The sequence below is a fragment of the Schistocerca cancellata genome, chromosome 2 (assembly GCF_023864275.1).
Source record: "Schistocerca cancellata isolate TAMUIC-IGC-003103 chromosome 2, iqSchCanc2.1, whole genome shotgun sequence".
Lineage (NCBI taxonomy): Eukaryota > Metazoa > Arthropoda > Insecta > Orthoptera > Acrididae > Schistocerca > Schistocerca cancellata.
Window position 1 is genome coordinate 471540092 of NC_064627.1, and position 144179 is coordinate 471684270.

General features: G+C 41.8%; 1 protein-coding gene across 1 annotated transcript; it reads left to right on the plus strand.

Annotated features, from left to right (window-relative positions):
* The first annotated feature begins 21120 nt into the window (after positions 1-21120).
* LOC126155336 (glypican-6) lies at positions 21121-116802 on the plus strand. Its single transcript, XM_049916221.1, has 11 exons — positions 21121-21137; positions 22991-23079; positions 36053-36274; positions 76095-76329; positions 79739-79895; positions 80180-80345; positions 88089-88219; positions 88478-88654; positions 91566-91681; positions 98395-98576; positions 114448-116802. The coding sequence occupies exons 1-11, from the start codon at positions 21121-21123 to the stop codon at positions 114792-114794; spliced, it is 1839 nt and encodes a 612-aa protein (XP_049772178.1). The 3' UTR covers positions 114795-116802.
* Positions 116803-144179: the final 27377 nt, after the last annotated feature.

The window sequence follows — 144179 nt, forward strand, 5'->3', positions numbered from 1 at the left end:
GTCGCCAGGTGTTTGTACTGTATGTACCCATATGTTTCTCGAAAGAAAAATCGCACAAGGATATATATATAATTGCGGAATCGTGGACATTCCTCTGAGAATCATGAAAATTCAATATGTTAGGAAGAGGGCCTTTGTTCATTAACAGGAAGTACTTGAAAGACGTGACGAGTTTCACACTAAACAACATGGAACGATATTATACGAGTACTTTAATATGGATAAGAACCACAACCACCACGACTTTGTCCTCCTAAATAAGTGATGAGGCTTTCAATTACACTGCGCCTCTAGATGGTAAGTAAGAGAAAAGAGCCATTTAGCATCGCTAGCTCAGTTGTAGAAGGTGCGAGAGAGGGGAGATTTGTGAAATGAATGACAAAAGTAAGAAAAAGTTTCTTTTTCTGCGAGTTTTCCGGTTAGAGAACACTCTCCGTGTGTTTCAGGGGTAGAGGTCGTTATTAAAAAGAATTTTGAGACCAGATTTTTAGAGGTGCAAGTGCCAGGTATTAAGCTGTTCAAGAATATCATGCCAGAACCGACTCCAGAAGTGCCCCGGTGCATCCTTGTCTGCGCAGCCAGCGGTGTCAAAAGCCCTCGTCGCAGCGCTCCACTCCTTGAGATCTGTGACTCTTGCGTCCGCTCTGCTGAAGGTGAATGGAGCTGGTTTTCTGTAGAGCGTCTTCTTACATCCACGTTAATTTAGACTTTATCTGGGGATTCCACACGTATCCAGAGGGGAAACGACTAGTTTTTGTACCAAACGGTACCTCTCCATCTGAACCAGACCCTTTAAACTCAGCAAGCATAATGAGTGGTTTTTAAATTACGTATTTCAGTCTCGGATGTCACAAACATAGTTATAATCGGTTTCGACGTATTACCAAGTCTTCATCAACTGATCTGAATGTGTCACATAGTAAATTATCAACTGTTAACCTGATGATGATTTTGTAGTAAATTGAAATCTGTTAGGATGGCATTTGTTTGATCTGCGGCTGAAATACATTATAAAAAACAACTTGCAAAATGTGCACTAAGTAAGCCGAGACTGTGCATGTGTTTCTGTCATACACCGCGGCCGGGTGGCATCATAAAGACATTTTGCGTCGTTACGTCAAGTTCTTATGCAACGAGCATCCGTTCACTAGGACCGTACCTCAAAACTAAAATAAAGAATGTATTTAGAGCTGTACGTACTTGCTGTTGCACTCACTGTACTCGATAGTATTTTATATTTTTGGATATTCTAACCATCTCAATTTCTCTCATCTGCCTCTCTTTGCGGCCACAACTTGGCTATTTCCGCGTACAGTAGCCGGTGCCACTAATCTGTTCTGTCTGCTATGAAGAGTTTTTCTTAGACGTCGCCTTTTCTTTCTATACTGCCGACCACTAAAATTTCAAAACCAGCAAAATAGCGAATAACTAAATTTTAAAGTACAAAGCAATTACATACATTGGCTGCGAGCGGGAATTGATTGAAATCTATGGGGAAAATTGAAAGTTTGTGCCGGACCGTGATTCGAACGCGGGTCTCCTGCTTAGTGGACAGATGCTCTGATCACTGAGCCATCCGGACACAGTGGTTACTGCAACTGCACGAAGTGCTAATGTAGCACCCCTTACCCATTCTCCTTATTACTTGCGGCATTTCGTAGATTCCGGTAAGATTTAGAGCTTAGTGTGCATCTCTACTGAAAAGATCATTAGCCGTCTCGCATTTGACTTTGTGTTTGTACACACTGTTATAGTGAGAAGACTAGTTAATTCAAACTGTAGCTTCTTTGGGTGATACAGGGCTAGTGAACTGAAAAGCGATGCACGGAATTCGGTTTGCGAATGTGGTTGTATTAGAAACATATTGATTAAAGAATTAAGATATGTAAATATTTACTATTATTATTGGATCAACGATACAAACATAAATTCGGGATAGTCTGACTGGGTGTAGACACGACTCGGTAATTTGGCAAGTGGACAGGGCAGGGTAGGGGGGAGACTGTTTCATCTTGTCAGTCGATGGAGTTAGTTTTACATGAATTGAGTGGCAGATACGATGTCAGCACGACGTGTTGGTCGCCCATCGTCACGTGTGTGTGGGTTGACAGTTGGCAACTTTCATCTTCCATGTAATGCAGCTTGGAGGCAATGCCATGGATAGCTTAACACATTCCTCTTACTGTAGAGACTGGCCTAATAGGTATTGTGTGAAACCGGCAGCTGACATGGTGTTAATGTACTTGTGCTCAGTATCCGTAATGATTATCTCACAGAGGTGACGTTAGCGTAATGTTTGGAGGCTGAGGTCAGGCAGGGAAGTGCAGTTGGTTGCTTAAAGATACGAGCATTGGATTATGAGAAAGGTCCACTCGACATGGAACGGAAGCATGTCATCAAGTGGCGATAGGTGTAGGAATTGTGAAGATCCAAGGCGAGGTCGTGTTGTTATCAGGAGGTCGACTGATAAGCGGAACTGAGTGATCCCGTGGAGCGCCAGGGCGTTAATGAAACATCATTAAATTAATAATGATTTATTGGCGAGAGATTTACAATCATTCCGTCTTCTTCCCGGCGCTGCCTAGCAGCGACCATGCAGTGCCCGGTGAGGAACTTGCCGAGAGCAGGTCCTGGTTTTGCCTGTGGTCAATACAGCAGCCCATAGAAGGGTGCGGAGGCTGTGCGTCTCTGCATCTCAGAACGTCTATCGGAGCCTCAGCAGCTCTCGACGAGTGAAGGTGCGCTTAGGCTCATTACCAGAATATTGCGTACCCTAGCAGTCGGTTGTCGAGATGGCCTGAAGGCGAAGACTCAACAATACCACGGAGGACAGCCCAAGTGGCGGTCCCAGCATACACTCGGTTAGGCGGTACTTGTACTGCCTCACTAGTGGCGACAAAGGCACCCAGCACCCACGTTGAACAATATGCAGGCGGGTAGATCGGTTACATGGAAGATTGGCCCGGTCCCCATCCTCATTGAGTCACTGTTGTGGCTGACGGGACTTAAAGCTCGCAGGTCAGAAGTCCCTTCCAAGCCTGTGAACTTCTAGCAGTGGACACCAAGTTGGCAGCAGCTTGTAGACACTTGATGAATACACCAGAGCATTCTGCAGCTTAACAGTGTTGGTCTTAGCTTTTATAGCAGGCGATCACGTGATCGCCTCTACACTGGTGACCAGATGTGCACTCGTTTTCTGAGCCTGTCATTGTTCTCTGATGCTCTAGCGTTTAACTTCAGGGTTTCACGGGGATCCTTTACGCGAAGTTTGCAACCTGAAGGGCATTCTTATGACTTCTCTAGGTGGAGTTATTACTTATGACCTCTTTACAGTAGAGCGTTCTCTCTGCTCCTCACTGTTGTCAAAATGTCGATTCAATCGCTCTTGGCTTCCCTCTTGCTTAGTCTGATGAAACTGCCTCCTAGCATGTTTCTACTTCGGTGGATAGCCAGTAGATGCGCCCCAGTCAGCGACATTTCAGTCGGTTTGTAACAGAATTTTACTCCTTCGACTACTTACTAGCCTACTTTGCAACACAGTGAATGGGGCATCACATTCATAAAGGCTGAAGACTGAGACCATAATAAATTCGCATACCACTAGAAGGCATGTCTCTTGTCTGATTCGGACTGATTGCTAACTGCCTGATCCATCTGGCTGCTAGCACTGCCTGATCTGCGACTGCTCCGACTCGTCAGTTTTGTTAAATCATCCCCCACTTTGCTGAATTTCCCGTTGTATCCTCTTTGTTCATTGGTAGGCTCCTCATTTACAGTCCCACTCAATGAGCGACCACTACTGTGAGACCATGCTTTTCAGTCTTCCTGCAGGTGACAAAAATTTCCAATCTCGCTGCGTTTGCCGTGTATCCTGGGGATTCCGGTGTCGCTCTGAGGTGTTCACCAATGTGGAACTTCAAGCTGTGGGCTGTGTCTCCCTAGCATTTTGCACACTGCTAGGATTTTCTTCGGGTGTTTGTCTGCGTTTCTTATTTATCAAGAAAGCAGCAACCCAACAGCAAACCCGTTTATTCGTAATGAGAAGCCCTTTGCTCAAGTGTTTCCAGGTATTTGTAACTTGGTAGGTTGTGGATTAGGTTTCCCTCCTGTTCTGACCGCGTGGCAGCGAAGTATTTTATGGTATGAAATTTGTTACACAGAGAAGCCACTCGGTGCAGGAACAAAAGCCTTAACATGGGGGGGCTCAGGTGGAATATGAGCTCAGATGACAGGTACACTTTTGCTGCTCCATACTGCTTCAGTTCTGTGGCAGAATGCGTCATTCATAGGGGCTAGTCAGTGGCGGCGTACCAGTCTCTCTGGAAGACATCACCAAATGTTTCATTGGGCGAGAGACCTGAGGAACATACTGGTCGGGCGGGGCAAGAGCCGAACATGATCTGTATAGAGATTGTTCAGGATAACACGTACAACACGCGGTACTGCCTTATCTCATAGAAAAATAATTACAGACACCTCGAGATAACGCACGGCCACTGGTCTTAACACGTTGGAAATTTAACATTTGCTGTCCCAATTCCCGGCTGTGCGACTCAGAGGTAATAGTTTGGTTATCCAATTAATTCAGGTGATGGACCCGTATGACAATGATGAACGCATCCTGGTAACGTTCGATCTTGTCAGACCTTCCACTCACGGATAAATCCACAGTTCTATACGCAGAAAAAATGGTTCATATGGCTCTGAGCACTATGGGACTAAACATCTGTGGTCATCAGTCTCTAGAACTTAGAACTACTTAAACCTAACTAACCTATGGACATCACGCACATCTATACCCGAGGCAGGATTCGAACCTGCGACCGTAGCGGTCGCGCGGTTCCAGACTGAAGCGCCTAGAACCGCTCGCCCACAACGGCCGGCTATACGCAGAACGAGGACGTGGTGCCACGCCTAATCCACTGACGGGGCGCGTCTCTGCTGCTCCGACAAGGGAAACCACAACAGTGGTCGCCATACTGACACTCCGTGGTGCTCTAGAATCTAAAAATCGTCACACTGTCCGTGCGAACAGGTCAGATTGCTCAAGATTGCATGATCCTTTACGGCCGAGCTAACGATGTTTGTTCTCTCGGGCGCAACTCTCGTGCGCTGAAATCTAGCATGGCGTTGAGTACGGCCGTGAAACCATCGATTCCATATTCAAATGGCAGTCGACCAACGTGAGAAGCCATGTCGGGGGAATGATAGTCCGCAGTCTCAAAAGGCCACGATCGTGTTGCGTGCTGTTAAACGTTTCTTCTTAGACGAGGCACAACAGTACCTTCTCATGAACAACCATAATTGAAGTGTTATTTTTGAATGCGAAACCCACTGCGTAGTCTCCCCTAACATTCGGAATGTCGGTAAAATGCTAATCGTTTGCATTTTAAAGCACGCAGAGCACTTAATGCCAATTTGACGTTCGTTGCAATTTTAATGGGCAGCAGCGTAGTAGCTCTTTATGAAATATTTTATCTGTCCACATAATTGTTTTCACATCTCGTTATTACACCAGATTTCACATGTTTGCAGTTTTTCTATTTCTTACTCTTCAATTTTCCCTTGGTCCACATTCAACAAACAAACAAACAAACAGTGCTATACTCTAAACATACACCTGCAGAAATTTCTTCCTCAAGTTGTCAATATTTACAACTTTCTTCTTTTAAGTTAGTGTGTGTCCACATGCAAAATCACAGTGTTACCTGTCTAGAGTGTCTCCAGCAACCTCATTCACCCTGCAGTTACCTGTTACTCTACGTGCGTGCTTCATATCCCTAAAATTACGCGAAGATGTTTGTTGGTGACAAAAAATGTTTTCAGAGGCTTAAAACCACTATATACTTCTGTGTCGAGATATGCCATGCTTTACTTACCTTTTTTGTCACTGTTAATCTGCGACCTGTGCAGCTACTGCTTCGTCTATCTTTTTTAATCTTGTCTCCTAGACAACAAAAATATTATGTTCTCTCCACTTATTTTACATTTAAACGTTTAAGAAGTACATTTTCCTTTTTGTTACGCTTCATTATACACTGCCGCCACTCCACTCGAACTACTTCACATACTTAATTTAGGTCATACTACCATTATTGTTCCTCGCCTGGCACACGTAGATTACTTAGTGTGTACCTGACTGTGCTGAAACAATCAGAACAGAAAAGCAGAAGCACAAGTATTCTTTACATGAAAAGCATAGTAAAAACATGATAGTGTCAATATCAATTATTTCTGTATTGCTCAATATTATAAAAACTGTCTGATATTAGAATCTTCCTGAACAACGCATATTCTTCAAAATCTACTTACAGATTTTTACTAATTTATAATCGTGATAAGCATCACTACCTCGAAACGTGTCACGAATAAACAAATGTAAATAATAATTTAATGACATAGTCAGTGGTTGTGGAAAATTTGGACTGTATTCGAATGTTCAAAGCTGCGTATCTATTCTACACTGTGTGACAAAAATTATCCGGACACCCCCAAAAACATACCTTTTTCATATTAGGTTCATTGTGCTGCCACCTACTGCCAGTTACTCAGTATCAGCGACCTCAGTAGTCATTAGACACCGTGAGAGAGCAGAATGAGGCGCTCCGTGGAACTCACGGACTTCGAACGTGGTCAGGTGATTGGGTGTCACTTATGTCTTATGTCATACATCTGTATGCGAGATTTCCACACTCCTGAACATCCCCAGGTCCACTGTTTCCGATGTGATAGTAAAGTGCAAACGTTAAGGGATAGGTACAGCACAAAAGCGTACAGGCCGACTTCCTCTGTTGACTGACAGACCGTCGACAGTTCAAGAGGGTAGTAATGTTTAATAGGGAGACATCTATCCAGACCATCACACAGGAATTCCAAACTGCATCAGGATCCACTGCAAGCACTATGACAGGCGGTAGGTGAGAAAACCTGAATTTCATGGTCGAGCGGCTGCTCATAAACCACACATCACGCCGGTAAATGGCAAACGACGCCTCGCTTGGTGTAAGGAGCGTAAACATTGGATGATTGAACAGTGGAAAAACGTTGTCTGGAGTGACGAATCACGGTACACAATTTGGCGATCCGATAGCAGCGTGTGGGTAAGGCGAATGCCCGGTGAACGTCATCTACCAGCGTGTGTAGTGCCAACAGTAAAATTCGGAGGCGGTGGTGTTAAGATGTGGTCGTGTTTTTCATGGAGGGGGCGTGCACCCCTCGTTGTTTTGCGTGCCACTATCACGGCACAGGCCTACACTGATTTTTAAGCACTTGCTTCCCACTCTTGAAGAGCAATTCGGAGATGGCGATTGCATATTTCAACAAGATCGAGCACCTGTTCACAATGCACGGTCTGTGGTGTTGTTACACGACGATAACATCCCTGTAATGGACTGCCCTGCACGGAGTCCTGATCTGAATCCTATAGAACCTTTGGGATGTTTTGGAACGCCGACTTCGTGCCAGGTCTCACCGACCGACTTCGATGCCTTTCCTCATTGCAGCACTCTGTGGAGAATGTGCTGCCATTCCCCAAGAAACCTTCCAGCACCTGAGTGAGCGTATGCCTGCGAGAGTGGAAGCTGTCATCAAGGCTAAGGGTGGGCCAACACCATATTGAATTCCAGCATTATCGATGGAGGGCTCGACGAACTTGTAAGCCATTTTCAGCTAGGTGTCCGGGTACTTTTGATCACATAGTGTATTTCATTCAATATCATCAAAATGTCACCCTCCACGGGAACGCCGATGACGTCTGCTAATTTTAACATTGCTTGTACTTTCACTACGGAGACACTTCACGCAGTAATTCAGAAGCTGGATTCACTCAGATTCCCATCCAGTCATATAGGCATAGGTTTTTCATTATTTTCCTGAATCGATGAAACTAGTTTCGGGGCGATTCTTTGAAATGACTAAAGAATATCCTTCCTTATGTTCGCCCTATGCGAGCTTCTGCTCTGTCGCTAATGAACACATCGTCGACTCGATGTTAAATTTCTGTTTTCCTCTTCTACACTTTTGTCTCTGTACAAATGAAGTAATTTGTAGTTTTATTGGGTCTGCGCGGTACTTCAGTTTCAGTGCTTATAAATTTGTCTCAATACGTTATAGAGACTGTTTTTCAGTGTAGCTTCCTGTTCACTGTTTATCACCAAAATTACCTACTTACCTTCTTGTTACATGCGAGTCGTCGGCGAAAGATCTTCGTGCCAGGATAGTAGTGTTTACGTATCGCCTGTGATGTATGCAACCCAACAGACAGCAGTGTATAACCAAAGTACCCACCTTGCGGCTAACGTCTAATAGCAGACTACATCGAGACAGAGCGACAGATGATAGCGCACTGGTTTAGCCACTGGACGCACATCTGGGTGGAGGCATGCTCAAACTACCGGACTTTCATTGCGGTATACGTTATTGATAGATTCCCTAGATCACCTCCGGCGAAAGCTGTGGTGCCGTGGAAGTTTCCCAATTTCAGCACTTCGTCGATTCACCATTAAACTAAGGGTAATACCAAACTACGTGCCACGATAATCTTGTATTGAAATCGCACTTCGAACGTATTTGATTCCTATCGTAGTCAAGTCATCCTACGTCAGACTTTTCGCGGTCTGCCGAAATGAGTTGAGCCGGATGACGATGTCGATAAACTGAGTCCAATTTCTTGAAGAGATTATTAACAATTCTTTCAATAGTTGCGGCATTTATAGTAGTTTAGAACCTTACAGGTACATTTTCAGGCTTGACCTACTGAGACTGCACTGACAGTGCCTGATCTTAACAATAAACATCAAAGTGGCAAAACATGCTTTATAAACGTTTGAAAAATGAATGCCACAATCCGCACAGGCCTTTTACGAAGTCAAAATAAAGTCCAATTTCTTTAGCCATTCTCCTCCAGCAGTGAAAATGCCCTGTTTATAATGAAATCACTATTAAAGTCTACCTTCTTCGTATAGGTACTGTCCTGAATCTTGCTACATGAAAAGATTGAAGCTCACGATCCGCTCTTCAGCTTCTGTCTGCTAACAGTTCTCCTCTAATACGCAAACTCCTCTCAAGCTCTCCCTTAGCTCTCCTGGCGAACTGTGCAGCTGCGCGACAAGGTCTCTCTTCTCAGTAATGGTCCCCATTCGGGACTCTGTTAGATGTAAAGTTTGCGCCATTTGTTCTTAAGGATCCTAAGTGAACCAATTTCCTGAACTACCATATGTCAAGGATTATGAAGTTTCATGATTTAACAAAATAAGATAATACATGATTTACTTGAGGAAAAAAATTGTGCTAACAAAGAGTCGTGCTAAATATGGCAAATATTAATCTCAGAAGAATTGCACGCAGCCGACAAAACAGGTGTTACGAGCAAGTTGATAGTTCAATATAGAAATTAATTTGAAAAAATAAATGTCTTTCAGAAATAAAGAGAAACGAGATATGGTGCTGCTTCATGGAGAATGCTAAAAGAATACGAAAAAAAATAGTTGTGTTACACGTACAAGGCTACGTCATTCAACGATTATGCAAACAATTGTTGTTAAGGGGGTACTGGAATACTACTCGGTCGGTACGGAGCAACCAGAAACGAGCAAAGCGAACGAAATAAATGTTCTGACAGTTGTTGCCCATAGTTAAGATGTTAGCTTCAGAGAAAGTGGAAGTCAGTTCACTGTAGATCGCATTTTGCGCACAAACAGTTCCCATCCGCGTTGTGTACAGATTAACCTGTCTGAATGCAGAAGACATGTGAATCCTGTCGCTCGATTCTGATGCGACGTCAGCGAACCTTTACCATTTCACGGGAAACTGAATGTAAGAAATATGCATTACCTAATCGCTGAGAACCTGCCCTGGTTGAGGCGGGTATAACATTAGAGACAGAAGAGTGTGGGACTACCGTAGACTACGTGATTGGTCCCTACTTTATTGAAGAAACGTTAACGGATAAAAAATACCCAAATTTTTTTGCCGAATTGTTACCAGCTGTCCTAGAACTGGTAACACTTGAAATAGCAGCACTTGTTAGTGGCTAGGAGGTGGCTCACCCGGCTCTTGCTTGTTGGGTAGGACGTGAAGGCGTTTTCGGTTGCTCTTCATGTTGTTCTTATTTGACACCAATTGACTTATTTTTCTGTGGGGGGGTGAACACGCAGATGAAGTGTATGCAGAAGTTTCGTCGACCCAAGAGGATTTAAAACATAACTTCACTGCAGCATGTGCAATGCTATCGAAGGAATCTGTTCAGTCCTTGGATCTGTTCAGTTCTTGGATCAGAAAGTGCAAACGTGTATTGCAGTAGAATGTGGGCGTATCGCACACTTGATGACGTAAATTGAATTTTAAAGAAGTTTGTGATTTTTCTTTTTGTTGCTCTTGCTCGTGTAATTTTGCAGTGTAAGCATGTATGTTGACATTAAACTAATGACGCGAAGTTGTTATTTAACAGACATAACTAAATACATTGAATTTTTGAGATTGCACCTTCATTTCTGGCCTCTTGCATTAGCAATAACAGAACAGTTAACTGGTGAACCATCCTTCGATATTACGGCCCTTACCTTCCAGTTGGTGGGTTGGTCCAACCACATGCATCCAAGAGTGATCAATATCAGTTTTAAATTACATTTCTCCACCATTTCTCTTTCACCTGCGTCCCGCTGCAGCGCTCCATCAGCCTGACGCAACAGTTCCGTAGGACAACACAAACTTCCGCATAAGACAGCAATCGGAACTGCCCTATGTAAGTGTGTTGCTCCTGATTCACTGGTATGAATATTTACTTATAGAACTCCTGGTAGGCTTGGAAATAATAAATTGAGTAGCTTTCTTCGTTGCTATTAAAAAGAAACATACTGACATATATCTCTTTTTTATACTGTAAAAAGGTTTTCTCACTTGAAGGATTAAAAACAGAAAAATCGTAAGTACTTAATATTGTAAATACTCCGAAACTGGTAATTTGAGTTGGAAAAATGGAGCACTGTTGAAATTCGTCCCTTTCCGACCTTGGATACTCTCAGCAAAAATTACTATAGTTATATTTCATATGGCGAAGTTGATACCGACATCTCCTTAATTAACATAGCTGTGTAAAGAGAACATACTTCAGTTGGTGACCACTTTTCACAATTCATTTGGTTGAAAACTTAGTAATGTCCTAAACAGTTCACTGATCTCTGAGATGAGCACTTTAGCACCATCAGTCTTTATGCTTAAAAATACGAGCGTATGGAGTATTAGATCAGCTGTGCGACTGGACTGAAGAGTTTCTAGCAAACAGAATACAGCATGTCATTCTCAACGGAGAGAAGTTTTCAGATGAAAAGGCAACTTCGGTCGTGCCCAAGAGGAGTGTAATACCTCTATTACTTTTCAAAATATATGTGTAAATGGTCTAGTAAATAACATCGGATATTTCATGAGAGTTTTCGCTGAATATGCTGTTATATACAGAGAAGCCTGATGCTAGAAAATTGCACCGAAATGCACGAAGACCCCCAGAGGATAAACGCTCGGTGCAGGGGGTGGCAACTGACCTTCCACAGGTAACGTATTGGGTGTACGTAGACGGAAAAGCCCATTATTGTATGACTACATAATTGCACAACAATCAGTTGAAGCAGTCACTTCCTTAAAATATCTAGGAGTATGCGTACGGAACGATTTGAAATAGAACGACCATATAAAGTTAATCGAAAGAAAGGCAGATACCGGACTGAGATTCATTGGAAGAATTCTCAGGAAATGTTCTCCACCATCAAAGGAAGCAGGTTACAATACGCTCCTCCCATCAATGCTTGAATATTGCTCGTCACTGTGGGATTCGTACCAGACAGGAATGATAAAGGAAATAGGAAAGATCTAAAGAAGAGTAGCGCTTTTTGTTACAGTTTCATTTATGAAGCACGAAAGCGTCGCAGAGGTGATCAACCAACTCCAGTGGCCTATTGTCATATGTTGACGACGTAATGACTTTTATATTGATAATCATAAGGCTGCTGGAAGCCAGCAAGCGCACCCCAGGATTGGAAATCAGACACACAATGCAGATAGCAGGCAAAACTGGTAGCGTTTAGATTACTGGAGGTAAATAGTAACGGCAGATTCCTGCGAATTGCAGACGCACTGGGCAGCTGTCCCAGACGAGAAGTTTGACTTCAGAGATCTAACTGGGAACTCCATCTGCCGCCTAGACACTATTGTCAGGCATCACAGTTAAAGGTGGTCACAAGAAGTGCAGTAAGCTTGATACTTGCCTCTGGAACCGCAGCGTTGTTGGATTTACATAGGTTAGAGTGCTACAACAGCAGTCCCCACTCAGGAGAGGCCTCAGGGCAGGGTCAAGTGACGTAAAACACTGTTGTTGCTAGCCATAAGAGGAAGGGCAATGACGTTTAGCTTTCAGCTGAACGCTGTTGCTACTAAACGTGGAGTTTGCTAATAGTAAGTGCAGAAACACACCCCTATTAACCGAATAGGAGGAGGAATCTGAATGTGGTTGGCCATTGATGTCTTGGAGGTGCAGAGTCACTTGTCAGAGTGGCCGAAGATTCTACAGTGTCAGTGGTTTGGTGGGCCGACTATAGGTGAGTAGAAATAGTGCGCGCCCACATTCTTTTAAAAACCCATGTCTTTGTATTCAGACAATATTCTCAGCCAGATCATTGCGTGCCAAATCCGTGTCGCTCGTTGCCAGCCTCAATTAAGCTCAGGCAAGTCTTTTTTGTCACTTTGAGCGCTGCCCTGGAAGTTCGTACTTTGCAATGGTGCTAGTGGTTGTTATTTCTGTTAGCTCTCACCTCATGGACTCAGGCATGGATTTCTGTTGTGCAACCAGTTGCAACCTTTACTTTTTCTAATGATTAGAACTAGCCTTCATTGGAATAGTTAGTCTGACTGCAAATAAGAAGTGTTTATCAGACCCCAGAGTATCTTCGAGTTTCCTGCTGCGAGCATCCTATCGGGTCCCAAGATCTGTGCTGCTTGTAGGTGTCATGCGATAGTGTTTGGCGCTGAGCCATTCAATCAACCTGCCTTCACTGGAAGACTGTTTCTCTGCTTTTGCTCCTAACCACTCGAAAACTGTAAAATAACCTGACCCCCCCCTCCCCCACCCTCTGTTTTCCCTATATCGTGTGGTAGGACGCGTTAAAACGCTGCAAGATATGCGTTCTGCGTCACGCTATGGCCTGCTGTTGAAATTCCGCGAGCGTACGTTCCTTGAAGAGTCAAAAAATATATTTTTTCTTCGCACGTGTATCTCGCGAAAGAATCATGAAAATAAAATTAGACACATACGAGCCCACACAGAGACTTACCGGATGCTACCCCGCGCCACCCCCGCAATGAGGCTTTTTGAGTGTAGATGTATACTGTCTACGAAGTCCAGCGGATTGACTCAAGCGTGTCAGCTGTGTGCATACAGTATCATCCAGATGTTTGGAGGCTTCCATTTTAAAAGACCCTCGGGTAGGACTGTGCAGGCCAAGCAGATCTCTGCGTGCGCACGCTACTGAGGAACGTGCAAGCAGACGTGAAAAGGGGCGCTCCTGCCGACGGAGCCGCTCTGCCACGATGCTCCAGGGCCTGTAGTCTCTTGTCCCTACATTCAGAGCAGCGAATAGGACGCGAGTACTTTGAATATGCACTTAGTGGTATTTCAGGCAAAAGTGAAACGAAACTACAAAGTTGAAGAGCGCTGGAGCACAGCGTTGACACAGATCTTTCGTAACGTTTGTAAGTTGCATATTTCCCCCAACGTTTGATACTTGAGAATGCAAAGCGCTTGCCCAACCTAAAGGCTCAGTGCTTAAGAGATGGCGGCGTTTTTCTGCACTAGCGGTGTTCGAATCCTCGCCCGTCCAACCCGGTTGGCTCAATCGCTGCAGGCTAATGCAGGGGTGTTTCCGTCCTGTCCTCTTACCATAAGTCTCTAACTGAGCCCATCCATAATCTCGATGTCGTCAGAACCTTAATTCGCTTTCAGAGCTCTAATGTGTGATCGTTTGTAACTGACGGGCAGCAGTTCATTGTTTCAGTACATGGCATTCGTCCTTAAAGGAATAATTTTCATCGGTACATTTCGGCAATTGTCTAAATAAAGGAAATACTAAGTAAATAATCGTATGTGAGGAAAACTTTTTCTAGGCGATGAGGATATTTCTGTTTTTCGCACAGAACCTTTAATATAATAATGTCACGCATCAGATGAAGAACAACATTTTTTACTGAAAACATTGGAGATCTTTGCCATGAAATTGTACACTACGTACTTTCCGTCGACGTCCTGTATCATATTGAGAGCCATTTCCTATTACAGCAAAAATTAAATGGCTCGGAATTATGATATCCGAAAACAGTAATAAATCTTTCTCACTGAGTTGATTTATTCCACGCACTACCTGTTTCGGAACGCGTCTTACATCTTCACGAATGTTTGGGTGAAATCCCATACAAAAACATTGGCGAGTTAGGTCACTATTAACAGTATTTCGTAACCACGACGCAACTGTCATTGGTGACGTGTTTCAGCAATGCATTCATTGGAATAATCTCAATGTTTCGCCTAAGCACATCTGAACATCAAGGGTAGCTCCCAAAGCATGTAATGTGAGGAATAAATCAACTCAGTGGCAAAACTTCAGGAAGGGACGGTATAACTGCTGAACTACATAAAAAGGGAGGATATACAGTTGCGAAATTATTATATAAACTCATGTCCAACGTAGAGACAATGCCAGCTGAGACCTTAAAAAGAGCGATATACAAGAATTCGGAAATTGTAGAGGCATCTCATTAATTGGCACAGCCTACGAAGTGTTCTCAAAGATTCTCTATAAGAGACTGGAACCATATTTAAGAAGTAACAGATGACAAATGAACGGGATATATGAAGAATCGTTTCACTGCTGGTCAGATATTTGTACTCAAAGAAGCCATATCAAAATATTGGGTATTCAGTAAAATAGTTCCAACGTTGTTTGTTAATTTTAAGAATTTTAAGAAATAAGTAGAGAAAAGTTTTTACAGAAAATGCAGTAGTCGGGAATATCAAAGAAGATTACGAATCCTGTAAAAGTTACACTAGCGAAAATGTAGAATATTCCATGGCTTTTGACACAAAAGCAGGAGTCAGGAAAGGAAACGGAATGTCACCACTCTTGTTCAGCATAATAATACAGGAACCACAGGGCACAGTAGGCAGAAGAAGAAATTATCACAGGAATAAAAATAAATGTACTGGCTTTCGCGGATGATGTAAATAACTAGAGGATTGAAAAACAAATGGAAGCGTGGATCAAAGCAGCATCCAGAGCGTAATATTCACTCAACAAATTATTGTTATCCAGAATTTGTACAAGAGGAATCAGTATATATATATTATATAAAACCATTACTATATGGAGCAGAAATAAGGAGAATAGATAAGTATAGAGCGAGGAAGATAAAGGTTTTGAAATTACAACCCCGCCGTAGAGGTTTGGAACAATATTTTATGGAGGAGTATGGCGAAGGAGGAGGAACAGGAAACTCAATGAGATATATAATGAACCAGATGTTGTTGCGGAAGCCAAGACATGGAGACTAAGACGGGCCGGCCACGTCTTTACATCAAAGGCGGGATCAGGACTGAGAGCAGTATCAGTGAAGAAAGTCGAATAACAAAGACCTTTAGGCAGACCGAAAATAAGATAAACACACCCGATGGCCAAGGATCTTCGGGTACTTGAAGCAAAGTAAGATGATGCCAAGAATAGAACGCCCTGGAGGAGACTACCTGACGAAGACAAAAACCAACTGCTGTTTTCGGGGCCAGGTGAGTAAAGATAAGTTACCGAAGTTGACATGTCGTCAACATTTCATCTATGGAGATGGACAAGTGTATGCCCGAAAAAGTCTGTTAACAAATAGTCATACATTCACCAGGTCTATAGCCAAGGTGCATGGCTACCTTCTCGTGTCAACTAAACTGCTGCGTCATGTGGACATCCACGGCATCCACAGAGGTTCTCTGGTAACAGAATGATTTGTTGCACTCTGACCAGGTTTATGCCATGTTCCTTAAAATCCGAAAAATCTCTGACAGTGTTCCATGCCATGACCTCGTAAATAAAATAGTCTTGCGGAATACATCGTGGGACACGAAAGTTGCGGCCAGTGTGTCTCAAAGAAGTGTGTTAGGACTGTCGCTGTTCATGATACAGTAAATACGTGCTAGATAACTGCTTTAGCTCTCTGAAGCAGATTGCAAACGACGCAGTTCATCAAAAAATGGCTCTGAGCACTATGGGACTTAACGTCTGAGGTCATCAATCCTCTATAACTTGGAACTACTTAAACCTAACTAACCTAAGGACATCACACACATCCATACCCGAGGCAGGATTCGAACCTGCGACCGTAGCAGTCGCGCGGTTCCGGACTTAAGCGCCTAGAACCGCTCTGCCACCGCGGCCGGCTCGCAGTTCATCATTGGGCGATCACTTCTTTAGAATACTGATATAAAATGTAGGCTGATCTCAATGAAGTAGGTCCTTTACAAGTGTACGATTAATTATTTTTCATTGCTACGAGATACGAACGTCCGCAGCTCGTGGTCGTGCGGTAGCGTTCTCGCTTCCCGCGCCCGGGTTCCCGGGTTCGATTTCCGGCGGGGTCAGGGATTTTCTCTGCCTCGTGATGACTGGGTGTCGTGTGATGTCCTTAGGTTAGTTAGGTTTAAGTAGTTCTACGTTCTAGGGAACTGATGACCATAGATGTTGAGTCCCATAGTGCTCAGAGCCATTACGAGATACGAACGAAATTGGATTAATCCAAGCGGTACTCCGGAATTATCGATACCAATATGAGAGGGCATTGCCGGTAGAAACAAACACAATGAGATGGTTAAAAAACTATAACGTAAAATGTTTACCTGTACATGCTCAAACAGATCGTGTTACCACAAATTGAAGAGATGCGCCCAGCCATTATCTTTCAGCATAATGGTGCATCCTCCATATCGAAGTCATAGCATACAGGACGTGCTGACTGACGCACTTCCTGAAAGGTGGACGGGTGTGATGCTCCCATTGCATCCCCCCCCCCCCCCCCCCGCACTCTTTAGATGTCACACCATTTTTGTAGTGTTACAGCAAGGCTCGCATGTTCAAACTACTAGTGAATGGTATTGCTACACTTCGTGCCCGAATCAATGAAGCAATGGGACCTGTTGATGCTGCAATGCAATCCGTACGTAGGCAGACCTTAATGTTCCGCGAGCGATGAGTGGAGCGAACACTGAAATTCTTGCGTAACCGACAAATAAACTTTGATAGCTGGTAAATATTTTATTACAAACCACGATGCCCTATCTCTAATAGGTTCCGCATTACGATTTTTTGAAATGATAGTAGGACTTTATGGACACCCTCTACACAGCCACGATGAATACAGGTGCAACAGTAGGCGAAAAGTAGGACGATTTTACACCATGCCGCGATGTTACACTCTTAGAAGACGTTTATTAGAACCCTTATAGCACTACCAGAGTATTCTGCTGATCATAAATTTGTTAGCGGCAAAACTGTGTTACTCCAACACCGGCATCCGTAATCCGCAGGGCGGAAAGATGTCACGGCACGGCATTAATCCGGAGGCGTCGGACAGCCGGCGCGAATGCTAAGTGCCACTAACCGCTCCCGGGGAAACGGAATTTAATAAGCGCGCCTCCCCGCTTTCTTGCATTCTCTTTCGCCCGGCTTCGTGCAGCACCCTGCGCCCACGAAAGCGCGCCAGGAATCGGTGTAATTTCATTTCCGCGCGACACGCGAATCTCGTTAATTGGCGCCGTGGCAACGCGGTCCATTAAGGCCGGCGACACTGGAATTAATTAGGCGAAGCCGCCTCTCCCCCCACCCCCCCCCCCCCCACCACTCGTCTGCCGGACAACCGACTCGTTTCTCGCCGACGCTAACGACGCCGCCGACGCGGATGCCGACGGCCGCTGTCTGTTAGCGACGCAGCAGCTCACTGCTGAAGATACGCCGATAACACTGTCCACGCTAAACTGATTACTTGCAAAGAGTTTAGCTGGCAGACAGGTTACGTGACAGACGTTACAATTAGATTTGCAGTAAACGGACGTGATGCTATTATTCGTACTGTGCTACATACGGGGAGTTCCGAGGTTTTGTCCCTAACGTTCAGATACAGATCCTGTATGGTTTTCAAGGGAGCGTTACATCATTCTTCTTGCAAAACAGTGGCAAATTCAGGTAACGACGATGCAGGTAGATAGCGATCAAACGCACCTCTTTCCAAAGAAGACTACAAAGACTCAATAATATTGAGATATGGTGACTGTGCTGGCCATCGAATGTTGCAACAGTAAATCCTCATGCTCACAAAACCAGTCCTGGAGGACGCGAGCTGCATGAGCAGGGGTCCTCTCGTCTTGGAACACAGCATCTCCATTAGGGAACAAATTTTGTTCCCTGGTATGGAGCTGGTGAACCAAAGTCGACACGTAGTTATTGGCAGTAATGCGACCTTACAGAGAAACCACGGGCCCATGGAGCACACGATACGGTTCCCCAAATCATCACCGGATATCTTGGGACATAAACTCGGTGGATGCAGTGTGAAAGAAGACTCATCCGACCAAACGAATTCTTCCATTGCTCCATAGTCCAGGTTTCAAGACTTCGACACCACGTTTCCCTGTTACGGGTAGTTTCATCAGTAATTAGTGGTTTTGGAATTTCAGCTTGCCGTGCAATTCCAGCTTGCCGTGCAATTCCCTGCTTATGGATCTCACTTCGTGTCCTTTTGGTGCTGGTAGGGTTGACGAGTGCGACATTAAGTTTTTTGTAACTTTTGCAACTCTCGTCACAATTCTCTTCACTGTCCCTCCGACACGACCACTCAACATACACTTTCGTCCGCATTGTGAATTAGCAGATGATGTTTTTCCGCTTTTACCGTATGCGGTATAAATCTTCAAGATGGTGCGTCTTGAAATACCAAACACTTCGGCTCAGTTGGTTAAGGAAGCAACCATCATACGGGCAACAACAATTTTCCCACGTTCGAATTCACTTAGCTTCGACAGAATGCGCTCGCAATTACACAGAACAATATTCTGACCACGGCTGACACTTGGAACGTATTGAGCGCACTGCTCAGGTGCCGTACGTGGTCAAATAAAAGAGCGCAATCTGCAGGCTTGGCCAGAATGTGTATCTATGTTCAAGCATGCATTTCTCGTGGTGTTTCTACATTTCTGTCCAACCACTGTACGTTCAGCTACTGTGGATTGGCACTGGGAAGTGGGAAATTATTATAGTAGCCCTTGAGAGTTTGGGGAAAGGTGCGATGGCATATCTCTGTGCGAAACTCCTTGCTATTTACAAGGGTAGTTTCTGAATCTCTCAGGACGATTATGTCGACTATTGTTTCAGTTACCACTGAAAAGTGTAGCTAGAATCGTAATAATTTGTGGTGGTGATCAAACTTCTCCACTTGTTCACCAGCCGGCCGGTGTGGCCGAGCGGTTCTAGGCGCTTAGGTCTGGAACCGCGCTGCTGCTACGGTCGCAGGTTCGAACCCGTCCTCGGGCATGGATGTGTGATGTCCTTAGGTTAGTTAGGTTTAAGTAGTTCTAAGTCTAGGGGACTGATGAACTCAGATGTTAAGTCCCATAGTGCTTAGAGCCATTTGAACTTATTCACCAATGCGCCAAAGTTACCCCAACAACAGATTACTTGGCGGAGACTTTGCTTGTGTAAGTCCACATATTGGTTGTTCAGAAAACCTTCCACCTCGTCGTCATTCTGGAAATGCCTGCCACGTAACGGTTACTCCAGCCGAGAAAGAGGAAGACATTAGTGCTGCCATGACGGGAGTGTCAAGTAGTGAGACAAAAAGTGGCAGGCCAAAGGAGTGGCATGAGACTGTGTCCTATGCAGAATGAGTTGCGGTGCCTTTTTGTCTTGTCGTTCTGCCGTACCTCGTTGGGAAATTTCCACGATATGCTCCTTTGATCATTTGTCCTGCTCAAGCATAATCTGTTAGCATCACACCATGGCGATGCCAAACACCACCTTGCCCGATAATAATTAGGTCTTTGCGTTTCTCGATGGTTGCGAGTACAAAGGCTTCCAGTGACTGCTTTGCTCTTCTGTCTCAGGGTCGTACTGTTACACCCATCTATCGTCCATGGTGATCAGGCAACGAAAGAATTCCTCTGGATTGGCCGGCTGCTTCGGTTCGGCTTGCTTCTTGAATGGGTGTTAACAGTCGCGGATCCCAACGATCTTTGTCATACTAAAAATACCGTGCAAGTCGTTGAAAACTGATCCACGACAGATTCTGACTTTTTCTCACTACCGCCTCGATTGTAAATCGCAGGTCATCGAGCACCAGCGTCTCCTCCCTTGAGGTTCCCGGCCCTTCACAAGTAAATTGTCTGCTATTTCTTTATTCGTCATTCAGACTTGTCTGACCATATTGGAAGCGTCTGCACCACCTATCCAATGCACCACACAATGGTGCACTGTTGACGTACACATCCACCAACCCAGCATGGACTGCTGCAGCGATCTTCACATGCAGGAAACGAATTATCGCACGATACTCAGATTGACCCCGTGGCCGTTTCACTCCTTTACACAGCCTCTTTTGTACCAAGAAACGGATGACCTTAAATCCCGCGTTCTCATCTGAGCGTGAGCTTCTCTGTACCTTGCGACCCACGTCGATTTATAAGACCCCTTTAGTACGGTACCATGGCGCGGCGATGTCAGTGTTTACCAGGATTGCAGACATGTTCTTGCTAACAAAAAAACTGATTACGTCATTTTATTATTTTCTTAGGTGATAATTGAAAATTAGACCACTCTTCGTAGTGACGGTGGAACAGTGCGTCCTGCCCATATATAACACAGGATGCAAATACCGGCTGAGAAAGCCTGTCTAGTGTGAAGAGAGACGTTAGTTGCAACTTGACGTATTTACGCCGAGAAAACCTGCCATACCACTTCCATCGTTTGTTTTGCAGTGAAACGGGAAATGTCCCAGTCGGAGTTGCTCCGCGCCGTGGTAGTTCATATTGGCCCGTAACAGACGGGTGGGCCCGGCATGCCGGAGCCCGGAAGGTATGCATCACGCCGCGCAGCACTGTGAGACCGCCTGCCCCCGCATTAGGTCCTCCCCTCGGCGTATAAATGCATCCTACGTCCCCTTAATGGTTGTTATGGCAGGGGGATTAAACAGCTGCGAGCCTTATCGCACATTTATCACCGGAACAATAACCCACCGTACGTGAATGGAACATTCGTGTCCATAAGAAACGTCTCATGCTGGTCTCATCAATATATTATACGCGGGCGCCCCTAGTTTATCACGAACGTCAGCTCTCTGAAAAGTTTTTGATCCAGTTCAGTATAACTATTGGGCGGCAGCTTATACGACCAACTCCCCTGAGTTTGCTGTTTTCCCTTAGCGAAATCGATGACGAGCACAAATGGCGGAGACCATGTGAAATACAGGGCAACTCAAAATGAATACAGCATTTACTGGCTATAACTACTTACTGCATATCGATATATCGACAAAAATAAAAAAATGTAAAAGAATCTTGGAAAACTTTTTCTACGTATTTCATGAATGTTCACTATGAAGGTTATATGGGTATCATCTATGTGACTACCGTACGCCATGTCAGCTGCTCAGTGCGTGTGCATTCCTGTACATGGCATCAGAGGTAAAGTACTTTTCATCTCATTGTAATCAAATACAAGATCTCCCTTATCTAGTATCCTAACTATGCTCATCCAAAAGACAAAAACTTCCGCAAACTCCATATCCATTATTGCCGTGCGCTTCTGGAACAAGCTGCCCTGCGTTCTGTGCACAGTCCAACGTCCTGTTTCCTGTAAGAAGCATTTCCTTCTAATAATGTTGGAAACTTAAAGTATTTTCTAGTGTAGCACCGTCAAACGGTGAAGAAAATGCTTAAATTTTGTCCCGGTTATGCTTCTTTCTCTCTTCATTTCTCAATCACTCGTATCACTTTCTTCTCCCCTATCTTCATTAATCGTATTTTATCACGTTTCTCTTTCACCCCGTCTCTCATGTCTGTTGCTGCTAGCTCTCATGATTTAAATCTACCTCCTTTCAATTTGTATTTATTGTTGCACGTCTCATGAAGAAATCTAAACAGTGTTTTTACTACACTGTAGTAACTACGAGATGATGTAATCTATATTAAATGTAAAGTATAACATTCGTATTGTAATGTATGTAATGTAAAATATTAAGGATACCTGGTTAGATGTGAGATAGGTCCTGATGGCTCTAATCTTGCCAGGTTAAATAAATCCGTATAAATTAAAAATTTCAAAGCCATAATTCATTTCACACCATATGTTCTGAAGCATATGTGGAGCCACCGACAGAAGCGCATTAAAAATGCACAGTTTGCGTTCTGGGACTGTTTTTAGCAAAGGTGTCACGTACGTAAGGCCCGCCACATAGCCCGATAAAAATAATTCTCCAAACAAATGAACTAAAAAAAGGTCTTGCTCCTGATTTCCAGTCATTTCTTCAGTATCATCTTCAAGGCTAAAATTTCTTCACCATCTACTTCCATGGGTTTAAAATAGTAATGATCTTTATTTATTTGATGGTGTATCATGATTTTCACTCCTTTTTTGGAATTGAATAATACGTTTGTTGCGAAGGACAAGCAATATCAAATTAGTGTGCCAGACAATGATGATAACGTTCCATTCGTCAAACGGGGACGTTAAAACTGGCGTCCGCTTTGTTACTTCTTGATACGAGTAGACTATGAGTCGGCAACTGGCTGCACCTCCTGAGTGTTGCTAGCTCCGCATTTAGCACCACTTTAGCACAATACTACAATGCACTATACTTGCATTCATAACAATAGCGCATTGTAAATAATAGCACATAAGTCTAACATTACTTGTTGGTGGTGTGTCAGGTGTCGGCAGGAGCAACTTCCAGTTCCTCAGCTCACCAATGTTGCACGTTTAATTTTTACCTCAAGACCACAACTAGAGGCATGCGAGGGTGAGGATTATCCGCAGTGATCACAACTTTGCGGATCAAAGCTGGCGGCGGTGCTGATAGCTGTTGATAAATATCTGCGAATATCCGCATTAATTGCTTGGTGATGAAAAAAATGTTCAGTGTTTGTATCACGATGTATATCTACTTGCATTAATTATTATTATTATTATTATTATTATTATTATTATTATTATTATTAAGTCACTTGTGTTACCCATTCGAGCTGGAGTACCACTTTATTGGATTGAATGCTGTCTCCTGGATGTGGTAGGTGCTCCAAGGAGTGTAGATGACAGCGTACGCTTTTCCCTAATTTTCTGTCCAGCTACACTTACGTCCAATTTCCGCCATACCAGCTTCATGTTCATCCCGTCTCGTTTGCAGTGACAGAGATTATTTATGCAGTTACCGAAAGCTACCGCGAAATGACATGGTTTTCTGTGATACTCAGTCATTTTGAATCTTCGCTTCATGGTCTGACTGCTGTTTATTTATGACTTACAACATGGGCCTAATTGATTTCGTATTTCCCAGAAAGTGTTCGTTTCAGTTCCGCACTGTTGCCTAATGAAGAAAATACGAGCGTACGGAATATGAGCCTAGCTGTGTGATTGAAGAGTTTCTGGCAAACAGAACACAGCATGTCATTCTAACAGAGACAAATATTTAGACGTAAAAGTAACTTGCCAAGGGAGTGCTTGAGGACCATCACTGTTCACAATATACATAATCACCTAGTAGATAACGTCGGCAGTTCCAAGAGGTTTTTCGCGAGTGATACTGCTGCATACAGAATAGTCCCAACGCTGGAAAACTGTAGCGAAATGAAGGAAGACCTGCAGAGCATAGATACTTTGTGCAGCGACTGGCAAGTTGACCCTCAGCATAAACAAATGTATCATTCTGCATCAATAGGAAGAAAGCCCCATAATTGTATGAGTACACGATTACAGAACAACTAAGGGCAGCAGTCGCATTTATTAAATATCTGGGAAGATTTAAAATGAAAGACCACAACTAATCGCATCAAAGGCGGATGTCAGAGTCAGGTATTGCTCGTCAGTGTGCGATCCACACCAGATAAGATTCACAGACATTATAGAAACGGCACAAAGAAGAGCAGCACATTTCGTTCAAAGTTCAAGCACGAAAGCAGGTTGGAGTTACTCAGCTAACTCTAGTGTCTGACGCTACAGGAGAGCCGTTCCGCACCACCGTGATATTTTGTTCTTTAACTGTAAAATTCAGAGTGCGTACATTCCTAAAAGGATCAACCTATATATCGCTTTCTCCTAAGTATATCTCGCGAAAAGATCACGAAGATAAAATTAGACATTCAAACTCACGCGGAGATTTACCGACAATCGTTCTTCTCGCGACTTCGCTATTGGAAAACGGAGAAAGTGAGAGTGGTATGCAAAGTACCCTCCGCCACACTCCATAAGGTGGCTAGAGGAATATAAATGTAAAATTGTTGGGTAGAAAGCCAGTGAATCAAACAACGTTTCACTTAAATGTATTTACAAGTGCACAGGGTGACTTATATTGAAAACTGTATTACCTTAACTTGTCTTGACATTGTAATAAATTACTGTACCTTTGATAAACGAACTATATAACTCACACTTCAAGGTGTATAACATGTGATAACCCGTAACACGTCGTCATCTGGCTTCCCAATATGGCAGACATATTTCGCACAAAACTTCATAAAATCGGCGTAATTTACGGAACGTATGAAGAATGTGTCAGACAATTTCGTATTAAATTATCGACCTCTTAAGTTCTCAGTCAGCGGACCATAAAATATGAGGTCCACCTGCGGCAAACGAAACTTTGCGCCAGGAGCAATCACACCGTCACCAATCCGGCTACAAAACAGATTGAAATGTTTTGAAAGATATTAATGTCCGTGGATGTGGATGGCGATGCGGATGTCGTTTCTCTTATCGGCGCAGACCTCTGCCTATAGCTGTTATTCGAGTGACATAGAAAGACACTTGAGCGTGTAATAACCTCATTTAAGTATATCAGGGGCGAAAAAATGTTGGGTTTATTCAGCGCTCAATGAAAAAGTTTTGACAAGGCCGTCCTCTGGTAGGCTGACATCACAGGACGAATGTTATCAGAGTCGGTGGTGGTAAGGTTTTTCCCTCCGGCGCCAAGAAGACTGGGACAGAACAGCTGGCTACCATAAACAGTGCGCGCCCAGCCCATCAAGTGTTTCTTGCAGCGGCTGGGCTTGCGTACACACACACACACACACACACACACACACACACACACACACACTATGAGGGGAGACGAGACGCGGCCCTCTCTGATTTACCGACGGCTATTAATTAGCGCTCTTGACGACGGCCATAAATTGTCTGAGAGACACTCAGTGCCTACTCGCGTGTCGCTGCTTCGGACGACCACAATCTGGAGACTGCGGCGCTCAGTGACCAGATGGAACCGACCTCTGGCTTACAGGAAAGAGATGCAGACTGTGATTAAAATGATAAAAGACGAAGTTGACACAGTATTTTCTTAAAATACAATAATACCTCATTCACTTCTAGACTCAACCATTTCCGACTTCGTTACGTCGCCAGAGTGCACTGGTGTTACCAGTAACATCTGATGAGAGTTTAGCCAAGTCGAAACCGGTCCTTCAGCAACAACATGATTTGGAATGTATGGTACTAAAATACTGTTACTATCAGATGTGATGCTGAGTGTACATATTTAGGTATTATTTCTTCAAATACAGAAATTTGTTTTGCAAATTGCATTTAGCGTATGAAAAACCGCGCCGCCATTAACGGTTTCGTGTTGGCCCACCAGCGACGTAGACCAAGTCAGTCGCTGTCACAGTTCATGGTAAAACCTGCTACAGTAAAAAACGCAACCTTCCGAAGTCCCCCTGTTCTTCCATGACCTCTGAATAGCATATTACAGTTGCATAGCTGGTGATATTGCAGACGTGGTTTGAACATTTCGAATGCTCCAACAAATATTTCACGGGCATCGTGACTTGGATTGTCGTGAAAAGGAAAACACGAATCCCATTCTCTGCTCCATGCTCTCATAAAAAACTGAGGGAAGAACAGTCGATATGATCTGAGTCCTTGTCCATCTCAAGCCACGCTCGGTTCTTATTGTCGCCTTACAAATATGACGCAATAGGTAATATTCTTAACACACTTCTGGGAATATGTACCTTACTGATTTTACCAATTAGTCGTTTAGTCAACTTCGTATCCGATTCTGATGACTGCCATGATCATCTACGAAAAATATTCTACTGTGTGCATAAGGACTTACGTCTCTTAGCAATGGTATCACGGTACGTAATTGCGAAAGTGTTTCCATTATTTCTGAGATGACTGTAAGCTTCCTTTGATGTGACAGCTAATTTTCATTTGCATCCCGCCAATTATATTTCGTATAGTTTCACTGTATTTAGAAACGACCAAAATGTACCCCTCCAAATGTTGATTTACGCGCTTGATCACAGAAGCCGAAACTGCGACACCTTTCGAAACAAAACACTCTTGATGTGTCCCGGTTTGCTGTATCCATTGCTGTCAGACAAGTTGAAACGTCCCCTTTGAACAATTTATACACGACTGAGCTTAAACTGACACAGAATAATTTTTAGCGCAACGCACTCTGACTTTCAATAATCCCTACAAAAGAATGGCCCTGACTAACATTAACCTATACCTTTCACAAATCACTTACCTCACAAAAATCTTCATTACTCGAACTACTGCAATACAGCGAGCGCCACTACTGCCAGCTAAATAAAAGATTCAAACTACGGAAGGCACTAACTACTGATAGGCATAGTTAGCAAATGAAAGATTTTTGTAGAGAACAAACAATGTATTTGCCTTGATAGTCATAATATATATATAGCTGTTCATGACATCCAGTCTAACAAATTTCAAAACTCCGCCATCTCTCTCCCCACATCCACCACTGCTGGCGGCTCACCTCCAACTGCGCAACGCTATGCGCTGTTCACATCCAGCTGCCGCTGCCCAACACTACAATGGCAGACAACAATGCAAACTAGCCACAGACTGCACACAGCACAGCTAGTGATTTCCATACAGAGCGCTACGTAACGTTGCCAATAAGAAAACATAAACAGCCTACTTACAAAGTGCCCGAAAGATAAGTCGCATACAGACCAATAATCGTCCCAAAATATACTGCAGGGGACAATGTTTTTATGAGATCGCAGTGGTGAAGCACGATTCGAGACTACACTTCATTCTCACAATCGAAATTCGTACTACACTTGCTGATTATGAAAACTCAACAAACCGTTAACTTGTCCCTTAAATTTCTTCGCAGTTGCTGAGTATATTGCACATCGTGTTACTAAATATCGAGAATTCATCATTCCTGGGTGAAACAGAATTTCAATGTTTGGCAGGGAACAATCTGCGGATGCATAGACAGTTGATCGATCTCGTAAACGTCATCAACTTTGACATGTTGGAGGGCTGTTGCTGTTATTTAACAATTGACAACTGGTATCAATCCGGAACCAACAGAACAGCTGTGGTCAGCAGTTAAAGGTTAACAGTCGAAACGATCGCCGCATGTTGCGTGCAAATTCTCATAGCTTCAGTCTACATCAGACGCCCACTATTTAAACCGCGTCTCATACTTTTTCGTCAGCGATGGTGGTTCGCCTGGTACAACAAACATGTTGATTGAATGAGTAACGAGTGTGGTGGGGCCTGTTAGTCATATGAGTTGTAATTTCATTCATCCTTAAATCACTTCCCAAAGATACTGGACTGTTCGTGGCACTAAAATTTAAGAAAAAATTACATTAATCTTATATACTTGTACCAGAATGAAAAATGCTCCTATCACAGCAGAAAGAAGGCGAATATGTCCTGGGCGGAAGTAGGCTTGTAAAAAAAGGGAACTAGGTTTTCGACTCACCTGGCAGCTTCAGAGAGATTTAAATCGAAACATCTTGACATACTGGCACTTTTGTAGTACCCATGCCACTTAATATAATGCTTCATGTCATGTAAAGTAAAATGATACATGGTGTGATAATGTTCAATATGACACAACGTGTCTTTAAAGTTCAGAATGCATAAATTGGAAGCTGCAGGTGTTCCAACAATTTGAAATTAAGAGAGCTCATTGCGCTGGGGAATTAATCTTGAATTCTCTGAGTAACTTTTTAACGCTAATCGGTATTTAGGCGTCCTCATGATGGGGGTTTAGTCGCATACCACCGCGGCAACTGAATCGCGTGAGGCATGTATGTACATGGCCTCAGCATGAAATTTTAATAGCCAACAAGGTGATAGAACTAGTAATTTCATGAAACTGTTCATTTCGTTGCATACTGTATCTTACTTCGAATATTTCCATAGTTAGACGCTTGCAAATATTTCTCACCCGTATGAAAAATTATTTTGTTATTTTTGCGTTTTTGTTACAACGTTATTGTTACAATCTCATAAAAGTTCGCAGTGCGTTTGAAACAGCGCATAAGGTGTTCCTCCTCTGCATCCACCTGTGACCTACAATATTATCTCTCTGTCCAGCCTCTTAAGCAAATCACTAACGGTGTCATCTGGCTAAATAACGGTTTTATCACAACCCATCTGTCGATTAGACAAAGGGTTGCTCAGATGATGCTTCACGTGTAATGTAATGTAGAATGCAAATAAGCTCCATCATGTGGAAAATACATTTCATTTCGTGTGGCCAACGGTAAACCCTCAAATTCCACCGCTAAATTTAAAAAAAAATGTTGTTGTATACTGTAATAAAAACATGGCTCCGCTAGCGAAAAGCTAATGTTTTGTAAATGTAGTCTTTTTCGGAAAGCATTCGGATATATTAATGTAGAAACTTTTTAACTTCAATGATTATACCTCCCACATTACCGACTTTCTCACATGGCGATATGAAATTCCATGTATAAGCAATTACAGCTTGTAGTGAACCTTGCCGGGCTAATTTCCCGCTTCTGCTAAATTAGGTCATATTGCTCCAGTTTCCTTTAACTGTTGGGATACATAAGTTAGATACCGCGAATGTTCTCACACCGGAAAAGAGATTGAGCTATCAGGAATACCAAACCGTTGGGCCACTATCCAGCGTACCATGAATTTTCCAGAGTGCACATGGCGGATCTGTGCCATCACACTGCCTTATCATCACGTAGACTGGCTGTCAAGCTCCGGTAAATTTGTTCGAATTATTCAGATGATTAATGTTGTTAAATACTATCGAAGGTATGAAGTATCTACGGACGTAAGTTCATGTTCAAAACGTAACTGCGTCCACAAAAGTCTTAAAACGTTAATAATGAATTAAAATCTTTCAATTTGCTTAGAGGAAAGTAAGACTGCTTCTGGCAACGCAGTGTTTTCGAATACTGTGTGCATCTGTCTGTATCTCAACTTTCTCCAGACAGCGATAGCATCTTTCCATACAAACTTCTACGATGGAAAACTCATGTGATACAAGTTTCCATAAACAACAGGTGTTTGGTTATTTGGTTAGTCGACGGTGCGAAATGATTGTGACAGTCCTTCAGAAGCGCCATACCGTTTCAGGTACCAATTGGTTAAGGTGGTGGAATTGTATCCCAAACTTATTCGATGAGGCAAACTAACATCTATAAGTTGCAAGTTTAAAAAAAAATCTGTAAAAAAAAAACTACAAACACTTAAAAAAGAATAGCACTTCGACGCAGCATACCACTTCCATAGACATAGATCAGTGTTTGATGTCTAGTTAACACCTTCAGTTGTAGCTTCGAGGTGGTCTATTTTTCCAGCGTATTTTTTGCTTGCAGCGTTGTTGGATGATGTGGTCTACTGTCCACTACGTCGCTCAGCAGTCACATTCAGGGCTACAGAATACAGACCGTAGCATATCTGTTTTGGGCAATCCTACACTGACGTGACGAAAGTCATGGGCTAGCGATAAGCACATAGACAGATGGCAGTAGTATCGCATACACAAGGCCCGAAAGGGCAGTGCATTGGCGTGTCACCCGTAGTAAGGTGATTCATGTGAAATGTTTCCGACGTGTTTATGTTACCACTATGGCAATTAACAGACTTTGATCACGGAGAGACAGTTGGAGCTAGGCGCATGGGACATTCCATGTCGGAAAACGTTAGGGAATTATACATTCTGGCATCCACAGCTTAAAGAGTGTGCCGCTAACACCAATTTTCAGGCATTACCTCTCACCACGGACAACGCAGTGGCCGAAGCCCTTCACTTAACGACTGAGAGCAGTGGCGTTTGCGAAGTGGTGTCAGTGATAACAGACATGTAGCTCTGCGCGAAGTAAGCGCAGAAATGAATTTGGGACGTATGACGGTCGTACCATTTAAGGCAGTGCGGCGGCATTTGGCGTTAATGGGCTGTGGCACCAAAGGACCGAGTGCCTTTGCTAACAGCATGACATCACCTGCAGCGCCTCTCCAGGGCTCGTGACCATATCGGTTGGACTCTAGACTGAAAAACCGTGGCCTGGTCAGATGAGTCCAGATTTCGGTTGGTAAGAGATGATGGTAGGGTCAGAGAGTGGCGCAGACTCTACGAACCCATGGACCCAGATTGTCAAGAAGGCACTATGCAAGATTGTGATGTCGCCAAAATGGTGTGGGCTGTGTTTACATGGAATGGACTGGGTCTTCTGGCCCAACTGAAACGACCATTGACTAGAAATGCTTGTATTCGGCTACTTTACGACCATTTGCAGCCATTCATGGACTTCATGTTCCCAGACAACGATGTCATTTCACCAGGCCACAACAGTTCACGCTTGGTTTGAACAACTCTTTGAACAATTCGAGTGACTGATTTGGTAACCCAGATCACCCGACATGTATCCCATCTAACATTTGTGGAACATAAACGAGAGGTCAGTTCGCGCACAAAATTCTGCACCCGCAACACTTTCGCAATTAGGGACGGCTATAGAGACAGCATGGCTCTAAATTTCTGCAGGGGACCTCCAACGAGTCCTTGCCACGTAGAGTTGCTGCACTACCCCGGGCAAAATGAGGTTCGACACGATATTAGGAGGTGCTGTCATCTCAGTGTATTTCTGGCATGGTCTGCGTGGATTCTGTTGAAACGGCAGCAAATATTTCTTGGACCTGGTATAGTGGGTTCTTCGCAGACGTTACGACGGCAGCCTTTCTTGAGCTTCTATCTTTCTTTCCGTGCTTCCTCCATGAAAGGAAGTTGATACTGAAACAGGGTAAAGTTTTCCCGCACAGACAGTGGGACCATAGGCCGGAGAATGGAAAATTGTCGAGTTGTGCAGTGTGGTATGGATTGGAAGTGTTATTGGGAGTATGGCATGTTGCCGTGTTATCGCATCAAATCTGGCTGGCGAAGCGATATCCGCAAGTGGATTGATCCCAATTACCACTCTTTAGAGAGAGAGAGAGAGAGAGAGAGAGAGAGAGAGACTGGAAGGAGCTCCTGGACATGAGTTTGGGTTTTTTTAACTGCAGCTCAGTTTGTTGTCTTTGAACCACTCTAACATTTACCATTACAGAGAGCAAAACGGAGGAGAGACTGCGAATTAAAGAAGTTACGCCCTAATGGCATATCTTAGCAGCAGATCGTAACAACGTAAACTGTCGTAACTTTCCTGTCGGAAAAGTTGGAGGGAAAGTTCGGAAACGGCAGCCGCCGGAATTGGACTTGACTCACTAAGTAGCGTAGGAAACATCTGCAACAACTCCCAGCCTCTTTTGTCGCTTTTATCGGTTCTTTTCTTATAACGGCTCTCTGTCAAGTTAGTTCGAGCTGCCTTGATATGTCTTTATGCACGCGAATCTGAAAGTTTCTTTCTTTATTTACACTGACAACAGCTGCCCTTGCCGTGAAGTTAAATTTTGATTTGGAAAAATTTGCTTACTTGAGTATTACTCAATAACAGAACGTCGTCTTTCGTTTTAAAATGAAATTGCTATCATGGAAACACCGTAAGAGGAGGAGTTGTTACTAAGATTTTTTCGAGGCACAAGGGTGCCCGCGCTGAAACCTTGCTGCTAGAATCTGGAAGGAGAAAGTAATACCTTCAGAGCAAGAGCGTTTTTGCCTTCAGTGGATTTTCTCTCCTCTGGAAGATCAGACGTATCCTCAAAAAACACCGTGTTAAGGTGGTCTGCCGGCCTCCTACGAAGATCGCAGCAATACTCGGTTGTATGGAGCTCCGTAAGACTGGTGTGTATCAGATTCCTTGTAGAAATCGTGGTAAGTCATGTATAGGTCAGACAACATGCACTGTTCATGAGAGGTGCGTGGCAAACAGAAGATACTCATGCTTACTACAGCCAGACAAATCATTTGGAGCAGAACATTGTGTAGATATGGGTCGTTCAATGACTTACAGTAATGTGAAGATTTCAACATTCGTCTCTTCTGGTTCTATTCGTATTTTCAAGGGAGCCATAGAAATTAGATTAACAGGTAACTTAATAAACAGATATAATGGTACTACGGGAGTACAGGTACTAAGGGGGTCAAGACCGCCGATTCTACCCATTGGCGCCACAAACCACCACACTTACCTTTTGTCTATTGTACCGCTTACAATGTAGTCTGTCCGATTGCGGTCACCATGACACTGTATAACACATGGCAACCATATGTTGAGGTGGGTCCCTCCAAAAACAATCCATTCACCTACTTGGAATGTCAGCGACTATATTTACGAGTTGCAGCAGTCTGAAATGTTTGTGGTTTCTGGAGAGTGGAAGCCGACACACTGGCATAGGAACCAACTGCGACACACAGAATGTCATCGTGCCAACATGAAAAACAGCCATGCGGACATAAGTCACCGTGTGTGATCCAAAGCCCCTTAGTAACTGCGTATTACCTTCGCTCGCAAAACTGTAGCAATAGCATGTCGACAATGGCAAAATCATTTCATAGATACCTATCGTTTCGCCCTGTTTGAACTAACACGCATATATTGCACTTTTTAGCGTCGTGTACGGGAACGTTTGACGGCTCTTTATTAAAAAGAGTAATGTGGCACTGGTGATTCAAAATCAGTTATGTTCCCTAATCCATCAAAGTTGGTTGGAATAAATTAGAAAGATAACATTACTAAGTCGTTATTAATTAATTAATTAATAATTAGTATCTTTTAAAAGCGATCTCAGTAAACTGTACAGCAAGTTTCCTCCACGTTCTGCCGTCTTAGGAGAAGGGCGCGCTGCTCCTGCGGCTGTGGCGTTCCTAATAACCATCCGCATACCAGTGCCAAACTGAGTCACAAAAATGAGGCATTCAATTCACCACCAATGAATATGTATTCGAATTCGAACACTATGACCCATTTTCATGAGCGTTCATGACATATATTGAAATATTCAGTTAAGGTCTTTATTCTTCCGCTTAGCCAATGATCATAATAAATTGCTGGTTAGTACAGCTTTGTATGTGTGTTAATATATGTAATCATATTAATGGAAGAAAAGGAGGTAGAAGTTGGTGCGAACTGACGTCCTCCTTTTGCCGACTACTACCAAGGAACCCAACGGATATATCAAAAGCAACTGCGTCATTACCGACCCTCTATGAGGCCTTATCAAGTGGCTTGAAATATGCTGACCCGTCCCGTGATAAGAAACTATACGCTACCAGTGCTGTCCCCTGCTGGCCAAATACTATCGACGAAAATTTTTATATCGGCGGGATTGGAGCCGTTCTCCTCCTCAGAAACAGCCATCAAGCTAGACTGCATTAAAGGCCGGTGGAAAATGGCGTATGTGCAACCAGAATTTGTGACTGAAAAGGTCTGTGTTAAAGCAAGTATAGTAATTAAAGATCCATCAAATAAATTGCGTACGGAAAAGCAAGCGTCAGGAAGTTCATCAACGTAGAAAGCATGCAATATCAATATATGAATTGTTTTGGTTTTTACCGCAATTGTCCTTGACTGACAATTGTCTGTTGACAATAAATTGTCTATAACGTTGCATATGAGAGGTTAGTCCAATGTCTCGTAGACGTCAAAGTCATTACAAATCTATTTCACAGTTAGCTATAGTCATGCTATGGTCCACCATGAGACGTCTGCTGACACAGTTGCGAGGTGCACGCTAAGAGGAAACTATCCCGTGCGCATCCACAGCTCGAGTGGCAAACCTCAGCTGTCAGATTGCTACTAGTAGTGGTCTCGTATGATAATGTGGTTGTTGTTGTTGTTGTTGTTGTTGTTGTTGTTGTTGTTTTCAGTTCGAAGACTGGTTTGATGTAGCTCTCCTGTGCAAGCCTCCTCATCTCTGAATAACTACTGCAGCCCACATCCATTTGAACCACCTCCTTGTACTCAGCTGTTGGTTTCCATCGACAGTATTTATTCTCCCACACTTGCCTCCAATACTAAATTGATGTCTCCGACTGTGCTCTATCAACTATTCCCTTCCTTTAGTCAAGTTACGCCGCATTTTTTTCTCTCCCATTCCCCATTAGCTATGTGATACACCCTTATAATCTTCAGCATAGTTTGTAGCATCACATTTCGTAAGCTTCTATTATCTTCTTGCCTAAACTGTTTACCGTCCAAGTTTCACTTCCATACATTGCAGTAATCCATATAAATACTTTAGAAAAATGCTTCGTAACACTTAAATCTATATTCTGTGCTGACAAATTTCACTTTTACAGAAACGCTTTTCTTGCCATTACCAGTTTATATTTTACCCGTAAATCCTCTCTACTTCGTCCGCAATGTTATTTTACTGCCCAAATAGTAAAACTTACCTAGTTGTTTCAGTCTCTCATTTCCTAATCTACTTCCCTCATCATCTCCTAATTTAATTCTGCTACATTCAGTTACCTTTGTTTCGCATTTGTTGAAGTTTACCTTATATCTCCATTTCATTCAAATGGTTCAAATGGCTCTGAGCACTATGGAACTTAACGTCTGAGGTCATCAGTCCCCTAGACTTAGAACTACTTAAACCTAACTAACCTAAGGACATCACACGCACCCATGCCCGAGGCAGGATTCGAACCTGCGACCGTAGCAGCAGCGCGGTTCCGGACTGAAGCGCCGAGAACCGCACGGCCACAACGGCCGGCCCATTCCGCTCAGCTGGTCTTCCAAATCCTTTGTTGCTTCTGACTAAACAACGATGTCATTGGCAACGCTCATAGTTTGTATTTCTTCTTCCTCAACTTCAATTAGCTCTTCAGCTTTCTCCTTTGTTTACTTCATTGATTGCTCAGTGTTCATATTGAATAACATCGGGGATAGGCTACAACTGTCTCATTCCCTTCTCAATCACTGCTTCCGTTTCATGCCCTTCGATTCTTATATCCTGTTTCGCACAAGTCGTAAATAACCTTTCGCTCGCTGTATTTTACGCCTGCTACTCTGTGGTGTGGCAAGTGGACCAATATTGCATTTTCAGGCTGTAGCGTCGGATGCAGCTGGCGTGCCTACATGCTGTTGCGACTTCTTCTGGCGCGAGGGTAGCAGAGCGCGCAAAAAACATGACCAGTAGCTGTGCGGACAGCGTGGTAGAGTCTGGAACAACAGTACTATAGTGAGGTTTCCATAGCGTTCGGTCGCTGCGCGATAGTGGAGGCGCTGTTCACCAGCTGAAGCCCATCCATAAACATAACTTCTGACCTACAGCTAGCGAATCTGTAAGCGATCGTATTTTACAGGCACAGCAGTACAACCAATAATTTAAGTCGCTAGTCTCTGACTAGACGGCAAAATAAGAAAATCAACGCTTAAACAACTGAGACGGTCGCTTTGGACAAAGAGGATAGCTCAGCAGCGACAGAAAGGAAAGTGGCCACGCTTTCGGAACAAAGAGATGGTCACTTCCAGCAATGGGAACGAGAATGTCTTTCTGCGCAGGTGCCAATTTCCTTTTTGTGAGCCCAGCTGACTCCTTCACAGCGCTGTTTGGCTGACTTTCCGTGGTTGCAGAGCGTGACAGCTTTTGCAGCTATTCGTGTACCGCCTGTCAAGAGCGTGTTGGTCTTGTTGCAGGGGACCACCTGACGGTGTGCCCGCAGGGGCCGACGTGCTGTACGCAGGAGATGGAGACGCGGCTGCAGCAGCAGAGCCTGCGGGAGTTCGACCGCGCCGTCAAGGACTCGCTGTCCAAGCTGGCGGGCCTCCTCAGGACGCGCGCCACGCGCTTCGACGGTAAGATCCTGCACACACAAGCTGTTTGGTTCTCCTTTTGTACCGGTGCATAAGTACAAACAAGTAAACTATGTGACTGGTAGCAATACAGAACAAATAATTTATTCGTAACAGTCATTATAGTCACATAGACAGCTGATGTAAGTTGCAGACATGCAGAAAAGGAAATTTTGAAAATTTTCGTGCATCCAGATCAGCTGAACAGTTACTACATCATTGATCTTCGTGTTTGCTAAACTCTGTAGGACTCAAAGGTGCGCACTTTTTCTTCAGTAGTGTGATTTAGTAACCACTTTTATAGCGTCACACAGCGCTGTTGATTTATGGACGCGTAACAAACCGACAGAGTTGGTGGCTGACTGTCGGAATGTGTCTCTTCCCTTTTTTGTGCCTGTGGAAATGATCAGTCACTGCCAGCAGACGCGTCGTAATTAACAACTTATGAAGCGGACGGTAAGGCGGTGAGGCGCGTAATTACACTTGATCCGGCGGCGAGCACTCGTGGGCTAGCTAGCGGCTGGACCGCCACGTGGTACGAGGCGCTGCCGCTGATTGATCGAGGAAGGGCCCGGGCCGTGCCTCGCAGCTGACGGCCCCTGATGGAGTGGCTGGCGGCAACCGGAGACACCGCCGCCGCGGCGCGCCGGACACAACAGCCGCTGTCCCTTTCAGCAGCCTCGCCTCGCCCCGCCTGTTTGCTCTGCGCCTGGCCGTCGGCAACGCAGCGCGGATCACACGTACGGTGTCTGTACTCACAGTTCGCTCACACGGTAGCTGAAGTGCAACCATCTGCACCAGTTGTCGTCAAACCCGCATGAAGTTTTCGTGCTGTCCGCGGTTCTCAGTTTTATAATACGCACCTAACATGGACAAGTCCCCATCGGCGGATCAGCTTTTTGAAAGCACCAATACGGTGATGTGAAAGGCTATTTACAATTTGTACAGAGACCAGATGGCAGTTACAAGAGTTGAGGGGTATGAAAGGGAAGCAGTAGTTGGGAAGGGAGTGAGACAGGGTTGTAGCCTATCCCCGATGTTATTCAATCTGTATATTGAGCAAGCAATAAAGGAAACAAAATAGAAGTTCGGAGTAGGTATTAAAATCCATGGAGAAGAAATAAAAACTTTGAGGTTCGCCGATGACATTGTAATTCTGTCAGAGACAGCAAAGGACTTGGAAGAGCAGTTGAACGGAATGGATAGTGTCTTGAAAGGAGGGTATAAGATGAACATCAACAAAAGCAAAACGAGGATAATGGAATGTAGTCGAATTAAGTCGGGTGATGCTGAGGGAATTAGATCAGTAAATGAGACACTTAAAGTACTAAAGGAGTATTGCTATTTGGGGAGCAAAATAACTGATGATGTTCGAAGTAGAGAGGATATAAAATGTAGACTGACAATGGCAAGGAAAGCGTTTCTGAAGAAGAAGAAGAAGAAGAATTTGTTAACATCGAGTATAGATTTAAATGTCAGGAAGTCGTTTCTTGAAAGTATTTGTATGGAGTGTAGCTATGTATGGAAGTGAAACGTGGATGATAAATAGTTTAGACAAGAAAAGAATAGAAGCTTTCGAAATGTGGTGCTACAGAAGAATGCTGAAGATTAGATGGGTAGACCACATAACTAATGAGGAGGTATTGAATAGAATTGGGGAGAAGAGGAGCTTGTGGCACTACTTGACTAGAAGAAGGGATCGGTTGGTAGGACATGTTCTGAGGCATCAAGGGATCACCAATTTAGTATTGGAGGGCAGCGTGGAGGGTAAAAATCGTAGAGGGAGACCAAGAGATGAATACAGTAAGCAGATTCAGAAGGATGTAGGTTGCAGTAGGTACTGGGAGATGAAGCAGCTTGCACAGGATAGAGTAGCATGGAGAGCTGCATCAAACCAGTCTCAGGACTGAAGAACACAACAACAAAAACACAATTTATGGTTCTAGGTACCACATCCTGCATCCATTCACCCTGGTTATCCTCGTTTGCGAGCAATCGACGAAAAAAATGAGGAAATTCGCAGGATACTCCATGGTTTTATTAAAGCATTGCATGACAGACTGGTTGCGTAGCGCAATGGTGAAGGTACCGGCGTCATATACAAAAAGTTCCGGTTCAAATCTTCTGAAGGTTCGAAGACTTCTATTTTTAAATCTTTCTCGAAATGACTTCTGTCGTTATTTCTATTGAATTAATTGGGCGAAATGAATTTTTTTGTTTCTATCACTACGTCACATTATTTTAATCACTGTATTAATTTTTTCAATTGCTCTCATTTCTCTGCCTGTCATTCTTTTCTAATTGGAATCTTTCAAATGGTTCACATGGCTCTAAGCACTATGGGACTTAACATCCGAGGTCATCATTCCCCTAGACTTAGAACTACTTATACTTAACTAACCTAAGGACATCACACACATCCATGCCCGAGGCAGGATTCGAACCTGCGACCGTAGCACCAGTGCGGTTCTGGACTGAAGCGCCTAGACCGCTCGGCCACGACTGCCGGCTTGGAATCTTTGTGCACGTGAATTCTTTTTATTTATCTGTGATAATATTTAAACATTTCCAACTGCCGATGAATTGGTAGAAAAATAACAGACGAAATAATCTTTTTTTATTGAGTGTGCAGTGGTGTAAAAATGCATTTTCCTTAGAAGATGTACAGTTTCTTGAATGGTAAATGTCAGACAAAAATTTAAAAACATACATTCTTACTGCAGTGTGGGCAAAGTAACGCAGATGAACCTCTAAAGGAAAGAATGGATAATAAATGAAAGGAAGTTCAAGTAAAATGAGGAACGGAAATAAAGAATACACTAACGTGGACAAAAATTCGGAAGAAACTAAATCGAAGTTAACACACAAAAATAATTAAAATAACATTAATAATGATTGCAACTGGGAAAAGTATGAGAGGAAAAAAATATTTAAACGTTAAATTTAACACAATGCTTAAAATGATGTGACAATGCGATACGAAAAAAATATCCATTCAAACCAGTTAACTGACTAAAGCCGGCCGGAGTGGCCGAGCGGTTCAAGGTGCTACAGTATGGAACCGCGCGACCGCTACGGTCGCAGGTTCGAATCCTGCCTCGGGCATGGATGTGTGTGATGTGCTTGGGTTAGTTAGGTTTAAGTATTTCTAAGTTCTAGGAGACTGATGACCTCAGAAGTTAAGTCCCATAGCGCTCAGAGCCATCTGAACTGGCTAAAATTAACGACCAAAATCATTTCGTGGAAGATTTAAGTATTGAAGTCTTTAAATTTCCTGATGAAATTTGAACCATCAACCTTTTGCATGTGACAGTGTTAAACCATCCTTTATTACAGTTGTACAACATCACACAAAATACCGAATTTTTTTTTTATTCGGTTATTCATAAACGAGGGGCGACCAGGATGAATGGCTGCAGGATGTGATACCTGGGACCCTAACCTACATCTCCATATAAATGCTAACAAAAACTCGATCCTACCGCTGTGGACCTCTACTCGTAAGCAACTAACAGCCGAATTAAAAACCGTCAAGCAACGGCAAGAGCTTCTACGAGTGTAGTTTTCCTGTTCAGTAAGAAACAGAAATACTTAAGAGAGAGTAATATTTTAAGGTGAGCTTAATTTACGTGAATTCGGCCACGAGCCAACTTGGCCGCTCCCCTCAGGGACAGAGGGTAAGTAGCGAGGCCGCTGCGGCGTTAGAGAACGCGTGCGGGGAAAATGTTTCGTCGTTTGTTTTCCAGGACTGAAATCTCACGGGCGTGTGCGCCTCGAACCGTTCAGCTGTTACAATAAAAATTGAAAACGGAACTCTCACGACCGCGTGAATGCGCATTACAGGGACGGTGTCCGTCCCCAGTAGCTGAGTGGTCAGCGCGACAGTGTGTCAATCCTAAGGGCCCGGGTTAGATTCCCAGCTGGGTCGAAGATTTCTCCGCACAGGGACTGGGTGTAGGGTCGTCCTAATCATCATTATTTCATCCTCATCGACGCGCAAGTCGCCGAAGTGGCGTCAAATCGAAAGACTTGCATCCGGCGAACGGCCTACCCGAAGGGAGGCCCTAGTCACACGACATTTATGAGTACATAGAGACTGTCATCTTGAAATGTGTTATTTATTTGTAGCAAAGAACATGAAATTAAATTAAGTATGTTGTGATAGTTGTGGTGAGTAGAATAAAATTGGCCAGGTTACAGTAGGCCTTGCGCACTTAGCGTTCTGTGCATACTTAATTATGTATATTCTGTAGACAGTTCGTCTGTCCCAGGAACAGAGAACCTCGACGATTTTTGCCTGTTACGGGTATCGATAGTGGCAAGATAATCGGTCCCAGGAATTCAAAGACCAGATCAAAATCTCTACATGAAATATATGAAACGTCCCCTTTGAAAAATAGTACAGGACTGTGCTTAAACTGACACACAATATTTTTTAGCGCAACGCAATCTGACTTTCAAAAATCCCTACAAAAGAGTGGCCCTGACTAACATTAACCTATACCTTTCACAAATCACTTACCTCACAAAAATCTTCGTTACTCGAACTACTGCAATACAGCGAGCGCCACTACTGCCAGCTAAATAAAAGATTCAAACTACTGAAGGCACTAACTACTAATAGGCATAGTTAGCAAATGAAAGATTTTAATAGAGAACAAACAATGTATTTACCTTAATAATCATAATATATATGCCATCCAGTCTTACAAATTTCAAATCTCCGCCATTTCTCTCACCACGTCCACCACTGCTGACGGCTCACCTCCAACTGCGCAACGCTACGCGCTGTTCACATCCAGCTGCCGCTGCCCAACACTACAATGGCAGACAACAATGCAAACTAGCCACAGACTGCACACAGCACAGACAGAGATTTTCATACAGAGAACGCTACGTGGCGGCGGTGTTACCAATATAAGAACCTAAACAGCCTACTTACATATACACTACTATACATCAAAATTGCTACACCAAGAAGAAATGCAGATGATAAAGTGGATTTCATTGGATAAATATATTATACAAGAACTGACATGTGATTACATTTTCACGCAATTTGGGTGCATAGATCCTGAGAAATCATTACCCAGAACAACCACCTCTGGCCCTAATAACGGCCTTGATACGCCTGGGCATTGAGTCAAACAGAGTTTGGATGGCTTGTACAGGTACAGCTACCCATGCAGCTTCAACACGATACCACCGTTCATCAAGAGTAGTGGCGTGTTGTGACGAGCCAGTTGCTCGGCCACCATTGACCAGACGTTTTCAATTGGTGAGAGATCTGGAGAATGTTCTGACCAGGGCAGCAGTCGAACATTTTCTGTATCCAGAAAGGCCCGTACAGGACCTGCAACATGCGATCGTGCATTATCCTGCTGAAACGTAGGGTTTCGCAGGGATCGTATGGAGGGTAGAGCCACGGGCCATAACACATCTGATATGTAACGTCCATTGTTCAAAGTGCCGTCAATGCGAACAAGCGGTACTCGAGACGTGTAACCAATGGCACCCCATACCATCACGCCGGGTGATACGACAGTATGGCGATGACGAATACACGCTTCAAATGTGCGTTCACCGCGATGTCGCCAAACACGGATGCGACCATCATGATGCTGTAAACAGAACCTGGATTCATCCGAAAAAATGACGTTTCGCCATTCGTGCACCCAGGTTCGTCGTTGAATACACCATCGCTGGCGCTCCTGACTGTGATGCAGCGTCAAGGGTAACCGCAGCCATGGTCTCCGAGCTGATAGTCCATGCTGCTGCAAACGTCATCGAACTGTTCGTGCAGATGGTTGTCGTCTTGCAAACGTCCCCATCTGTTGACTCAGGGATCGAGACGTGACTGCACGACCCGTTACCGCCATGCGGATGAGATGCCTGTCATCTCGACTGCTAGTGATACGAGGCCGTTGGGATCCAGCACGGCGTTCCGTATTACCCTCCTGAACCCACCGATTCCATATTCTGCTAACAGTCATTGGATCTCGACCAACGCGAGCAGCAATGTCGCGATACGCTAAACCGCAATCGCGATATGCTACAATCCTACCTTTATCAAAGTCGGAAACGTGATGGTACGCATTTCTCCTCCTTACACGAGGCATCACAACAACGCTTCACCAGGCAACGCCGGTCAACTGCTGTTTGTGTATGAGAAATCGGTTGGAAACTTTCCTCATGTCAGCACGTTGTAGATGTCGTCACCGGCGCCAACCTTCTGTGAATGCTCTGAAGAGCTAATCATTTGCATATCACAGCATCATCTTCCTGTCTGTTAAATTTCGCGTCTGTAGCACGTAATTTTCGTGGTGTAGCAATTTTAATGGCCGGTAGTGTATTTGCAATTGCGAATATGGACTATCATCAGCTTTATAATGCAATGACGACACCGAAAATGTGTGCCGGACTGGGACTCGACTCCGGATTTCCCGCTTATCGCGAGCGGTCATCATACAATTAGGCTATCCGATACGACTCACGGCCAGACGCAAACATCGTCAACCATGTAAGTATGTCCCAAGGAAATTTGCATCTTATTCGGAGTAACATTGTCACTACGGTATCCTATTTATCCGCCAACACCGGGCAAGCGACTTCCAAGTAAAATGTCTCCTCTGTAAGGGAATCTACGAGGGTCATTCAATAAGTGATACCCCACAATTTGTTACTCAGAACATATTTATTGTTAAGAGACAGAATTTGGTGACAATACACATCAACATGTGTTGTCCATGTCCTATTTTCCTACCTAGTCTTTATCACGTTCTATGGCTATACGCCAACGTTGTGGTAAAAGCTCTTGCCCTGTAGGCGTAGCCATGCTTTCACTGCATGACTGACAGTCTCGTCATCTTCAGAGTGAGTTCCCCGCAGAGAATCTTTAAGCTCCAACTATTAAGATGAAATGACCTTTCTTTGAATCTTCTGGTCCGCTGTGTCCGTTCGTGGAATCCATCGTGAGCACCTCTTTGAATATCCGAGTGTCTCTATGATTGCAGACGCATTTCCCATGCTGACTGACAGCTGTAGAGCCAATTGTCGAGTTGTGATGCGCCGTTCGGCACGAATAATGGCATCTGCACGATTCAACATGTCTGTAGCAGTGTCTGATCATGGAGCTCTGTTTCTGCATTTCCTGAGGCTGCAACATTCTTTACCCATCGCCTAACTGTACTCCTATCATCTGCAGCATCGCCATACTCTGCACACGAAAGTTCATGTATGTTCTCCACGGTTTTTTTTTCTGCACTCAAGAATTCAGTAATAGCACGCTGCTTGTAACGTGAGTCGTGTGTAGACGCGATTTTGACTCTTTACTACGGCTCTGCCATCTGCCAGAACGGTTCGAAACTTCACCGGCGCAAAGAGCAAACATCAAATGCGAAAGACCACGAAGGGCGTTTGTCTGTGTATATTAATGGCTTTTTTTAAAAATGTGGGGCATTACTTATTGAACGACTCTCTTACATAATGGATGTACAAGCATAGGTTGTGGACACATGGTTGAAGACTTAATGGAAGTTTGAATCTGGCCATAACACTTACTCGGGTAGCCAAATGGTAAGGCGACCGCTCGTGATAAGCGGGATATCCGTGTTCGAGTCCCGGTCCGGGAGAAATTTGCATTGTCGTCTTTCCATTACGCAGCTGATGGTTGTCCATATTAGCAATTGCGAATACATTTCATGCCCTTCATAACGGCTGTAGTCGCAGCAGTGCTTGTTTCTTCGGACAAACATTCATGTCGGAAGGAACTTGGCATCGTAATTCGGAGTAACACAGGCACTGCAATATCGCAAAATCTCTGTAGTAGTTCCTAAGATTAACCTCCACATACAAAAAGAAGCGAGCATGAGTCTTAAGTTTACGTACTTATAGAGAGAAGATTTAATAGAATTTTCATTTACTTACTAAATAAAACAAGACTACAATTTATGTATGCCTGCAGTAATATTTTTCTTTCAACGATGATGAATTCAATGTAACTTACAATGGCGAACGTTTTTTATATGATATAATTATAGTTATCAATTTTCGGGTTTTTCCTCTTTACTTTTACTATGAAACCTTGCTTCTTGCCAAACTTCATGTTTCTAGATCAACGGGAAGTACCCTATAGTTCTTGAAGAGTGAGTTTGAGAATACAAAAACATGTGACACGAACGGCCGTTCTTTTGATTGCACTGACTTAGATACTTAGCTCTTTTACACTACAAAGGGACGATAGATCTTAGCATGGGGCATAAATTTCAACTCGATATGTCTATCCCGTACTGACAAAAACGGGTTTTGACGGACAGGCAAACAGAGACAGACAGACAGACAGATGGATGGAGAAGACAGAAATCGTAAAAGGCTTCCGTTTTCACGGACTGAGGTACGGCACTCTAAAAAATTACATTCAAAGCATTCAGTACATATTTGTGATCGTTTATAATATCTCATAACATATTCAAATAAAGTGCAATTACTGTTATCAATCAATCAATCATTCTGTCATACATACAACACGACACCACTTCGTCAGGCAGTTACAGCGTCACAACTTTGGGGTCGCTGATGATGGGAGCAGTCTGAAACAGAGAACACTCGACGTGAAGTGTTATAAATTGTGCAGATTTTTTACGATCAGAACTTACGAGCGCCTTTTCTATAGCTACCTTTTTGGATCTCATAACATGGTAATTTATGTAGGTTACCAATTAATAATAAGATCGGTAGATATGTGGTCCGAGGAGCCCGCCCACAGTTTCAGTATCGGCAACTGGTCAAAAATTTTTGACTACCGCTGATCTTCACTGATAAGTCAGAACATTACGACCACCTGCTTAATGTCGTGTTGACTTTTGAAACGCAATGCAGCAGCGATTTTGCGTGTCATGGATTCGACAAGTCCTTGGTAGGTCTCCGCAGGGATGTGGCACCAGATATCTCCGCATAGGGCGCTCAGTTACTGCAAATGACGAGCCGGTATGAAACTTTCCGGTAGGTTAAAACTGTGCGCCAGACGGGGACTCGAACCCGGTGCCTTCGCCTCCCGCGGGCAAGAGCTCTATCAACTGAGCGACGTGAGCACTATTCACGAGCCGTCCTCACAGCTTTACTTACTTCACTATCTCATCTCCTTCCTACCAAACTTCACAGAAGCTCCCTTGCGAAACACACGGGACCAGCACCACTGGGGGAAAGAATATTGCGGAGATATGGCTTAGCCACAGCCTGGAGCGATTGTTCCCAGAATGAATTTTCACTTTGCACCGGAGTGTGCATTCTTATGAAACATCGTGGCAGATTAAGTGGTGAAGGTACGCAACGATTTGCTGGCGGCAGTAAAGCTGAGAGGACTTAACTGAGTCGTGCCTGTGTAAGTCTGTTGGACAGAACTTGCCCGCGAAAGGCAAAGGTTGCCTGTTCGACTCCTGGTCCGGCACACAGTTTCGATCTGTCAGGAGGTTTCATATCAGCTGCAAGCTCCGCTGCAGAGGGAAAATTTATTCTGAACACGAGCCGTTTAGTTCGTGGAAGCGATGGTGTCGCACGATAACGCCCCTCTCCATCCGTTTCAGAATGGGTTCGCTATCTTGCTACTCAAACAATTGTAGCAAAATTATGGCCCCGTGTGTTCACGGAGTCCACAGCTGTCATGGTTCTTTTTGTTAACTATCACAGGTCCCTTGGAAGTCCAAGCGAATGTCCCACGTAAAGTGAGACATTAGTCGAGCAGCCATTCGCCTTCACGACAGCGTATCCGGACACGACAGCCGAGCTGGTATAGCAAGAAAGGCGTTCCTTCCGCCCAGGCGTCACATTTCTATTGATCCACGGTCAAATCTCGATAATCCTGTAGCCACTGAAATCGCATATTGACCGTGTGACATTATGGAAAGAGTAAAGGTTGTCTGGTGCAGAGCCTCGAGATCAACAACGTCGCTGCGCATTGTATTCGGAAACAGCCTGCGCCAGCACTGTACTGTATAGTCAGATCCGTCACAGATCATCGCCTATCCTACTTTACAGAGCAGACAAACCTCCGACCTTCACGTTCTGTGGTGAGGTGTGGACGTCAAACACCGTGTCGTATACTCGTGGTTTCAGCGTCTTTCAACCACCTATAATGCTCGCAACATTAGCACGCAAACAGCGTACCAGCTTTGCCGGTTTCAAGTCTACGCAAATGTCTGGGAACTTAAACGGGAGTCCTCGGAAGAAAAGACGCCATAGTTCTCGCGAAACTTTAAGTATTTTCAGAGATCCAACGGCGTGGCCGCAGAGGTAACACCGGTTCCCATCAGATCACAGAAGTTAAGCGCTGTCGGGCTTGGCCAGCACTTTAAGCGCTGTCGGGCTTGGCCAGCACTTTGATGGTTTATCATTCGGGTGTGCCGAGTGCTGTTGGCAAGCGGGGTGCACTCAGCCCTTGTGAGGCCGGTTGAGGAGCTGCTTGATCGACATGTAGCGATAGCGGTCACACAAACTGGCAACGGCCAGGAGAATGGTGTGGTCACCGCATGCATCTCCGTTTCCGCATCCGACGGCACCTCAAGGCTGAGGATGACATGGTGGCCGGTCGGTACCGTTTGACCTTCAAGGCCTGTTCGGTCGGTGCTTTTTGTATTCAAAGACGACTGTGCTGTCATTGTGCTGCACCATCGTATATCTCGCTTAGGGACCATAAGAAAAAGAGAACCGAAACTAGGGCTTTTATAGGAATACATAGTCGGACAATTTCTTCATTGCTCAAGGCAACAGGTAAGGCAATCGATAACAGTCGCACGAGTTATGGCACACCATGCATTGTAAGATGGCTTGAAGAATAAACAGTGTGTTCCTCCTAAGAGTCGCGATGTGCGTTTTCTCCGGTTTTTCGGCAGATATTAGCTTTTTCAGTTTCGCATTGTGTCCTTGAATTCATCCCTAACAGATATTGCTCATCAAGTCTTGCGTCTGACACCCAGTGTCGGCGGAAAGGGTCTTCACCAAGTGGTTTTTAAAGCGGATTTTTAAGTGTCCATCCGATTGAGCAGTCCCAAATTAGCCCAATGTGATATTAATTTTGTCGATATTTGTAACAGAGACAGTAAAACAGGTAGAATAACCAGTACTCTAGCAGCGACTGCATTGCCCGCGCTGACCGCTACCGCCAAACAGAAGCGGTGAGCAATCACTACTGGTATACTGGTTAGTTTCGTGTTTTTCTGTCCCAGTTGACATTTGGGCCCCAGTGGTTTCTGCCACAAAACAAAATTTTGTTTCTTTCCTTTGAAGTACCAGTGCCTTTGGCATGTGCCCATCGAAGCTATTGCAAGACAGATTCCTAGTGGTACACTGAGGTATTTCTACGAATGCAGTGCATTGTAGCAGCCACTTATAGCGCTCAAAGCAACAGTCGACGCGGGGTTTGTGCTACATGATTGTAGAGATTGTGATTTTTTTTTTTTATAGTGGCCATACTGAGCAGATTGATAGTGAACGTAAGCACGTCTAAGTTATTGTAACGTGAATGAGAGTTCGTACTGTTACTTTTATGCGTACTATAGAAATGAAACCCCTGGGACAGTATGTAGTTGTGTTACAAAATTTATTAAATTTTAGGCCTATTTTGCTCGTTATTTAGGACCATATTATTTTTTAGGCGTTATGAGTTCCTGGAAGTTTAAATATTTTTGATTTTGTCTAGGAAAATTGCGAGTGAAATGAAATGATCGGTCTTTGAAAACTCGATGTCCCAGTGGTTCGAAAGTACAACCACCTTTTTAAAATAATTGATTTTTTAACTTTTTGCCGATTTCTTCTTGTATTCGATGCTTCCTATGATAACAAATGTAATAATGTCTTAAAATACTTTTTTCACATTGTTGGACTCAGATTTAATAAATGTTGAAAAACTAATATCGCACTAGGCTAATTTCGGACTACTCAATGGAATAGGCACTTAAAAGTCCGCTTTAAAACTAATTTTGTTCGTGACAGGAAACAAAGACGCTTTCCGTCGACAATGGGCGAAGCATGAAAGTCATGATAAGCAATACTTGTCTGGACAGAGTCGAGTTACACACCGGAGAAACGAAATTGCGAATATCTGCCATGAAGTGGACTCAGGGTGAAGGGCCACTTCTGTGCAGCGTTGGGTTACGGCGGTGTGTCACAGCGAGGATGCAGCCCAAAGGCAGCTGAGATAATCAACATCAAAAGTGAAGTTTTTAATAAAACCCAGGCGACTACACTCAGTGCGGCGGTCACGCCCCTCTCGCCACATGTTGAACATGGTGCGTGGTCCGCGGCAGCGGCGGATAGCTGTCAGTCAGTGGCCTGTGATGTCTGCGCCCAGGACTGCTGATACCGCCGGCCGTGGTGGCCGTGCGGTTCTAGGCGCTTCAGTCCGGAACCGCGGGACCGCTACGGTCGCAGGTTCGAATCCTGCCTCGGGCATGGATGTGTGTGATGTCCTTAGGTTAGTTAGGTTTTAGTTCTAAGTTCTAGGGGACTGATGACCTCAGATGTTAAGTCCCATAGTGCTCAGAGCCATTTGACTGCTGATACCAGAAGCTGACTCAGCGGGGTGCGCCCCAGTCTGGCGTTGCATGGCTGGTCGCGGACGGTGCCAGGCGCTTGGAAGACTGCCAAAACACTTGCAGGGGATGACAGCCTCCGATGTTGAATCTCGCCCCTGGAGTGGCGTCCAGGCGTCTGTGCCATTGGGGGTGAGTGAACGACTCTGCTGTCCCCGTCTACTGACTTGGCTGCTACTGGAATGAGCCTGGAGGCATATCACTAATAGAGGGTCACCGTGTCCAGAAAGGAAAATTGGGTGCGAAAATGGTGCGGCGGTGGAGGCCTACACTTGTGACGGCTGTTTGCTGACCCATATCGCTCAGACGCATGGCGTTGCCCTCTCATCGTGATAAATGCTGCCCAACTGGGGATTGCTAAAATGGATGGTTATTTATGTGGGCTGCTGGGGCCCACTTATTGGACCGACGTGCTGCTTCCAGCCTCACTCGAAACTACAAACGTGTGGCCCGGCAGTGTTGAAATGCTGGCCTCGTCTTGCAAGAGTCCCGCCTTAGTGCCGTTGGTAGGATTGTTGTTGATACCGACATACTGACATCTTAGCGCCCCTGCATGAAGGGGCTCTAACAAGTTGAATAATATTGTCAAACCGTCAATATTTTGACCGCCTGAGGGCGCGCATTGACGTACTGTCAATACTCGGAATATTGGCGAGCAGTATTGTCAGTACATATAACGCTAGACGGTGTGATGAAATTCTCCATTCAAATGTTGATAGAGTTTTATGAACCAGGCACACGGCATTGTGTTCACTTTTTGTTTTCATTTCGCCTTGTTGCAAACCGCACCTAAATCTACATCGATACCCTGAAAATCACATTTAAGTGCTTGGCAGAGGGTTCATCGAACCACCTTCACAATAATTTTCTATTATTCCAATCCCGCACAGCGTGCGGAAGAAATGAACAGCTATATCGTTCTGTACGATATATCTCGCGTTCATGTGGACAAATATGTTAATCTGCCGGGTGTTGATATGTGGTGTGGCCTGTCATCGCGCAGTTAGATTGGCCCGTTCTTCTTTGAAGGTAATGTAACTGGTGCGGTGTATCTTCATACACTGCAAACATCGATTTTACATGCCACCCTAGAGATTTTTGGAAATGAAAGATTCTATGTACAACAGGATGGCGCTCCGCTTCGCTACCACAAAAATAGCTGAGCCTCTTTAGGTGAAAATCTGCCTGGACGGTGGATAGGTCAAAGAGGAGTTGTTGAGTACCCACCACGGTCTACAGACCTTGCACCTTTTGACTTTTACCTAAGGGAGACCTTGAAAAATAAAGTTTATCAACAGAAACCAGCTGTACTGAACGAGCTACGAGGAACCATCAAGGTGCTCCGCGCGGCTATCACATCGGCAACGCTCACAGCCGTAGTTCGGCCAAAAGTTCAGCGTCATCGGCTTTATTTGCCTGCTAATGGGGGTCACTTAGAACACACAAAATAACCTCCCCCGTGCAAGAACTGTGGCGTTACGTCATTTTGTTGCTTTACTATTGACTATTAAAGAATGTATACATTTTTCCGAACACGTATGTGTGTGTGTGTGTGTGTGTGTGTGTGTACTCTCCTGGCAGGGACTTAGAATAGCGGGTGTATATACACCCTGGGTTTTCCCAGCCTGCTAGATTTGTATGCCCTGAGCTTGTTACTTTTCCTTTCTCCCTTAAGTATCCCATGGTGCGTGATTCATGCTACAAGAACGGAGATATGTCCAGGTGACCAAGAATGATGGTACAGTAAAAGTGACACACAGAATACACCATAATGTAAGGGTCTGAATAGCAACTGAACAGCTTCTGACTGCAACTGAAAGCGCATTCTAGTCTGATGAGAAACGGGACTACTCGTTAACAGTTCTTGAAGATACAGTCTGAGTACGTACACAGTCATAGTAAGGAAGCAATGTGATAGGCAAAGTCTGTATCTGCCACACTGTCTGTGTCTTGGAACCAATTGCATGTACTGCTCCCTGACGAATTGCACTTGGTGAGCGTTGGCTGCTCCCTGACGAATTGCACTTGATGAGCGTTGATGAACTCGCGAGCTGAAATTGGAGCTCACACTCTCGCAGATTGACCTCAGAGTTACTGGAGGCGACTTGCAAAGCCGCCCGGCGGATGACTGCTCGGAAGTCGTGATAGTATTACGTGGTCCGGGGAGGCGAGCTGGTGCCGGTAACAGCGCCGATGTGGCGCCCCCAGATACAGCACTTGCTGTTGAAGGCGAGATCAGCTGCGGTTGAGTTGCGGGCACCTTGACAGAGCGGCAACCCGCGACTCCCTGCTGTGTGGTTGGCGGACAGACCGTAAGGTGCCCGCCACGGACACTAGCAGATAGCTACACTACTGGTCATTAAAATTGCTACACCACGAAGGTGCGACAGACGCGAAATTTAACCGACAGGAAGTAGATGCAGTGATATGCAAATGATTAGCTTTTCAGAGCATTCACACAAGGTTGGCGCCGGTGGCGACATCTACAACGTGCTGACATAAGGAAAGTTTCCAACAGATTTCTCATACACAAACAGCAGTTGACCGGCGTTGCCTGGTGAAACGTTGTTGTGATGCCTCGGGTAAGGAGGAGAAATGCGTACCATCATGTTTCCGACTTTGATAAAGGTCGGATTGTAGCCTATCGCGATTGCGGTTTATCGTATCGCGACATTGCTGCTCGCGTTGGTCGAGATCCAATGACTATGGATATGGACTCGTTGGATTCAGGAGGGTAATACGGAACGCCGTGCTGGATCCCAACGGCCTCGTATCACTAGCAGTCGAAATGACAGGCATCTCATCCGCATGGCGGTAACGGGTCGTGCAGTCACGTCTCGATCCCTGAGTCAACAGATGGGGACGTTTGCAAGACAACAACAATTGCACGAACAGTTCGACGACGTTTGCAGCAGCATGGACTATCAGCTCGGAGACCATGGCTGCGGCTACCCTTGACGCTGCATCACAGACAGGAGCGCATCTGATGGTGTATTCAACGACGAACCTGGGTGCACGAATGGCAAAACGTCATTTTTTCGGATGAATCCAGGTTCTGTTTACAGCATCATGATGGTCGCATCCGTGTTTGGCGACATAGCGGTGAACGCACATTGGAAGCGCGTGTTCGTCATCGCCATACTGGCATATCACCCGACGTGATGGGTGCCATTGGTTACACGTCTCGATTACCGCTTGTTCGCATTGACGACACTTTGAACAGTGGAAGTTACATTTCAGATGTGTTACTACCTGTGGCGTTACCCTTCATTCGATCCCTGCGAAACCCTGCATTTCAGCAGGATAATGCACGACCGCATGTTGCAGGTCCTGTACGGGCCTTTCTGGATACAGAAAATGTTCGACTGCTGCCCTGATCAGCACATTCTCCATCTCTCTCACCAACTGAAAACGTCGGGTCAATTGGCCGAGCAACTGGCTCGTCACTTACGCCAGTAACTACTCTTGATGAACTGTGGTATCGTGTTCAAGCTGCATGGGCAGCTCTACCTGTACACGCCATCTGCATTTCTTCTTGGTGTAGCAATTTTAATGGCCAGTAGTGTAGAATTTAAGTGCAGCTACTCACAGAGATCTAGTGTGTGCTGTAATTATCGTATGGCAGAAAACTTGGTAGAGATGGTACTGCGTTCATGCGGAACCGATTTAAGCTGGAAAAAATTAGTTAAAATTTTGGCCACCAGGTGCAAATCTGGCGCTGTACTGCAGCTCGTCGACGTCTCTGGTGCTCATACTGAGCAAACGATAGTTTATAATAGAATCAACATTATACCTTTCTCGCTTGTTTGACTTTTACTGCCCACATCACGTTCCTAATCCGTTATATATGGAAACATTTCTAAATGTCTTTCTTGTATTCACATTGGCAGATTTGCACCTGATCGCCAAATTTGGAACTGCAATTTAATAATAACCCCCCCCCCCCCCCCCCGCCCGGTATGTACCCTTTGCTCGCAACAATTCACTGTTCAAGGATTCTACAGTTAATTATGGTCACAAATGAAGCTACTTCACTTTCAAATTCCCAATGGAACCTCGCAAGGTTCGACAGAACTCTGGTTGACTTGTTCAGTATCAGCACTGGGATACTATATCAGTCATTTTTGCACTCCCATGGAAATTAATTAGCGTCAGCATTCATTGGTTTTTCTTTTGAGTTAGAACAACCGAAGTGTTGGAAAGTTCAGCTTTCATTTTACTATTGCCTGCCTATATCAGCCACGTGTGTCCACACTGCTTTTTGTACCACTGGCAGCCTTAACATATCTCATAGAATTCAGACTTGCCCCGAAATAAAACTGGTCCAGCTAATACGCATGAATTCCTATGTTAATATCATGGAACGGCAGTAGAACGATATGACTGGGCAGTCGTTTCTCCTCTGAGTTCACTTACCTGAGCAAACTGCATTTAAAGAAATGAAATTGGAGTTCATTCAGAAAACACTGGCAGAACTGAACATACGCAGGTTGATCTTTTAGTTGTAAGTTGTAACCTATGTTGATTAGAACAGTTTCAATTAAAGCTAATACTGTGATGTACTTAAACCCAGTTGTAAAATAGTGTATGCTACGAAGGTTGCTCAGAAAGTAAGTTCCGATCGGTCGCGAAATGGAAACCACTGGGAAAATCCGGTAAAGCTTTGCACAGATGTGTTGGACAGTGTCTCTAGTATGCCCGTCGATCGTGTCGCGTCGCTCTTTTCAGTTCTGAGTGAACAGTGGCCACGTAAAGATGCGTAGGGAATAGCGTCTCCCTCCAAGTATGAGGGCCTGGTTAGAGATTTCGCCTGTGTCATGCAGCCCACATAACCCAACTGTCGAGCAGTTCCTTCTTCATGCCAATTCTCGGCCGCACACTGCAGGGGCAATGAAGACATTCCTGCAGCGTTTCCGATGAGAAGTGTTTCATCACCCACAATACAATCCGTAATTGGCTCCCCCTGAGTCTCGTCTCTGCTGACAAGAACCGCTGGCTACGAAGACAAAAATTTTTCACAGACAACGAGATGCAGACCAGTGCAGATAACAGGCCAAAAGCACAGGCGGCTGCTTTCTATGACGAGAATATTGGAAAGTTGATACAACACTACGACACAGCTCGTAGTTGGAGCGGCGACTGTGTAGAGAAGTAGGTGGAAGGTGTACCTAACTGTCGCAAAGAAAACGTTTCTGGTTTTCACTGTGATTTCCATTTCGCGACCGATCGGAACTTACTTTCTGGACAACCCTCGTATTACGTAGCTGAAGATATTTCTTTTCTGACTGTTAAACCCGTATTGCAACAATCTTTGTTTTCTGTGCGTGCTGCTGCTGCTGAAGATGGGCTCCTGCCCTTTATTAGACCGCTGACATAATTTATAACCTTGCTGAACTACTTCAAAATGGAACATTAAAAAATTGTACCAGTGGTATTACAGTTACGATTTTTAATAAATCTTCCTCGCCAAATAATCACAATAAGCTTACTTCCGGGAACGTTGCGAGTTCTCAGTAAGGCTACTGCGGCCAGTCTTCCATTCAGAAAATATGTTACCAGAAAGCCATCTCACATCGTAATGTAACGGCTTACGATTCGGTTCTCTGTTTCATCCACTTCCGGGATACACTGTTCGCCCCCGCTAGCTGAGTGGTCAGCGCGGCGGAATGCCACGCCAAGGAGCCCAGGTTCGATTCCCGGCTGGTGCAGGAGATTTTCGCCGCTCAGAGACTGGGTGTTGTGTTGTCCTCACCATCATTTCCTCCCCGTCTCCGGCGCGCAAGTCGCCCATTGTGGCGGCGAATGCAAAAGTACTTGCCCCCGGCGCCCCGAACTTTCCCGAATGGGGGACTCCCGGCCCACAATGCCGTACGCTCATTTCATTTTACGGGATACACTCACAGAACTGATATGTTTGATAATGAACCAGTTTTTGACTATGTTACCCGAAAAGATTAATACGCGCAGTTTTTGTCATGCATGACACATCGACTTCGGGATTATATCGTTCATATTCGTTCACTGTGCAAGAATTTTCACTCGTCTTATAGTATTAGACGTATGTACGGTTTACCCATAATTTAACGTTCTAAAACTCATCACAGTTCAGATTTTAATAAAAGATGACCATTTAAGTTTTCCCCGAGAAGTAATATAATCGCGCCTGTGAAACAATCGAAGACAGGACCCTCTGAACAGCAGTTGTCTTTACGTTCTAAATATGGCTGACGTGCTCACCCAAGAAATGTATCTTCCGCTGCTGCATTTTGGCCTTATCTGCAGTCATTTTAGATAAGTCGAGTTCCTAAGTCGAGCTCAAAGGGGTCTTTCTAGACGCAACATAAATTTTATCTCGCCTCTTTAATCTAATCTGGGTTGTAACAGTCTCAACAGGAAGAGGCTGCATTAATAGCGCCTATGGCGCCAACGTGCTTTTCGCATTTCATAGTACGACATTAACAGATTTGTTATTTAGCGTATAGCACTGCACATGAAATACAGTCAATAGTACAGAAAAAATACACAAACAGATATAAATACGGATAATACATTAAAAACTGGTGTTACATTCTGATGTCCAGTCACCTTATCCTGTCAAGGCATGATGCTGTGGTCATGAAAAAGTCGCTTCGGTCATCCAGACAAGATCTCAGTTTACACTTCTTAATAAAGTGCCGGATGGTATGGTTCGATGCTCCACAGTCACAGCTTGGGGTGGGCTGCGTACCTACACTGCACAATTTGCGGACGACATGGTCACAACACACCTGTGAGTCATATTTAGACCTTAGATGATATAGACCACACATGACGTCATTATATTAAACATCTCGGGGCCCCTAACTATTGGCAGCATCAATTTGTAGGCAACATCTGCAATATTGTTCAGTGTTGTTTAATTGTAGTACTTTCAGTAAATGTTTCTTTATTACACTATGGTGAAATCTTGGGCAGCATTTGGTTGCCCCGAAAGATATGTGAAATGAAGTTCGTTCCACAGGTGAAGTTAAGAATAATAATAACAAAAACAACTGCGAGCAAATTTTTGCAAGTTAGGACGTATGTTAGTCCAAAGATCTGCAACTCGGTGAATGGCAAAGATTTTGAGACGATACAATATTAATACCTAACTTGCTACAAGAATTTTCTCTATAATCAACGTTTCCTAACATAGTATGCTTATGTTCATATTGTTTCATTAAGCAAAAGTCATAAAACATAAATGTTTATTTTGTGTCATTTCTTACAAAAGCATACTGAAACACCTCTCACGTTTTGTTGAGGAATAATCAAGAAACTAAATGCCTCCTGTCAAACTGATATTTGTATTCTTCTTCTGTGGAACGATGGACTAAATGACTAGTAGTGCAAAAATACGATAATTCTCTGAAAAACTGTAAGTCTGTCGTTCATAATAAGAAAAAAATTGTCAAATGAATGTTTCAATTTGTTTGTTACCCTCTCACCTGGCTAAATGTAAAATTGCGGTAACTATCGCATTAGTATTGCGAATTTTGGAAAAGTAGGTTAACTGTACTACTACATGTGTAATAATAATAATAATAATAATAATAATAATAATAATAATAATAACAGGATACCCCAGTCAGAATTAGAAAACATCAAACAACAAGTACAACAAATACTGGAACAAAATAATGTGCAATCAGAAGAAGAAGAAAATACAGTAATGGACTCAAACATCCCAGGGCAAACAAACAAAGACCAACACGCATCAATTAAACAATCAGAGGAAAACGAAATCTTCAGACAGCCACCAGAACAAGCACAAATAGAACACGAAGAGACACACGTGTTAGATATAGAAGAGAAATTTCAGCTGACATATATAGAATACAAAGACACAAATACAGACATTAGACCATTCTTGCATAGACCGCCAAATAACCCACAAGTCGAAACAACAATAAAAACTATCAACACAATCATACACAACAAAATGAATGAAAACACAACTATGGAAGAGTTACAACTACTGGTTTATATAGGAGCACTCACTACACTAAATATACACACTAGGCAGAGATCAGAACAAACCAACACACAGAAGAAACCCACAAAACCAGCATGGCAACACAGGCTACAGATCAGAATAGAAAAACTGAGAAAAGACATCGGACAGCTAACACAATTTATAAGAAATGAAATATCAGACAAAAAACGAAAAAGGTTAGGTAAAATCTCACAACAAGAAGCAATAGAGCAATTAGATGAAAAAAAGCAGAAATTACTAGCATTGGCCAAACGACTTAGAAGATACAAAAAAAGTGAAAATAGAAGGAAACAAAACCAAACATTCAACACAAACCAAAAGAGATTTTACCAAACAATGGATAACACACACATTAAAATAGACAATCCACCAAACATAACAGACATGGAACACTTCTGGAGCAACATATGGTCAAACCCGGTACAACATAACAGGCATGCACGGTGGATACAAGCAGAAACAGACACATACAAGATGATACCACAAATGCCTGAAGTGATAATTTTGCAACATGAAGTCACCCGAGCAATTAATTCTACACACAATTGGAAAGCCCCTGGAAATGATAAAATAGCAAATTACTGGCTAAAGAAGTTCACCTCAACACATTCACATCTAACTAAATTATTTAACAGTTACATTGCAGACCCATACACATTCCCTGATACACTTGCACATGGAATAACCTATCTGAAACCTAAAGATCAAGCAGACACAGCAAACCCAGCTAAATATCGCCCCATAACATGCCTACCAACAATATACAAAATATTAACTTTAGTCATCACACAGAAATTAATGACACATACAACACAGAACAAAATTATAAATGAAGAACAAAAAGGCTGCTGCAAAGGAGCACGAGGATGTAAAGAGCAACTGATAATAGATACAGAGGTGACATATCAAGCTAAAACTAAACAAAGGTCCCTACACTACGCATACATTGATTACCAAAAAGCCTTTGATAGTGTACCCCACTCATGGTTACTACAGATATTGGAAATATACAAAGTAGATCCTAAATTGATACAGTTTCTAAACATAGTAATGAAAAACTGGAAAACCACACTTAATATCCAAACAAATTCAGATAACATCACATCACAGGCAATACAGATTAAGCGTGGAATATACCAAGGAGACTCATTAAGTCCTTTCTGGTTCTGCCTTGCTCTGAACCCACTATCCAACATGCTAAATAATACAAATTATGGATACAATATTACTGGAACATACCCACACAAAATCACACATTTGCTATACATGGATGATCTAAAACTACTGGCAGCAACAAATCAACAACTCAACCAATTACTAAAGATAACAGAAGTATTCAGCAATGATATAAATATGGCTTTTGGAACAGACAAATGTAAGAAAAATAGCATAGTCAAGGGAAAACACACTAAACAAGAAGATTACATATTGGATAACCACAGCGACTGCATAGAAGCGATGGAAAAAACAGATGCCTATAAATATCTAGGATACAGACAAAAAATAGGAATAGATAATACAAATATTAAAGAAGAACTAAAAGAAAAATATAGACAAAGACTAACAAATACTGAAAACAGAATTGACAGCAAGAAACAAGACAAAAGCTATAAATACTTATGCTATACCAGTATTGACCTACTCATTTGGAGTAGTGAAATGGAGTGACACAGACCTAGAAGCACTCGATACACTTACACGATCACAATGCCACAAATATAGAATACATCACATACATTCAGCAACAGAAAGATTCACATTAAGCAGAAAGGAAGGTGGAAGGGGATTTATAGATATAAAAAACCTACATTATGGACAAGTAGACAATTTAAGAAAATTATTTCTAGAACGAGCAGAAACTAGCAAAATACACAAAGCAATCACTCATATAAATACATCAGCTACACCATTGCAATTTCATAACCACTTCTACAACCCTTTAGATCACATAACATCAACAGATACAAAGAAAGTAAATTGGAAAAAGAAAACGCTACATGGCAAGCACCCGTATCATCTAACACAGCCACACATAGATCAATACGCATCCAACACATGGCTAAGAAAAGGCAATATATACAGTGAGATGGAAGGATTCATGATTGCAATACAGGATCAAACAATAAACACCAGATATTACAGCAAGCATATTATCAAAGATCCCAATACCACAACAGATAAATGCAGACTTTGCAAACAACAAATAGAAACAGTAGATCACATCACAAGCGGATGTACAACACTAGCAAATACAGAATACCCCAGAAGACATGACAATGTAGCAAAAATAATACATCAACAACTTGCCATAAAACATAAACTAATAAAACAACATGTTCCCACATACAAGTACACACCACAAAATGTACTGGAGAATGATGAATACAAATTATACTGGAACAGAACGATTATAACAGATAAAACAACACCACATAACAAACCTGACATCATACTCACCAGTAAAAAGAAATTAACACAACTAATTGAAATATCCATACCCAACACAACAAATATACAGAAGAAAACAGGAGAAAAAATTGGAAAAATACATCCAACTGGCTGAGGAAGTCAGACATGTGGCATCAGGATAAAGTTGACATTATACCAATTATACTATCAACTACAGGAGTCATACCTCACAATATCCACCAGTACATCAATGCAATACAGCTACATCCAAACATATATATACAACTACAAAAATCTGTAATTATTGAGACATGTTCAATAACCCGAAAGTTCCTAAATGCAATATAACATATCCCGTACAGTTAAAAGGAAGTCACGCTTGATCAAGGTCCGCGTCACTGTCCATTTTTGACCAGACATAACGTCTGAGAATAGAAAGAAATAATAATAATAATAATAATAATAGGAAAAGTCTTTCAGTTATTAAAATCAACGCTTCATTTCAGATGTAAAAAGATCTGTAAATGTCGACTCCACTTCGCGCAGTTCGTAATGACAGAAAACCCGCTTTTTTTTCCCTCTCTGTCGCGTGGTTTAGATGTTGTTTTCAAACCTCAACAGGCCATGTTCAGCTATTGTCAAACGTCGTAAGTAAAGAAACAATGTTTGTGACGCGAAAATACATGTAAACATACAAAAATGAGGTGAATATAAAGTGAATGTGCCGGCCGCGGTGGTCTAGCGGTTCTGGCACTGCAGTCCGGAACCGCGGGACTGCTACGGTCGCAGGTTCGAATCCTGCCTCGGGCATGGGTGTGTGTGATGTCCTTAGGTTAGTTAGGTTTAAGTAGTTCTAAGTTCTAGGGGACTTATGACCTAAGATGTTGAGTCCCATAGTGCTCAGAGCCATTTTTTTTTTAAAGTGAATGTACTTCCAGTAACACGCGTATTGAGCTGTAATTTGTTGCCTTGACGTGTCGGGATAGGAGCAGCATTCATATCATTGTGTTTATCTCTCAACATTAACGTCACGGACGATATACTGTGACGGAGAAAAAGTTGCATCATCAAGAAGGACTTGTGCAACATAAACGAAAGTTAGTAGGTATGTTTCTGCATCTCATAGATGCTGTCTGTTCCAGTTTCGCGCCAAATCGGATTTGCTTTTAATACACGCTGTAACGGTCGTGAGCGTTATAGTTACCTTTGAGATTCGACAGCTGGGTTGATGTCACTCGAGAATGCCTTTAAGGCGACAGAGACATTATAAACACCTCACTGTGTTTGACCGGGGCTATGAGAAGATGAATATACCTTCCACGATACTACAGAAAGAAACCACTGTGCGTGATTGTTGCCAGCGGTGATAACGAGAATGTACGATCGGAAGAAGACTTGGCTCCTGACTGTCGCGTGACACTACTAAGAGGAAAGACCATAGTGATCCGTGTATGGCTCAGGTGCATCGTAACTGCGTCTTGCAACAGTAATTTGAGCAGCACTTGGCACCGTGTGACACGAAGAACTGTTACAAAACAGTTACTTAAAGGACAGCTCCGAGCCATACGCCCTGTAGCGTGGATTCCACTGACCACAGACCACCGCGAATTGCGACATCAGTGGTGTCAAGTAAGAGCTATTGGAGGGCAGGGTAGAGGTCTGCTGTGTTTCCTGATGAACGCAAGTTCTGCCTCGGTGCCAGTGATGACTGTGTGTTGGTTGGAAGGAGGCCTGTTGAGTGCATGCAAACAGCCTGTACTGCGTGCTGGACACACTGGACCTGTACGTAGATCTATGGTCTGGGGTGACAGCAGGAGCGCACTCGAGGTTATCCCATGCACTCTGACCGCAAAATTGCACATCAGTCTGGTGTTTCGACCTCTTTGTGTGCTGCCATTCGTGAACAGCATTCCCAGGATAACGCTCGTCCTTATGTCACCTTTCTAAGCCACCGTGTTCTACAGAGGGATGGAAATGGAAAGGAGCGTTTGGCGTCATTGGCCTGGAGGCCCCTCACGGGGCAGGTACGCCCGCCTTGGTGCAGATCTTATTACGAGGGCAGTTCAATAAGTAATGCAACACATTTTTTTTCTGAAACAGGGGTTGTTTTATTCAGCATTGAAATACACCAGGTTATTCCCCAATCTTTTAGCTACACAACACTATTTTTCAACGTAATCTCCATTCAATGCTACGGCCTTACGCCACCTTGAAATGAGGGCCTGTATGCCTGCACGGTACCATTCCACTGGTCGATGTCGGAGCCAACCTCGTACTGCATCAATAACTTCATCACCCGCGTAGTGCCTCCCACGGATTGCGTCCTTCATTGGGCCAAACATATGGAAATCAGACGGTGCGAGATCGGGGCTGTAGGGTGCAGGAAGAACAGTCCACTGAAGTTTTGTGAGCTCCTCTCGGGTGCGAAGACTTGTGTGAGGTCTTGCGTTGTCATGAAGAAGGAGAAGTTCGTTCAGATTTTTGTGCCTACGAACACGCTGAAGTCGTTTCTTCAATTTCTGAAGAGTAGCACAATACACTTCAGAGTTGATCGTTTGACCATGGGGAAGGACATCGAACAGAATAACCCCTTCAGCGTCCCAGAAGACTGTAACCATGACTTTACCGGCTGAGGGTATGGCTTTAAACTTTTTCTTGGTAGGGGAGTGGGTGTGGCGCCACTCCATTGATTGCCGTTTTGTTTCAGGTTCGAAGTGATGAACCCATGTTTCATCGCCTGTAACAATCTTTGACAAGAAATTGTCACCCTCAGCCACATGACGAGCAAGCAATTCCGCACAGATGGTTCTCCTTTGCTCTTTATGGTATTCGGTTAGACAACGAGGGACCCAGTGGGAACAAACCTCTGAATATCCCAACTGGTGAACAATTGTGACAGCACTACCAACAGAGATGTCAAGTTGAGCACTGAGTTGTTTGATGGTGATCCGTCGATCATCTCGAACGAGTGTGTTCGCACGCTCCGCCATTGCAGGAGTCACAGCTGTGCACGGCCGGCCCGCACGCGGGAGATCAGACAGTCTTGCTTGACCTTGCGGCGATGATGACACACGCTTTGCCCAACGACTCACCGTGCTTTTGTCCACTGCCAGATCACCGTAGACATTCTGCAAGCGCCTATGAATATCTGAGATGCCCTGGTTTTCCGCCCGTTGTTTGCAACGCACATCCGTTACAGACGCCATTTTAACAGCTCCGTACAGCGCTGCCACCTGTCGGAAGTCAATGAAACTATACGAGACGAAGCGGGAATGTTTGACAATATTCCACAAGAAATTTCCGGTTTTTTCAACCGAAATTGGCCGAGAAAAAAAATGTGTTGCATTACTTATTGAACTGCCCTCGTACATTCGACGCCACATTGGGCGACTTGCGCGCAGGATGGGGATGAAATGATGTTGAAGACAACACAACACCCAGTCCCTTTGCGGAGAAAATCCCCGACCCAGCCGGGAATCGAACCTGGGCCCGTAGGTCGGCAATCCGTCACGCTGACCACTCAGCTATCGGGGCGGACTTGACGGGAAGAAATCTATGGACACAAGTCACTGAATGCTGGCCTCTGTTTTGCCTGGATCAGAGGTGAGACTCTTCCTCCACGTCGGTCAGTAGGCCTGTAGACGGCATAACGTAGCGCCGAAACTGGTTGTTCAAATAAAATAACAATTGGAAATTTAGACGACTGAAGGTGTTTCGATGCGACATTTTATACTGAACGGCCGCGGTTCCGCAACAATCTGTATAGTGAGGGACTAACAGAGCCTGCTATACAGGATGTCGACATGTTGTCTTGGCCTGCTCGATTACCAGATCTGTCTCCAATCGAGCACATAGAGAACAACATCGGACGACAACTCCAGCGTCATCCGCAAACAGCATTAACCATCCCTGTATTGACTGACTGTGTGTAACAGGCATCGAATTCCATCCCATCAACCGACATCCGGCACCTGTACAACACAATGCATGCACGTTCGCGTGCTTGAATTCAACACTCTGGCGGTCACACCGGTTGTTAATGTACCAGCTTCTCACATTTGCAGTGCCTTATCTCGCGCTTACATTAACCTGTGACCTTGCAATGTTAATCACTGAAAATGTCACACAGACAAATGTATTATCGAAATTTCATTACGCTACATCAATCATTTTTTTGGTGTCCGCCCCCGGTAGCTGAGTGGTTAGCGCGACCGACGGTCAATCCTAAGGGCCCGGGTTCGATTAGCGGTAGGGTCGGAGATTTTTTCCGCTCAGGGACTGGGTCCTGGGTGCTGTGTTGTCCTAATCATCATCATTTCACCCCCATCGACGCTCTAGTCTCCGAAGTGGCGTCAAATGGAAAGACTTGCACCCGGCTAAAGGTCTACCCGACGGGAGGCCCTAGTCACACGACTTTTTTTTGTGTTTCCATTTTATACCATCAGCGTAGTTTTGACTTCATGTCCTAAGAGCGCCGCTGTCACTTCACCCGAAGAGGTGGCCTAAGAGCTTAAGTTAAGTTGACGTATGTGAATCAGGCGCGCGGGGCACCAAAGGCGGCCCACGCCTGGTCTGAAGGGTCGTAATTCGCTTGCCCTTGGTTTAACCTAGCCCACTGTGTTTTTTTAAGTACCCTAGAAAAACTAGTGGTGACAGCAAAAATACTGCGACGTAAGGCATTCTGAAGCGTTTTGTTAATAATTATAATACACAATTAAAGATTTCACTGCTAAGCTTAATAATTACTATCACAGTCGCATGACAGAAAAGCTGTAGTGATTCCATACGAATCGTGATTCGAAACGTGATTATTTGGTAGAAAGTGATGGAGGAGACGAGAGAAAGTTTGATAAAATTAGCCAAGTTTATCAGTGAATGGGATCGGCCGTTGCTGGCAGCATGAGACATAACTGATGGCGTCGTTAGCAGTGTTGGGGATAATCATACTGAAGTCTTCTCTCTATCGCGGTTTACAAGAAAGGTAATCTCGATCCCCGTGGTTACAAACGATCTAATTTTTCGTTTCACGTGGTCGTCAGTGAAAAGTTCATTCAAAGGTGCACCATCCTTGCACAATGTTTCTCTTACAGAAAATCCAGGAATCTTTCTACGGATATTTTGCTAACAGCGAAGCGATTCAAAAATTGTTTTTATATCTCCACAAGAGTAGTACACGCTCTTTATGAGTGCGATTACTCACTTGTGATTCCGTTTGTATTTAAGGAATACCAAAGCGCCATTAATTTACAGGACTTCCCGTCGCTCGTACCACATGATCAGGATTGTGAGCAACGTTGTGGTCAACTGAGTTGCTGCATGAAGATGCTATTAATATTCGTGACACGGACATTACACCTCGATCGGTGAATCTCTTACGCACGAATCCGTTTAAAAGAGCTGCGAAGGTGGTACGTTTGACTACGAAAATTAATTGCGGACCATTGGAAGAATGCGGCAGATATGGCGTGCCTGCATGTCTTGGCACCTGTAATCATCTACCATTCATTTCCTTAACGTCCGAATCTGTGACATGCACGTAGCTCACGACGATCTACTGAATGAATTACACAGGAAAAGGAATTTATCCAGAGAGAAGTTGATTGATAACTGAACGGAACATTAAATAGAGCAATTCCCCGTTCTGACTAATTTCGTTTTTCGATCATTCAGTTTGGAGAAAGTTAGGCTGTATAATCTAGATTGTCAGTCGCTTAACCTGACTGTACCGGTACGCAAAAAGATGGCAGTACATGACGGTCAGTTTTAAGCTACGAAGCATTTTTTTTTCTTTATTTTTGCGCCGGATGATTTAATGGGCGGAGCTAAAGGTCATTGCGTAATTTAAATTCCAATCGTTCCTGCACAGCGGTGTGAGCGCGAACCAGTGCCTGTTCTTCCACGCTGACGCGCTGCAGCTCTCGGTGGCGCCGCTGTACGTTATTAATGACGGCCTGCCGTCCTGCTCAACACGTGTTTCTATCACCGGCGAACGCTGGACGTGTCTCCCCTCGCCGCCGAGTTTTCTTCTTTCTCCTCTGAATATTATTAAGAATATAAAACTCGCCGTCTTAAACAAACTGCGCAGGAGAAAATAAAATAAACCCGCGTATTTATTAAACAGTGAGGGCGCGCCTGGCCCGGGGCTCGGCTGCTCCCACACAAACACAGTGGCAGCGCGAGATAAACACGGGACGCGTGTCAAATATTTATGCTGTCTGGAGCTGAGACGGATGGCTGCGCGGAAGGAAGGAAGGAAGGCGACTAGGCGGGCGCTAACGCTCGATTTTCTTGTCAGCCGCAGGGCGGGGCGCAGAAGCCGAAGGCACGCCGGTGAACTAACAACAAGAAATTCCTTCTCCGATGGTGAGAGACTGCCTGTGGAACAGCGCAGTGTGATGCGAATGTGTCAGTGATTTGGCAGTAGACGAGGATTCTATAAAAATACATAGTGAAAGAACTGGAAGCGAGGTGTAGCAAAGTTAATGCAGTGAGCGCTCAGCTACGATCTACTCTCTTCTGCAAGAAGGAAGTCAGTACCAAGACTTAAGTTATCTGTGCACCGTTCAATCTTTCGACCAACTTTGTTGTATGGGAGCGAAAGCTGGGTGGATTCAGGTTACTTTATCAATAAGGTTGAGGTTACGGATATGAAAGTAGCTAGGATGCTTGCAGATACTAGTAGGAGGGCAGGAGGGTGTCCATAATGAGGAAATCACAGAAAAACTGGGAATGAACTCTGTAGATGGAGCAGTCAGGGTGAACAGGCTTAGATGGTGGGGTCATGGTACACACATGGGAGAAGCAAGGGTACCCAAGAGACTCATGGGTTCAGCAGTAGAGTGTAGGAGGAGTCGGGGTAGACCGAGGAGAAGGTACCTGGATTCGGTTAAGAATGATTTTGAAGTAATAGGCTTAACATCAGAAGAGGCACCAATGTTAGCACTGAATAGGGAATCATGGAGGAATTTTATAAGGGGGACTATGCTCCAGACTGAACGCTGAAAGGCATAATCAGTCTTAAATTATAATGATGATGCGTAGGGAATAATGGGGCCTAGTGATCAACACAGCACTCGGTAAACACGGGGAAGCGTGATGGTGTATATTACTTAAATCGCGTCTGTGATGTTTTTGTTTGTATGTTTTAGTTGCAAAAGTTGTTCCTGCGTTTAGTTTGCAGCATGCCTATCTTTTAGTTGTTTTGAGTGGTGACGTAGGTCGGTTTGTTTATCAGATCTTTGTACAAAGGCTATTTGTAAATTAAACCATTCGCATCAAATACGCGCTGTATTCACATGAAGTTACTGTGGCGTTTAAATTTCATGACGAGCTTTACATACATGTACACTTCAGTATGCGAATGTGTAGATTTAAATTTGTAGTTAATACACGACTCTGAAACATATTCTGGGACGAAGCACGTTCCATTTGTGTCTTGTGATAGTCGATCTCTATAAACAACCTACATGGGGAAGACAGTAGTTCGTGGTGATGATGAGGATTTGCAAAAGTCTGTTGATAGTTTTTCAACAGTCATAATAAAGTAAGTGATTTGTGTTTCAGAGTCTGAGGAACCGTAACAGTAGTTAAAAGTGAATCTACATCTACATACATACTCCGTAATTCACCATACGGTGCGTGGCGGAGGGTACCTCGTACCACAACTAGCATCTTCTCTCCCTGTTCCACTCCCAAACAGAACGAGGGAAAAATAACTGCCTGTATGCCTCTGTACGAGCCCTAATCTCTCTTACCATATCTTTGCGGTCTTTCCGCGAAATGTAAGCTGGCGGCAGTAAAATTGTACTGCAGTCAGCCTCAAATGCTGGTTCTCTAAATTTCCTCAGTAGCGATTCACGAAAAGAACGCCTCCATTCCTCTAGAGACTCCCATCCGAGTTCCTGAAGCATTTCCGTAACACTTACGTGATGATCAAACCTACCAGTAACAAATCTAGCAGCCCGCCTCTGAATTGCTTCTATATCCTCCCTCAATCCACCTGATAAGGATCCCAAACGTTCGAGCAGTACTCAAGAATAGGTCGTATTAATGTTTTATAAGCGGTCTCCTTTACAGATGAACCACATCTTCCCAAAATTCTACCAATGAACCGAATACGACTATCCGCCTTCCACACAACTGCCATTACATGCTTGTCCCACTTCATATCGCTCTGCAATGTTAACGCCCAAATATTTAAACGACGTGACTATGTCAAGCGCTACATTACTAATGGAGTATTCAAAAATTACAGGATTTTGTTTTCCTATTCATCTGCATTAATTTGCATTTATCTATATTTAGAGTTAGCTGCCATTCTTTACACCAATCACAAATCCTATCCAAGTCATCCTGTATCCTCCTACAATCACTCAACGTCGACACCTTCCCGTACACCACAGCATCGTCAGCAAACAGCCGCACATTGCTATTCACCCTATCCAAAAGATCATTTATGTAGATAGAAAACAGCCGACCTACCACACGCCCCTGGGGCACTCCAGATGATGCCCTCACCTCCGAATCTAGTTCTGAAAGTGGCGATGAAAATTGCAATAATGATGAATGTGCACCGGCCGCTTTAAAATGTGTTCATACTAAGACACAGACTAAGCAAAGTGAATATAACTGGGGAAAAAATTTGATAGTAACCCTGTTATCTTTCCCTTCAATGTCTACAGTTGCGTATGTGAAAATTTGTTACATGTAAATCACAGTCCTTGTTGGAGCTGCCTCTTTTAAGAATGTAATGGGAACGTTGTTCGGACTGATTTGTGGCGGGACCAATGCTCACGCCAAAAAACTGTTGAACTAAAAGATAAAAGGTGGTGAAACTACACAAGCTTTTTTCCCTTCATCAAAGAATGGTGTCACCGGTATTTCAGCCAGCCTATGGAAAAGATGGTGAAAAATCTCCCAGCCAGAACGAATGAGACTGGGGCATATTTTACATTAGTTGTTCTCGTGTGACAAATGCGGAAGTCTACACTCCAAAGCTGATACGTGTTAAAGCTAACTTCGCAGCAACCAGTAGGACATTTAAATACGATCTCACTGGGCTAACCTACGATTGGATATTAAAAGTAAACAAATGCGTGTAGCTTCATGGCACTTGCTTATTTAGGAAAGAAGACTTTGAACGTCACGTTTGCGTCAGTCAACACGCTTTTGCGTTCGTCAGTGTGTACGCAGCAAGCGACTGAAATGGACGTCTTATTGCGTCCCCTGTCAATCGCGATGTATGTGCTGTCATTCGCTTCCTGCAAGCAAGAAGAGTCAATGCCATTGAGATTCGTCGTCAATTGCGTCGTATGTATGCGGATGGGGTTATGAGCGATGGCGTTGTGAGGGAGTGGTGCAGAAAATTCAAGGTTGATCGCACTGACGTGTGTGATGAAATTGGTCGAGGAAGACATTCAGATGTGATTGACGAACTCGTGCATCACGTTGAGGTGCGAGCCATTGGTTCGCAATTTCCGAACCTCGCTGAAGTTATGCCACGGATTTCGAGGACAGCCGTCTTAAAACGGTCGCAGAGAGTGTAGGTAACCGTAAGTATTGTGCACCGCTGGTACCAAAATGTTTACCAGGGTTTCACAAAACTGAAATAGTGATCTCAGCATTGACATTCCTCGAGCACTATCAAGAAGACGGGGAGCGATTTCTGGACAGAAACGAGACGTGAATGCATTACTTGAATTCTGAAATTAAGTCAAAACAATGAACGCGCTCTCATTCTCCCAATCACCCCAAAAAATTCGAGCAGATGCCGTCAAATTCCAAAACGATTGCTTTAGTTTTTTTGGAATCGCAAAGGTATTTTGACAAGAGATTTCATAGATCAGAAGCGCGGGGTGATATCGAATGAACCATTCTTCCTGACGAGAATGTGTGACCTCAAACTGCGAATGGAAAGAAGGAAAAACTCTCACGTTCTGGCTGGGAGATTTTTCAGCATCCTTTCTATAGTCCAACTAGGCACCAATTGACTTTCTTCTCTTCCACGAAGATGAAGACGTGGCTGGCTCGTCAGCATTCCACAGCTGACGATGAGCTCGAGGATGCTGCCGACAACTAGCTGAAACACCAGGCGACACCATTCTTTGATGGAAGGAAAGAAAAGCTTGTGTCACGGTACGACATGTGAAACTTAGGGTGACGACAGTGTAGGAAAGTGATATCAGCCAGTAACTGCAGACCGTATGTAATTTTTTGTCTAGGCTTTCTTTTTAAAGAAGCCAGTTAGAGGTGAATTCATGACTTGCCGTTGTGGGTCTGGTTGAAGTAACGATCCGTTTGATGGAGACACAGGTTAGGATCGAGCTTTATATATGACCTGCGTAAGTCTAATGGAGACAGTGACGGCTCTTCTTTGTTGTGGAGGTTGTGCTGCCAGACTGAACTGTGATGTAGTCCAAAGTCCAGGCTACATTGGAAGGTGACAGTTTGGATGTCAGTTGTCGAAGCAAACGCAAATACCACGACAATATTCTTTTTAAAATTTATATAGCCTATTGCGCATTCCTTAGTTCCAATTACATCCCTGATGAAAATGCCTGTTTTTGCACTGTGATAAGATATAACATCATCAACGCCCAAAAGCTCCCTATTCCCGTGGAGGTCTTGTCAGTTTGTCTACTTCTGTTTCGCTCACGTTTCGTAAGCTGGTATAAATCTGATCAAAAGCAGCAGCTGTTTTAAAATCGTTCATTTACTGCAGTGACATCGCCATACGAATTTGAAGTGCTAACTGTACAGCTTTGTAGGAAGTGCATGCATGTTTCTATTTTTCATTCATGACTGCACTTTTATATTAATTAAATTGTTGATCGGTTTCTCCTCGCAAGGTGGCGTGAATCCGATCACTAATTTATTTTGTATGCAAAAACTGACTCAAACTTCCAGTGTAGTGACTCCTACTACTATTTTGAATTAAAAGAATGATGTATTTACAATAACATACTAAATTTTGTGTCCTAAACGAGTGTTCTTCGGTACATTAAATTCCAACTTTTTGCTATAAAAACACTTTCCTTCAGGAAAGTTAGCAAACATATTCAAATTTCAGTAGTTCTATGGCACTATCAACAGGAAAGCTATTTACTCAATGTCATAATCATCTGTCCCTTCAAAGAGATATTTACCCCATATTCTATATTGCGTCACCTTTTTTTTTAAATAATTGTGACTCTTCCTACCTCAGTCGCATCTTCAGTCATCGGAAAGACAAAAGAAAACAATAACATCGCGAACATTTCTTTCTCAGAAATGTTATTTCATAAGTGACATTAGAGATGTTATCAGTTATGTCATTAAAAAGCCTGACCTTCTTTTCACAGGAAATTTCACAATGGCCATCTCTATCCTTCTCCTTGTCGATTCCTTCATTTTCATTTGACTCCAGCCGTTCTACTTCACTGTTAGATGTTGTGGAGATACAGTCAGAATCATAGGATAGGGACTCCCTGCGTTCAGCAATGTTACCTTCATGAAAGTATCTAATGACAATAACTTTTCGTGGAGCTAACACTAAGCTCTTTGCTCGGCGCAGCATTCCTTTTGTTTCATTACAGTAAACTTGTTTCAACTGCATTTCGAACGCTGCTGTCCAAGTAACTTCTGGTGAGTCGGTGCCATATGTATGTTTCTTCTGTAATCTGTTAAATGACTTTACCAGAGCGGAAAGGAAGAATTCTTGCATTTCCGAACCCACATATAACATTAGATTTAGAAGTGATGCTATCTTTTGAAAGGCTCCTTTCACCAACCAAGAACATTAAGATTTTGGTACCACTTCTCTGTTGTTCGTCCTCCAGTCATAAAGCAGGCCACATTGACTGACATTCATGAGTAGATACGCACAAATTGAATGTCATGTTCCTTGCGCAGTTTAAAATCACATTAAGTGATAGATGACTTGGGACATTGTCACCTGTAATCACTTTCGGTCGCTCTAAATGCCGCACTTAACACAATAAAATTTCAGCAAAGCACGATTCACACGTTGTTAAGTCGAATCAACTACTTTGACTGCTATTGTAACGTGCACCATTTAAACCTTGTAGAGATCTTTTGCCCTGTAAACTGTGTGCGGTGGGAGCAATGCGCCGTCTGCAGCCACTGTTGTTATTACACTGATGCTTGACTTAGAACTATCCAAAATCCTGTCAGGGTGTCTTGTACCTCGCTGTTTCACTTGTCCAGCATCATCACAAAAGTTGGTCTCATCATAGTTTGTAATATTGGAGGGAGGAATACCATTCAAGGATACCACAAGATTCTTAAAATCATCATTCACTGTTTCTCGGGTATCTGCTGCCCATGTCCTGTTTATATTTTCATATACTCTAACTGCTAGTTCCTTATTTCTTTTCACAGAGCATTTTACCCATACACGTACATGTCGATTGTCAAGAAGCCTTTTTTCAATTCGCCCTGATCGACTAGGAGATGCTCCGTAACATCATTATTCCTCAAAGGAAACCCCCATTTCGCACAACACGATACTCTCTCAACCAGATTTTTTTTCCCTCACTGTTGGTTAACGTTGATTTTCTACCTATTTTATATTTTTATTTGTACTGCAGTTTGAATAAATTCTGGGTTGTAGTTTGATTTCCGTGTTACCGCTACAACCTTCTTGTATATTCCCAAAACCACAATTTGGAAATCAGGCGTGCATAGTGTCAAAACCAGTCGTTCCCAACATGGGAGTAATAAGCCCCTGTGAGGCGACAAATAAAAATTTTTATAGGGTAAAAACGGAACACTTCTATTTAGTTTCGGTCACGAAACTGAGTCATTTATAAAAGATCATTACTATTATCACTGTTTTATAAGACTGTAATACTGATTACGTAAGTTACCAATAATTAAATTTCCTTTTCAAATACTAGCATTAACAAACCCGTGACATGTTCACTACCTCATTGCTGTAGGGCCTATGCAGTATTGTTGTGTGTGTGTGTCCATAAATCACGTGATTTACAAACACACATAGTACACACATTTAACTTGTTTTGGTGGTGCAGGGAGTGGATGAAGAAAGTGTCGCTAAGGAGAGGAGTGCTACAGAGAAAGCATGTTTTATAACAAATCTCTACCCTTAAGTAAATACTTCCTTTCCTGAGAAGGAGTTACAGAAAGCATTCGCGATGCACTGAGAATCACTCCAGTTTTCTATAAATGAGGGTTGTTAAATGTACCAGTTCCTTCTAACTCATTAGTTCGTGGTTTAATAAAACACTTACAAAAGCTAAATATCATTTATCTTTCGCCATTTAAAAAAATGTTCAGAGATAATTCTTTTCCATTCTAAAATTTAATAAGATGATGATGATGATGATGATGATGATGATGATGATGATGATGATGATGATGATGATGATGCAGGAGACAAGGGTGGAAGGGGGGAGTGGTGTGGGAGACGCTAGCTAGTGTCTGCACTCTGGGGCACTGAACTCAGGCAGATCAAAAACCAGTGGTCTAAGCGGTATTAACAATAAACAAAAAGGAGAGAAACAGTGGCACTTGAGATATTAGTATTCAAGCAAACTATTACGACTTACCAGTTATATACCGGAAGTACCTGATGCCAGCAGAAGTTTTCGTGCCGATGAATTTACTTCACGAGTGCAGCACATGAATATCACATCTACTGACAATGCCATTTTTGGTACCATGCGCTCCAACACACCATTGTTATAAGTAAACAGTCAAAAATTCGCAACAATCGTTAGCTGCGGTATTCGTGTTCAGATATCGAAATGCTGAAAAACAGGTAAATGATCGGATTCACACCACCTGATCAGATTAAATTCACTTTACAGATTTCGTATTGTTAGTGACTTCATCAGCTGGTTGTTTCATGGAACACGTATTTCCACCAGTTCAGCAGTAGGAAATCATAATTGGTACTCAGTTATAGCTGAAAGGTTTCAAAACGCGCCTAATTTACTGGTATTAAAATTCAGTGATTGGTTTTGAAGTGTTGTCTGTTCATAGCCTCAACGTAGCCGCAAACATACTGTCTGTGCAAACTTGGCCACGTTTCAAACTTGTAGAAAGTTTTAATAGGTATTATAGTACTATCTGACAGCTAACGGAAAGTAAACGCCAAGTTTTAATGATTTCAATTATTTAAACACGAGAGATAAATCACATGACGTAGTAACATCATTTTACAATTTCAATGTGGCGTCAGCTGTAGCTGTCCCACCAAAGATGTATATAACAGTAAAGCTGTTACCAACACGACAATTGATTTGGATGCCACAGTGCTTTACTAGGAATTGCCCAATTGGAGGTTGACCATTGCGTCCCTCTGTCCTATGAACTGACTTATCCAGGAGAACCTACAGTTTAGTGTGGAATCTGAATCACAGAACAATCAGCATTTTTCCCATTATTAAACTTCACCTGAGGTAAAAGAAGTGGCAAGTGACAGATAAAAATCCGAAGACCGACCGGAGATTGGACCTGCGTCCTTTGGATCTGTAGTCTAGCACTCCACCACTGAAGCACCAAGCCAAATTAAACAGAGACTGTAATAAAGGCATTACCAGCATTCACCTCTTTTTAAATCAACTCTTAGATTGTGATAGTCTATTAGCCACAGCCTCGTACCGGCACCATGACAACTAGAAGTAAAACTGAGCGAGGTGAGCGGCGAGATACCGTGCTACTATTTGGGAGGGCACAGGCTCGAAACTTTGTCCGGCCATTCAGAGTTCAGTTTCCTGTGCAATCCCTGAATCCATTACGGTAAATACCAGGATGATACATCTGAAATGGACGCACCCCAGATTTCCTTCCACAATCTGACAAAGAATAATTGCGTCAATAACGTTTTCACAAAAGAAAGGTTGAGCGAGAACTTACTGAATGAAACGCATTGGATATCAAGTCTAAATTTAATGTTTACAAGAAACATTAAATATTATTCTGCAGAAAAGGTGTACGATACTGGCACATGCAAAAAAGACATGCACATAAATTAAACTGCTCCTACATTATGAGGTGACTGTCTGATATTCAGAAATACCATGGAAACATTAAAACCAGATTTGGAATATGCAAAAAGGAAGATGGATTTGTCACAGAATAAGGCAACTTACTTATTAAACGCAACGGGCAGCATTCTGCAGCAAAATAGAACACACTTCAGAAGAAAACTTAGGGGTGAAGTGACTTTTCAGAAACAGTATCGCAATAGCTGAGTCACTGTGGCTTTATTCCAGCTTATTCATGGTAAATTAGCCTCATATGCACCCTGAGTGACACGAAATGCAGTGTTCTATTCTATTGGGTGTTGAACAGGCAAGAAATATTTGTCATCTACTCTGACATGCACACATCCAGGGTTTCCATGTACTTAAGAGAAAAGGAAAATATTTAAATATATCAAATTATACCTGAAGGTGGAATCAAAGGGCTTTTTGCATGTGCCACATAGGCTACTGTAATAAAACGTAACATCAATGTAGGTAGTTGTCCACATACTGCCTGGTTATATTCTATAGTAATTCTGAGCTCCTAAACTGAAAATAAAAGTACTTAAATTGAACACTTGGAATGTTGCAAAGTAGCACCTTGAAGTCCTAAAGCCTCACGTTAAGGGCGTTAAAGTATATACCTTTCACATCTTATTTGTCATTACTCTAGAGTATAGTTTCAGTGTTTCAGACGATAATCTGGTATTACCACCTGGAGAAAAATACATGATAATCGTTAAAAATGGGAGTTTGACAATTTTTATGTTTATATTTATTATACACAGCTGAACTTTCAAAGCGGCTATCAGTTTTTAATACAATTTTTTATTATATTAAGAACTGATAGTTGCTTTGAAAGTTCAGCTGTGTATAAGAAATATAAACATAAAAATTGTGATACTGGAAATTTGTGATAAAACACACACACACACACACACACACACACACACACACACACACACACACACACACACACACAACGAGGGAGGAGGAACCTCCGATGGGGGCAGCCGCGCGAACTCTGGCAAGGCGCCACAGACCGCGCGGCCCCCGTAGCAAAGTGTACGAACACTTGCAAGATAGGAATAAAACCCATTAATTTGTGTAATTCTGTCTTGAACCAAATGCATTGTGTAAATGTATCGCTAAAATGTGAAAATATGTAATGATCTCCACTGCACTGTCTAAAATGTAACGTTTATTTCAAAATTTGCATTGACTTAAGTAATCCTTCAAGTAGTCAATGAACTAGAAAATACTGTTGCTAAGTAGAATGTGTCCTGAAAATTTGTGACGAGTTGAGATTATGTGTGGAACTGAATTAGAGTCCTTATCCCGTATACTAGGTGTCCCAGGAGGAATGGTCAATATTCAACGATATGACAGGAATGCTCGATCATTTTAAGCAAAAATGTCTAGTAAATATACCGTAACAGCTATGATCACTTGTTCATCTACGCTACTTGAAAAACATCACGTAGTTCTTAAGATACCGTATCTATTTTAGAACATATGTTTACTAGACAATTTTTTCTTGGTTTCGTCCTACTACCACTGCGCAAAACGCGGAAAGCAAAGAGTTTGCAGCACAAGAGATTTGTTTCTCAGTATAGAAGATGTAGTGCTCTTAGCTCTTCAGGTTGCATTTTAGAGCCCATATTTACTGGACTTTTTTGCTTCGAATGATCATTCCTGTAATATTCCTGAATATTGACCACTCCGCCTGGGACGCGCCGTATAGCTTCAAGTAGCCGTAGACGTTAAACATTGTGAATGCTCAATTGAAAATAAGAGATTTCAATCGAATATTTCTTCTTTTGCAGAATTTTTCAAGAAACTTCTGACTCAGTCAAAACGTGATTTCCATGAGATGTTCAAGAGGACGTACGGCATCATATATGAACAACATTCTTATGTTTTCACGGACCTTTTTGAGGAGCTTGAGCGTTATTATGCCCGTGGAAATGTGGCACTTGCTGATGCTCTTGACAATTTTTTCAGTGTACTGTACCAGAAGATGTTTACTGTGTTGAACGCACAGTATCAGTTTGAAGAAACGTAAGTTTTAACATGCATACCACTGGAACTATATTTACAAGGAGAGGAGGCCTACTCGCGTCGCCGAATTCGTCCATATTCATGGTACATGTAGGGCGTGGTGAGACAAAAAAGTGCGCCAAGTGGAAACCCCAGATGGCAAAGTGTTCAGGAATTTTGATACGGATCTATCAACACGTGCACCTTACCAATTGTCCCTGTGACAACGTGTATAGAAACCGGTTTTTGGCTCAGCGGTGAGAGCGCATTTCATCCTATGCCTATACTTTTTGTGCTAATATAAATTAATAAAATAACCTATATGATGATGCGGTTAATTCTGATGTCAGTAGTGAACGCATTGCCAAGGAGCACAAAAATATTTGCCACCGGGCAGAGTCGAACCTGCGACCCCTCCAATGCGAAACAGATTTCTTACCGCTGAGTCAAACAGTGCTTCCTAAACGCACTAAACCAGGGACAATTGATAACGTGACATGGTGATAGATCAGTATCAAAATTCCTTTTATTTCCTCCTAATCTTTTGGCCGTCTGGAGTTTCCGCTTGGGGTACTTTTTGGTCTCACCACGCCCTACATGTACCATGAATCTGGGCGAATTCGGCGATGACGAGTATGCGTCATTTCCTTGCTAGTGAGATGTTCGTTAATGGATCTCCCACAAAACAAATTTCGCACTTGTTACGATATCACTGTACAGAAGTGCAACATAACAACTTAGTATGTGCCATATCACTTCCATTACCACTTTCTTGTAAATCATGTTGAAGAATGTATTTTATTTAAATGTGTGCTTTCACTGTAAGTCAGGCCTGGCCAAGATTTGCGCTCCTAATGCGCGCTCGCGCTTCGCAAACGCAGCCGAGTGTATTTAGCGTTCCGGTTTCCCTCCACCGCGGTGCTTTTACGAGATCTGTGTGTGAGACAGTTCTGTGCTCAAAACTACACATGCGGGGAATCGTGGGACGACCTGTCTGAAACACTGTGGGGTTACTTCTAAGAGGGAAATATTGCAGCCTACTTCTAAAAGCATTATTTTTATCATTATTAATTTTCAACATACAATGCTTCTTACAAAGCAATATTAATTACTTTAGTACCGTACATTAGACAGTGCTATACGGTGGACAGAACTATAAAAAGCTTTACGTTAAGGAATAACATTAAGTTGTGATGTTTATAAATTTATACACATTTCTGTTTTAGAATATGTAATATATCTGGAACTATTCTTCGTGCTACAATCAGAGACATTTAGTTACTCAGACTGATATCTGTTAGACCGAGCGTTGGTGGAACTTTATCAGTTTCATAACCGAAGAGAAACGCTCGCACACGTGTGTTGAAACAAACATTGAAATAACTTTAGCGGCCTGTCTGCGCAATCGAGGATATTGCTCCTGGGGTAACATTTTACGAAAGTCTCGTAATTCCTGGCTCGGACAAAAATGTCGTTGAGCCGGGTGCTACACTGTGCGTCTGTTATAGTATACGTTAACAGCAGAATTACACCCATATTCGTTTAGGGCCAGAGACAGTTACACTGTACTGGTACTATCTTTGAGTTAGTGCCACAAACACAGTGTTCATTTTGGCATATTTGGCTGTTTTTGTATTCAGCCCATTTAAGATTTATCACAATACTTATCATTAAGTGCCAAGATACTTCAGTAAAATAAGCCTTCAAATGATACTATGATAATTAAGGCAAAAGATGAAAGTCGCATGGCTTTGGCATAGCGTAATGGATAATGTTATGAATTAGTGAGTCCAGGAAAGTGGGTTCGCATCCCATCATTCCCTCATATGCGAAATTTTTCATTTTCATCTTAGCGTTTTAACACGATTTGGGACTTTCTTATGAATATAAAACAAGTAAGTTCTACTATATTCGATGTTGTTTACATTTCCGAATGACTATAAAATGAAGGTTGAACCAAATATTTGGCAGTTTGTTTCCGAATATGTGGCAACTTCAGTGTGTCTAGTTAGGCAGGAATCTAAGAGAACAGCTTAAATTGCTGAGAATGAAACGAGGTGCAATAAAATTTCTTCTTTGTCACAAATCTTTGGCTATTTATTTCCTGGCGTTAGCAAACTCGTGAGAAGACAGTTACTTCACATATTATAACCAATGGCACATACGGTTGGTGTATTTTTCCCGCTATCCACATGTGTTTGTCAGCTCAAGTTGAAAGTAATGAGGTGCATCAGCAACCAAAAGTGAACGATCTGACATAAAACGAACAGTCTTCAGTCGTGCGTTGTCCTGGTATATCTTGGGGAACTCGTGATGAAATGTTTCTATTACTGAAACATAGTCAGTCATGTCTGGTACATAAATGACTGCCTTGAATTCCGGGAAATGTACCACGTCATGAAACTGAAGCTGATTCTTCCGCAGGATTAGTTTTTGTTTGACAGTGTCAATCTTGTCCACCATATCTGATTTTTCCGCTTGCATTAAGGCATTTAATGAATTCAAATAACTGGTGACGTAGACCATAAGATTTTAGCATCACTCCATTTACTCTTAACTCAATTTTTTTCCCTAATGACCGCCTTGGTTCAGCCAGCATTCACTGTCGTTCGTCATAAGACAAATGTATCATGTCGTCTTTGTGACTGATGTTATCATGACGTTGCAGTAAGCATTTTTCGAGCTCATAATAGGGCGAGCAGATATTAAGTACTTTGCATGGCCTTCAGACGTACGAAAAGGAAAGCAATTACCATGCAGCACTGGCTCCTCCACTTTTTCGTTTTGGGATAATTGCGTAGGTGCCATACTATTCCTTACGCACAACATTAATTTACTTTAACACAGGTAGCATTGCCGGCAAACTGCTCAGCGTGTTACAGGGTGACTGTCTTGCTGTAGCGGCGCCCAGCTGCAGCTTTCCCGTTTCCTTCCCTCTTCGTCCCTCGCAACCACTCGCTGTTGCGTTCCGAGCGCTAGGTAGCAGCGCAGCTGAAGCACTTGCGCTCGTGGAACTCCTTTTGGCCAGGCCGGCTGTAACGAATGACTTTCTGTTAGATGATTTGCCATAGATGCGGAGAATGTTATACATCTGGAATACACATGGAAAGTCAAAGGTTTATATATAAAAACCGAATATTAGTTGTCAATGCCTGCTACTCTGTTGAATGTGGATATCACGCAATTGAAGATAATGGGTGGGTTCTCTAATTTCTTCTTACTGTATTTGTTTTTTTTTTCTTTGTCTTTTGCTGAGAGACAAACATGGTGCTTCAGAACACCGATTTATTCTTTGGATAAATGTCTGTATTTCTTTTTTCTTTTAGCACAAAAATAAATAAGAAACTCTATCCCCACACCATTGACTGTGTGTTTAGAAATCAGAAACGTTGCATATGTACTAACAGTCGATTACCTTCCATATCACTAGGTACCTGCGGTGCGTCAGTGAGCACATGGAAGAGTTGAAGCCATTCGGTGACGTCCCTCACAAGCTGTCTATACAATTAAAGCGCTCCTTTGTTGCTACACGTACATTTGCCCAAGCGCTTAGTGTAGCGAGTGATGTTGTCAACAACATGGTTATGGTGAGGACCACTTTTAAATACTATGCAGATACTTAAGGAAAATGTGGCTTACAATGGTAAGCACGGGTTAACTGTGACTTTCGCTATTTTACATCCAAAATTAGAAACTTAATCGTTGTCAAAATATGTCTTTCCTTGGTGTTGTGATAACATATTTTGATATGACAAAGGGGATAGTTTGAAAACATTTTATGGGTGTTAATGGTCTGTGTTGATTGTTAAGGTACATACTGTGATTCCGACGTCCTGTCTTAGATTTATGTATTTTTTTGTTGTTGTTATAGATTGCTCCGAGCCAAGACTGTATCCGTGCTCTCACAAAAATGACAGGTTGCCCAGCTTGTCAGGGGCTGCCAGAACTGAAAGCGTGCAATAATTATTGTATAAATGTTATGAAAGGCTGCTTGGCATATCATTCGGAACTGGAAACCGACTGGAACACTTTTGTTGGTAAGATGTGACACATAATAATTAAATAGCTGTAGAAGTGACTCACACTATAAACATTCCGCGGTACAGTGGTGGTGATTGTAAGAGAGTTCAATGGTTCCGTGCCGCATTGTGTTAATTAATTGTTTTTGATTATATAGTTACTCCTTGTTTTGTCTCGTTGCAAACCGCATACTTGCGTGTAATTAGTTTATATGTGGAAATAAATCTTTTCACGAGTTAACCACAAATCTTTTCACGAGTTAACCACTGGTGCCGCCCGACGTGATCACGCCTAAAAGTAGTTCTGCGCCGGCTTCGACGTTCCACACCATGTCAAAACTACAACTGTTACTTACGCGCCAGCCGCGTCGGTTTTTCATTCAGCACGAAAATGAATTCCTCGCCAGTGCCTGCCGTGCCAACCTCAAGTAAGGGAGTTATCAGCGAGACTACGATCAAACCATCACCTTTTTGGCAACATAACCCCCCTCGCTTTAGTTTAGGCAACTAGAGAGCCAATTCATCTTAGCACAGATTACGGCAGATGAAACAAAATATAGTTACGTGGTAGATGCGTTAACGGAGAAGTCCAGGGCATTCTCGTTACACTCCCGGAAAGCGAACGATATGCTGCTATAAAGAATGCATTGATTATGTGATTGTCCCATTCTGAAGCTAAACTTATGGGTTACGCTGTATAGTTGATTGATTGTTTGGGAGGGTGAGAGGGGATTATGGGACTAAACGGCGAGGTTTCCAGTCCCATGCAGTATATGGCTATCCCGATCCGGCTGCATAGAGGATTTTAACGGTATGTCCCGGAGATTAGAACGCATTAGCGTGAACAGCAGATCGGATAGCGGAAATGTATCAGGCGACAAGCGTCGTGACGGTGACTATTGCACAGGATAACATGAACTCGGCGACTATATCGTCACTATAGTCTCAACTAGCTGAGCTTACAAGTGACCGTGCTACAAAAAGCGCACAAAAGGAGTCAAAATCGTTCGCCAGAGACACAGCACGTAAGAGATTGGTACCACAGAAAATTTGGTAAAGACGCACAGAAGTGTGTGCCACCATGTAAAGCGAATTGTGATGCCGATAAAGTAGCAGCTACAAGCACGTCCACCGGCAACACACACCATTTGTTTGCTACTGACCACAACAGTGGAGCGGTAATTTCAGTGTGCCTCACGACCAAGTTACCATGTCACAGCCGCAATGATTCTTGCGTGTGTGCTGCAAATGATACAAAGATTACGTCGTACGGACACGTCACTGTACTACTCAACCTCGGACTTCGGCGCACCTATGAGTGGCTGTTTACTGTGGCTATGTATCACACCCCTCGCTAGGAGAACTGGCATTGCACAATATAGCACCGTACCTACATGTGACGCAACAGCGAACATGACTGCACAAGGTAAGGTAACCCAACTGCTACCACGCCAGTCAGTGGTCTCTGAGAAAATGGAATATACTAAAAACCTAAACTCCACCCGAACAGGCCATGAAGTCCCAATGGTACTGACCAGCTGTCGTGTCATCCTCAGCCCACAGGCGTAACTGGATGAGGATATGGAAGGGCATGTGGTCAGCAAACTGTTCTCAGGGCCATATGCCAGTTTAAGAGACCAGAGCTGCTACTTCTCAATCAGGTAGCTCCTCAGTATGCCTCACAAGGGCGGAGTGCACCCGCCTGCCAACAGCGCTCAGCAGACCCGATGGTCACCCATCCAAGTGCTTAACTTGGGGTACCTGACGGGAACCGGTGTTGCCACTATGGCGAGGCTTTTAGCTCACATGAAATATACGCGACTACTAAAAAATTTCACAGATCATGAGGCAGTCAGTAACGTTTGCATCTGTCACACAGTTGACGTTTCATCATATCCCCACCACCCCAGGTCCGCCAACTTATGCACGCCCTTGACAATTATCTCCTAATAAATTACAAATTATCAAACAAAAGCTTTGTAGCACGTTAGGTCAAGGTATCTGCTGCTCTTCAAGTAGCAGCTGGGCAGCCTCCCCCCCCCCTCCCCCTTTTCATGTGGTACCCAAACAGATGAATGACTGGCGCCCCTGTGGTGATTACCGTCAGTTAAATGCAAGAACAATTCCGGACAGATATCCTGTGCCACATATAGAGGATTCTCTGCTGGGGTACAAGGTAAAACAATTTTTTCAACAATACATTTGGTCAGAGCACACTACCAAATTTTGGTCCAGAAGACACTCCCAAGACAGCTGTCACCAGTCACCATGCCGTTTGGTTTATTAGAGTTCACACAAATGCCATTCGCGCTCTGTAATCCAGCCCAGACGTTTCAGTGGTTCGTGAATGAGATAACGTGTGATCTAGAATTTTGTTACTTATTTACAGATGATGTGCTCATTATGTCTGCATCTGAAGAGGAATATATGCAGCATTTGACATGAAGTTGTTTGAATGTTAGCACACACAAGGACTAATAGTGAACCTATCAAAATGTATTTTTGGTGTCAAGGAATCCAGTTTCTTGGCTACACAATGGATGCATGTGGCATCCGACCATACCCATGTAGCCACAGCCGGTTACAATTCGGCAGTTGCGGCAGTATACCACCTATCAGAAGTTTTGGTCACATCACGCATTGATAATAGTACCATGGAATGTATTCCAGCAAAAAAAAAAAAGGGGGGGGGGGGAGAGAGAGAGAGAGAGAGAGAGAGAGAGAGAGAGAGAGAGAGCATTCTTTGGAAGACCACCATTTCAGTATCTTTACAGACCACAAGCCACTAACTTATGCCTTCAAAGTGAAACCAAATAAGGTATTTCCATGACAACTGAGGCATATTGACTACATTCGCCAATTTGTAACCAACATCATGTATGTGCAAGACAAACTTAATGTATCTGCTGACGCACTCTCTCGGATTGAAGCAATTGACATAACCGAGCATACATCACTGCACATTGAGGCCATAGCTGCCGCTATTAATTTTGATGCCATGGCACAGGCGAACAAGACGATGAGGAGCTGCATACATTGCTTGTGCAACAATCAGGTTTCCAACTATGAAGGGTTGACAATATTGGACACAAACACTTTGGCTGTTTGTTCTGCAGCAGTTTTGAGCTCAGACTATCTCTTCAATACACTGTCTAACACATCTTGGAGTCTGAGGAACCACGAATCCGACTAAACAGGGTTTCCTGTAGCCCAGCATGAACGTTAGCTGTAAACTGTATGTCTGACAATGTATGGCCTGTCAAAATACACTCCTGGAAATTGAAATAAGAACACCGTGAATTCATTGTCCCAGGAAGGGGAAACTTTATTGACACATTCCTGGGGTCAGATACATCACATGATCACACTGACAGAACCACAGGCACATAGACACAGGCAACAGAGCATGCACAATGTCGGCACTAGTACAGTGTATATCCACCTTTCGCAGCAATTCAGGCTGCTATTCTCCCATGGAGACGATCGTAGAGATGCTGGATGTAGTCCTGTGGAACGGCTTGCCACGCCATTTCCACCTGGCGCCTCAGTTGGACCAGCGTTCGTGCTGGACGTGCAGACAGCGTGAGACGACACTTCATCCAGTCCCAAACATGCTCAATGGGGGACAGATCCGGAGATCTTGCTGGCCAGGGTAGTTGACTTACACCTTCTAGAGCACGTTGGGTGGCACGGGATACATGCGGACGTGCATTGTCCTGTTGGAACAGCAAGTTCCCTTGCCGGTCTAGGAATGGTAGAACGTTGGGTTCGATGACGGTTTGGATGTACCGTGCACTATTCAGTGTCCCCTCGACGATCACCAGTGGTGTACGGCCAGTGTAGGAGATCGCTCCCCACACCATGATGCCGGGTGTTGGCCCTGTGTGCCTCGGTCGTATGCAGTCCTGATTGTGGCGCTCACCTGCACGGCGCCAAACACGCATACGACCATAATTGGCACCAAGGCAGAAGCGACTCTCATCGCTGAAGACGACACGTCTCCATTCGTCCCTCCATTCACGCCTGTCGCGACACCACTGGAGGCGGGCTGCACGATGTTGGGGCGTGAGCGGAAGACGGCCTAACGGTGTGCGGGACCGTAGCCCAGCTTCATGGAGACGATTGAGAATGGTCCTCGCCGATACCCCAGGAGCAACAGTGTCCCTAATTTGCTGGGAAGTGGCGGTGCGGTCCCCTACGGCACTGCATAGGATCCTACGGTCTTGGCGTGCATCCGTGCGTCGCTGCGGTCCGGTCCCAGGTCGATGGGCACGTGCACCTTCCGCCGACCACTGGCGACAACATCGATGTACTGTGGAGACCTCACGCCCCACGTGTTGAGCAATTCGGCGGTACGTCCACCCGGCCTCCCGCATGCCCACTATACGCCCTCGCTCAAAGTCCGTCAACTGCACATACGGTTCACGTCCACGCTGTCGCGGCATGCTACCAGTGTTAAAGACTGCGATGGAGCTCCGTATGCCACGGCAAACTGGCTGACACTGACGGCGGCGGTGCACAAATGCTGCGCAGCTAGCGCCATTCGACGGCCAACACCGCGGTTCCTGGTGTGTCCGCTGTGCCGTGCGTGTGATCATTGCTTGTACGGCCCTCTCGCAGTGTCCGGAGCAAGTATGGTGGGTCTGACACACCGGTGTCAATGTGTTCTTTTTTCCATTTCCAGGAGTGTACAAAATCACATGACAGGTAAAATATGCTTTCACAGCTGGAAATGTCACAATTAATAAAATTTGTGAGCTGTTATGCTATGGTCGAATGGATTTCAACTTAAAATCAAATGTTTCATCCCTGTCCACTGAGGATATTTTCAAGAGGGATCATAGCTTCTCTGAATGTTGGATTGTGGATCAAAATTCAGGGAAGCTTCGATCCCCCTTGAAAATGCACTCCGCAGATGGGGGTCAAAACATTGGGTTTTAAGGTGAAATCCATTTGAACATGGCATAATAGCCCAGAACGTTTTATTAATTGTGAAAATATATTTAAAAACAAAGATGATGTGACTTACCAAATGAAAGTGCTGGCAGGTCGACAGACACACAAACAAACACAAACATACACACAAAATTCAAGCTTTCGCAACCAACGGTTGCCTCGTCAGGAAAGAGGGAAGGAGAAGGAAAGACAAAAGGATATGGGTTTTAAGGGAGAGGGTAAGGAGTCATTCCAATCCCGGGACCGGAAAGACTTACCTTAGGGGGAAAAAAGGACAGGTATACACTCGCGCACACACACACATATCCATCCACACATACACAGACACAAGCAGCTTCAAAATGTCTGCTTGTGTCTGTGTATGTGTGGATGGATGTGTGTGTGTGTGTGTGTGTGTGCAAGTGTATACCTGTCCTTTTTTCCCCCTAAGGTAAGTCTTTCTGCTCCCGGGATTGGAATGACTCCTTACCCTCTCCCTTAAAACCCATATCCTTTTGTCTTTCCTTCTCCTTCCCTCTTTCCTGACGAGGCAACCGTTGGTTGCGAAAGCTTGAATTTTGTGTGTATGTTTGTGTGTCTGTCGACCTGCCAGCACTTTCATTTGGTAAGTCACATCATCTTTGTTTTTAAATATATTTTTCCTTCGTGGAATGTTTCCTTCTATTATAACCATCTTATTAATTGTGAATAATCACAAGACATGTCAAGGCACCGCTAGGTACATTTATACTGCCTGACCAGCAATTTGAACCCATCCATGTAGATATTGTGGGCCCACTATCAATTTCCAATGGCTGCACTTACTGCCTTAAGATTGTGAGCAGATATTAGAGATGGCCAGAAGCATTACCTATGGCAGACATCACTGTGGAGACTGTAAAAAACGTTTTTCAGAGGATAGTCTGCATATTTTGGTATACCATTGAGAATAATGACAGATCAAGGATGTCAATTTGAGGCATACCTCTTCAAAGCCCTTCCCACATTGTTAGATGTCAAGTGAATAAGGACTATCACTTATCATCCTGCAGCGAAAGGTATGGTGGAACACATACACCGACAATTGTAATTGGCCCTTAGATGTCACTCAGCAGACAAGTGGATACAAACTCTACAGATTGTTTTAGAAGGATTAGAAACAGTTTTCAAGTGTAACCTCCAAGCCACAATGGCAGAGTTAGTATATGGCCAAATATTGTGTCTTTCTGGAGATTTCATCCAAGATATAGGAGTTGAAATCATTGCAGCATCAGACTTTGCTATCAAGTTGAGATCCCACCTACATTAGTTTCACTCAATTGCAGCCTCAGGACAAACTGGACGCCACACATTTGTCTTTGCAGATGTAGCCACTTGTTCACATGTGCTATTATGGAATGACACAGTCTGAGACTGCTGCAAGCCCCACATGAAGGTCCAGTAATTAGTTGAGGTGACAATAATTTCAAGATGAAGATCTGTGGCATACCTATAATGATTGCGCTTGACCATATCAGATTGGTATTTCAAGATCCACAGCCAACAGAAAAAGAACTGGCATTGAGAAACATGAAGAAGGGAAAGGCAGGAACTAAAGGTCCTCCCGCATGTCAAGCAGCAGAGGAGCCTCGATGAACATCGGATGCTGCCACAAGGAAACATCAGCAGGTGCTACCACCCCGCAGCTAGAACAACACACGAACCCCAAAGAGAAGCCCCTGGGCTTCAAGAAAAGCTGTGATCATGCAATATAGATGATGTGTGAAATTTAAAAGAAGTATCACTGTTGCTGGGGAGGGGTAAAGACTCAGTATAGTGACTCCCACTGTATACATTCCATGGTACAGTGGTGTAGATTGTTCGAGAGTTCCATGGGTTCATGATGCAGTGTGTTTATTAATTGCTTTTGATTATATAGTTATTCCTTGTTTTGTCTAGTTGACACTGAATGTCATGCAAACCATATACTTCTGAGTAATTAATTTGTGTATGGAAATTAATCTGTTCGTTGTTTAACCACATGTTTGTCATGAACAACAGGTAAACTGAACAATGGTTGTTATAACATTTAATGTGAGAATTATGTAAGCAATATTGTTTATTTATGAGCCTTTTTCTGAAAATTTAACAAAATTTGACATTATTTGTATCATCTGGAGATGTTTGTTTGCTAAAATAGTGAAAATGTTTCTTTTATTTTCAGACACAGTCAAAGTTATCTTTACAGGTAGCAGGATTCAACCATTTCGACTGTCCATCTTAGGATCCAGTTGCTGTACCAGGGTGACAATGCATGGTTGTATGCAGGAGCTGGATCTAAGGATGACTGTTTGAGCTGGTCAAAACTGGTCATCTCTAAAGATAATTGTCAGTCTGCTGGAAAATAAATGAAATATTTAAAAGAGTTTGTGAATAGTAATAATGTCTGTCATATTAACTAATGTACTTCAACTTTAATAGCATTTTCCACCCGCTGGTTCGGCGCAGGCTAATATTTTTTCACAACAGCTTTCTTGACTACACATTTTTGTCTAGTGACTTTTAGTTCAGAGTTAATGTCCACAATATAGCCTGTAAATTCATTTTGAGTGGTGTAATCTGTTTAATAGTTCATTCATTCAAATTAAAGGATATATCACTGTAAACAGTATTTATAAATATTAGTGTGGTCAAAGGACATAGAAAAATCTTGTATCTGTGTTATTGTGTTTGATTGGCTTCATGCAAATACTGCCTTGTGTTTTAACGCTTAAATTTTATTTTTAATTGAACCTAGTGTTCAGCAGGATTCTCCTTCATTACTAACATACTTCCACCACTTCACAGATATTATGGACAAAGTAGCTGAGAGGCTGCTGGGACCATTCAACATTGAGATGGTAGTGGAGCCTATTGACATAAAAATCTCGGAAGCTATCATGAATTTCCAGGAAAATGGGCATGAAATATCACAAAGGGTAATTTTGTAATTGGATTTTTTAAAGTTTTTTGTTTGTTCTTAAAGCAGTTAGTGTTCTAAAAAGTAATCAGTTCTTGTTAATGTATTTCCTCTGATGAAAATATATTCTGAAGCTGACTGTTTCATTTTAATGTCATCATTTTAATGTCATCATATTAATGTCATCTTATTAATGGCCATTGGAAAGATTACACCTTAATGTAATTTTTTTCCTTCATTATGTTGCAGTTTAAAAAAATGTTCTCTTCATTTTTAGGTATTCAGTGGTTGTGGAAAACCATTATTGGGAAGACGAAGGAGGCGTGATGCTTCTGAACTTAGTTTTGATACTTTCAACATGGGTGCAGACAGTGATAACCTAGATGACAATGATGATGATGGTGGAAGTGGTAGTGCAAAATTGACAAAACTTATCAAAGATATCAAGTCAAGGGTGGGTAGTGGCAAAACAAATTGCCTGAATCATTGTGCATTCATTCAAAAGCCTAGAATGTCTACAGTTTATTACTAATCAATCATTAAATCCAGGAATTTCATAAAATGTTTTTAACATGCATGTTTAAAATGTTGCAGTTTCATGAATTAATGCAATAAAGAATTTAATTAGATTGATGCTGCAACATATAGGCCTTTCTACAATTACTTTTGCCTTTATTACATTGTACGACAGAAATTCACAAATGTTATATTCTTATGAGAATAAATTTTGTCATGTTGCACAAAAATAATTTCTGAAATTTAAAAAATGGAAAACAGAACTAAAGTATTCATTTCATGATGTTGGGTTGCATGAAGCTTAATTTTGGTTAATGGATTATTGTGTATAGTAACTATAGAACTGTCAGCAGACTTAGCATTATCAGCAGATAATTTTCTTTAGAAATGTTGTACTAGGGAAAATAACATACAATCCTAAGGAATAAAATACAATTTTCAGTAATTTTGTCAGCTACGAAATTTATAGTGGTGAAATGTCTAAGCAAAGTCTACAGAAACTTCATTTGTGATACTCAATGGGTGAACTGTCCACAACTAAAATAACAAACTTGTTTCAATAAAAGAATGGTGAGGAATTTCCAGGATGGCAAGGGGCAAAATGGTCAGCAACTAAGCAAAATTTCATCAGCAAACAAACTAATTACAAGGACAACCGGACAGAAACACACAGTAATCCAGCTTAGAAACTATTATACTTATTGTGCCACCCATCGTACACTGAAGAGACAAAGAAACTGGCACACCTTCCTGATTCCATGTACAGCCCCCAAGTACGCAGAAGTGCTGCAACACAACATGGCATGGACTTGCCTCACGTCTGAAGTAGTGCTAGAGAGAATTGAGAGTATGAATCCTGCAGGGCTGTCCATAAAACTGTATGATTACAAGGCAATGGAGATCTCTTCTGAATAGAATGTTGCAAGGCATCCCAGATATGCTCAGTAATGTTCATGTCTGGGAAGTTTGGTGGTCAGATGAAAAGTTTAAACACAGAAGAGTGGTCCTGGAGCCACTGCAGGAATTCTGGATGTGTGAGATGTCACATTGTCCTGCTGGTTCTATCCAAGTCCACTGGAATGCATAATGGACATGAATGGATGCAGGTTATTGGATAGGATGCTTATGTACATGTCACCTGTCAGTTGTATCTAGATGTATAAGGGGTCCCATATCACACCAACTGCACACACGCCACATCATTACAGAGCCTCCAACAGCTTGAACAGTCTCCTGCTGACATGCAGGATCTGTGGATTCACGAGGTTGTCTCCATACCCGTACACATCCATCCGTTAGATACAATCTGAAATTAGACTCGTCTGACCAGGCAACATGTTTCCAGTCTTAAACAGTTCAGAGTTTGTGTTGACAGGCCCAAGCGAGGCGTAAAGCTTTGTGTTGTGCAGTCATCAAGGGTACGTGAATGGGTCTTCGGCTCCAAAAGCCCATATTGATGATGTCTCGTTGAATGGTTCGCACACTGACACTTGTTGATCGCCCAGCATTGAAATGTGCAGCAATTTGCAAAGGGGTTGCACTTTTGTCACATTCAACCATTTTCTTCAGTCATTGTTGGTCCTGTACTTGCAGGATATTTTTCCAGCTGCAGTGATGTTGGAGATTTGATGTTTTACTAGTTTCCTGATATTCATGGTACACTCATGAAATGGTTGTTGGGAAAATCCCCACTTCATTGCTACCTTGGAGATGCTGTGTCCCATCGGTCTATGGCCAACTGTAACACCCCATTCAGACTCACTTAAATCTTGTTGACCTGCCATTGTAGCAGCAGTAACCAGTCTAACAAATGCACCAGACACTTGTCGTCTCATATAGGCATTGCCAGCTGCAACGCCATGTTCTGCCCGTTTACATATCTCCGAATGTGAATACACGTGCCTGTACTAGTTTTTTTGGCACTTCAGTGTATATTGCTACATGATGACTTGTGTATGATCTGAGCAATCATCTATCACAGCTTCAAATTTTCTCTGTCTCTGAATTTATTTTAACCCCTTGGAATGGTCATATGATACTAACCTTAGTTTTGATAGCCTGTCTCTCACAAGTAGTTAAAGTCATTGCATGCAAATATACTTGTGAGCAAGTACAGCTTATTTGTATGTAAACTACATCCAGACTTTGAAAACATTTTGAAGGCCTTTCCTCAATTAATGTTGAGTATACAATGTTGGAAGACATTCCTAGGCTCCTCAGTGAAACTAATTTTGGGATTTTGTAAGTAAATTTTTTAACATCTAACAGTTGATACAGTTTGACTTTTGTGTAACACTCTCAGTTGAGTTCACACCTATAACCGTTTTTTGGCACTTTCTCTGTATACGTTACATGTTGCCTTTTAATCAGTGTAAGCTTTTTCTTTTCTTTAGGAATAAAAGAGCCCAAATAATTGTTTTATTTATTAATCAATGATGCACTAACAATTTACAGAGGAAAAATACACAAGCTTAGACTAGAATGTTGAAACTGTGTGTGAAACTTTTTGTGTTTCATTATTTTGTTTTGGGTTAGTTTATCAATAACAAGATTATTTGGAGGTTTTTCAAGGCCAATTGTTTTCCTTTTGGTGGAGGTAAATAACATTGGAAGAGAAATTTAACATGAATATGTGTGTTCTCCTGTTACTTCAAACATATTTTATTTTGGTAGTTAACATTCTGACAGAAAGAAGATTAATTTAGGTTACGTTGTCACTGATGTCATTATCCTCACTACCAGAGTTTACATTATGTGTGTGCTTATGGTACTAGTGAGATTCTTCATTTTTTTGTGCAAAATAAAACATTTTCTATCATGAGGTTTTTATTACTTATGTCTTTTTTAAGGTACAAGATACAAAAATGTTCTGGTCACATTTACCATACCAAATATGCAACAATGATGCTGTAGCTGCTAGTCCTGCCAAGGAAGACAGCTGTTGGAATGGAGCAATGAAAGCCAGGTACATATTCTTTACTTTTCATAATATTTTGCAGATCATTAGTCCAGAACAACATCAGTACAAACAAATATAAATGTAAATAGTTGACTGAGGCTATAATCTAATAACAATGTATTAGAATCCAACACTCATTCACACTCAAATGGAGGAAATAGTACAGAGAGATCAGGAAATGATTGTCGCCACCAGAAAAGCCTGTATGTGGAAACAGTTATACATACTAGCTGAATACCCTGGCTTCACCTTGTTATTTATGTACTTCACCTTTACATGCCTCTTCCCAACTTGTCCTCTATCCACTTGCCTCCTCACATACTTTACGTCTTCCACCTCATACCGTCTCACTCTTCCAGCTGTACTGTCATACCTGCATCATTTTTCGTAAGCCAACTATCCCCCTTCATCATTCGTGTGCCAACATTTCCCTCTCCCCCCCCCCCCCCCCCCCCGTTTCCCACCCACTCCACTCACATCCATATCATCATCCTCCTCCTCCTCCTCCTCCTCCTCCTCATCCTCTCCTCCCCCCCCCCTCTCCTCCTGCTGTCCATCACCTCCTCTATCTCTCTCAACTGTCACCAAGCTGTGCTCATCCACATACGTGCACAGCTGTGCCAATTCACATGTGTAAAACAGGTTGATAAAGTGGGCAAATACTACTCCAACACAATGCCTGTCGTGCAGGATAGCCTACATGTCGGGACTTCAAAACAAATTCCTGCCCCTGACATGTAGGCTGCCCTGCAGAGGACAGTGATAAGGCATGGTGATGCTATCCCCAAAGAGCACAACTGTTATGCAGTGCCACTTATAAAGGAGCAGCTGAAAAACAATTTTTTTGCCTGTATCTCGGCTCCTGTCAGAGCTAGGAGATTATGAACCCCACAGTTCTGATACTCGTGAAGTTTCCTGATCGTGTGCCAACATTGGTTGAAATTGATCCAGAGGTTCGGAAGGAGATCCTGGTCAGACATATGTACATATATGTATTTCTGTACATGAATACAGTTTGTTATGTAACTGGGTAAATAACAAAATGTACTCACCAAGCAGCAGGAGGAAACACACACAAAGGTAAAGAAATGCACTAGTTTTAGTAATCAACAGCTCCTCCTCCTGGCAGGAGGGTTAAAAGGGAAGGACAGCAGATCAAGGAAGAGAACTGGTGAGGTTTCTGAAATGAGGAGAATGATAGAAAAGTTGTCCAAACCCCAAGTTACAACAGACTCCCAGACAGGATGAGAACGAAAGACTGATTGTTGGGCACTGCACTGGATGACATTTGAAAACCTGAGCTCAAAAGTGAAATATAGGGTAATAAGCAACACAGAGATTACTGACAAAACGATGTGCAAGAGTTAGAGTGCAAACTGCATTATTTGTGATACGGTGGGGTGTGGGGGAAAAATAGACAGGTCAGAAAATAGGAGATACAGAAATCTGAAAGTGAATAAAGAAAGGAATAGTTAATGAGAATAAATCCTGAGACTGAGAAAACTAAAGAAAATAGTTAATGTAAATTAAGGCCAGGTGGGTTCTGAGAAGCAAGAACATGTTACATTGCCAGTCCCCACCTGCAAACTTGTGAGAAACCAGTGTCTGGTGGAAGAATCCAAATAACATGTGTGGTGAAACAGTCATCAAGGTCACAACTGTAATGTTGTTGAGCATGCTGTGCAACAGGGTACTGTGTGTTCCAATATATACCCTCTATATACATCGATTTGTCTTAACTGGGAACTTGGTGGTAGTCACACCAATGTAGAAGGCAATATAACAGTGTTGACATAAAAGCTGGTACATGATATGTGTCATTTCAGAGGTGGCTCTGCCTTTGGTAATATATGTTTTGCCAGTTACAGGGCTGGTGTAGGTGGTGGTGGGAGGGTACATAAGGCATGTCTTCCAGTGAGATGGTCACAGGGGTAGGAGACCCAGGGTAGCCAAATGGGTGCAGAAAGAGCATAGGATCCAACCAGGAGTTTGCAGAGATTGAAGGGGGGGGGGGGGGGGGAGAGACAAAAAGCTATTCTAGGTGTGGTGAGCGTAAGTCAGATAGAATGGACCTCATTTTAGGGCATGTTTTATGAAGTGAAACTAGCCATTTAATACATTCAAGGCCAGGATAATACTGAATGATTAGAGATGTAACCGTACTATGTGTTTTTGGAGGAATCAATAGTACTAGGATTGGATGCGGTGACTCAGGAAATCTTCTTTTGAGCTAAGCCGATAGTCATTATGTTCAGTAAAGGCCGGGGTGAGATTGGTAGTGTATTGCTGTAGAGTGCCTGCGTCTGAATAAATGTGTTTGCCTTGAATGCCATGGCCGTATAGAAGGAAACATTTCATATGAAAGGATGGGATTTGTTAAAACATAAGTACTGTTGTTTTGTTAGTAGGTTTAATGTGGACATAAGTTCATGGCTGACCCTCAATGAGGACGATGTCACAATTGAGGAAAGTGGCATGATATTTGAAAAAGAACCATGTTAAGTGTAACTGGGAGAATGTTTTCACTTCATCAGACTTCTCTCCTCCTACAAAGTACTGCAGTTATCTTACCCTCATGTTTCCTTGGATGGTTATCATTCACCAAGCCAACTTTAAATTGCAACAACTGGCCAGACTTCACCTTAAAAAGCTGTCCTACCTTCTAATAAACTACCTCGGTAGTAGTGTTTCCCTCCCTGCCCCTCTCTAGCTCCCTAAACAGCCATATCATCAACCACCTCTCCTCTCCTCTCCTACAAATGGAGTTTGGCCAACCTTCTTAAGAGCTACATCATTCACCACTGCCTCCCAGAGCAATAACAACTTATTATCGCAATAACTACCCACAACAATACTGTGTTCTCAACATCTCATCTGAGGGACTTTCCTCTCCTGAGTTAACTGTATTGTTGAAGTTTCTCACTTTGAACTGTAAGCCTGCATTTGATCATGCTCTTTTGGTCAAGGACCTACAGTCCTTTACACATTGAGTGTCAACTAGAAATATCACTTTGCCACCCAAACCCAAAACCTTTCCAACAGAAAATCTGATATTGAACCCTGTTTTGAACAGTTCCACCCACAATCTCCTCTTGATCCATCTCCACTACCTCAAGATCACCCTTTGCAGGCCTTCCAAGAATTCCTAACATCCAGCATCATTTCACAACCCTTTCTCATGTCCCTGTAACCTGACCCTAACATGTCCTATTCAGAACTTCAAGCTCTTTGTTCCATAAAAACTGATGACTCAATCATCATCCCCCCAGCGAACAGGGATCTACCACTGTTCAACTTGATGGATGGGAAACTCGGGCCTCTCACAAGGACTAACACCTCGATCCATAGAACTTCTTACCCCACCCAAACCATGCACTCCCACCTTTTACCTGCACCCTAAGATCCACAAACATCATCACCCAGGCTATCATGTAGTTTCTAGCTTCAAAGCACCCACCAAATGTATATCTGTCTCAGCTGATCAAAACTTGCAACCTGTAGCACAAAACCTTCCCTCCTATATTAAAGACAACAACCATTTCCTAGATCGTTTGAAATCTCTGCCTGTCCCATTCCCATTGTATACCTTGCTAATCACCACTGTCGCCAACTTTCTGTATACCAACATCCCCTGTGTACACGGTCTATCTGCTACTGAACATTAACTCAATCAGCACCCAACTGAATCCTAACCTATGAGGATCTTCCTGCTCATCTAAACCACCTTTGTACTTCCCATGAACTACATTACCTTTGAGGGGCAGACAAACAAACAGGTCAGGGGCATGGCCATGGGAACCAGGATCGCTCCTTCCTATGCCAACCTTTTGATGGGTCAACTGGAGGGGACTTTCCTGGGATCCATAAGTCTTCAACTCTTGGTTTGGTTTAGACGCATTGAGGACATCTTTCCCATATGTAATCACGGTGAGGCTGACCTGTTAAAATTTTGGGAATTTCTAAACACATCTCTCAGTTAAATTTCACATGGTCCTATTCTGAATCCCATGCCACTTTACTTGGCATTGACCTCATCCTCACAAAGAGTCAGCTACACACTTTTGTTGACATGAAACATAGTAACATACTAACAAGACAACAGTACTTGCATATTAACGGTACTTGCATATTAACGGTACTTGCATATTAACGGTACTTGCATATTAACGGTACTTGCATATTAACGGTACTTGCATATTAACGGTACTTGCATATTAACGGTACTTGCATATTAACGGTACTTGCATATTAACGGTACTTGCATATTAACGGTACTTGCATATTAACGGTTACCCATCCTTTCCATGTCAAACATTCTCTCCCATACAGCCTTCGCATTCAAGCAAACATACTTGTTCAGATTCAGACTCTATACAGCAATGCACCACCATTTTCATGTCATCATTCACTGGACATATAATTACCCCACCAAACTAGCTCAAAAGCAGGTTTCCCAAGTCATCGCATGCAACCCTGGTACTGTTGGTCCCTCCAAAAAACAAAATTTAGGTGTATACTTCTCTTCACTCAGTATCATCCTGGTCTTGAATGCATTAATTGGCTACTTTGACAGGGCTATGAAATCCTAAAATCATGCACTAAAATGAGGTCCATTCCATCCAACACAATGCCCACTACTCCTATAATAGCTTTTCGTCTCTCTACCTCCCCCCCCCCTCCCTCCCCTCCCTACACCCCTCCGTATTCTCCTCCCCAATCTCTGCAAACTCCTGGTCAGACCCTATGCTGTATTCATGTATAGAAGAAAGAGCCACTGGTGCTGGAAGCTTGTTCATCCAGTTACCTGTGTATGTGCTTTATCCTCCCACCACTTGGTGAGTATATTAAAACCAATTGAGAAATTAGAGTATAAAGGGGTCAGTTAAAGGCAGAATCTGTTGGCAAAAGGAAATACCTCTCAGAAATGTTTCACAAAATATGATACCATGCAAAAAGTTGTGCTATTAACTACAGGCTAAAGGGCAGAAAAATAATATACAAAATTTCGTAACTAAGAGGTAACTCGGCAAGAAAAGTTGTCCATTCACATAGCAGGGTAAGGAATGACATTTGCCTGAAGATAACAGTTGATTTGATATATAAATATGATTTCTGTGGATCTTTCTTGAAGTTGATAGAGTAAATGATAACTTCTCTCATTTTTATATCAAGTATAATGACAATTACCTATGTAAGTTAGCTCTACTGCAAAAACTAATCTGAGTATGAAGCTATAGGGAAATGTAAAATTTTTAGCAGAGACCGGAGTCCATTTTGTTCCTTGGCTACCTTTCTTGCAACAGGAAAAATGATGATTTATTATGAAGCCTTTCACAGCCACTCAGCTACTGTGAAACATTTCATGGAGTTTGGAAAGGGCTAGGTGCAAGGCCCACATGTCTTGCCTGTTGGCATCTCAGGTTTACTCTTATTAGTGTTAGGCCAAGTGACTTGATGTCTACACAGTCACCTTTGTGTCCATAGGATATAACTTAGAGTATTCTGAAACATTTTGGGAGCAACAGGATTGTGCTACATCCAGTAGAAGTATTCACAGGGCCAAAAAGTGTGTTCTGGTATCATTTGCCAATGAGAGGCATTGTCTTACATTTCAGAAGTGCCAATTTATCTCGGGTAAGTTTTCTCCTGTATGAGAATAACTCCACTGTATACCTGAATAGTACCATGTAGGCAAGGAAATGCAGTTGTCTTCTCTTTTGATATTATCATTCCCTGCCATTGCACATATCCATATTTGCAATGATCCATCAGTCCAGATGATGCTTTTCTGGGCTTTGGATTACTACGTTTCTTTTCTTAGTCTTACCTCTGTTCTGTGATCTGCATTGTGCAGAAGGACAGATATGAGGTGTTGACTTTTATATCTTACCATGATGTAGTGGTATGGTGTGGATGCCTTCTCATTGGCTGTTGACCAGTATTGATAAGATGATTGATATGCTTCACAATCACCTGTCTGTTATTACCATTTGCAGTAGTCAGTGGCCATACTGGCACAAAAGGTTATTTCCCATGATGCTCAACAATACTGGTTGCATAATTAAGATAATTCTTATTTATTGTTCCATCTCGGTTCAATTTCAGTCACTTTGGGTTATCTTCAAATCCAAGTTCTGAGTAGACAATACAGGCTGCTGATGCAAAGGCTGAAATCTGAAGATGATCCAGAGTTCTCAAAAGATTTAATCTAATTAAAAATGTGCAACTGAGATGGAACAATAAATGATAATTATCATAAATATACACACAATTGCTGAATATCTCAAGATGATTATTTTTGACTATAGTGTATACTGGTCGCAATTTTCCCCAAATTAAAAGACACCCATGACTTAGTGGTATGTGAAAATCACAGTATTTAAAAAATCTCAAACTTGAAGTGTCCCCATGAATTAGGTACCTATGATCCCACCATGATAAATTTCTCTAATAATGTGTCTCTCATGCCTTCATGTACTAGACTGTATGTCAACAGTGAGCATAAGGTCTGGCGATATCCCGGTTGTGTGACATGTTAAACTACTCCTTTCACTGTGCAAACAGTATCATTCGCCCTCCAACACTGATATTCGCTCTTGTTCAATTGATTGTGGTTCTATTTCAAGTCTAAGAAGATTGTAATTGTTGTATACAACTATTCAATTCTCAATGCTCTAACTGTATGGACATTCATTGCATGTGTTTCACATTTTCTACAGGTATGAACCTCAGATAACAGGTGACGGAATCAGCAACCAACAGAGTAATCCAGAAGTCAATGTTGATGTAAGTCACCCTAGCAGTCTGCTGAATGAACAGATGTTTACACTCAGATTAATCACCAGTAAACTGAAAAGTGCATTCAATGGGCTTGATGTGGACTGGATGGACATGGATCCTGGTAGGTCATCATGAAACTATTTGAACATTAAAATATAAATTACTTTCTTGTTATTTCTGTGATATATTATACCATTTTATAGCTTACTTTAAATTAACATTTTAAATTTGAAAAATTAAATATGAATAAATGAAAAAATTGGCAGCATTATTTTCAACTGAATATCACCTCATAACAAAGAAAAAGTACAGGGAGATTGTAACCTACTTCATGTAGTCCATTAATAAGTATGTTTCAGTTCTTAAGAGATAGGTAAAAACAATAAGAAAAAAATTCAACAATATGGAAAAGAACTCTGTGCAGCCATAACTGATGGAGTAACAAGCATTCATGATCTAGTGCTACAGCAGAGCTACCTGTTGATTCCTGCAACTCAGTCCAAATAACTAACACTGCAAGCTGTTAAATCTCACATCTTTTATGTGATCTGCACTCATTCTGATGTTCTGTTCCAACTGTTATCACATACAAATTCTTGGAATAAAAGATGTGCCAGATAAGAGGATGGTTGATGAGCAAAGAAGCACCCAATGTGTCTGGTAAAAACAAACTATTTTGTTGAGGCCTTGTGTCCTCTAGTTAAGTTGGTGTGTACATCAGCAACAGTTTCAAATCTGAGATAAATGTGCATCACACCAGAATACATGGACATCACTAATTCAAAGCAGTCATCTTCCCAATGTACCTTGGACAAACTGGTGCTCACAAATAAATTATGGTGGCTCGTGTGACTTTGTAAGTGAAACACAAGGTTAGTTCTGATTCTTCTTGGCATCTCAACCCACAAGATTTGCTACTACTATTCAGTTTACATACACAATTGGAACCAGAAGGCCATCTATGGTTATCTACCACAATACTTACCAGTAACATTGTGAGAGACGACATAATAGCATGGCATAAGCATTGCTCATTGGATCTAATCACATCTAAATCTATAGTTACTGTCACAGTTAGTTTTTTAACTTTTAAACACCAATTAAAGTCACTTCCTAAGTGACTATAAATAATCATACATCACAAATGTAAGTCAAACTAACAATAACGCTTATTGCGTCACTGAAGGATACCCTCAGTCAACACCCATTGTGATCTGCCGAGAACAAGGTGATGCTACCCCTATTTGTAACTTTTTCAGAGACTATGATGTCATGTATCATTATTCCTAATATTCATAATTTAATTACTTTGAGCTACACCAGTAACTCGCTTGTAAATAACTTGGAACACTTCTTGTAACAATTCTGTGATTGCTCTGTCTGCTTCGGAACATTTTTTCCAAAAGAGTGCTTTTTCTCCTACCCTTTAGAGTGACAGATCCCCCCAGGGGGTCCACAACTCTTTTGTGGATACATGCGTAGCGAGCACGGGACCCCGAGCTAATGTGGCCTTCCTTCCATTCCGGGCTGCATACCTTCCCTTTCCGCATCCTTCCCCATCCCCCATCTTCGCCCCTCCTCCCCTCACCTCTGGCTCTTTCCTTCCCTTTCTCCCCATCTGGGAGTATGGTTTGTGCCTACGTCCGGAGACGGATGCTCGAACATGTAACGCATTCTTCGCCTTCTTTGCTTGTATTTCTCTTTACGCTTTTCTCCGCTGCGGCGTTTGAGACCTCTCTTCTTTCCTTTCCTTTCTCTTTCTTCCTCCCTGTGCGTGTCTGAAGGCTGACCAACGCATTTTTGTGCGTAGCCGGTGACGGAGTAACGCGTAATTCCCTGCCCCGGGTAGACAGGTAGGACACGTACGTACCCCCTGGTAACGGCCAGGCCCAGGGAGGGGTGATTACCCGAGCTGATACCTTCCAAAAGTGCCGATTGGTCCCTCCGTCCGTTTGTCGGGAGGTGTGACCTGGGGTGTGAACAATCACCTAAGGCGGGAGTGCCCTCAAAGAGGGCCCCCGCAAGGGAAGAGCCCGCCATCGGAGACGCCGGTAATCATGGGGGATTCTTCCGCAATGGTTTCCTCACCTTCCACTATGTCTGTTCAGAAGCGTAAGTATACTGAGTCTCAGCCACAGACGGTTCTTCCATCGTTGCCACAGTTCCTTGTTGTTTCTCGGTCTGACGAAGGTCACGACTTCTCCATGGTCAACCCTTTCATTATTCAGAAAGGTGTCGACGCAATTGCAGGTCCTGTAAAGTCTTGTTCCAGATTACGGAATGGCACCTTGTTGTTAGAAACAGTCAGTGCCCTCCAGGCACAAAAATTGCTGCGTACTTCACTGCTCCACACCTTCCCTGTCCGGGTTGAAGCACACCGCACTTTAAATTCCTCGCGTGGAGTCGTTTATACACGCTCCCTCGATGGATTGTCTGACGAAGAAATTCAGCACTACCTGTCTGACCAAGGCGTAACGACTGTTCATAGAGTTATGAAAAGGGTTGACACAAACATCATTCCAACCCGCACTGTCTTCTTGACTTTTGACGAAGTTCAACTTCCATCGAAAATCAAAGCAGGCTATGAGATAATTTCCGTTCGCCCTTACGTCCCAAACCCTACGCGTTGCTATCGGTGTCAGCGGTTCAATCACACCAGCCAGTCCTGTTCCAATCCAGCCAAATGTGTTACGTGTGGCAAGGATGCCCATGAGGGTGCTTGTCCACCTCCATCCCCTCACTGCATCAACTATATGGGTGACCACGCTGCTTCCTCTTGAGATTGCCCCGTTTTTAAGGACGAAAAGTTCATCCAGGAAATCAGAGTGAAGGAAAAGGTGTCGACCTTTGCTGCTCGAAAATTATTCGCCAGTCGACAGTCCACCATGCCTCAGACAGGAAAATACAGCACTGTCCTTGCTTCTCCTCGGCCAACAAAGGGGGCGGCCATGCAGACTTGCGACCTCACCTTTAGTGCCACAGTCGTCAGATCGACCAGCGCAAAGATCGCCCGTTCAACCTCACCACTTTTGCCTGCCCACTCTATGGCTCACCCTTCATCGGGTTCTGCTAAATCTCGAGCCCAAAAGTCAGACACCAAGACTTCGAAAAAAGAGCATACTCGTGAAGATTTTTTACATACCCCAACTTCACAACCATCGGTTCCTCCTTCATCTCAACATCATAATTCCAAGAAGGCTACAAAGAAACCCAGTTCATCTCCTTCTCCGCCAAGGCATGTCCCATCTACAGCACCACCTGGCGGAAATCGCCCTCGGCCGTCTTCTGTGTCGCCGAGGCGCACTGCTGGCGGCCGATCAACCGGCCGATCGCTGGTGGCAGGAGCTGCTCCTGAACAACCTATGGATCAGGATCTTCTGCCTTCGGCTGAATGCCATTCCATGCTGTCGGTCGCAAGCTCTGAGCAGTCGTTGAGTTGACAGCAACCTTGGTCACATTCCTCCATTTTCTGTTCACCCTATGTCCATTATCCACTGGAATATCCGCGGCATTCGAGCCAATCAGGATGAATTGTCGATCCTCTTACGATCCTACTCGCCGGTCATCTTCTGTCTTCAGGAAACAAAGCTGCGTCCCCATGACCGCTTTGTTCTCCCTCATTTTCAGTCCGTCCGATATGATCTCCCCTCTGTTGAAGGCACTCCCGCCCATGGAGGACTCATGATTCTTCTCCATGATACCCTCCATTATCACCCAATTCACTTAAACACTTCCTTCCAAGCTGTCGCCATCCGTCTTTCCCTTTCTGGATACACCTTCTCTCTTTGTACTGTATACATTCCATCGTCCACACCAATGGCACAAGCTGATCTCCTTCAACTTCTTGGTCAGCTTCCACCCCCCTATTTGCTGGTTGGGGACTTCAATGCCCACCACCCGCTTTGGGGATCTCCACATCCTTGTCCACGGTGGCTCACTATTGCTAGACGTCTTCCACCAAGTGGATCTAGTTTGCCTCAACACTGGGGTCCCTACATTTTTGTCTGCCTCCACGACAAATTTATCTCATTTGGACCTTGCGGTCGGTACTGTTCCGCTAGCCCGGCGCTTCGAATGGTTCGCCCTTGATGATATACACTCGAGTGACTACTTTCCATGTATTCTTAGACTGCAGCCTCAACTGCCATATATGCGCCCGAGACGCTGGAAGTTTGCCCTGGCCGACTGGACACTTTTTTCGTCTCTAGCGACATTCGATGACCGTCAGTTTCCCAGCGTCGACGATGAAGTCGCACACATTACCGACGTTATTCTTACAGCTGCGGAACGTTCAATACCACGCACCTCCGAATTGCCCTGGCGCCCCCCCAATTCCTTGGTGGAACGAGGCATGCCGTGACGCAATACGTGAGCGGCGACGTGCTCTCCGCATTTTCCGCCACCATCCTACTCTGGCCAACTGTATCCGCTTTAAGCAGTTCCGAGCGCGATGCCGTCGTGTCATCCGCGATAGCAAGAAGACAAGCTGGAAATTCTTTATTAGCTCACTTAACACCCTCACTCCCTCCTCGGAAGTTTGGAGTCGGCTTCGACGGTTCTCAGGCGCGCCTAGTTTCTCCCTGGTCTCTGGGCTCACTGTCGCGCATGATACATTAGTGGACCCCGTCACAATTTCTAACTCATTGGGTCAGCACTTTGCTGAGATTTCGAGCTCTTCAAATTACCCGCCAGCGTTTCTCCTGAAGAAACGTGCAGCGGAAGTGCGACCTCTTGCTTTCTCCTCTCACAATCGTGAAAGCTACAATACTGTTTTCTCCATGTGGGAACTCCAACATGCACTGTCTTCTTCTCCCTCCTCCGCCCCAGGACCGGATGGTATCCACATCCAAATGTTGCTGCATTTATCATACCATAGTCTGCGTTACCTCCTTCGCCTTTATAATCGAATTTGGACCGACAGTACTTTTCCGAGATGATGGCGGGAAGCTATCGTCGTTCCTGTTCCGAAACCTGGAAAGGACAAACATCTCCCCTCTAGCTATCGCCCCATTTCTCTCACGAGTAGTGCCTGTAAGGTTTTGGAGCGTATGGTGAATTACCATTCAGCTTGGTGGCTGGAATCCCGCAGTCTTTTTAACACCTGCCCAATGCGGATTCCGAAAGCATCGTTCTGCAGTTGACCATCTTGTTGCTCTCTCCACTTATATCATGAATAATTTTCTCCGGAAACGCCACAGTAGCAATATTTTTTGATCTGGAGAGAGCATATGATACCTGTTGGAGGACAGGTATCCTCCGCATACTGTTCTCTTGGGGCTTTCGAGGTCGGCTGCCCCTTTTTCTTCGTGAATTTATGGCAGAGCACACATTTAGGGTGCGGGTGAACACTAATCTCTCCCATACTTTCTCCCAAGAAAACGGGGTACCCCAGGGCTCCGTGCTGAGTGTTGTACTGTTTGCCATTGCCATCAATCCAATTAAGGATTGTCTCCTTCCTGATGTCTCAGGCTCCCTCTTTGTGGACGATTTTGCGATCTACTACAGCTCTCAACGGACCAGCCTTCTTGAACGACATCTTCAAGGATGTCTCGATCGCCTCCACTCTTGGAGCATCGACACCGACTTCCGTTTTTCTCCCAGTAAGACCATTTGTGTTAATTTTTGGCGACATAAGGAGTTTCTTCCGCCCTCCTTACATCTAGGTCCTGTCAACCTTCCGTTTTCAGACGTCGCTAAATTCTTGGGTCTTATGTTTGACCGAAAACTGTGCTGGTCCTCCCACGTTTCCTATCTTTCGGCTCGCTGTCTGCGATCCCTCAACACCCTCCGTGTCCTGAATGGTACCTCCTGGGGAGCGGACCGTGTGGTCCTTCTCCGCCTCTGTCGCGCCTTAGTGCGCTCGAAATTGGACTATGGAAGCATAGTCTACTCCTCTGCTCGGCCGTCTATTCTTCGGCGTCTCGACTCTATCCACCACCGTGGATTACGTTTAGTGTCTGGAGCTTTTTACACCAGCCCTGTGGAAAGCCTTTATGCTGAGACTGCTGAACCTCCGCTACTGCGGAGCTTTACGCTGTTCTCCAGGCTGTCCACTACATCCGCCGCCATCAGCGGATACAGTACGTTATCTGCTCAGATTTTCTCAGCTCTCTCCTCAGTCTCCAAGCTCTTTACCCTGTGCACCCTCTGGTCCACCGGATTCAGGACTGTCTGCGCTTGCTCCACCTGGGGGGCGTCTCGGTGGCTTTCCTCTGGCTCCCGGGACACTTTGGTATCTGCGGAAATGAGGCGGCTGATATTGCAGCCAAGGCTGCAGTCTCTCTTCTTCGGCCAGCTATTCCATCGATTCCCGTCGCCGATCTACGGAGCGTTTTATGTCATCGTGTTGTTCATTTATGGCATGCGCATTGGTCGACACTTCCCCAAAATAAATTGCAGGACGTGAAAACTCTTCCTTGTGCTTGGACCTCTTCCTCCCGAACGCGTCGTCGGGAGGAGGTAATTTTAACTAGACTCCGGATAGGGCACTGTCTTTGTAGCCATCGACATCTTTTAAGCGGCGAACCTCCCCCACTCTGACCCCACTGCTCTCAGCTGTGGACGGTAAGACACCTTTTAATTGAGTGCCCCTATTTTCACCCGTTACGCGCCCGTCTACAGCTGTCGCCTGATATATCGTCAATTTTAGCAGATGACGCGATCGGCCGATCGCGTTCTAGAGTTCATTCGTGCCAGTGAAATGGCGTCAGTCATTTGAAGTTTTTTTTGGGACAACCAACCCCCTTCTGTAGTGGATTTTTAAGCCGTTCTTCTGCTTTTAGTTTCTCCAATTTTATGACTTTCGTTCCCATTGCTGCAGGTTTCCGTTTTCGGTTTTTTCCTGCTTCCTAAGTCACAGACCTGGTGCTAATGACCATAGCAGTTTTGCGCCAAAAAAAAAAAAAAAAAAAGAAAAAAAGAAAAAAAGTGACAGATGAATCCTTCCTGCTGTTGCTAAGGGATTTCTTCTCACTAAAACTGCAACTTACATTTTAGTTTTGATGGAAGCACACCTATGCTAAGCTTCCAGAATACTGGAAATGTCTCGCCTTCACCACTCTTCGGACCTCACTTCTGCCTACCTAGTGGACAAGCCTCCCACAGATGCACCTCACCAACTCAATTGCCAGTGGTTGAACATGGCTGCTGGTCACACCTCCCCAAATCCTGGCGTCCTACTCAATTTAATTCACACAACTCTTGAACCAAATGTCAGATTTAGATGCAGTTTGCATCAATAAATTGCTGAGTTCACAGAACATATATTTAGGGGGTGTTCTATAACTAATTATTCTTTTCCTGAACTCAAGAGATTGATAAAGCTTTATTTCAGAAATAAGTGTGGCCATTGAAATAGCATATCACTGCCATGTCTCAAGATCAAGTTCTCTTTCAGGGTTTAAGTGCATCAATAATTTTGCAAGAGAATAATTAACAGGACAGGTTTATTTTTTATTTTTTGTGCAGTTACCAATTGATTTCATAATAATCTAACTGTACAAGTAGTAGAAATTTTTATCTGCTTTTCCTATTGTGGCCAGTGAAAATGATAGTATAGTTAGTTCAAAGAAACTGCACCCACTTCCTGCTGGAATTCAGCTAATGCTTTGTTTTGCTTTGTCCTTGCACAATGACATGGTGGTAAATGGCACGAAAGAGGAGATACCATTTTTTTTTATTTGGACATCCATATCAAAAAATTTGTTGCAGATTTTCTTACTGACTGCTGACTTGAAGAAAACAGTTTTGTGCTGATTTTAATTCATTGACTCAAGCTACATCTTATTAAACTTGTGTGCCTCTCCCTCCAACCTTTCAATTGTTCCACACATTCTGAAATGCAGAATTATACTGTTGCATGCTCACCAGTTCATAGTTTACGGAATGACCTTAATTTAAGTTCAAATGTGAAATGGTTTCTTGTTTTTTGTGGTTCTTAGTCTGAAGACAGTTTTGGTCCAGAGTTTGACAATATTCTGTCTTGTGCAAGTCTCTTCATCTCTACATAACTACTACAGCCCAGATCCATTTTAACCAGCTTACTGTAGTTGAGCCTTAGCCTACTTCTACTGCTTTAACTCTCACACCTCCTTCCATTACCAAATTGACAGTTCCTTGATGCGTCAAGATGGGTCCTGTCAATAGAACCCTTCTTTTATAGTCATATTGTGCCATACATTTCATTTCTTCCCAGTTTCATTCAGCCAGTGTCTGTTCATTGGTTAGCCTGTCTACCAGTCTAACGTTCAACATTTTTCTGTAGCACCACATCTCAAACTCTTCTATTCTCTTCCTGTCAGCACTGGCTATTCTCCATATTTCACATCTGTATAAGACTACATTCCATACAAGGACTTTTAGAAAAAGCTTCCTAACACTTAAATTTGTGTGTGTCATTAACATACCTTTCTTTTTCAGAGAAACTTTTTGCTGCTCCAGTCTGCATTTTATATCCTCTATACTTTAGCCATTGTCAGTTCCTTGGTTCTCAAACAGAAAAACTATTCTACCAAATTTAGTTGAATAACTTTGAGGTAGGCTGCAACCCTATCTCAATCCATTCTCAGTTACTGTCAACCTTTCATGCCCTCCAACCCCTAGAATTCGTGTCTTGTTTCTGTATAATTTGTAGATAACCTTTTTCCCCCTGCACTTTGTTTCGAGCACCTTCAGAATTTCAAAAAATGTATCCCAGTCAACATTGTCATGAAGCTTTTCTAAATCTACAAGTGTTGTAAATGTGGGTGTCTCTTTCTCTAACCAATCTTCTAAGATAAACTTCAGGGTCAGTATCACTTTGCATGTTCCTCTGTTTATCCTGAATTCAAACTGATAGGCACCCAAAACTTTTTCTATCAGTCTTTCAATCCTTCTGCAAATAGTTTGTGATCGTATTTTGCAACTAGGTGGAAAGATGTTAATAATTCTAGGGAATGCAGTCTACTCAAAGTGCCTGTTAAGTTTTTAGTTAAAATTTGATGAAGTGCTGAGAGATTTATTAACATATATTTCTTTCACCTTTCAATCTATCTGTTTTTGCTTAGTAGTGGTTTCTTCTGAGGTCTTCATGTTCATACAGTTGCTTCTCATTTCTCCTGAGGTTTATTTAACATTCCTATGCATGACATACATCTTTCCTATAGTCATGCATGATTCTACAGCTTTGCATTTCTCCTGTATTCACTCGTGTTTTGCCATTTTGTACTTTGCAGTCTCTATTTTAGATTTCCTATCCCCTTTTAGCTGCTTTTATATTTTCTGTTCTCATCTGCTAAATTTAATATCTCAACTGTTATAAAAGGACTGCAAATGAACCCAATATCTCTGCCTTATTGTTCATCTGCTGCCTTTACTAGTTCATGTGTTGTAGCTAACCATTCATCTTCTGCTCTGCCACAGCAGTAATAAAACCTGGCTACATTGGCAAATGTTACAAGGCCAGACCAATCAGTCCTAGAGAATATTGCTTCTGCTGTCTTTAAAAAGGTGCTGTTCTCATCAGGCATCTTATTTTAGTCCAGCCTCTCCACATACACTCTTCAGAACTGGTTGCATCTACAGATCTCTAGTATTGCGATTTATATCTCTGAGGCGCACAAGCTACCCACCACAGCAAGATCCATGATTGATGAAAGATCCATGGTTGATGAAAGATTGAAATGGTTTATCAATGGAATGGAAAGCAGTCTTTTGATACAAGTGCTAAAGTAACCAAAATATAATTTTAAGTGTTTTGTAAACAGTTTTCATGAATGGTAACAAACAAGCAAAATGCATATTTGTAAGCAAAATGCATATTTGTAAATTAATGAATTAGTGTGAATAACCAGAGATCTTCTTTGTCATGGTAACTTGAACACATAGCTTGGAATCTCATCCTTTTAAGTTTTTCTGCTGCAATTTTTAAAATTACATCATCACAATCGATACCTTTGATCTTCTGTAGAATATGCCTTGTGGTGGCAAACACACATCAAGTTATGCACAGTAACAGAAGAATGCCAATGCTCACGATGAGTCTGATGCACAAAAATGGCAGTTTAATGCATGATACTAACAGTGACTTCATTTATACTGTTCCAAATATGTAGACAATACAAGAAAATATATTCCAACAGAAAGTCTCAGAAGAGGCAAAACAAAATTTTGTTGAGTTGTTCTGGTCCAGTGTGAATACTTACCTATTTGCATTGCATAATTCAAAAATGTAAAATAGTTCTGAGAAGGGCACTGCATCCAAGAACATGCTATCACAGTCACATTATTTAACAAACATAGCAACCATGTATTAGTTGCAAGCATGTAGGACTGACTAGACCCTAGAACAGGAGCCCAAAGCAACTGCCCCAGAACTTGATCATGAAGGAAGCTATAATTAAGCATACTTACATTGGCAAAGATATTCGCCTACACATTTTGTGGAAAACACTTCTTTTGAATCCAGGAAGCCATAAACTGTATATCTCCTCAGCTTCACTGTTCTTTACGATTGCATTATCTCTGCTAATAAGGGACTGATTTTCTTTATTTTCACAGGTGTCTCTTACTACAAAATAAAACCTTCATAGCACAACCAAATTATAGAAATATTTTAACTGACAAACTATGTTAACAATGCTGCCCCCCCCCCCTCCCGACAAAAAGAATATGCAGTAAAACTTGCAAAGTGGAATGTGCATAATTTGTAAATCTGGCCAAACTGTACACACCTTTCAGTCTTGACGTATTCAGTACAAATTTATATGCTAATTTTGTGTATAAAGTGGAATGTGCTTAAAGCAAAAACAGAGTGCAAATTTTAACTCTTAATTAATAATTCTTTCTATTATGTGAGAAAAGCTTATACAGTACTACTATATTACAGTATACCTGAATTATTCACATCTATACAAGGATGTTACTTTTAACATGAAAATTGCACAGCTCTGACAGTACTGTTACATGAAAGAGGTAGTAGTTGTTCTGTTAAACAGTTGTTTTACCCAGCAAGGTGAAGTATTTCCAAAGAAATGCATTAGATGCATTATTTTGTACCATGTGCAACCAGCCTCACACAATCAAAGGACCAAGTTGTGTTTTACATTCCAGTTCCATAATAGATGATTATTCTTAGTGCTGAGGAAGCTGAAAGAGCATTTCTCTTATGGATGCAGTAAACTGGATTGGCTTGGTAGTAAGGGAAATTGTCATAAAGTGCTTCAACAAAACAGGGTTTTGAGGCAATGAAAAAGATGCCTGTGTCCTCATCGAAGCTCAAGAAAAGGCAGCAACAATTGCTGACTTAATTCAAACACAGAACATTTCATGTAGTCCAAGTGACTATATTCGAAGTGAACAATATTATGAAACAAATAGTTGCTGCTCACCATATAGCTGAGATGCTGAGTCGTAGATAGGCACAACAAAAAAGACTGTCACAAAATAAGCTTTTGCCCAAAACAAACAAACACACACACACACACACACACACACACACACACACACACACAAGCCAGATTATGAGCAGCAGCAGGAGCAGTGCATGATATGATGGGAGAGTGGGAGAGGCAACTTGGTGGGGGTAAGTCTGAAGCTGGGTGGGGAGGGGTAGGGATAGCAGTGTAGGGGTAGGGGACTGTGAAGTTCTGCTGGGGAGCATGTGTGGACAAGGTAGAGAATGGATAGGGCAGCTAGGTGCAGTTGGGAGGTTAGACGGAGTGTGAGGGAGAGTGTGGAGGTAGCCAGAAAGAAGAGAAGTAAAAAGGCTGTATTGATTGGTTGAATAGAAGGCTGTAGTGCTGGAATGGGAACAGGGAAAGGGCTGGACAGTGAGGGAAATGACTGACAAAGGTTGAGGCCAGGAGGGTTATGGGAACATACAATATATTGCAGGTGGAGTTCCCTCCTGTGCGATTCGGAAAAGCTGGTGTTGGTGGGAAGGGTCCATATGGCACAGGCTGTGAAGCAGTTATTGAAATGAAAAATGCTGTGTTGGCCAACATGCTCAGCAACAGGATGGTCCAGCTGTTTCTTGGCCACAGTTTGTCGGTAGCCATTCATGTGGACAGACAGCTTGTTGCTTGTTGTGCCCACATAGAATTCAGCACAGTGGTTGTAGCTTAGCTTGTAGATCACATGACTGGTTTCACAGGTTGCCCTGCCTTTGGTGGGATGGATGATGATTGTGATCAGACTGGAATAGGTGGTGGTGGGGGGGGGGGGAGGATGTATGGGACAGGTCTTGCATCTAGCTATATTACAGGGAAATTAGCCATGATGTAAGGAGTTGGGGGCAGGGGTTGTGTAGGAATAAACGAGTGTATTGTGTATGTTCACTGGCTAGTGGAATACCACTATGGGAGGGGTGGGAAGGATACTGGGTGGGATAGTTTTCATTTCATGACATGACAAAAAGTAATCTAAACCCTGGTGGAGAATGTAACTCAATTGCTCCAGTCCTGGGTGGTACTGAGTTACAAGGCTAATGCTCCTCTGTGCTAGATGGAGAGGCTTTTAGAGGTGATGGATGACTGGAAAGATAAGGCATGGGAGATTTGTTTTTGTACAAGGTTGGGAGAATAATTACAGTCTGTAATAGTCTCAGTCAGAACCTTGTTATCTTTTGAGAGAGACAGCTCGTCACTGCAGATGCAACAGCTGTGGGTGGCTAGGCTGTGTGGAAGGGACTTCTTGGTATGGAATGGTTGGCTGCTGTCGAAGTGGAATAATTGCTAAGCTTCAACTCCTGTGCTGCATTCTATGTGGGCATGGCAACCAACAAGCTGTCTGTCCACATGAATGGCCACCAACAAACTGTGGCCGAGAAACAACTGGACCACTTTGTTGCTGAGCAAACTGCCCAACAGAGCATTCATCATTACAGTGACTGCTTCACAGCCTGGGCCATGTGGATCATCCCACCAACACCAGCTTTTCTGAATGCACAGGTGGGAATTCTATCTGCAATACATCCTATGTTCCTGTAACCCTCCTGCCCTCAACCATCATAAGTCATTGCTCTCACCCATCTAGCCCCTTCCCTGTTCCCATTTCAGCACTATACAGCCTTAACCAATCCATGCAACCTTTTTACTTCTCTTCTTTCTAGCTACCCTACACATTCTCCCCCACAGTCCTTCTAACCTCCCAAATGCACCTAGCTTCTCTATCCACTCTCCACCTCATCCCTGCATGCTCCACAGCAGAACTTCACCGTCCCCTAACCCTACCCTACTATCCCTCCCTCTCCCCACCCTAGCTTCTTCCTTACACCCCCCAGTTGCCTCTCCCATCATGCACTGCTGCTGCTGCTGCTGCTGCTGCTGCTGCTCATAGTCAGGCTACAGCTGCCAGAGTCTCTCTCTCTCTCTCTCTCTCTCTCTCTCTCTCTCTCTCTCTCTGTGTGTGTGTGTGTGTGTGTGTGTGTGTGTGTGTGTGTGTGTGTTTTGTCTGTTTTTGACAAAGCTTATTTTGTGACAGTCTTTTTGTTGTGCCTATCTGTGACTCGGCATCTCCACTATATGGTGAGTAGCAGCTATCATTTTCATAATATTTTTATATTCAAAGTGATGACTTTCTGTCAAATAACTCCACTTTTACTCCAGCAACACTTGCAATAGAAATCTGCAACACAGTAAATGATCAGGAAGAAATAAAGGAAGAAGAGGAGCAAAATAATGTTTCTAGAAAAATTAATACAGCTGAAGAAGCTATTCCATGCATAAATGATGTTATGCAATTTGGAGCACACACAAATTCTACCTAGCTGTTTGAACTATTGAGCAGAGCAAAAAGTTGCACAGAAAAAAGTTTTGAACAGGAAGTTCAAGCAGCTTTCCCTCCTTGATATGTGGCAAAAAATTGAAATGTAAAGCAAATAAACATAGCAATAATATGTATGTGTAACAATAAACTTAATTAAAGTTAAAGTAAAAATACATGCTTGCCATATTATGTATCAATTAATGTAATAGTCTAGTATTCTATTGTACAATATACAGTAAATGAATGTCTACGATATAGGAGTAAAAGTACATTAAATGTATGTACAATTAAAAGTTCATACTTGTGTGCATGATACTGGAGAAATTTTATGTAGTCTAGTGTGTTTTGTGTAATCAGGTAACTTGTCCAATTAGGAAATTTATTTTAGCCCCATGTTATTAGTTTTGACAAGTTTCACTGTACATCAAAGCAAGATCATTGACATTGTCTCAAGGAGGGGTTAGTGTTGCACCTAGAGTATATTATACCTAGGAAAACATGACTTTTCTTGGGTTGGCACTTCAGACTAGATTTTAGAATCACATGAAGGAATGCACACTAGAGATCATTGTAAGCAGTTTCTGACATTTTCTTACATCTGTATTTGTTGTTGTTGTTGTTGTTAAGAGTGAGGCTGTGTTTTATGCAGCATTTGTAAATATTTTACATTCAAATCCTATGTAATAAATTAAATCTATTTGGAATATATTTTTAATTCTTCAGGTAAAGAATTTTGTAGTGATCAAAATGTTACATACTTTTAGAACCATTTATGTAACATTTGGAGAGTTAAGCCATTCTGTTAGTCTTGCCCATCTGGTACCTTGCAACAGAAGGAGGTCTTTTACCATGGAACATGTGGTACTTGAAAATGAACAGAGTTTCTTATATGTCCTAACAATTTAATCTGTTTTGAAAATGGAAATTTATTTTACTTTCTAATAGCTTCTGCTTCAAAATGTATTTAACTTGTAATGATCTTTTAAAATGCTTCTGCATAATTTGATTTCACTCACTGATTATATTTATGTGGTAGAATAATAATGTAACAGATAGCTAATTAAATATGACATGACAAGATTTTCTTGGTAGCAATGCTTTTAAATTTCAGTTGATAGTTTTTTCCTAAATACATAACCATGTTGTACCTTGGAACATCATTTTCATATTTGGAAAACCTTAATTCTCTAGAGTACTTTTTGCAATTTCAGAAAAATACAGCAGCACATAAAAAGTGAATGCCATCATTTAAAAATGGCATAATAAATTATGTTAAACTTGTGAACAGTGCACCAAGGTACAACTCTCTTCCCTTCTATGTGTGAATAGTTTTTGTTTGCATGCACTTTAGTGGTGAAATGTGCATATGTGTTCATAAGCTCTCTAGTTGCCTACCTGCTCCCATAAGTGTCAGCTTGCTACACCTCTGCTTGGACTACTATAAAATTGTGTACTATATAAAACTTCCCCTAGCCTTCCTGTGTGATAGGCAAGGTACTATTTTTGACATCTTATATCATAAAGTTTTCGAAATTCTTTTCTACGTCTACATCCATACTCCACAAACAACTGTTGAGTGCATGGCAGAGGTTGCTTACTATTGTGCCTGTTATTAGCAAATCTTCCCCTTCCATTCCAGGATGCAGTGTGGGAAGGATAACTGTTTAAACATCATTGTATATGCTGCAATCAGTCTAACCTTGTTCTCTCAATCTCTATGAGTGCAACACAGAAGCAGTGTAATATGTTCCTAGATTCGCCATTTAAACCTGGTTCTTATCTTAAGCCTTGAACTGCAAAGATCATTATACAAAGTTCCAAAACACTGTTCTTTCCATCTAGCTACTTACCTTGTGTCTTCATGATAAGATATATGTAATACAAGTGAACTCGTGTATTCTGAAGTTAAGTATCAGGATTATCATATGCTGAATGGTTTGACCCAGTTACCTCAGAAAAGAGTAATGTATAAAGTGGTTTTCTCTGGTCAGTTCTAGAAGTGATTAGAAATACTTACCATACATGAAAAATTAAAGTGCTATCTGTATCTCATACTCCAAAAAAGATAATAGAATACTGAAATACTGAAGAAAGAGTCACAGGTTTTTTTTTGTGTTCACTAATACACTAGAAATAATTATTTACTCATTGACACTGATTTATGCAGATTACTTAATTCTGCACTTGTTAATGCATCTTAAGTCACAGAATTTGAAGTTCTATAATTTTCATTTTTTTTTTTTTTACAGAAGATGTATCATCTGGAGCTGGTAGTGGATCTGGTGATGGAAACACTGAGCTCGATGATGATACCGAGGATGGAGATGTGGATGAGGGTTCTGGTGATTTTGATTATGGGCGAGGTGGTTCTGGTGGACGCCCTGGTGGAGTAGGAGGTGGCCCATATAGGCCACAAGGTGGTGACGAGTCAGGCAGAGGTGCTGCTGGCCCTGATAGGCAGCGACCCAAGAACACCACTTCGGGTGGCAATGGGCATATTAGGGAACCTGTTATCTCTGTTACACGTGCTGTTACTTCATACCTCCTACCAATAGTAGTCATGTGGTTTGGAGGTATATTTTCTGATTGGCTGTGATCCTCAACATTACGCTGCTTTGCAGAGTTTTGGAGTGTATTGGTTGGTGTAAATCCCACTATAATGACATTGAGAAACTAATGAAATATGAAATATTTAATTTGTCATGGCAACATGACATCAACAACGGACCTCCACATTAATGAGAGCTGTAGCATATGTGCGTAAATAAAAACTCTTCGTGTCTCAAACTGGACTACTTAATTGTGACATCTTGAAGTTCTAGGAAATGAGATGAAGTGAGATTTAAATGTGTGTTAGTGGCTTTTAAATGCACAAGAACACTGCTTCAAGCAGTGACAAACATTTTTGTGAATGATTTTAATGTATATTTTAATACTTTCTTTGTATTTATTATACTTTTTGTTACTGACAAACATAGTAACTGAAAGGTAGCAAAAATGTCGTAAGTGATTTATCTCTTTCTTCTTGTGTTGGTGACCAGAAGGCACTGATACATTTTCTGTAAAACAAAATAGGAATGGTATATCAATAGAATCATTTTATTGACACTGCCACTAATAATTATATCCCAGATTATTTTGTAAATCAAAATGCATTTCACTGGTTGTTAGAAATTATTGTGAGGAAAGCCTTGACTTGCTGACTTTTGTGACAGAGGATTTTATACAGTATTTTAGATTAAAAATGAGAGTGAAATATTGTTGTTAAATTTGATGGATTTTGAAAATGTTCATATGGAGAATGATAACATTAAGAAATTGTGTAACTTTAGACAGCTCATTCTTACAAAGATTGCATATAAATTGTTGATTGATAATGGAATATGTACGTTGGAAGGGTGAATGTGTGTCCATAATATTGTGAACTTTGGAAGACAAATCAATGCTAAAAATGCTGATCCCATGAAATAAAGTTGTGGTTCCATCATAGGTATTTCAGAGGGATCTTTTAGTTTTTAGAAAAACTTATGCCTTCAGTTCTGAACTTTGTCTTCCCGTAAATTATTTTGAGATTATCATGTTGGATCTTATAAATTATTTTTCTGCAAAACTACTTTACTGAATTGTTCTTTTCTGACAAATGTGTATGACTGTTTAATTTTAATGCTGGCAGGAATCCATAAATCTTCAGTTAATGATAGTAAAAAATTTTGCTTCAATTGATCTTCAGCATTGAGGTCTAATATTATTGCTTTAATCTCCTACTGCATAATCCTGAGACATATTTCATAGCCTCAGTTTCTAGTCCATCCAATAAGTGATGTATAAAAAAAAGGCAAAAATACTCAGGAAGGCAAATGCATGGAGACTTGTAATAATACAGAATTGAAAAATGACTATTATGCAGGATGCTGCTTGTTGAAACAATAACCATGTATTTTAAAAATTGTATTTGAAAAATGATACTGCAATATGCTATTTGTTGACCAAAACAATCAGCTTCACCTAACATCATGATCAAGGGACAACCAATATGATCATAGTCTTTACTCTGCCATTTTAAGAACTGTTTCCTTTGTGCATAAGTAGTAAATAGTGGAATTGGCTTCTATTTAAATTAGTGCCAACTCACATTGAGAAATGGTGCCTTTCTCAGATACACACAATGGTATTTATTCATGTGCCTTTCTGATCATGAATAGAGAGAAGAAAATGTGCCTTTCTCATTTGTAAGAGGGAAATGAAATGACTGAAGAAATCTATTATAGGGTATATACTTTGTATGTCTTTTGTTATGGTTGGGAGAATAATACTTAAATCAATCAGATCATGGAAATGCACATTTTCTGTATTATTTTCAGAATTTGCACACAAAGTCAACAATATGCCTATTGCAGTTTTATTCACCCGTGGAATAACATTCTTTTCTTCAATTGTTAATGAGAAGTCTGAAATGAATGTCAATTGAACCTTATTTAAATAACAAAAATACACTAATGCATTTCTGTTTACTTTAATTTGTGACTGATGTTGGAAAGAGTGGTAGAAGCAGACCAAAATAAAAGACAACTAAAATGTTGTGTTATGATGACTTTCGATACGAATACTTCTGTTACAGTCAGTTACTTCTCACAGCCTCTTTCATAGAATAAGTCACCTTACTATCTGAATATCAGGGAAGGAAGGAAGCTTAGTGTTTAACGTGTTATCAGCATTGAGATGGTTAGAGAAGGTCATAAGCTTGGAATGGGGAGGGTAGTCAGCTAAGCACCTGCAGAGGAACCATCCTGGAATGTGACATAAGAAAATTAAGGAAATACCAGAGAACATAAATCTGCATAGGCAAATGGGGATTTCAACCACCATCACACGCCCCCCTCCCATTACAAGGCCAGCATCTTATCACTGTGCCATGTTGTTTACTGAATCATACAGGACATGAATTTGGTTCTCAATATTTCTCACACGTGGGAAGTATGTCAATCGGTTTTGTAATACCAGATGAGAAGTTGTATGAGTATAGAAACTACATTGTTAATTTATGAATCATCAAAGATGTGAAAAGTAATTTGGATTTAATTTTGTAGCAAGTAACATAATTTTGTTTCCTCGTATGCCAAAGAGCCTTAGGACATTTACGTGACCCACAAATAAACTGAAAAATGAAAAGAACATTCTTCTGTGAAAGAGGAAGTAGGTTTATTACAACAATTTCATTCTCAAGTGTGTGTTTCAATCATCATCATCATCATAGCTTAATAGTATGCAAACAGTGTTGTGATGTCAGCCAAAAAAGTAGAAGTAGCAGCAGCAGCAGCTTATTCAGCCAGACATAATAAACATTACATGGATTTTGCCAGAAAATATATACAACAAAAATACTACTATGTTTAGTACCCTATAAAATATAACATTCAAACTTGCACATGCAGGGTGAGTCAGGAGGAAAGGTACATGATTTGAGATGCAGTAGTATTAGTGATTCTAACAAAAAATTTCATAGGGACGTATGCCCTATTGCAAATGGTTTCCTAGATAGAACACATTTTATATCACTTTTGTACATCGTTCTTTAATAACTCCAAAACTCCACACTCCAATGAAAACGTGTCTCAGTACACAATTAAATTAAATTAAATTTGCTACAAAAAAAGATCCTACTTATTTTTTGTTGAGGACTAACAGTTTGTGCAGAGAGACCACAAGAATATTGAAAATATCATGTGACGCACATGCACTGTAGCTTAGGTACTTTCTGTAGGCCAGTTTGAGGAAGTTTTCCCACTTGATAGACCACAAGTGTCCTGTATCAAAATGTTCGTCTCAACTTCCTCTATATTACTGTGGTATGTAGTAAACAATGAGAATGAATAATACACAAAATAAATAGAAATGTACATTAAAAGTGTTGTATATCAGAAACAATTTTGAATAGGGCATATGTCCATATCAAGTTTTTTGTTCAGAATTGGTAATGCTATCACCCGTCAAAAAACGTGTATCACCCTGTGTATAAATCCGCTAACTTACAAAAATGTTTCACAAATGTACTTTACCTAGAATGCCTACAGTTGATATTTATATAAAAGTAAAATGTGAGTGGTCACATGTTGTAGATGAAAGTTACAAGATAATGGAACACAACAGGCTCAGTTGTGCTTCAATGTCCCCGATGAACTCTCCTTACTGTCATCAGTGGCATTGAAAAATAAGAAAAGTTGCATGAAATGGTGGGTGGGTATTACAGCTTCTGGAGCAAGATAAGCTAGTTGGACAGCAGAGTCAGAGGTACTACTTTCAGAGGCCCTGTGAGTAGTGGAAGGTTTTTTGCATCACAACTTGGTCTATGATTATCACTCATGGAGATAGATTAAAGTTTTTTTTATCCATCTTCTTGTCACATAGCCAGTACCAGCACCACGTAATGGAAATAAAGGTGTAACTTTGCCATCTGAAAACAAGCCAGAGAAGACTCAAAAACTACACTGAAGAGCCAAAGAAACTGGTACATTTACCCGATATCGTTTAGGGCCCCTGAGCATGCATACGTGCTGCAACGCGATGTAACATGGACTCAACTAATGTCTGAAGTAGTGTTGGAGGGAACTGACACCTCGAACCCTGCAGGGCTGTCCATAAATCTGTAAGTATACAAGAGGGTGATGATCTCTTCTGAACAGGATGTTGCAAGGCATCTACATCTACATCTACATCCATACTCCGCAAGCCACCTGACGGTGTGTGGCGGAGGGTACCTTCAGTACCTCTATCGGTTCTCCCTTCTATTCCAGTCTCGTATTGTTCGTGGAAAGAAGGATTGTCGGTATGCCTCTGTGTGGGCTCTAATCTCTCTGATTTTATCCTCATGGTCTCTTCGCGAGATATACGTAGGAGGGAGCAATATACTGCTTGACTCTTCGGTGAAGGTATGTTCTCGAAACTTTGACAAAAGCCCGTACCGAGCTACTGAACGTCTCTCCTGCAGAGTCTTCCACTGGAGTTTATCTATCATCTCCGTAACGCTTTCGCGATTACTAAATGATCCTGTAACGAAGCGCGCTGCTCTCCGTTGGATCTTCTCTATGTCTTGTATCAACCCTATCTGGTACGGATCCCACACTGCTGAGCAGTATTCAAGCAGTGGGCGAACAAGCATACTGTAACCTACTTCCTTTGTTTTCGGATTGCATTTCCTTAGGATTCTTCCAATGAATCTCAGTCTGGCATCTGCTTTACCGACAATCAACATTATATGATCATTCCATTTTAAATCACTCCTAATGCGTACTCCCAGATAATTTATGGTATTAACTGCTTCCAGTTGCTGACCTGCTATTTTGTAGCTAAATGATAAAGGATCTATCTTTCTGTGTATTCGCAGCACATTACACTTGTCTACATTGAGATTCAGTTGCCATTCCCTGCACCATGCGTCAATTCGCTGCAGATCCTCCTGCATTTCAGTACAATTTTCCATTGTTACAACCTCTCGATACACCACAGCATCATCTGCAAAAAGCCTCAGTGAACTTCCGATGTCATCCACCAGGTCATTTATGTATATTGTGAATAGCAACGGTCCTATGACACTCCCCTGCGGCACACCTGAAATTACTCTTACTTCGGAAGACTTCTCTCCATTGAGAATAACATGCTGCGTCCTGTTATCTAGGAACTCCTCAATCCAATCACACAATTGGTCTGATAGTCCATATGCTCTTACTTTGTTCAATAAACGACTGTGGGGAACTGTATCGAACGCCTTGCGGAAGTCAAGAAACACGGCATCTACCTGGGAACCCGTGTCTATGGCCCTCTGAGTCTCGTGGACGAATAGCGCGAGCTGGGTTTCACATGACCGTCTTTTTCGAAACCCATGCTGATTCCTACAGAGTAGATTTCTAGTCTCCAGAAAAGTCATTATACTCTAACACAATACGTGTTCAAAAATTCTACAACTGATCGACGTTAGAGATATAGGTCTATAGTTCTGCACATCTGTTCGACGTCCCTTCTTGAAAACGGGGATGACCTGCGCCCTTTTCCAATCCTTTGGAACGCTACGCTCTTCTAGAGATATGCTCAATAATGTTCATGCCTGGAAAGTTTTGTGGCCAGCAGAAGTGATTAAACTCAGAAAAGAGTTCTTGGAACCACTCTTTAGCAGTTCTGGATGTGAGAGGTGTTGCATTGTCCTGCTGGAATTGCCCAAGTTTGTCGGAATGCACAATGGACATGAGTGAATGCAGGTGATCAGATAGGATGCTTACATACATGTCATAGCTAGATGTATCAGGGGCCCCATATCACTCTCAACTGCACATGCCCTGCACCATTGCAGAGCCTCCACCAACATGAAAAGTCCCCTGCTGACAAGCAGGGTCCATGGATTCATGAAGTTGTCTTCATATTTGCACATGTCTGTCCGTTCAAAACAATTTGAAATATGGCTTGTCTGAGCAGGCAACATGTTTCCAGTCATCAAAAGTGCAATGTCGGCATTGATGGGCTCTGGCAAGGTGTAAAGCTTTGTGTGGTGCAGTCAACAAGAGTACATGAGTGGGCCTTTGGCTCCAAAAGTCTATATTGATGATGTTTTGTTGAATGATTCACACACACTGACATTTGTTGATTGTACAGCATTGAAATCTGCAGCAATTTGTGAAAGGGTTGCACTTCTGTCACATTGATCTGCTTCAGTTGTTGTTAGTCCCATTCTTGCAGGATCTTTTTCCAGCTGCAGCAATGTTGGAGATTTGATGTTTTACTGAATTCATGATTTTCACAGTACAGTCTTGAAATGGTTGTATGGGACAATCCCCACTTCATCACCAAATCGGAGATGCTGTGTCCCATTGCCCATGTTCCAACAACACCACCACGTTCAAACCCACTTAAATCTTGATAGCCTGCCATTGTAGTGGCGGTAACAGATCTAACAATTGTGCCAGACACTTGGTGTCTTATATTGGCATTGCCAACAGCAGTGCTTTATTCTGCCTGTTTATATATATATAATAGAGGGAAACAATCCACGTGGGAAAAATATATCTAAAAACAAAGATGATGTGACTTACCAAACGAAAGCACTGGCAGGTCGATACACACACAAACGTACACACAAAATTCAAGCTTTCGCAACCAACGGTTGCTTCATCAGGAAAGAGGGAAGAAGAGGGAAAGATGAAAGGATGTGGGCTTTAAGGGAGAGGGTAAGGAGTCATTCCAATTCCGTGAGCGGAAAGACTTACCTTAGGGAGAGAAAAGGACAGGTATACACACATACGCATACACAGACACAAGCAGACATGGATATGGGTGTGTGTGCGAGTGTATACCTGTCCTTTTCTCCCCCTAAGGTAAGTCTTTCCGTTCCCGGGATTGGAATGACTCCTTACCCTCTCCCTTAAAGCCCACATCCTTTCGTCTTTCCCTCTCCTTCCCTCTTTCCTGATGAAGCAACCATTGGTTGCGAAAGCTTGAATTTTGTGTGTATGTTAGTGTTTGTTTGTGTTTGTTTGGGTGTGTATCGACCTGCCAGCACTTTCGTTTGGTAAGTCACATCATGTTTGTTTTTATATATATTTAAAAAGAAAGATGATGAGACTTACCAAACAAAGGCGCTGGCAGGTCGATAGACACACAAACAAACACAAACATACACACAAAAATCTAGCTTTCGCAACCAACGGTTGCCTCGTCAGGAAAGAGGGAAGGAGAAGGGAAGACAAAAGGATATGGGTTTTAAGGGAGAGGGTAAGGAGTCATTCCAATCCCGGGAGCGGAAAGACTTACCTTAGGGGGAAAAAAGGACAGGTATACACTCGCACACACACACATATCCATCCGCATATACACAGACACAAGCAGACAGAAGCAGAAATGTCTGCTTGTGTCTGTGTATATGCGGATGGATATGTGTGTGTGTGCGAGTGTATACCTGTCCTTTTTTCCCCCTAAGGTAAGTCTTTCCGCTCCCGGGATTGGAATGACTCCTTACCCTCTCCCTTAAAACCCATATCCTTTTGTCTTCCCTTCTCCTTCCCTCTTTCCTGACGAGGCAACCGTTGGTTGCGAAAGCTAGATTTTTGTGTGTATGTTTGTGTTTGTTTGTGTGTCTATCGACCTGCCAGCGCCTTTGTTTGGTAAGTCTCATCATCTTTCTTTTTAAATATATTTTTCCCACGTGGAATGTTTCCCTCTATTATATTCATGTGTGTGTATATATATATATATATATATATATATATATATATATATATATATATAGAGGGAAACATTCCACGTGGGAAAAATATATCTAAAAAGAAAGATGATGAGACTTGCCAAACAAAAGCACTGGCAGGTCGATAGACACATAGACAAAGGGTAAGGAGTCATTCCAATCCCGGGAGCGGAAAGACTTACCTTAGGGGGAAAAAAGGACAGGTATACACTCGCACACACACCCATATCCAACCGCACATACACAGACACAAGCAGACATGTCTGCTTGTGTATGTGTATGTGTGTATACCTGTCCTTTTAATGAGTAGCTTATGAATTGTTTAATGACACTGGTTGTCAGTGTTTCGCACTTACCTTGTTAAAATGGCAGACTAAACAATTCTGACGTGCTGTGACATCAAAAAGTATTAGTTCATTGCTAAATATTGCATATTGTAAGACCCTAAAATAACTGTTTAAAAAATAGCTACACTTATTTTTAAAGTAAAATTTTTATTTAACTTAAAGATATTGATTCTTTGTCTTCTTTAGAGCATTCCCCTAATCCATCCTATACAATTATTTTAACATAGCTTCTGCTCCACTATGCAATACAAGAAAGCTTATTTTGAAATATCTTTCACAACCCACAATGAATTCTCCTGAATGTGATAAAGTGGTGTTGAAAACAAGAAAAACCACATGAGTGAGACGTGGGGAAGAGAGTTGCCGTGGTTGGACACTTGTGAGATTTTTGGCACAAAATTCTACATATTTACAATGCTGAACTGACAGGCATCTTGTCATATTCTGTTGTCTCTATTTTTGTGTATGCCTTGTGTAACCTTTTTCAAAATACTTGAATTCTAATAATGACTGATGTTTGTCTACCACATTAAAAATAGTGCACTGAGCAACCCACATTTTAAAAGGTTCACCAAACAATAACTACCAGATGTTGACGAAAACTAGAAGTAGGCCAAAATCTAAGCTGTCTTTTTACTGAATGTAAGTTAATACAGCAATAAAGAAAGGCTCAAATTGAGGAAGCCTGTAGAAAATGATGTAATTTATCCTGAGTTTATTAAAAATCGGGGTGTTTTAGCTTAGAAGAGGACTCACAAAATTCTGCTTCCATAGTCCCAATGCCAAAAGAATCCCAAAACAATTTAAAACAATGCAAATGCTGCTCAGACTATGCTATAAACTATTAGTAAAGTTAATTTACAATAGAATGTATCATCACTGAAAAACTTATACCAAGTAAGTGGCTTTTTGGATTTTCCTGAACTTCAGTGAGCTGGGATATTTGACTTGAGCTACCTGCTTTTATCAAGAAAATGATAAATTTTCAGTCCTTCACAATGAAAATGAAGATGGAAAGATTTCTGAGTAAGTCAAATAACTTGTAAATTCCACATAATTGTAAAACAATGAGAGACTGCATTAACGGAGTGTTGATAGCTTTGCGAGGCTATTCGCAGACAATGCTGTTTACTGTAGGAAGGTTATAATGCCAGAAGATTGTAGCAAAAGGCAGGCAGATCTAAAAAGAATCAATGATTGGTTTCATGACTGACAGTTGTCAATCATTCTCAAAAATAAATCTTCACTTTCATATACTACTTTTAAGCGAGCAAGAATTTATTTGTTAGTGAAGAGATGGTCTTATAAATCAGTGTCCCAATTCCATCAATTGAATTCTTGACTCAAGAATTCCTTTCCAATACAGAGAGATGTATAACAAGTGCAAAAAAAATAGTAGTACTGTGGCTTCATGCACTTCTAAATTTGCAAATCAACACAGACAAATGTGTGATATTATTTCTTCAGCGATAACATACAATTATTGACAGCTTAGTATCCTCCAATCAGATTGATTTTGAATTAAATTTAAATAGTTAGGAACAGATTTTTGGTTTTCATCTGTTGAAATGAGCTTCAGAACAGGGCAGAAACGTTCTTTGTTGATCTGACTGCAACCCATGATATTATATGGCTAGATGAACTATTGAATATGCTGGCATGAACCGTATGCTCATTAAACTACTGGAGACTGTGATGTTGTGAGAGAGATGATTTGGTAAACAATGTAGAGGAACAAGTAGAGGATCAAGCTAGGGTGTTGTTTTTATCCAAAAAGAAATTTTCAACCACTGAAATCAGGTGAAAGTTTGGCCTTTGGTTCAAAACACAATATGTGCTGCAGCAAAGTGGTGCAACTCATAATAGATCCATTTTTTCCTGATCACTAATGTAAGTAGTACCTAAAGTCCAATAAAATCCTTGATGCCAAGACAGAAATATTTCAAAAGTTCACAGTAACATGTTTGTTGTATACTGCTAATTGTTGGGGCCAATACATTGTTGCACACAACAGGTTTGAGGTCTAGCACTGTGCTTTTATGTGGGCTTGCAGTTCCTACTCTTCTGGATCCAGGAAGTGACAGAAGGGCTTAGTGGAAAAAGGAGTGGATTAGATTGAAAAGTAAGTTTGTTTTTATTTAATTGTTATGGAGTTGACTACCCTGTGAATTTTCTCACTTGAATATTAAACACTCCAGTTGCTACTTTGCCCTTATTACATGTTTTGGGATGATTTATCCCATCATAAAGTCATTTAAAAGCACAAGTTGTAAAGCATAATTGTACCTGAGCACCTGAAAATCAGATGGGTGATAATACTTTGCCATTTGCTCATACGTACATTGTTAAAATTAAACTACTCATTACCAAATAAACAGAAAATCTTGGTCATGCACAAGTGCTCATTTGATTGCAGCCAGAATATATTGGAATCTGAAACTAGTTTTTATTTTAGATATGTTTTGACAGTGAGAAATACACATGCTAATTTTCTAAACATTCTGGCTGGAGCTGAAAAGAGCACTAGTACACAATGAAATCATGAATTTTCATATGACAATGCCTTATGAATTAAATGATTGTAATGTGCTCCAGCATGATGATGCTTTACAGCTTATGCTTTTAAGTGACTTGAAAATGAGGTAAAGCATCCAGAAGCATGTAATAAGGAGCAAATAAGTCCTTTAAATGTAGAATAAAGTCAGAAAACAAGAGAGACTTTATCAGTCTTCTAAAACACCACTTCAGTCACAATTGGTGTGAAGATGAAAGCCTGCAATTTTATGTTCACCTTCTTGAGAGAGAAGATTTGGTAAACCAAGTTGAAGATGAAGAATATGACTGCTTGAAGGAGCAGCCTGGATACCAAATGCTTTGAAGAGAATTAAAAAGCTTTTTGTGATAAACAAAAATGTATGATTAAAATAACAAGTTCAATTACAATATTAGGGTGTACTTTTTAAATATTGTTTATAAATACATTGCCTAATTAAGATTCTAAATGATCCTACAGAACAAATGGAAATTTCTCATACAAACAGTATGCTTTTTTCTTAAATAACTCAAATACTGTGGCCTCTATCGAATGTGTATCCCTGTACAAAACTTAATTACATTAAATTTTCTACAAAAAGGCTTTATTCATTTTCTCTGTTGGACTAATAATTTGCACATGGTGAGTGAGAGAATATGAAAAACTTGCACATGGTATTTGAAGGTATTGTGGGTTGCATAAAAATCAGTGGCATGGGCTGCTGAATCACCCTGTATGTATAGTGATTGCTCTCTCTTGGTACTTTTACTTACCCTTTGTTGTGTAGCCTCTTTGCATAGAGATAAATTTGATACATGAGAACAATTATGAATAACTTAAATTGAAACTATCACAAAGATAATGTTCTGAGGAAAGCAAACCAAGGACTGGAATTTATTGGCAGAACACTCAGGAAGTGCAACAGGTCTACTAAAGAAATTGCTTACACAATGCTTGTTTGCCCTCTTCTGGAGTATTGCCGTGCAGTGTGGGATCCACATCTGATGAGACAGACAGAGGACCTCAAAAAAGTTTTAAAAAAAAGGCAGCTTGTTTTGTATTATTGTGAAGTAGGGGAGAGAGTGCCATGGACATGAACATGAATTGGGTTGGTAATCATTGAAACAAAGGTGTTTTTTATTGCAGCAAGATCTTCTTATGAAATTTCAATCACCAACTTTCTCCTCCAATTGTGAAAATTTTCTGTTGGCACACACTTACATAGGGAGAAATGATCATCATGACAAAATTAAAGAAATGAGAGTTCACACAGAAAGATTTGTATAGTATTGTATATTTACTGGTCCTGTGAATCATACACTGTACAGGGGTACATAATGATATAGGACAAGTCAAATAATTTGCAATAAAGTTTAACAGAAAAACCGTAGTATGGTTTTCAGTATATAGCAATATAACTCTAACATATGGGAATAACATTTCACAAACACGCAAATAAATTTTACATGCATACATTTCATACTTTCAGCCTTGATTATACAGACACACACATACATGTAATAGACCACATATAATACACAGATAAATCTACATGTACACATTTCTTATTTTGGCCTTAACTGTATAAACTATTTAAATTGTTCACATATTTCATAATTCATCAACACTATAGTAGCAATTCTGTAGCAAGTAGTCACTCACTGCAGTTTTGAATTTTTGGATGCATTATTGCCTTAATTTTTTTAGGTAGTTTGTTACACCATTTTTTTCCCCCATGCTTGCAAGGGTCCTTTTTGTTTTAGTGTTGTATGTGAAAACTGTATATGTAAATCTTGATTATTCCTTGTGTTGTATGAATGGATATTTTGGTTTTTTGGAGCAATCTTGCTATTTTCATCTACGATTTTCCTTATAAACATTGTTTCTAGGATATACAGGCATGGTAATGGAAGAATATGAAGCTTTTTAAATGAGGCTTTGCATGAAGATAGAGGTGCTGAGCCTTCCATGGCTCTTATAATTCTTTTTTGTGCAATAAAACAGCTTTTGCTGGGTGGTGAATTTCCCCACCAAATTAAACCATGTCTTAGTAGTGATTCTGCTTGGGCATAGTACATATTTTTTATGGCTTGCATTGATGTGCATCCGGCAAGAATTTTATACTATAACAAATGGTATTTAATTTACTACATAAGTGTTGTGTGTGTTTCTGCCATCTTAGGTCATCTTGGATCCAAACTCCCAAAAATTTGGTTCTATTTACAATTTCAAGTCTTTAGCCTAACAGTTCTGTGGTTGCAGTTAAAGGCTGTTTATTCTGCACTGTGTGTAGATGCATAGTGTTTGTTTTATGTGTGTTTATTGTTTATTATTAAGTTGTTCATTGCGAACCATTCTGATAATGTGAAGTGCTCTTTTTTTTTTATTTCATTTCATTTTGGAGCTCTTCTGGGGTCTTTCCTTTGATAAATATATTTGTATGATCAGCATATTTAATGTACTGGATGGTTCCCGGTCACTTACAAACAGCAAGAACAAGATTGGTCCCAGTACGGAACCCTGCAGCACACCGTATTTAACACACTGTTTTTTCTGATTGATAGGAAGTTAAATTTTTCCTTCTTTGTAGAAGACTTCAACTATTTGGTGTCTGTTTTGTAGATATGACTTTACCCACTCTTAGGCTGGGCTTCTGACACCAACATTTTCTAGCTTTCTAAGCAATAGACCATGGTTAATGCTGTCAAATGCTTTTGAAAGATCTAGGAATATTGCTGTTATGTTTTCTTTTTTATCTAATGCATTTAAAGCTTCATTTAAGAAATTGATAATAGCTGTCTCAGTGGATTTATATTTTTGGAAACCATGCTGTGTAACTGAGAAAAGTTTATTTTTTTTCAATGAAATGTACGAGTCTTTTATAAAAGATTTTTTTCAATTATTTTAGAAAAAACAGATAGTAGAGAGACTGGCCTATAATTTGTTATATCTGTTTTTTCACCCTTTTTTTACAATGGCTTCACTTTAGCTATTTTTAACCTTTCTGGGAAGATTCTCTGAGAAAGTGAACTATTGCATATGTCTATCATGGGCTTAACTACTAAGGGTGCACATTTTTTAATGATATTGTCTGGTATGTTGTCAGTACCAGAGGAAAATTTTGATTTTAGCTCCCCTATTGTTTTCAGCATTTCCTGTTCATCTGTTGGGTATAGGAAGTGAGACTTGTTACTAGGGATAGTTTTAATCTGATTTGCAGTGACAGCATATTGAAAGTTTTGCTTCACCAGAATCTCAGCTGCCTCAGAGAAATACGAGTTAAAATTATTTGCTATCTGCTGGGGATCAGATATTACAGAAGTGATTTTGTTCAGTTTTATATTATGGTATTCTCTCCGTTTTACTCCTGTATCATGCCTTACAATGTCCCATATCGCTTTCATTTTATTTTGTGCATTTGCTATGAAGGAACTATTTGCCATTCTTTTTGCTTCTTTTATGACTAGTTAAAATCTTTTTGTAACTCTTAAAATAGGAATCAAATTCTGGGGATGTGGTGTGCTGTCTAGATATTTCATGAAGTAAACTCTTTATCTTCACAGATATTTGTATTCCTGTTGTGAACCATTTTATTTTCAGATCCTTTTTTGTGACTTTTTATGGAGTGGAAAGCAAAGTTCAAAATAATAGCTAAAACTATTTAGGAATTTGTTGAACTTATCATTTGTACTTTTACATTCGTAGATGTCTTCCCAAGTTTCTTTACACAGATAGTTAAGGAAATGTTCTATATTCTGGTCATTATACTTCTTAGATGTAGTAGTTAGACATTCAGTTCAACTTAACGGTTTTCCTAATCTTATACTAATTTCTTGGGCTGTGTGGTCCCCAAAGCCTGTATTGTGGGTTTGTGTTGTATGTTTCAAGGGCACATTTGTAAATATTTGATCAAGGATTGTGGATGAGGTTTTTGTGATGTGTATTGGCGTTTCTATAGTAGACTTTAAATTTAAAGTTGCTAAGAGGTTCAGTAAAGCAGTTTTTTGATTGAACTCACCCGCAAAGTCAATGTTGAAATCCCCACATATAATTAGTTTTCTATTTTTTGGGTAGTCTTATGTAAGATATTTTCAAGGTTCTTTAACATGATGTTAATATTGCCAGTTGGTGCCCTGTATAGACAAATTATAGCAATTTTTTGTCCATGATTTCAGTTCCATTTACCTCAGTACCTTTCTCTACGGATAATTTTTCTACATACAGCATACATTTGGGTATCATTTTCCTTGTGCACAGGTTGAAAGTGGAACAGTAGAAAAATGGCTTGGAGGTCATTCTATGAAACTTCTGTCAGGCACTTAATTGTGAACTGCAGAGTAATTATGCAAATCTAAATGTAGATGTGAGTAATTCTCTGCTTCCATTGCTATGCAGCAGATTAATTTGGGAACAAAAAGCTCTGGAGTGATTAGTTTACATAGGGAAATAACTAAAAAAGAATTTGTTTTGTCTTTCGTTTTATTCAAGCACAAAATTGTTAGCGCCCCACACATACACTTGTGCAAAATGTTGCATAAATTTGATTTTAGAAACTTTTTATTTGATAATTATATCTCTTGTAATAGCAGCTAATTACATATGGTGGAGCTCAACAGAAAAGCATTTAATTCAATGAGCCAACAAATGCAAACCACTCACGTCAGCATTGTCTTGCCACAGATCACAGAGGGCAACATCTTTAAATTTTATTGTAATAAAGTGAACTTGTTAAGGTGGAGGTGTAAAAACAAAACTAGGATACAACAACCCTCTGTGCCAACCCCAGTAGAACAGGGGTGCACATTTGCCAGAAAATAACAAGCTCAGCAACATAAAGTTTAATATTTCTCATAAAATCCAAAATAAAGTACTGGTTACAAGAGCAGGGTGATCAAACAAGACTAACACTTCACAATGAAAGTATGTTTACTGAACACACACAAATGTATAGATGGATCTGAAATTCCTGCTTCAGCAAGGAGTGGTCTCAGTTATGTACACAGAGAATTTTCTAGGAAATTACAATATTCAGTAAATGAGTCAGTCCCAGAAATCTGACCTGTAAAATCATAAACAATTAAAGGGATCAAGAATTAACCAGTAACCTGCACATCACCAGTCAGTGACTTTAATTGGTACACCATACTGTACAATTCACATCATGCAGCATTGCTCCTCCTCTTTGCAAAACAGTGATCACATTTTTTGGGTAGATGTAGCTTACTGGATCCAGGAATATTTCTTCTGCCATTGGTCCTATGTATGACTGTGCTAGTGGACTGTCACATTCTGGTCATGCTGTCATGTCCTCATGGTCGTAGCAGTAATCATTGGGCAGGTCTTCATCTTTCTTCTATAAGAAGCACCTATTGTTGACCTGCACATCAGGATTACAATAGGGCTGCATGTGAAGGGCATCATGATATCTCTGCACCTGTGTGTCCTTAATATAGATTCAGCATCCTTGACTTTGTAGGTGACATGATGAATGACATAGGATTTGATACAAGCTAAAGCACCACTTTAACAATTTTTCAGGTAGCCTGACCTTCCAAACAGGTGTAAAAATCTTCTAGAGCCCCTCTGTTGTAGCTTACTTGCAACATTTTGCATAACATTCACAGTCCTTATCCTGGATGTCTCTGGTCTTTCTTGCATCTCCTGATCTGGTAATGAGCTGTTTGCTGTAAAGATCATCAAGTTGAAATTGAAGCAAGGCATTCATTATTGTTCAAGCTGCTTGACCAGCCTGTTCCAGCTTAAGTGCCCATGCATAGGCAGTGGTAGAAAGAGGTGGGTAAACAGCTGACATGTGGGCAGTCAGGCAGCTGAGCATGATTGTACTTCACTGGTCAAGCATCCACAGGCAGGAGGGAGGGAGGGAGGGGGTGAAGGGATATGGCTTACACGTATGCAGAATGCACACAATAAGGCTACCTGGCAGGTGGTGTATACTAACTGTGCTTGCCCTGATGTTGACCCTTGCCCCATAGGAAAGTTTGTTCTCGACCTTCAACCAAGAAAATGATATGAAACCTGTGTTGCATGTGGATTTCATGACTAGCATTACAGGATGAGTCAAAAATGACTTTACAACTTTGGAATGATATAGAAATTGATTGAGATAACTTACAGAATTGGTAAATGTCTCATTTTGTTGCAAACAACCTTAAGTTTCACATAAAAGTTTCAAGTGTCATTTTGGTTTGATGTGAACACCATTTGTGATGTGGAAACATCCCACTAGTAATCAATTTCTTCCCACACTTGTTGCAGCAAATCAAGTGTAACTTTTAAAATGGCAGTGTAGATTCGATTTCTCAGCTTGGCTAAATTGTTTGGTAGTGAATCAATGTACAAACAGTCTTTAATGAAACCCTAGAGAAAGAAATCCAGTGGTGTCAAGTCTGAGTCTGAGGTAGTCATGCAGTTGTCCCTTCACAGCCAATCCTCCACCCAGGAAAGTGATTATTGAGGAAATTTCAAATTTCCATGAGGAAATGAGTCGGTGCGCAGTCTTTCTGGTAGTAAAGCGTCCAGTATTGGTCATCTTCATTGATCTGTGGAGCTTCAGCACCATTTTGCCAATAGAATACAGCCACAACTTACTGACTGCTCAAACAACTGAAAGACACTCTTTCACAGTCTTAAGGTGTGGTAACATATACCAATATTGCATAATATTCATGTTGGACAGAAATCATGTCTAAGGTAAACAGTGAAGAATTTATGTCATGATATATATATTTCTGCCACCAGCAATATGTGTTAACACATCTGCACCAACAGCTGTAAACACTGCTTATTTGGAAGTTCAGACTCATCTGACAGATAATCACAAAAGTTAGCTGCTTGTCTACTTTTCTGGCACTGAGTAGCAAGGGTGAACTGAACATGAGCGATAAAAAAAGTTGAAGAATTAATTAATATGTACCACAGTAAACCTGAACAATGGGATGTTACATGGAAAAGATTTAAGGACAGACTGAAGAGATTTAATGCCTTAACAGAAATTGCAGAAGAATGTAGTATGACTGTAGAAGAAACTCAAAGAAAAATTTGTAACTTAAGAAAAAGCAGCACAAAGATAAATTTGGCCAGGGCACTAAAGTATAGCACATGTCAAAATGGTCACACTAAAGGCTGCTATTATTTCTACAAGAAGGACATGCTACAAGCAGTAGAAAATTTACTGATGATAATAGAAAAAATGCATGATAGTTTATTTATTTATCCCATTTTAACTCTTTATATGAATTTGTAGTGTCAAGGAACTTTCCCTTAGCTGCTAACAAAATATTGCCTATATTCTTCATGTACTTTCTGAGCTTTCCCTGAGTAGTTATTACTGCCTTATTGACAGTGGTGGCAGGCTATCAGCTGACAGATTTGTACTTCAGCAGCTTCCATGCATTATTTCTCCTGTTTATAATTTTCTTGATTGAATATGCCACTGGGACCATACACATTTGCAGATTGTTTTCCAGGTCATAACCAATTATGTAAACTTTAAATGGAAAACTACAGACTCCACCCATTCTGGAGAAAAGAGAAGTGGATTCCTTAATACTCTAAATATGCTAGACAGAATACCAAATGTGTTTTCCACTATTCACCTTGCTCTAGAGTGTCTGTAGTTAATTCTCATGGAACCTTGATTATTAAATGGATATTGTTTCCTTTATAGCTAGAATAATAACTGTCACTATTCTGTGGAACTTGGATAAGAACACATTTGCTGTCAATAGCACCCAAACTTTTGGGGATGTTCCACATCATCTCAAATTTATTGGCAATAATTTACCAGTATCCTGATGTAGACAGAACTATAAAAACTGAAAAAAATAGTGTTTGTTACTAGTTATACCTACCTCACTTAATTTCTTTCTTTTATTATATTTTGAGGACAATGCTGCAGTAGAAGAGGCTGAAAATGAAAACAAGACAACATCTCAAGATTAAGACACATCAGAACAGACTGAGGAAGTGAATTGTTCTGACTTAACATTCACATTGCAAAAACATAAAATCAATCTCAAGATGAAAAGGAGAACTGTTTCAACAAATGATTTACTCATGCAAGAAGCTATACAAACGAACTAAGAAGAGGACCAGTGTGATGTTTTTGGCAAATATGTTGTGGCTGAAATTAGAAGTCTCTCTTCTGAATTTTTTTTTAAATGAAGAGAAACATATCAGCAACTTACACTGGAAATAAGCTTCTATCAAGTCCTGCTTCTCATTGCTACAGTAATCTGAATTCGGTTTCTTCAGTTAGTGGATTTTTGGAATCATCAAGCAATTCTGCATAGTATATACATCAACAACCACCAAAAGCATTAGTATCTTGCAGACTGAGTGAAATTGAAAATACTATTTCACTTAACAACAATTACTTTAATGTAACCTTCTTTTAATGCTGATATAATTGTTCTGCATACTTCAGGAACAATGAAGCTTATTGTACATATTGCTACTCTGAATAAACAACTTAGGCTTGTGTATGAATCATTTGTAAATCTTTCATTAAATAAATACTATTTCATCAAATAGTCTTACTACCTTACTGATGCTAAAAATCACAAAGTTACAAGAGGTCATTCTGTTTTGCTAATTACTTTTCTGAATTTGGTATCCTACTTTCATGTAAGTGGACAAATTTACAAGCAAGCTTTTTGAAATCAGCTGGTTCTTAAATAATTTAAAAACTGTGCTGGATCCTCAATATAGAGCTCAGGCATTGACTGTAGGCACCAAAATGTTCACAAATCAAAATCCACTTTTCAATGCACACAACATATATTTTTTCTTTTGTGACATCTTTATAATAATTTCACAGCCCATGATTTTGCATTCTCATGCCTTCAACATGGTAAGAGAAATGGAACAGATGTACAAGACAGGAGACTTTTGTATGTATCAAGCAATAACTGTCAGATGTAGAAGCACCTAAGAAGACCATACACTTATTACAAATTATAGCATTTTGGGAACTGCCACACAGACCCATGACATAAATTTCTAGTGATTTCCATTAACAAATATAAAGTCAAAGTAATTTTTCCATTTGCTACTCAAGATATACTTCCAGAGAAAAGCATCAGATATAAACACACCCTTAGAGCAATTATTCTCAGATTTGAAGAATACTTGGAGGTATAAACCCACACTCTTTAGTTTCCTTTTTGGACTTACATTGTACGTGCACCTATCCCATAACTGCTAGCAGCAGTATGTAGTTTAATCTCAATATTCTCGTCAAAAAGTGCCAGGACTAGTGAAGAAGTTGTTTTTTCCTTAAGTAAGTGGATAGGTCTTTCTTGCTTCTCACTGCAAATCAATTTAGTATGTCCCTGTTACAGTTCTTGTTTCCATTTCTGTTAGTTAGTTGCCCCAAGATTTTTTATTTCTTGGGTGATGACAGCTTAAAGTCATTCTCTTGGAGCATCTTCTCCACTTTCTTCTGAATTATCCACTGTTCAGCAGTAGACACCCTAGAAGACTGCTGATGGTGGGGAGATTATCCCCAGTGTTGGTACAGTGTTTCACATAGAATTGTATGGTTTGCTTATAGTAATTCTGCACTTGAATGCTTCCAAGAATTGGTACAAAATGACCAATGATTCTGATTCAGGCAAAGCTTTTGCCATGATACACTTTAACATAGTTGTCAAGTGGCTTAGATATTTTTCAAATGTCTCAGAGAAAACAACAATGCCAACCAGGAAGCATTTAAGACATCAAAGCACGTTGTCCATCCTGCACCATGCAGAGGCTAAACAGCATAACTTTGAATTTATAGAGAACATGATATGTTATGAAAGCAGTCTTTTCCTGGCCAGTTCATTAACCTCACCCCCATTAGCTGAGTGGTCAGCATGGTGGAATGCAATGCCAAGGGGCCCGGGTTCGATTCCTGGCTGGGGCAGGAGATTTTCTTCACTCATGGACTGGATGTTGTGTTGTCCTCATCATCATTTGATCCCCATCTCTGATGCACAAGTCGTCCAATGTGACATCGAATGCAATAAGTACTTGCCCTCGGCAGCTGAACTTCCCCAAATGGGGGACTCCCGCCCACAATGCCATATGCTCATTTCCATTTTTCCATCAACCTCAGTCTGTCAGTAGCCAGTCAGCATATCCACACTGCAGAAATACTTTGCTACCATCAGGCAATTGAAAGCGTCATTGTTTCATAGCACTGGGTACTGTAACATCGATTTTGGTTATTTTCATCACTTGACAGTAATCAACACAGAAATGACATGTGCCATCTTTCTTCTTCAAAGAATATGACAGGAGAGGACAAGACCTCTCTGACAGCTGAATGTCAGCGTCTTGGAGCATCTTCTCCACTTTCTTCTGAATTATTCACTGTTCAGCAGTAACACGCTGGAGGGTGCTGACTGTTGGAGAGCTGATCACAGTACAGTGTTTCACACAGAATCGTACTGGTTGCCTCATCCCCCATTTTGGGCTTGAATGCTCCTGAAAATTGGTGCAGAATGACCAATGTTGTTCCTAAGTCAAGCTCAGATCTACTGGCAGCTGGATAGTCAATTATAATGGTAAGTAGTTAGTAATTTCATCATAACTTTTATTTTCTATTAATGGCACTGAGGTGATCTTACTGGACTAATTTGACTGTTCCTATGCACATACTACTTCTTTTTCCTCCTCCTCCTCCTCCTCCTCCTCCTCCTCCTCCTCTGCCTCCTCACCTTGACCTATTTTTTCTATGGGGTTGATATTGTTCTACAGGTTTTGGCAATGATAGTGACTGTTGCTCTGATGCCCTTCCTGACACCACTACTACTCTGGGGATGGAATTTGTGTACCTCATCTGTCTGCATCCAGAGTAAATCTCACGGCCCCATCCCCCTGTTTTCTAAATGTTTGCATAGCATGTATTTTGTAACAAATCTGTACCATAGGGACCTTTGTTCAACAACAGATTATGATTCCTATGCTGACTAATAAAATCTGCAATTCTGTTTCTTTTTTCACCTATATTTTATCGAAAATTGCAAACCTGATGATCAAAAGGGGAGCCTTTGGGATTGATGTATTGTATGGGAACAGCTATTTAAAATTTCATTCTTTTTCATGTTTTCTGTAATATTTTGGGAATCCATTTTTGTCTTAATTTCAAAGAAGTTAACTATTCTATCAATTCAATTTATTTCTTTCAGCTGTAATCAGCACTTATTTATTATTTCACAATATTTCCATTTCAAATTTAAATGTAGCAATATGCATTTATTTTATTGATATCTAGAGCCATGTTTTCTTGGTAAATGTTAACTCAAGCATGCAGAAAAAATATGTACAAGATTTAATTTACTTAATTGTTAGTTTTGGAACAACTGAGATTTTCTTGGTGTAACATTATATAGTTGGTTTTGCAAACCAAAGAGTTAGACAATCTTTAATTAGCTTTTGACGATAGAAGTGTTGGTATGGAACTGGAACAGAATAATCATGTCATTGTTTTAGAGTGAATGTACATTTTTTGTATGAATACTGAAAATTAAGTGTGTACCACGTATGGCAGTTTTATTTCATCTTGTGGCTATTAATGGAATATGGTACTAAAATGCAATTCTGACTCATCAACCTGCAAACAGAGCTTATCATATAGAAACAACTATGATCTCTATAGCAAATTTTATAAAGTTGGAAACATAAAGTTGATTGTTTGAAATGTTGGAACTGGAAATAAATGACAATGTGAATTAATATCTTCACTGATACTTTAAAAACCTGGACCTGAAAAATCATCCCCTAGGATACATCAACGTGACAAGCTGTGCCACAGATATCTCTACAAATCAAGATCAGTATTAAGTCTGTTTGATTAATGCAATAGCTATTATTGAACTCACAATCTACACTGCTGTTTCCAATCACATCTGCTTAGCATTTACAAATCAGGTATTGTTGATAAAGAGATGCAAATAATCATTTATTATACTATGAAAAAAAATTGTTGATTGGACTTTGGGAACAGAAATGATTATAATCTGATGTAGAATGTTGTCACCAGCCTAGTATTCACCTAGTTGGATATGGAAAACTATCTGAAAACAACATCCAGGATGACCAGCTCACCAGCCCTCATTGTTAACCTATGAGGCAGATCTGATATGGGGCAGGCTATGTTGACTATCCAGGTGGTTCATATCAATTGATTTTATGAGACTAAGTAAACTTTTGCACTTGATTAAAGGTTCACAGTTACACTGAGCATCCAGACTGTTGACTAAAGCTTACCTTGTTTGTGATGGTGGGATAAGTGTGTCTTCAATGGTAGACAATTACCAGGAACAACTACTGTTATGTGAAATTGTTGAAGTAACTTTTCAGTCTGCAGCTCCAATGTTTCACAGTATATGACAGCTTGTATTGCCTACAAGAAGCCCTGTCCTATGATAACATTATGTCTACATTCGTGGGATTTGTTCTGTCATTGATAGTCCTTCTCACATGACAGTTCCTGAGAGCTGGATGTATTCTCTATTTGCAACCTTCAGCTCAATGGCCTTTTAATATTGGAGCATAATCTTCTTCATCTGGCAACAATAAGCATCCAATGTCACAGAAAATGGTCCCCTGAATTGACTAATGCCTGAAAAGTTTGTTTATTAACAACACTTAATATCTCAGCAGCTGTTGCCCATGAAGGATTATCACCTGTGGTGGCCTTATTTCCATATACAGCTACCTTATTTAATTTTTCAGATTTCATTAGTTGCATAAGTGTTAAGAACCCGTGAATTGTAGAGAACCAATGTGGTGTGTTAGTGAGTGATTTCAACAAGGACAAAGCAATGAGCTGCATCTCACAGGTGGCTGTAATCATGTGCAATTTCCTGGTATGAGCAGAACTGCCTTGTTGCTTGATATCTTGCAGTGTATTAGTCATAGAACATTGTTCTTTCTTTACAATAGTGTATAATGTGCTCAAGGTATCCACAATGGGAATATACTGGTGTGTTGTTCTTCATTTTCCAAATGGTCATATTTCTGTGTAGGGTTGAACTGGTCAGGGAACCAGTTGTATCTGTGTTGAGAACCTTGGGTGTTGTCTGACAATTGTGGCAAACATTCAGGGTTTCTGACTCAATTCCTAAATGTTGATTTCTCTTTAAAAATTGTTTACAATGTTAGAACTGCTTCTTGAATTAACAGTACTGCCTCCCCATGGCTGGGTTTGATAAATAGTGCTGTATCTAGCCACCTGGGTTTGATATTAACAGACTTCATAAACTTTAGTGTCTTGTCTCTTGTTACTCACTTAATTAGTGATGTTCAGTACTGATGGTCTTATATGACTGTCATCTGTATGATATTCAGAAACCTGTCAAATGTTTTTTGGCATAATCTTTTCTGGCACGTTACCTTGATATGCTGGAACTACATAATTAAGTTCTCTTTGTAGCAACATCTTTCGAAAGAAATCCTCTGTCACATCCTTTCTTAGATGTGAAACTAGGGTCAGCTTCTGTTATTTGCATTCACTGCATATGACAGTACCAGAACAAAGAATATATATGACTCTTTTATTTTCCCATGGTGTTGAATGCTATTTTTTTTTGCTGATCTTCAGCCATGCAGACTTACTATTGCTTTTTACCTTTTTTCCATCTAAAATTTGTCCCAACTCTGAAGCTCTTCCTTGTTTTTCTTAAAGCACCATTGGGATGTACTGTCCAAGTAAATAGAGGCAAGACACAAATCATTCAACCTCTTACACAATGCGGTGACAAAAGTCATGGTATAGTGATATGCATATATCCAGATGGCAGTAGTATCATATTCACAAGATATAAAAGGGCAGTGCACTGGTGGAGCTGTCATTTGTTCTTAGGTGATTCATGTGAAACAATTTCCAATATGATTATAGCCACATGATGGGAATTAACAGACTTCGTACAGGAAATGGTAGTTGGAGGTAAACGTGTTGGACATGCCATTTGAGAAATTATTAGGGAATTCAATATTCTGAGATCCACAGTGTCAAGAGTGTGCCGAGAATACCAGATTTCATGTATTACCTCTCACCATGGACAACACAGTAGCTGACAGTCTTCATTTAACAACTGAGAGCAGTGGCGTTTGCTTAGAGTCATCAGTGCTAACAGACAAGCATCATTATGTGAAATAACCACAGAAATGAATGTGGGACATACGACAAAGGTGTCCTTTAGGACTGTGCAGTGAAATCTGGTGTTAATGGGCTATGGCTGTAGGCAACAGACATGAGTGCCTTTGTTAACAGCACAACACTGCCTGTAGCACCTCTCTTGGGCTCAGGACCACATCAGTTGGACCCTAGATGATTGGGAAACGATGGTCTGGTCACATGAGTCCTGATTTCAGTTGGTAAGAGCTGATACATGGTGCAGAATAGGGCTGTTGATAAAATATCGATGTATTGATATTTTTTCCCAAAAATGTCGATATATATCAGTGATATATTTTTTCTCGATATATCGATATTGAAATGACAATATCAGGTGCTTGTCATTACAATATCGATACATCAGGAAAAAAAATATCACTGATATACATCGAGATTTTTTGGAAAATATATCAATACATCAAGTTTTTACTGAAAATTATATATATAATGGAGGGAAACATTCCACGTGGGAAAAATATATCTAAAAACAAAGATGATGTGACTTACCAAATGAAAGCGCTGGCAGGTTGATAGACACACAAACAAACACAAACGTACACACAAAATTCAAGCTTTCAGACACAAGCAGACATATGTAAAGGCAAAGAGGTTGGGCAGAGATGTCAGTTGAGGTGGAAGTACAGAGGCGAAGATGTTACTGAATGACAGGTGAGGTATGAGCAGCGGCAACTTGAAATTAGCGGAGGTTGAGGCCTGGTGAGTAACGGGAAGACAGAATATATTGAAGGACAAGTTCCCATCTCCGGAGTTCTGACAGGTTGGTGTCAGTGGGAAGTATCCAGGTACATGGACGGTGTAACACTGTGCCAAGATGTGCTGGCCGTGCACCAAGGCATGTTTAGCTGCAGGGTGATCCTCATTATCAACAAACACTGTCTGCCTGTGTCCGTTCAAGTGAATGGACAGTTTGTTGCTGGTCATTCCCACATAGAAAGCTTCACAGTGTAGGCAGATCAGTTGGTAAATCACGTGGGTGCTTTCACACATGGCTCTGCCTTTGATCGTGTACACCTTCAGCCTCAACTGACATCTCTGCCCAAACTCTTTGCCTTTACAAATGTCTGCTTGTGTCTGTATATGTGCGGATGGATATGTGTGTGTGTGCGAGTGTATACCTGTCCTTTTTCCCCCCAAAGGTAAGTGTTTCCGCTCCCGGGATTGGAATGACTCTTTACCCTCTTCCTTAAAACCCACATGCTTTCATCTTTCCCTCTCCTTTCCTCTTTCCTGATGAAGCAAGCATTGGTTGCGAAAGCTTGAATTTTGTGTGTGTGTGTTTGTTTGTGTGTGTATCAACATGCCAACACTTTCGTTTGGTAGAGAGAGAGAGAGACACTAACAAACACGAACACACACACAAAATTCAAGCTTTTGCAACCCACAGTTGCTTCATCAGGAAAGAAGGAAGGAGTGGGAAAGACAAAAGGATGTCGGTTTTAAGGGAGAGCGTAAGGAGTCATTCGAATCCCGGGAGCGGAAAGACTTACCTTAGGGGAAAAACAGGACAGGTATACACGCACACACATATCCATCTGCACATATACAGACACAAGCAGACATATGTAAAGGCAAAGAGTTTGGGCAAAGATTTCAGTCGAGGTGGAAGTACAGACACACACATGTCTGCATGCAGATGGGTGTGTGTGTGTGTGTGTGTGTGTGTGTGTGTGTGTGTGAGAGAGAGAGAGAGAGAGAGAGAGAGAGAGAGAGAGAGAGAGAGAGAGAGAGTGTATACCTGTCCCTTTTTCCCCCTAAGGTAAGTCTTTCCGCTCCTGGGATTGGAATGACTCCTTATCCTCTCCCTTAAAACCCACATCCTTTTGTCTTTCCCCAGGCCTCAACCTCCGCTAATTTCAAGTTGCCGCTGCTCATACCTCACCTGTCATTCAACAACATCTTTGCCTCTGTACTTCCACCTCGACTGACATCTCTGCCCAAACTCTTTGCCTTTACAAATGTCCGCTTGTGTCTGTGTATGTGTGGATGGATATGTGTGCGTGTGTATACCTGTCCTTTTTTCCCCCTGAGGTAAGTCTTTCCACTCCTGGGATTGGAATGACTCCTTACCCCCTCCCTTAAAATCCACATCCTTTTGTCTTTCCCTTTCCTTCCCTCTTTCCTGATGAAGCAACCACTGGTTGCAAAAGCTTGATTTTTGTGTGCATGTTTGTGTTTGTTTGTGTGTCTATCGACATGCCAGCACTTTCGTTTGGTAAGTCACATCATCTTTGTTTTTGGATGTATTTTTCCCGTGTGGAATGTTTCCCTCTGTTATATATATTTGAATCTGTTCTTTTTGAAATTGTAGTAGAACATAATTTTACTTTCACTGTGTGAACAAGTCTTACTACTTTTTGAGCTTTCATCATGGCCAGTCTTTCTCTTTAATTGTGTGAAACAAGTGTATGTGGCACAAAAAAGTAGTCTGAGTGCAGTGGGGAGGGAGTGTGAATGGAAAAACAAGACATCTAATATGAAGAAATAGCACACCAGTTGCATAAAAATCAATTTTTAATGCAACTAGTGTGCTATTTCTTCACATTAGCATTCTTCAAAAACAGTTGCTGAAAATGATTAACAAAAATCTAAATGACAAGATTGGTCTATGTGGTGGGCGGAGACATGTGAGGAGAAATGTTGATGTGATTGGCACTCAGCACAACCAATAGAAGCTGCTGTGTTTAACTTCGCGTTGCAATTTTGGCACTATAACTACTAGGTCTCTGGTGTTTGCAGATATGCGAAAAACAGGGAAGTCAACAGTAAATGTTCCAGACAAATCTGATATATGTCAAAACTGAATGACGGATCCATTGGACACCTTTTATTGTACCATTTACTAGCAGTTACCATTGTTAGCAAAGTTGTTACCACCAAGCATGAATGCACATCACTTTCCTTTCAGTTATTGCCCCAAGGGGAATAAGCTGGCTACTATCTTGTTTGTGTGCAGAATATCTAATAATAAGTCAATACTTAAATATACAGCTCTAAAACTGGCAGTGTAGTTACAAGGTGCAGCCAATATTTTTTATAGACGATACATCGATATTTTTTCTGCAAATATATCGATAATTTTTTTAAGTATATCAAGGCTTAAATATTGATATACTGGATACTCAATATTTTTAAACATATCAAAAATCCTAGTGCAGAACTCATGAAGCCACTGACCAAAGTTGTCAACAAGGCACTGTGTCAGCTGGCGGTGGCTCTAAAATGGTGTGGGCGGTTTACTCATGGAATGGACTGAGTCCTCTGGTCCAACTGAATCAATCATTGACTGGAAATGGTTATGTTTAGTTACATGGAGACCATATGCAGCCACTCATGGACTTCATGTTCCCAAATAATGATGGAACTGTCACCAGGCCACTATTCTTCAAGACTAGTTTGACTATATGACTTTGCTACCTAGACCACCCAACATGAGTCCCATTGAACATTTATGAGACATAACTGAGAGGTCAGATCATCCAGAAAATCCTGCACTGGCAACACCTTTGCAAATATGGGCAGCTATAGAGGCAGCATGGTTCAATATTTCTACAGGGAACTTCCAACAACTTGTTGAGTACATGCCAGGTCGAGATGCTGCACTGTGCCAGGCAAAAGGAGATCCGAAGTGATATTAGGAGGTATTCCAAGACTTTTGTCACCTCAGTGTATTTAGAAATGTGGTGATGTCCCTTAAGCTATTCCATCATATCCTGGAAATACTCCTGTATCCTTGATTTGTATCTGTTTTTGTATCCATTAGTACTTTGACAAAGTAAACTGTAGGAGGAATGTACTGTTCATTTTCAAGTTCCTGCTCATGGAAGCACAAACTTTTTCTAGGCTTATTGGAGCCACAGTGATGTCGCTACCTGAGATACCATGCATCGCCACCAGTCTATATTATTTAGAACTAGGAATTGCGTACCACTTATAAGAGTAGGGTCATCAACAAAAACTAACACTTCACACTGAAATCACATTTAATAAACACACACGAAACTGCTGAACTGCTTGCTTCAATGAAGAGAGTGTTCTTATTTACATATACAAAGAATGGTATAGCAGATTACAATATTCAATAAATAAGTAATCCTCATAACTTCCCAGAAATCAGAAGTGGTAAATCACACATCATTGCAGGAGGTGTGAATCAAATAGGTGACCAGCACGTTGGTAGCCATGGACAATAGCTGCTACACCAGATTTTGTGGCAGTATCAACTGCTGCAAAGTACAAGGAAACTGACAAACTCCAGATTAAATAGCTAGACTTAATACTTGACCACTCTCCAGCATTTAGGAAACACCTGAACAGAAAAGTAAACTTATAACTATTATTGGGAAGCTGATTGGAACAACAAGTGGGGAGCATAAATGTCACCTTATGTACAGCACCACAAGTAATTGTGTTGCTGAATACTGTGCTCCTGTGTGGGCTAGATGCAGTAAGGTCAAAAAAATTGTTATCCAGCTAAATAGCACAAATAAATTGACAATAGCACACTAAAATCAACATGAGTTCCCTGGCTTATTATGTTGCCTAGTACAATTCCCTCAGGTCTTAGGTGACAACAGGCAGACTACTACACATTTCAGATCCCTGGGCATAGAGCTCTTATGAAACTGTATGCTAACAAACTCTCTAAATGTTCATTTCCTATAATTTTA

Coding starts and splice junctions, on each gene's coding strand:
- LOC126155336 (XM_049916221.1), top strand. Junction 88,220..88,477: donor GGCATGAAATATCACAAAGG/GTAATTTTGTAA, acceptor CTTCATTTTTAG/GTATTCAGTGGTTGTGGAAA. Junction 88,655..91,565: donor TCAAAGATATCAAGTCAAGG/GTGGGTAGTGGC, acceptor GTCTTTTTTAAG/GTACAAGATACAAAAATGTT.